Below are 127,754 nucleotides of genomic sequence, written 5' to 3'. Positions count from 1 at the left end.
ATGTCCTATCAGCAGGCGGATGTGGTTTTGCTTTGCTATTCGGTGGCAAATCCAAATTCGTTGAATAATTTGCGCCAGAAATGGATTGCTGAAGTGAGGGAGTATCTTCCGAAGGTTCCTGTGCTGGTTGTTGCCACACAGACAGACCATCGTGAGATGGGCCCATATCGTGCTAACTGCACCACGGCCTCAGAAGGCAAACAGGTGGCACAGGACATCCGTGCCAAGGGATATCTGGAATGCTCGGCTCTAAGTAATCGTGGCGTGCAACAGGTTTTCGAGTGTGCCGTTCGAACGGCTGTTAATCGGGCACGAAGACGGACAAGGCGGAGACTGACAGATCTTAACCCCTGTAAAATCTCCTAATGCTTTTACAGAAGGGATGTTGTTTAATTCTCATCACTAAGACGAAATTGTTTCTGTTGTCACAGAGCCAACTATCTGAAGCCTCAACAAAGACTTCTTAACACTGATGTCTTCATACGGTTTACTTAAAAGACTGTTTGATTTTGAGTTTTAAGACACATTATAGACACATATTTATTCATTAACAAGCTGTGTCCTTAATTTTATAAATATAAAATTATTGAACACAGGACTTTACAAGTCAAACTTGTGAATCTTATAAAACACATGTGCGTCTTTTATTGCAATGCTACATGTTGGAAAATGTACATTTGTAGGTTATAGTTCTGTAAGTTCTATTTTAAATTTAATTCTTGTGAATCAGAATGAACCCTTAAAACTGACTCTTAGTATGCTGGTTCTTCTCCTGCACCTGTGATCATAAGGATTCACATCATAAAGATCACATTCTGTAATCTTAATTTTAGGTGGAGATTAAAGCACTGTGGTTATGTATTTTTGATTTGCTGACAACGCTTTATTCTGTGATATGCAGTTTGTGGAGCTTAAAGCTAAAATGAGGATTTCAGTCATGAAGTTCTTATTCTTAAAAGTTCTTAGTCTTAATAAAAACACGTTAATAAGTAGTTGTTTTAATAAAAAAAAGTTTCGTTGGTATTTTTCTAATGTATCTGTGTGGTTTGTCATGCACAGCGAACCGTGAAAAATGTGTTTACGTTCTGGCTAAATGAACATAAGCCATGCGTTTAACAAAAATAAGAAAATTACTTATTAATGCCAGGAACTCCTAAATCTGACAATCCCATTGTGAAGGACACCCTTTCTAAAACATCAATTTAGCCATTTATTTTAAAACTCATTTTTATTGTATGCAGAAAAATAGTCATGTAAAAAAAACAAAAAAAAACAAATGGTGATTTCAAAATTCAATAACTGGTGTTACTAAAGTCAAAATATATGATTATATGTATTATATTATATATAATCTGGAAAATAGTATTATTTGAAATGTGCATAATGAGTTAAATGTATTTGTACAGCATTAAAAAAAACTGTTTAAAAGTGATTTTTTTTATGCTTTATTCCACTGAAATTTTCTGCGGTTCACGTAGCCCTTTCTGGAGGCCCCTTGGGGGTCCCCATACCTCGTTTGTATACGCCTTGTTAAAAACTGCTTTACTACAAACTCTTCTATACTACTGGATTGAAAAAACTAAGTCTTTGACAAGCAACAATACATTTTTAAAGATACCGTTTTTGTTTTTGTTTTAATTCTGGTAAATTGGACCTCCACTATAAATTAGTTACTGAAACATAACTTAGTTACTGAAAAATAACAGAGAAAACCAGCCTCATTTGATGTACAGCATTCTGTTTAAACATAAAGCAGTATATGGAATTAAATAAAATATGATAACATTTGTTAACATATCTCTTCTGTCGTCAAGCAATAAACATCCAGTATTTGAGGCAGACCTGACAAAAAGTCAGTTCGCAAGCAACATCTACACAAGCGTTTTTTTTTTTTAACACCACATATATAATTGCATCATACATAATGTCTTCCTCATTGCGACTGTACAAATGAGTAGAACATAAAACGAGGATAGTATTTATAGCTAGCCTGAAACACTCTATTTTGAGGATCTATTCGGGTTTGGTTGTCGGTTCAAGTGTGAGTGTTAAACACGCGCTAGTGTCTGCTGAGAATGATTATGAAGATGACAGAAATAGAGTTCACAATGCATAAGCCAATCTCTATTTAAGATGCAACAGTCCTGTAAAATACTGTACAGACTGTGTTGAATATATATTATACATCAGATATTTTCAGATTTGAAGTGTATCTGACAATTTGCTTGTTCAGCAAACTGATTGTGCATTGCAAGTTTGGACAACATAAAACAGGTCATGTGGATGAAGCTTAATGCATAGAAGAGAACTGTGGAAAGTGGACATTATATTTCCAACATGTAGTCTCTGAGATTTTGACCCTTCGTGCCATACTTTACTAGACAGCAGAATGTTTTTATAAAACTGTCATCAAATTAACACACAGGCAAAGTGTAAAAACAAAGGAGATATTACTTGCACTACTTAAAAGGAAGAGTAGAAGACAGAGCAACAGAAAGAAGGAGTATATGTTATGTGGTTTATGGAGACAAGGTGATATAGGCCTGTGCTTTTGGAGAACTAAAGAGTTCAGACCCCGAAACCACATCCCAGCAGGAGAATGTCTCTCTCTGAACTCAATGAAACCACGTTGTGCTTCATGGCTCCAGAGAAAAACGTTAAAATTGCTTTGCGAAATGTACATATGCTGTAAAACTCTTTTCTAAATGCTTAGTAAGTCAAAGTACTCCTGCGCTATCAGAAATGTTACTTAAAATATGTGTATGGTTTAATGATCTACATTTACACTCTGGGCTTATTTAACATTTTGGTAGCTTATGAGTTATTTTTATTTGTAAATGTAACTATGGACCACAAAAGCAGTCATAAGGGTCAATTTTTTGAAATTGAGATTTATACATCTTCTGAAAGCTACATAAACGATTTTTATTGATGTATGATTTGTTAGGATTTGCATGGGATACAACTATTTAAACCTCTGGAATCTAAGGGTGTAAAAAAATCTAAATATTGAGAAATCACCTTTAAATTTGTCAAATTCCAAATTACTAATCAAAAATTAAGTTTTGATATATTTACAGTAGGAAATTTACAAAATATCTTCATGGAACATGATCTTTAACTACAGTAGAAGAATACACTATGCATATGCATGTATTTCTTCTGTGAAACACAAAAATAAATGTTATTTTGGACTTTTCACCAGTGAAGATAAAAAGAGATGAGACATTTTAAAAAGTAACTTCTTTTATAAAGACATAGAAATTAATAAATGATGACAGAATTTTCATTTTTGGGTAAATTGTCTCTAGGCTTGAAACTGTAATGTGTGTAAAAGAGACTACTGGAGATGTTATATATATTGTCAATATGCATTAGTCCATATTTGGCCAGTTTACAGAGTGCTGTGGTCTGCACAACACACTAAATCAATACACACACACACACACATGTACACATTCGTTCTACACGACCCACCACACATTCTGTTCGCGTTTTTTACAACAGGAAACACCTGCACTGTTCTCTTACCACACGAGCGCTCTGATACACATACACACACAATCCACCCATAATGCATCAAAGCATTGCACAATCACCTATTTATGACAGTTAAGCCAAAACTTAAGAGATTGTGCATCATCCGATAACTTACACTTGTGTTTAAGCTCCAGATGCTCCAGTGATGCTGAAATTGGCGAACAACATTAGCAATAGGCAGAGATATTAAAAATCATCACTTAAACCTTTAGGATTTTCCAAACGTTGTGTTATCTGGCCAATAGTGAGTCACAGAGGAAGGAGTGTGTAGGATTGGGAAGATACCCCTGAAAATGATACTGAAAGAGTCACCCTAATTTCAGAAAGAGAATACACATACTGAGTCACATCTGATACTCATTTGAGTCATTATGTTATTTTATTGTGCCATTCTTTTTTTTTCTACACTTAGCTGATCTGCCACAGTGTGACATTAAAAGATAAGAGAGGACAATGGAAGAAAACAAGAAAACATTGCTTAAAACTGCTTTCTTTTTAAGCAACATCTATTTAGTCATCCCTGAGAACGATTGCGTGTACTGGAGCATTATGGGTAGTGTAGTTCTAGCGCATAATATGTTGAAGTGCACTACAGGATATGAAACTCTCCTACGCCTGAGAAAGAAAGAGAAAGATAGAAAGACGCCTCAAGAAGAACCACTTCCTGTCTTGTTCCTCTCATCTCTGTTCATTTCAGACCCTATAGTCCTTGTGTGTGTATATGTGCTTGTATTCCTGCGTAGGCGCTGGGAAATATGAGGGGGCTGTCTGACACAATCTAAAGAGATTCAGTTACAAACAGCTCCCCAAAGGTGCTTAGAAATCTAGTACTTACAAGATAAGTTACTTGTAAAATTATACTTAAACATATCACACACACACACATTTATATATATATATAAATATATTCTTCAGGAAAATCCTTTAGGTCCCACATATTCTTTGGTTTTTCTGCATTTTTGTGTATTTGAACCCTTTCCAACAATGACTGTATGATTTTGAGATCCATCTTTTCACACTGGGGACTCACACTGAGGGACTCATATACGACTATTGCATAAGGTTCAAATGCTCACTGATGCTTCAGAAGGAAACATTATGCATTAAAAAAATTTGAATGTGAAGATTAGGGTAAATTTAATGTATTTATTCTTCTGGGAAACATGTAAGTAGCTTCTGAAGGGCGGCACTAAATGAAAAAATATGATATTTAGGCAAAACAACAAAAATGTACACATCTTCATTCTGTTCAAAAGTTTTCACCCCCTGCTCTTAATGTATTGCATTTCCCTCTGGAGTATCAGTAAGTGTTTGAACCTTCTGTAATAGTTGCATATGAGTCCCTCAGTTGTCCTCAGTGTGAAAAGATGGGTCTCAAAATCATACAGTCAATGTTGGAAAGGGTTCAAATAAACAAAAATGCTGTAAAACCAAAGAATTTGTGGGACCTAAAGGATTTTTCCTTTCTGGAGGAGCAGCAGACAGTTTAACTGTTCAGGACAAACAACGGACTAATGAACAGCTATCACTAAAGAAAAAAAAACAGCTGTGGATCATTCAGGTAACAACACAGTATTAAGAATAAAGTGTATGTAAACTTTTAAACGGTCATTTTTAAAAATTATTTTTTTCTTGCAGACTATATGTAAACGTCTCTTAAATAAAAAATTACATGCATTTTGTATGATCCCTCTTATTTCGGTAAAATAATTAACATTTTGCAGATTCTGCAAGGTGTATGTTAACTTCTGAGTTCAACCGTATATGACAAATTATTTTTGTTTTTTAATAATGTTGACCCTTATTTAGTGACAATCATGGTAAAATTATTTTTGGAGAAAATACAAATGGATTTAACTAAAATAATTCCTTGATACATATATTTTCATGTTTTATAGCCTGCTCTATATAAATATCAAAAGTTAGTGCATTATTACGAATGTCGTCTGAAAAAATGTGGCCTTGTAGTATTAGCTTAACATATACTTTTTATTTTTTTGCCTTAGCCATTGCCCCACTACAAAATGCCCCACTAGCAAACTAATACAAGGAACTATATTACTTGTTCTCACTCTTTAATCAGATAGAAAGTTGATATGTGACACAGATGCAAGAAAAAGGTGATTAAAAAGAATATTTTTCATTTGTCTTTGTCTAAAATGTATACCTTGTAACACGTTACTTGTTAATTTCCGCTGTCTTGAAATTCTGCGTGTACAAGTGTCAGAGACAGACCTCTTCCTTTAAAATTCATTGTGTGTAACATTCAAACCACATGACCTGTCTGCACTACACCTTCGTCAGATCAGCTCTCACTACTGTGACTGACAGGATGAACACATTTAATCACACACAATCACAATAAACAGACTATTGTTCACAAGTCTGCTTTAACAAATATTTTTTTTTTTTTGTTAAAGCAAAACACATTCTTCTTGTATAGATGATTATCTCCCTGGTGAAAAGAAGTGTGTGTATGTGTGTTAGTGTGCATGCTATGTGATACCTCGGCTCTTGTTCCAGAGAAGCAGTAAGAATGACATTCAGGCCTTCAGTGTTGTACCTGCCACACCACCACTCTCAACGTTCAGATCGCTATGGGACTTCTCGCAATTTCTCTCTCCTCCTCTGCAGCAAATAACATATGACCATGGATAGCAAATGAGAAGCAACAACAAATAATATCCGTCAGATTTTATTAGATTTTTTGCCATTCTACTGAAAAATGAAGATCATATTTCTTGTGGTTCACATTAGCATGTTGCTACATGGTAAGTTCATGCTCTTTTTAATAGTGATACTGAGAAATTTTCCTAATCAGTATTTTGTCTTGTTTTTCAGTAAGATATCAGAACATTCTTAAAACAAGATTAATTTTTTTAATAAGTAAAATTGTGTCTCATAACAGTAGATTTTCAGTAGATTTTAGATTTTTATTAACAAATAGTATTTCTTGTTGTAAATATGTGTATGTACAAAATTTATTCAGACACCTTCAACATTTCTTACATTATCACAGTTTATTCGCTATAGTTTAGAAAATGGTGATAAAATATGACAAGAGCTCAATTAAAGTGTGTCAGAACAAATTCATGTTGATAATGGCAGATAACTTTTATAGAAAGGTATATAATGGATTACAATCAACTAGGGCTGCAAATTGATTAATCGCAATTAATTTATTTAAAAAAAAATGTAATTACTACGTACACATACATTTATATAAAAATATGTTCGATTTATATGTAAAATATTTATATATCATATAAATTCTATACAAGTGTTTACGCACAATACATACAAATATTTATATATGAGACCCTGGACCACAAAACCAGTCTTAAGTCGCTGGGGTATATTTGTAGCAATAGCCAAAAATACATTGTATGGGTCAAAATTATTGATTTTTGTTTTATGGCAAAAATCATTAGGAAATTAAATAAAGATCATGTTCCATAAAGACATTTTGTAAAATTCCTACTGTAAATATATGAAAACTTAATTTTTGATTAGTAATATACACTGTGAAGAACTTTATTTGGACAACTTTAAAGATGATTTTCTCAATATTTTTATTTTTTTGCACCCTCAGATTCCAGATTTTCAAATAGCTGTATCTCGACCAAATATTAACCTATTCTAACAAACCATACATCAATGGAAAGCTTATCTCAGTTTTGAAAGATTTACCCTTATGACTGGTTTTGTGATCCAGGGTCACATATATATGTGTGTGTGTATGTGTTTATATATACATAATAAATATACACAGTACACACACATATGTAAACAAACTTTTATCTTGAATCGATTAATCGCGACTAATCGTTTTGCAGCCCTACAATCAACCAAAAATTCAGACAACTGTTAGTACGACAATAGTTACACAACTACCAATACTTTGTTGACCAATTTCTAAGCAATGCTTAATTTTGTTCAGTCTTGTTCAGTGGTGTAAAAAAGGTCGCATTAGCAATTAAAGAAAAAACTTTGAATAATTTGATCAGTTTTAATGGTAGTCCATTGTATGAAGAATGTTTGGGTATAATATGTCACAGTTTACTTTATTTTGCTATCCTCACTTACATAAATGAACTATAGTGTCCTGCACCCACTAGTAAAAAAAATATCAAAAATTATATCTGGTGTCTGAATAATTTTTGGTTTGACTGTATGTGCTATTATATATAATTACTATTTATCTATATATAAAGTAATTTGATAAATACTGTCATACTTAATGATTACCATGTTGTATTCATAGTATTTATGTCCGTATACTAAAGTATTGTGGCGTTATCATACTATATGTCTAAAACAAAACGGTTTTACCATTTTGGTACTCTAGGTGCCTTGCAAAAATCACTACGATAATCATAGCTTCCACAAAATTACAATATTTATCTGAGAGAATATTGCAAAGATTTGTTCATTTCATTATTTTATGAAAACAACTAAAATAAATATATTCTCTCTAGGTGTTTTCTCTGCTCAGGGCCGTTTTGCTCAAAAACTGCTGAATGACCTAATGGAGAACTACTCGAATGCTTTGCGGCCTGTGGAGGACACAGACAAAGCCCTTAACGTCACTCTACAGATCACACTCTCTCAGATCAAAGATATGGTGAGCACTAAACACACACACACACACACACACATACACACACACAAACATAAGTCTATGGAATACAGATATTAAATCCTGCACCTATTTTACCTCATAACTGTAATCAGTAATAGAACAGAATGAGTTTACATCTACATGCATCAGGCCTACTGCAGAAACGGTGGGTTTGAAATCACTTCCGTTGGTTCGGAGATCAAGGCATACTGTATATCGCACCAGCGAAACACCCACACGCTGTCCGACTGGCCTTGATGTGGCATGGGGTGTCTGTGTTCTCATCATACTTTGGCGACTTAATGCTGAAACCGCAAAGATTGCACAATTGCCCCAAACCTTTAACCTCTGAAAATACATGCCTTGCTCGAATTCATACTTATGCAGACCTACTGCTCAAATAACAACAGGTAATGTATGTATTGATAGCAAATACAGGTTATATTAGCACAACAAGCTTTTGCTTTAGCATACAGATGTTATGTTGAACGTCAGTTGGTGAACCACAACAGCAACTTATATGTTATATAAACAACTAAATCATTTAGTCAGAATATACAGCTGCATTGGAATGATCATCAGTGGAGAAAAATATATTTTTTGTCCAAATAATTATAATTGTCAATAGTAACAAACCAGCCACTTACCACTAGATTAATAGCTGTGGTCTTCACTACAGTTGCAGTTATAATGGATAACTGTAGGTGTCAGTACTTATCAAATGTTTATTGTGTGGATCCTCTTCTCATTATCTCTCTGTATCCTGTGACACTGTAAACATTATATGCGTGTATGTATAGCATGAGCTGCGTGACTAATGTATAATAGTTTCTAAAAAGTGTGCCACTGCGGATCATGTTTTATCCTTACTTTGAAGTGTTTATTTAGTGCATCAGTAAGTGTGATCAAGTTATCAAGTGACCTACAAAAGTACCATAAGATTTGTTTTTTAAAATCTTTTTTCATTGTTGTTGTTGTTTTCTCTATTAGGTTGTATATTTATTTTAGTGCTGTCAAACCGATTAATAGTGATTAATCACATCCAAAATAAAAGTTTTAGTTTACATAATATATATGTGCGTGCTGTGTATATTTATATGTATATATAAATGCACACTTACATGTATAAATTTACATGTATATATGAATTCATATTTCTATACGATTTATATTATATATAAATTGAAATATATATTAAATATATTTTATACATTTATATATACACATGTATATATATATATATATATATATATATATATGAAATATATTTAATATATCTCAATGTATGATTTAATATATATATGTATGTATACATTTATGTGTGTATGTATATACATCACACACACAAAAACTTTTATTTTGGATGCGATTAATCATGATTAATCGATTTGATAGCACTACTTCTTGTTGTCATAAAAGTAATGATTTATTCATTTGGTAAGGAGATATTCATTTGGAACAAACATATACTATAAGTGTAGCAATTTAAGTGAAACATTTAAATAACAAATAAATATAAACTTCAAAATATCTTACTGTATGGTTTGTCCCTCTGTTGCTTTAAATGCAGCACACAAGCTGAAGTCCTGAACACATGTCTGCATTGATATCCAGTATGATTTTGCATTGTATTAGTATTCTTCTTCAATGGAAGCAATAACGTCCAACCATTTCCACAAAATAGCTCACATGATCAATGCCACAAGTTTGTTTATTTGATTAGATAGTGACATGAGTATAAATGATGGATTTTTTGAGTGAACAATCTATTTAACTGCTGTAATTCACTTGTATGGTTTTGCTCAGTGTTTGTTTGCTCTGTCTGTGGATGATGGTTGTATAAGACTCTGGTAGACATTGTTTATGTGTGTTCCAGAAAGAGACGCGCTGATCAAACTCAATCAAATATTAATTTACTGAACCTGAGGAGTACTTTTAACCAATGAGATGTGATATGTGGAAGGCATTAAGTGCAACCTAAGGGTTCAGACTTTCTTTCCTTTCATTCTTCATTGTTGTGAGAAAGTGTTCCATGTACAACAACAGGGTTTTATCTTGCAGTGCAAGACCCTGTGTGACTGAATACTTGGTCTTAACATACAGTGTAACCCATACCGTTACCTCAAAGAAAAATAGATATCTAACCTTATCACATTTGAACATGTTCACAAGGGTTTCAAGCTCTAAAAAGTAACCCATACAACTCTAGGGGCATAGTCCTTAAAGGAGAACTCCACTTCCAGAACAACAATTTACAAATAATGTACTCAGTCCCTTGTTATTCAAGATGTTCATGTCTTTCTTTCTTCAGTCGTAAAGAAACTTTGTTTTTTGAGGAAAACATTTCAGCATTTTTCTCCATATAATGGACTGACATGGTGCCCCGATTTTGAACTTCCAAAATGCGGCTTAAATGCGGCTTCAAACAGTCCATTAAATGGAGAAAAATTCAGAAATGTTTTCCTCAAAAAACATAATTTCTTTAAGAAAGACATGAACATTTTGGATGACAAGGGGGTGAGTACATTATATGTGAATCTTTTGGAAGATGACTTCTCCTTTAATCCATAAGTCATTTGTGATCACTATGTATGATAAATAGAATAAGATTTAGGTGGTTATTCACTCACAAATCAAATAATTAATTAAATTATATATACAGAGCCCAAATCAAAAATGGCGAGACATCAGTAACATAATTTTTTAGATTTGTCCGATTCATGCAGGTCTGTAAATTAAATTTGCTTTGTGCGCTGTGTTTGATTCTTTGTGCTAGGATGAAAGGAACCAGGTGTTGACCACATACCTGTGGGTGCGTCAGATCTGGCATGACGCTTATCTGCGCTGGGATAAAGATGAGTATGATGGACTTGAGGTCATTCGAATACCCAGCAACCTTGTTTGGAGACCAGACATTGTTCTGTACAACAAGTAAATATGTGTCACATACACGCATTATCTTGCATAAAACAAGGAAACATACAAATCTGTTTATTTAAATATTACCTAATTCTTACCTAACATTCAAACTTAACTAATATAGAGCACAGGCTCAAACTGATTAATTAATGCATAAAAGATCGAATTATTGACCTCTGCATTTCTTTTTTGCTCAGTGCGGATGAGGAGGACTCCTCCGGACCCCCGGACACGAATGTGGTGTTGAGGTATAATGGTGAGATCACTTGGGACTCCCCTGCCATCACTAAGAGTTCCTGTAAGGTGGACGTCTCTTATTTCCCCTTTGATAGTCAGGAGTGCAACCTTACCTTTGGCTCCTGGACCTATAATGGCAACCAGGTATATGCACTTGAAAGGTGTACACGCAGAGCAAGTACAATAGTAAACATGCATGCTTGTGTTCAATTATTGCTATAAGTTACTAGGGATAACAGGTTTTTGTATTTGAATATGTAAAATGTACACACTGTTATGTTACATCAGATGTAACACATTGTCCCCTAATTCACTAGCTGTACGTATGAACAGGGTATTTGTAACACATTTGGGTTTTGCTAATTTTCTCAGAAAAACTTTAGTCTCAAAGGGATAGTTCAACCAAAAATGAAAGTTCTGTCATTAATTACTCATCCTCATGTTGTTCCAAACCCATATGACCTTCGTTCATCTTTGGAACACAAATTAAGATATTTTTATTGAAATACAGGTGCTTTCTGACTTTTAGACAGCAACACAAATATGACGTCCAAGGCCCAGAAACATCTCAGATCTCATCAAAAATATCATAATCTTATGGGTTTGGAATGGCATGAGGGAGAGTAATTAATGGTAGAATTTTCATTTTTGGTTTTTGGTATTCTTTCAAGTACATGCAAGTCAACTGTTGAATTAAAAATATCCGTAGGGACAGTTTACCCAAAAATGAAAACTCATTTACTCACCCTTCACTTGTTCCAAACCTGCATGAATTTCTTTCAGCTGTTGAACACAACAGAAGATATTTTGAAGAATGTTGGGAACCAAACAGTTGGTGGTAACCATTGACTTTTAAAGTATTAAAAAAATTCCATGAAAATCAATAGCTACCGACTGGCTCTTCTTCTGTGTTTATAAAAAAAACAAAAAAAAAACAAATCAACTCAATTGGAACAAGTGGAGGGTGAGTAAATGATGACAGAATTCTCATTTTTGGGATTATCCCTTCAACAAAAGGATGAAATAAAACACTAAATAAAATGCTCCACATACAGTGAATATATTGAAGATATATATGCTAATGCTAGTCAGCACATCCTCACCATCCACAGATTATGAAGTGAAATCAGAATATATATAAACAAATAGCAAGGAGGAACATTACCAGTTGTAAGTTAATAAATGTTTGGTGGCTGGACCTCTGTGTCTTCTTAATGCACAACCTCATTTCTGCACATAAAAAACATAAACAATAATAAATGGAACTTTCAAAGAAGAAATAATTATCTACAAACATTAAAATCATATATGGGGAGTTTATTTGCAAAAACCGATAAATGCCACTTTAAAAAGAGTGCCGTGCATTATTCTTCACACACAGCGCGATCTGAACCCTAAATACCTTGTCAAAAAAGCCGGTATTGTCCACTTTCAAGGCATTGCGGATTCACGTTTTACTGCAGAAACAGACACGCACCCTTGTTGTTTGTGAACAGAAGCCGTTAAGTCCATTTTAGCGAATCAGCGGGCTGTATTCAGGTCAGGTGACAAGGCTGCCAGTCAGTTTGAGAAAAGACGCGCTAGCTGAGAGGAGTATCGTTAGAGGTGACTAAAAAGTTATTGAAGATAACTTTGACGAACATGATGACTCTTTGATATCTTATTTAGGGAGTAAAAAGAAAATTAAAGCTGAAACCTTTTTATGGAACCTTGCTAAAGCAGGGGGAAAAACGACTGTTGGAGTTATCTGCTTTAGCTATAAAACAAACTTTTAATACATGAAAAATCATACTTTTAATTAACTTATTTTGTAAGTTACCTGCATTTATTTAAGTTATACTTAATCAAAACAACCCAGCTGCAGTTTGATGGATATTACTTGGAATGCACAAAAAAAAAAAAAAAAACATGATTTTTGAAAATAAATAAAAACGGAGTTATCTGTTTTTGCAAATAATCTCTTCATATATGAAGGGATATATATATATATATTTTAAAATCCATATCTAACGTAAATGAAACCCTGTTATACAGAGGTGATTTTGGAGGTGCATGGTAGAAAGAACTGTGAATTGTCTCTTACTAAATATTCAATCATATCCACTGTAACAACAGGTGGACATAAGGATGGGCATGGAGAGTGGAGACCTTTCAGACTTTGTGGAAAACGTGGAATGGGAGTGTCACGGCATGCCGGCCGTTAGGAACGTCATAATGTATGGCTGCTGCTCCGACCCGTACCCTGACATAACGTACACAGTTCTGCTCAAGCGGCGTTCTTCCTTCTACATCTTCAATCTTCTTCTGCCGTGTTTCCTCATCTCTTTCCTGGCTCCACTGGGTTTCTACCTGCCTGCTGATTCTGGAGAGAAGGTCTCACTGGGGGTGACGGTTCTGCTGGCTCTGACTGTATTTCAGCTGATGGTGGCTGAGAGTATGCCACCTTCAGAAAGTGTTCCACTAATCGGTGAGTTTACAGTAGAGCAGTTTTCTTTTTTTTTTAAATTGTCACTGTCTGTTAAAATGCTATATGTGTTCTTCATACAGTTTGGATCTAAACAAAAGTGACGCTGTAAAGTGGCTCAAAACATCTAGACTTTTGTCATTGTCATTGTGATTACAGACTTTACTCATGGCTCAATTGGCCTCCTAGTGGAAGTTGCAATGAACTGTTTGTTTGTGAAGTGAAAGCAGAGTACATGGTACACATCACAGTCTCAGTAAAACTCTCTGTTGGAAATGAATCATTTGGAGATGTTCAAATATAATATGTCATGCAAACTGAAGAAAAACAGTGTCTAGCATTGAAAATTGGACATGCAAACAGTACATACAGACAATCCATTCCTGTAAACTGTTGTATGAACAGGGCAATTCAGTGCATACTTGTTGTCAGTCCCAAACACTGATTGTGTGATTGTACAGCGCTATGCGCTTGAAACCCTGTTGTAAATGTTATGGCCAGTGATCAGCAATCTCCACGTAAAACTGATTGTGCAGACCAAACCGTGAGTTGTAGAAACTTGACACTTGGAGGGGTGGTAGTATTCACGCCGACAACGTCACCAAGGCTTGTCCCAAACGGCCTGACGGAGGCACTACAGTGATTAAAAGTACAAAATTGCTCGTAACTCCTACACTGTAAAAAAAAATTTGTTGTGTCAACTTAAAATAATTTGTAACCTGGCTGCCTTAAAATTTTAAGTTCAGCCAACTCAAAAAAAAAGTTTAATCAATTTGAAATGTTAAATTATACTAAGTGACAATTTGAGTTGAATCAACTTAAATTTTTAAGGTAGCTGGGTTACTTACCCATCTGTTAAGTTTAGCAAACACAAATATCTAAGTTGTTACTTAGTACAACTTAGTAACATTTCAAGTTAATTAAACTTATTTTAGTTGACTGAACTTAAAATTTTAAGGCAGCAGGGTAACAAATTATTTTAAGCTAATTCAACAAATTGTGTTTTTTATTTTTTACAGTGTAAACCGTCAGTCACAGGCTCAAGTGTCTGGAATCCTTGGCTCACTTCGGACAAATGTCTCAAATTCAGTTGTGAGCCTGTGAAATTTTCGGGAATTTTGGATTATTTGAAAAGCCTACTTTTGCGAACTAGTCCTAAGTTTTTCGTCTGACCAGAACCAAACAAGTACAGAAAGATTTTCTGGAGAATGGATATCAATAATCATCAAAAAAAAGTTGAACTTTGGATTCATTGTCACAAAAGGATCCCAAAACGTTTGAAAGGGGCAGGGAAACTTTTAGTAAAATGCCTATAACTCCTGAACGGAATGAGATATCTTCTCCAAAATAAGAACACTTAAGTAAGAGTTTAGTCTGAGCTCACAGGACAAAAATCTCAGAGCTTGGGCATTTGGTGGCACTATAAAAATCAACATGAAAATCAATGTGGACGGTCTTGGTCCAAAGTGCCACAAAACATGAAAAAAAAAAAGTTTGAGCACCTATTAGACAAGGTTAATGGAGGCCAATCGGGAAAAAACTCAGTGGGCATGTTCAACTCATGGCCCAAAAAGGTCTGTGAGAAATTTGACAGAAATCTGCCATTGGGAGGCGATATCACATTTTTGATTTACAGGTTATAGGCTTGCTAAATAATGTCTTTTTTCATATGTGCTTAAAAGCTCTTGAATGCCGATAATCTCTGCTTGCAGCTATATTTGTTATTTATCCCTTGTTTGTCTTTCCTATAGGAAAATACTACATTGCAACAATGACCATGATAACAGCCTCTACATCTTTGACTATCTTTATCATGAATATACACTTCTGTGGAGCAGAAGCCAAACCTGTGCCCCACTGGGCCAAAGTTCTGATAATAGATTACATGTCGAAGATCTTCTTTGTGTATGAGGTAGGGGAGAACTGCACCACTCCTGAAAGCGACCGAGGCCCATTATACTCTGAAGACCCACTGGCTAGCCTGGAGAGAGATGGGTATTTTGACAAAGGGTTTTATGGAGACTCTCACCATGATGACAGAAACCACAGTCAGTTTAATGGGTACAGTCACAGAGACCACCGCCATGGGAATGGGTACCATCACAACAACAGTCCCTATCAACAACAGAGGCATGGCCAGCAAAGAAGGACCCGCTCATCTTCAAATTCCCCTATCCGACAGAGTGCCCATCATCCAAAATACACACACTACATTGGTCGAGATGGAAGCGAAAAGCTCCCACTGACAAGCCAGGAGAAACTCAAAGACAGCGAACTCTCCATTCCAGAAAAACTTGGATACACCTACGATCACGGCAATGGCTATCTCAATGGAGTTGGCTACCACCACGATAATAGCTATGGCAAAACCTTTGGGGCAGATAGTTACAATAAGACCACCACTGGCACAGGATGTGTACGCATCTGTGACCAACATCAGAAAGTGGTGCAAAACATTGAGTACATAGCTAACTGTTTCAGAGAGCAGAGGGCACACCAGGCCAAAGGGGCTGAGTGGAAGAAGGTTGCCAAGGTAATGGACAGGTTCTTCATGTGGGTGTTTTTCATCATGGTCTTCCTCATGAGTATCCTTGTCCTGGCCAAGGCAACCTAAAGCGTTTACACCTTAAAGAGGCAATCAGTTGATTATATATTGGCTAACACTATGTGTCAAAAGACCAGTTAGTTAATAATTGTTCAGTTTTTCATAAAATAATTCCTATAATCCTGTACTGGCAAATGGGCTCATGTTCTACATTTAACTTCTGGGTTACAATTACTGCACAGATGTTAGTTGTCTGAATGTCTCGTTTTCTTCCATTCAAGAAGATTATCTGGTTGTAACAGTTAAAGAAATGGCATTAATATTTCAGGTGTAGACGTGTTCCCACATGTGTATATAGGGTAACACAATCTTTGTCTGGCATGGACACACATTAATAATGCACAATTAACCCTGCACATGTGCATGGACAGACATCCACACTAGCGCATATTAAAAATGCATAAATAGACCAGTCTTGAATGTTGTTCACACACACAGTGCAAAATTTGCATCCTGGAACAATCTTATCTCAGAGAATTCTGCAATTTCTGTATTTTCTTATTTCTTTGATTTGCTGTGCTTGTTCCTTGCTTTGTTCTCTGCCTAAATTATACTTTGCAAATGGTGCTACACAAATAAAAAACTTTAGCAATCACAGAATCTTAGAAATAACATAAAAATGAGATTATATGGATTTTATGGAGACATCAGTTCATGCACTTGTAAGAATGGTATAAGAATTAAACCAAGCCTTGCCGCAAAATTAGCTCCTGAAATGCAGATTAGTGGAGAGACTTATTTATTAGGTACTGGCCTAAACCTCTATCTACTTGTTAAGCCATAACTTCAGGAATACTGTTACGTGTCTACTAATTTCAACTGAGCATATCTCAACAGTTGTTTATGAACACTATTTACTCAAATCACACATTTAAGCTAAGCCTTGGAAGACAAATGGTATACACTACAATCTCCAGGTTCCCAGACACCCATTTTTTAACAATTCATAAATAATGAATCACTGTCTAGCCATTTGAGATCTCGGTTTGGGGATAAAGGTTAGGATCATGAATTTTATGTAGTATTACAGCACACCTTGAACGTATATTAGCACCATTTGTTGTTTGCTTTTGGCCAGACCCAGAAACAGTGTTGCATGATGTCAGACTTAAATTGATAGCCTATGTGGATTAAACCAAGTCAAAGAAATGAAAGGGGAACACCTGTGTGTGGACAAAAAAAAAAAAAAAACATTATGAAATTACCATTCATCCATTCTCCAAACTGCTTGTCCTATATAGGGTCATTGTGATGTTGGAGTCTATCCCAAGATCTCAGCATCCCAGCAGGAACACACCTTGAACAAATGTCCAATCTATTACAGGGCTACTAAGTACTTACTCTAACATAAGTATACCCTTACATTTAGTAGTGATGCTATGTTCCTATCCAGCAACTGCTGTTACATCCCCACCTATGTCAAAATAAAACCTATTCCCTTCAAACTCTTCTTATTCCATTTCTAGTCCATTTTACTTAGTCCAGTCACAGTGAGAAACAGGTCAGATCCTGTTGTGTTGCAGCACTGGGCTAAACTCCAGTAAAACTCTGGTGAGTTCTGTGCTAACACTCTCATATATATAATCATATAATCAGATTTGGGCAAATAGTATGCATATTTGGCATGCTGTTCGAGTGGAGAGCTCTGTGCTCAGAATTTAGCCCAAACCCATACTCCATCTGCTATAAGCTGCGATAGGAATAGTTAGGAGTGAGAAGTTGAGGTGGAGGTGGGATGCCAGAAGGTAAGTTGGCTGTATATACTTACTATCATGCTAATTGAGTTGACTATCTGGATGTGCTCCACCTGTGCTAAATTGGTTGATTGTCTGTACATGCTCCTCCTAAACTTTGTTAATAAAACATAATATAGTGTCACGTTGAACTTATCATAATGGAATAACTTGGACAGCCAACTTAAATGTAACCCATCAAAAACAACCCAGATGAGACTTAAACCCACAATCCCTAACTGCAGACACTGATGCATTTCCCCATTAGGCTAGTGGTTTTCAAATTAAATGAAACCCAGCAAAATTACCCAAGTGGGAGTTGAACCCACAGTCACCAGCTCCAGAGCCTGATGCCTTATCCATTACATCACTGGACCTCCCCATGGCAAGCTCGGCCTAAGACTACATGCCACAGTCTGGCAACATTTGGTCAGCAACCAATGACCTGCAGTATACCCATTTCTTGCACAGCCAACTTAAATGAAACCCAGCAAAGCTGACCCAGGTGGGACTTGAACCCACAATCCCCAGCTCCGGAGGCTGATGCCTTATCCATTAGGCCACTAGGCCTTCATGTTATAAGTTTGGCCTTTAAGACTACATATCCATGGTCTGGCATGACTCAGTTACAGCACCGAGATACGTATTATACCCATTTCTTGCACAGCCAACCTAAAAGAAAACCAGCAAAGCTGACCCAGGTGGGATTATCTATAGGTCACTGGGCCTGCCCATGGCAAGCTTGGCCTAAGACTACATGCCACAGTCTGGCAACATTTGGTCAGCAACCAATGACCTGCAGTATACCCATTTCTTGCACAGCCAACTTAAATGAAACCCAGCAAAGTTGACCCAGGTGGGACTTGAACCCACAATCCCCAGCTCCGGAGGCTGATACCTTATCCATTAGGCCACTGGGCCTGCATGTTATAAACTTGGCCTTTAAGACTACATATCCATGGTCTGGCATGACTCAGTTACAGCACCAAGATATGTATTATACCCATTTCTTGCACAGCCAACCTAAAAGAAAACCAGCAAAGTTGACCCAGGTGGGATTATCCACAGGTCACTGGGCCGGCCTATGGCAAGCTCGGCCTAAGACTACATGCCACAGTCTGGCAACATTTGGTCAGCAACCAATGACCTGCAGTATACCCATTTCTTGCACAGCCAACTTAAATGAAACCCAGCAAAGTTGACCTAGGTGGGACTTAAACCCACAATCCCCAGCTCCGGAGGCTGATACCTTATCCATTAGGCCACTGGGCCTGCATGTTATAAGCTTGGCCTTTAAGACTACATATCCATGGTCTGGCATGACTCAGTTACAGCACCAAGATACGTATTATACCCATTTCTTGCACAGCCAACCTAAAAGAAAACCAGCAAAGCTGACCCAGGTGGGATTATCTACAGGTCACTGGGCCTGCCCATGGCAAGCTTGGCCTAAGACTACATGCCACAGTCTGGCAACATTTGGTCAGCAACCAATGACCTGCAGTATACCCATTTCTTGCACAGCCAACTTAAATGAAACCCAGCAAAGTTGACCCAGGTGGGACTTGAACCCACAATCCCCAGCTCCGGAGGCTGATACCTTATCCATTAGGCCACTGGGCCTGCATGTTATAAACTTGGCCTTTAAGACTACATATCCATGGTCTGGCATGACTCAGTTACAGCACCAAGATATGTATTATACCCATTTCTTGCACAGCCAACCTAAAAGAAAACCAGCAAAGTTGACCCAGGTGGGATTATCTACAGGTCACTGGGCCGGCCTATGGCAAGCTCGGCCTAAGACTACATGCCACAGTCTGGCAACATTTGGTCAGCAACCAATGACCTGCAGTATACCCATTTCTTGCACAGCCAACTTAAATGAAACCCAGCAAAGTTGACCTAGGTGGGACTTGAGCCCACAGTCCCCATCTCCAAAGGCTGATGCCTTATCCTTTAGGCAACTGGGCCTCCCCCATGGCAAGATTGCATGCCTAAGACTACATGCCACAGTCTGGCAACATTTGGTTAACAATCAATGACCTGCAGTATGGCCATTTCTTGCACAGACAACTTAAATGAAACCCAGCAAAGCTGACCCAGGTGGGCCTTCTCTTGGTGAGCTTGGCCTAAGGCTACATGTCCACAGTCTGGCAGCATTTGGTTAGATCAGGGGTACTCAACCCTGGTCCTGGAGATCGACTTTCCTGCAGAGCTCAGCTCCAACCCTGACCAAATACACCTGAACCAGCTAATTAGGATCTCAAGGAGCGTTTGCTAATTACAGACAGGTGTGTTTGATTAGGGTTGGAACTAAACTCTGCAGGAAAGTCGACCTCCAGGAGCAGGGTTGGGCACCCCTGGGTTAGATAAACACAATCTATGGTATGCCCATTTCTTGCACAGTCAACTTACATGAAACCCAACAAAGCTGACCAAGGTGGGACTTGAACCCACAATCCCAGCTCCAGAGACTGATGCCTCATCCATTAGGCCACTGGGTCTCCCCATGGCAAGCTTGGCCTAAGACTACATGCCACAGTCTGGCAACATTCGGTTAGAGAGCCATGACCTGCAGTATACCCATTTCTTGCACAGTCAACTTAAACAAAAACCAGCAAAGTTGACCCAGGTGGGACTTGAACCCACAATCCCCAGCTCCGGAGGCTGATGCCTTATCCATTAGGCCACTGGGCCTTCTTTTGGTGAGCTTGGCCTAAGACTACATGTCCACAGTCTGGCAGCATTTGGTTAGATAAACACAGTCTATGGCAGGGGTGCTCAATCCTGCTTCTGGAAATCTACCTTCCTGCAGAGTTTAGTTCCAACCCTGACCAAACACACCTGTCTGTAATTATCAAGTGCTCCTTCAGATCCTAATTAGTTGGTTCAGGTGTGTTCGATCAGGGTTGGAGCTGAACTCTGCAGGAAGGTAGATCTCCAGGAGCAGGACTGAGCACCCCCATTTCTTGCACAGCCAACTTACATGAAACCCAGCAAAGCTGACCCAGGTGGGACTTGAACCCACAATCCCAAGCTCTGGAGGCCTTATCCATTAGGCCACTGGGCCTTCACTTCGCAAGCTTGGCCTCAGTTTTTTTCCTCAGTTATGTATCTTGTATATGGATTTAACATCATCCACTGCTCAATATACAGCATCAAACTAAGATAAATAAAGTTTGGTTTCTATAATGCTTACAAGAATACATCTTAAAATATATGTAGAGGTACAATTAGCATCAAGCTACATTTGTAAATTTATGTGATTATTAATGTTTTTTTGCCAAGTGCTTGAATAGCTTCCAACTGAGATCTAAAGTGGATTTTTATTCTATAATAGGCAGACATGCACTCTTTGTATGATTGAGAATGGGTTGAATGTCAGATCGCATATTGTTAAAGGATCGGATGCAAAATCCACTTTTACATGCTGTTTGCATATATATGTGTCTTAGCAGTGCGTGAACACAACCACCCCACAATGATAAAAATCCATTCACTCCTTTTTTGGATCCCCCCAAAAATGGAACATTCTCAATTATCAAGCCGTTTTGATTTTCTGAGCATTATGACATGATGCTCAGGCCCCCCTACAACCACAGACTTACTGTCCTGTTTTACGTATTTTTCTTTAAAACAGCGCTGCAGGAAAGTGGAGTAGATTGCATGTTTTTATATTTTACGTGTATTAATATTTGCTACGTGTTGAATTAAAGTTTTTAAAAAGACATTATCATGACCGTTGCAGCATCTGAGGACATTTTGCATGACCATGGCTTAAAGGGGTGGCCACACTGCACCTTTCATTCCATTAACTTCCATTCTTTTTAATGCAATTGTGTCAGCCCTAACACACAAGCTTGTGCAAAAAGTTTTGCATTTTGCTGCTCTCCAAAGTTCAAGCTTGGTGAACTCTGACCTGTAAATTCGCATCACTTGAAATTGTGTGGTCAACAGCAGAATGATACATCACAACATAACCTTGTAGCTAAATTTAAAATAACATAAATTTAAAACTGCAGCACTGCAGAAAAGTGGAGTAGATTTATGTTGTTAAAAAAAAAGATGTTGCAAAGCATGACATCATATCACAATTGTTGCAGCATACAAAGAAATTTTGCATGCTCAAAAGTCTAGTGGTACTCAGGCTCTCTGGTGGTATGCAGAGGAATCACTAAATTAAATATAAATTAATGTTAAAACACAATACAATTTAATTTAATCTGTACAATACCATTTTTATTTAAGTTTTAGGAACACATTTTAATTGAATCATTATTTAAGTTTTTCATTTACCTGTTTGAAAGCACTGTGCAGTGTTAATGTGCAAACTGTGTATTTTCAGTGTTGAAGTGGCTGACAACAATAAATATTCTTATTAGGAATAAAAAAATGCCTTGCTTTTGAACTGTGCAGAGCTGTAGCTGAATAGTTAGGCCTACTACACTACTGTATTTTAATGCTGGTCATTATGGTCGTACTTGGAGAGCCAAATATTTTCTGAGGTGGTACTTGGTAAAGTTTGAGAACCACTGGTCTAGTGTGACCACAGCTTAAAGCCAAGTATACTTCGTTTTTGTATATGTACGCTAGCGTACAAAAATCAAGATGAAACGAAGTAAGACTGCATGTCCACAGTCTGGCAGTCTGGCCTCTTTATGGAGATGTTGTAAACAAGTGGGACTAACAGAAAATTATTAATCATTTTGGCAATCCATCTGTGCATATAATACACTTGCCAAAATGATTAATAATTTTCTGTTAGTCCCACTTGTTTACAATGTACACACACAATAGTAAAATGTTTGTGTTGGTGGAGTTGAATTTGAAAATAGTGAAACTAATATTAATCAGTCAATGAATTTAAGTTGGCTGTGCAAGAAATGGGTATACTACAGATTAAAGGTCTGGAACTAAGTGTTGCCAGACTGTGGACATGCAGTCTTACTTCGTTTCATCTTACTTGATGAGCGTACATATACAAAAACGAAGTATACTTGGCTTTAAGCTGTGGTCACACTAGACCAGTGGTTCTCAAACTTTACCAAGTACCACCTCAGAAAATATTTGGCTCTCCAAGTACGACCATAATGATCAGCTTTAAAATACAAGAGTGTAGTAGGCGTAACTATTCAGCTACAGCTCTGCTAATCTAAGAAACTTCTTTAGTAATGTTTTACACACATTGTTTACTTAAAAAAACAAACAAACAAACAAAAATGATATCTAAAAGGCGCCCAGTACTAGGAAAGACTATTAATGAAGTTAATCTATTAAAGGTGTAATGAAATATAATTACAGTGTTTTTGTTGTTGTTGTTTTAAACTTGAAATAAAAAATTAAAATTTGACTTTAATTATGATAATTATCAATACTGACTAATATGAAAGTGTTATAGATTGTTTGTTACCTTTTTTTGCTTTTAATATCACATAAAGGTGGAAAAAGGTCTGACATTATCTTGGATTCATTTTTTTTCTCAAAAACAGCACAACCCACCAAGGTACAACAAAGAATTTATCCAAGGAAACACAACATGCTTCCACAATGTTAGTATTTGGTTACATACTACAGTTTAGTTATTTTAATAGATCCAATTAATAAATGTTCTAGGAACATTCCATTTTGGTTTTATTTTTATAAACATTACATAATGTTCCCAGAATGTTTTACATCCTACAAATATATACAGGGAAGACGGAAAATGCATTCAGTGGGATAAAAATGTTATCATTAGTCATCATTATAAATATTATTTATTTTAGATGTTTTTTAAAGACTAAGAAGTCTATTGGTCGTTATAAGACAGAATGGAGAAGCTGAACGCGCAGTTGTAGTTGATGGACCTGGGTAAGAAAGAATCAGGTCACAGTGTACAGTAGGTGGCGGTAATGCTCCAAAGGAACGATCCGCCATTACACATGAAGAAGAAAAAGCCAATCAGCAACTGTTCTCAGTTTTGAACGTAAAGCGGTTCATCGCCATGGTGCTTAGTATTGTGCAATGGTTCTGTAATAGAAGACTTCACATTTTATACTTACAACGCTATTAAGTAATCTTGAGAGGGGATCTACATGTTGATAATAAGTTGTTGAGGTAAATTCAATTGTCAACATACCGCTTTTTTATTTTTAAACAATGGGCATGGTCGGTTGTTTCCTGTTTAAAGGTTTATCCGTGTATTCAGTCGTTGCATGGTTGATTTTGTTTGCTTTTCTCTCAAGAATTATTAAATAATTTCTGGTTATTTTGAAATGTATTATATTCAGAAAGTCTGTTTTTATGAAACTAACATTACAAACCGTTCGACCCGTTCCGGTCTAGGGCGTTTGCCTTGAAAATGTGTATATTTGAAAACTGTCAGTGAAATGTCACTGTTCTCGAGTGTTTAGTTCAAGTTCATTGTCTGCTTGTGTTGGTTGTTAGTTCACAATTGCGATTAGTACACAAACTGTTTCAAGGGATTAATGATTAGTTGATTTAAAAACATTCTCTAAAATCTACATTACAAATAACATGATGATTTTTAGGTCATCTCCTGTAAATATTATTGTCTTGTAGCAACCAGAAATTCAGTGAAATTCAAAAAGCGTTGTGAATTTTGTTTGAATTGTGGAATGGAATGTTTATAAAACTTTGTGGTAATACTGTACAATAAGGTCTGTTTGATAACATAAACTAACAATGATTGATACATATTTACAGCATTTATTAACCTTTGTTAATGTTGGTTAAAAAGCTCATGTTTACGGTGCGTTAACTCATGTTACTAGATACCTTGTGTTAGTAAAATGTATTAGTAAATGTTGAAATTAAAATCAAGTAATAATAAATGCTGTAGAAGTACTGTGAAGTGTTAGTTCATGCTAAATATTCTGGTTAACTAAAATTAATTAATTAAAACTTATTGTAAAGTGTTACAAATAAAACACTTCATTGTCTTTACAGAAATATGTTTGTTAGCAGAGGAAATACAGTTTTTGCACTTTTTCCAAAGTGGCTTACATTGCAAACTTGATGTTTTTTTTTCCTTTCACCTTATTGATTCCCAGGGACTTGAATCTATGACTTTGCCGTGGATATCACATTATCTAATGTTAAAGTTTTTGTATAGTAATAGATTAATTCTATTTTGTCGTAAAGATCCAAGATGAATGCAAGAGGAAAAAATGGGCCGGTGTTTATCAAGACGTACAGTAAACGAATGCGAAAGGTGGAGCCTTGGTTCTCCCCTGACCTGAAGAAAGCAGCTTTCTCTTTTTCAAGCACTCCTTCATCAGACCAGTCCATGCCGGAGACTACACAACCCAAGAAACGGTAAAACACGCTCTGACCTATTTATTTCTAATTCATTAACATTGCCATTTTATATCACTGCGGTCACACTTTTCTACATGCAACCTGTTATTGTGCATTACAGTTTTTTGTTCTTTCTTTGTTCTAAGGAAAGTGAGAGAAACAGCCTCCCGCCCAACTAAGTGCAAAGGCATGACTGCTATAAAGGAGAACGAGAGTGATGAGGAAAACTACGCACCATCTTCATCACTCAGGTCAGGACTGTGGCAAAACAACAGCAGCATTACGCAGAGCAGATGAAATGTCTGCACAGAGAATATATTATGATATTATGATGATAGAACCCTAGGTCTTATTTTACTCATAATTTAAAGATTCTAAAACCTGTTAGAAATTCTCAAAACACTGAACAGCTGTTGTTGCTTTTCCATCACTTTTTCTGTTTGATTTTGTTTTTACAGAAGGAAGACAAATGCCAAACCATCAGTAAGAACTACAGCTGGAAGAAAGGTGGCAAAAAGAAAAAAACAATCAATCATTTTCAGCAGCAGTGAAAATGAGGATGACTCCTTTAAGATGAAGAATGAAGTCCATCCAAAAACATCTGCTGATGAATGTGCTGGGTAAGCTTATGCATTTTTTTTAAAAATCTGAAAATTGTTATACTCAGTCAGCATGAGTAAAATGTTGTTTTGTACCCGTGTAGTGCAAAGAAAGTGTTAGACCCTCCCCATTTGAGCAAGTTTGTCACACATCGCAAAAGACCACTGCCACCTGTCCAAAATAAGAGGATCGTAAGTAGTCTACTTTGTGTTTAAGAGAGAAAATTCTGGACTGTCATTAAAGAGGCGTTCTTGTTTTTCTCCTAGTCTGTTGTTCTTCACCGCACGCTCGATTCCTCAGATGATTTCCTCCCTTCGCTCTCCAAAAACAAGCGTGTTGCGAGCAGAAGGCCATTGTACATGCATAACCGTGACTCAAATAATCATGCTGTTCACAAGAACCGCAAACGCTCACAGAACCGTGTGGCTCTGGCTGAGGTCTCTTTTAATGAAAGCGATGACCAGCAGCTTCCGAGTAAACGCCCCCTTCTATCAAGCACCCCTTCTGTGGTATGCAGACAGCTCCAGATGTTACCAGAGCCCTCCATCAGTGAGATCTCCTCCCTCAGCTTTGATGAACTTCACCAACCTACAGAAAACAACAACAGCCTTCATAGTTTAAAGAATGTCCACACTGCACAGGAGAAGATAAGTCTCTGTTCTGGAGAGAGAGTGGTGGAGCAGATTGAGCGAGAAGAGGAAGCGGTTTTGGAAGAGCAAGCTGTGGAACAGAGAAAAGAAGGATGTGCAGAGGCCAAGTCTGCCCAGGCAAGCACAGGTTTTCAATGTTTGTCACCAGAGGCACGCCTAAAATCTTTAACTGATGAGCTAAAAGAGAGGTGAGTAATGGTTGTTCATTTAAATAGAGTAACAACTTGCACTTGTTTTTTATTGTTTTTGTTTTTACAGCAAATGTTTAGCAATTTGTCAGCTAACATTTACCTCAGGAAATTAGGGCTGATAATAGTCGACAAGAAAAGGCTTGGTCAACCAAAATTTTAATAGTCGCTTTGTCGCAGAAAAAAAAAATACCACAGGAAGTGGCAAAGTCACTTGATGGACAGATTGTTAACGGCTTGTCTGTGTGGTAATATAGTACATCGTGGAGGACATCCAAATGCTCACCTATCATTCATCAACCTCAAAAATGGCTTTTTCATCTGAAAGGTCTATGTAGTAGCAACTTTACATGGGCGCTCAATCTAATGTTAACCTAGAAAAATTTGCACTATTCAAGTGTCTGTGCGGAGTGTGTAAGCTGAATAATGGTGTGCTTATACTGCATGACAGATGGAGGTGCTGGTGTGGCCACTTGCTATTAAAATACTCCGTCATTTTTGGTCACCCAGATAAAAGTAATACATATTTCAAATCTGTACAGACTCAATGTTTATTTGTGTGTATTCAGAATAACAACGAAACGTGCTTTTGTAAAATAATTCAGGCAAACAGGATGCAAAGTAGGATTCAAAGTAGGATGCTATATAGCCAATTAAAGGCTCATTTTTATAATTTGTATGGTTTATAAGCGACTAATAGTCGACTAATGATTAAAATGAATGACTACTGGTCGACCAGAAAAATCTAGCAAATAGCATATAGCAAAAATTGTAAATATATGCATTGCTTTTTTAAAAAAGTTTTTTTTTTTTTTTTTTTTTTGGAGAAATTGAAAAACTGACATGGAAGAGAAGAAATTGTTGAATATAGTCATTATTTTTGTTTTATTTTCACACAAAAGCTATTCTCATAGCTTAAATTTAAGGTTGAACCACTGATGTCACATGAACTATTTTAGCAATGTCCTACCTACCTGTGGTAGTATCGTTGCTGTCTATGCAGGGTCAGAAAGCTTTCGAATTTCATCAAAAAATCTTAATTTGTGTTCTGAAGATGAACAAAGGTTTAAAACATAAGGGTGAATAATTAATGACAGAATTTTCATTTTTTGTGAACTGTCCCTAAAAAAGAATGAGTACATATGTTCAAACCTTTGACTGGTAGTGTTAAATGTTTTTATTTTAATTAAACATTTCAGTTAAGTTTTGTCTGTTTTGTTTGATATATAGGTGCCGCACAGTTGATGTGGCCGTAACACTCAAGAAAACAGATGTCTCAGACCATCTACTGGTGCAGAGCTGTAGCAGGGAACGGGAAGAGAAGATTGCCTCAGTTTATTTGAAGTCCTCTGTGGCAGCAACCAGTCAGAACAGCCAAAGCTATATAACTGTATCATCCAGCCGCTCTTCCCTGTCTCAGCCGTCAATCTATATCTCCTCCTCCAGTTCTTTGTCCACTTCCCCTTTCTCTGGAGCTGTTTGCTCAAACCAGTCACTTATCGAGCGTCTTAAAGCTAAATGTTTGTTATCTTCCCTTGCGGTCAGCATTCAACGTCTTGACTTGGGTGCATATTTGTCTGCCCACCAGGGGGCAACAAAAGCCCCTTGTACTGAGTCCCCATATACCTGCCACAGAGAAAATGCCACCTCTCCACCTTTTAAGGAGACAGGGAATGCTGTCTTAAACAGTCCAGCAAATAACAGGACTTCCAATAATGCTGAAGCAGTTGTCCAACACTTGTCTGCATCGTTCCTGCCACCCCCAGTCTCTCCACCTGCCTCTGCAGCTCATAGCAAAACACGGCCGCCTGCTGTGCCTAAAGAACGCACAGGTGCTGGTACTGGCACTGCTCGTAAAGTTTGCGTGAGTGGACTTAATGTCAGCCGCTGGTCAAAGAGGGGTACTGGAGAATTCAATGAGAAACGGAAGAAAAAGGAAGTGCGGAAAAAGGCTGTGTCAGGAGACTACAGTTCCTGTAGCAGCATGTTGTCTGCTGGAGCCGACACGTATGCTGGGGTCAGTTATCATTGTCAGGAATACATTCATGTGCTTATTTTGCTATAATTGTCACTCACATTCTTTGACAAGTAAATTAACACTTTTTTTTTTTTTTGATGTAACCATTCACTCATAACACATTCCTGTATATTTCTGTAATTCATATTGGAATTGCATATTTAAAATAATTAAATGTATGCATGGGTCAAGGGGCATGATTTATTATGATCAAAAATATTTTTTTTGTTATTATTTTATTATTTAAAAAATTTGGTTAACACACACACTTTAACCTGACAGTCACATTTTTAAAAAATGTAATTTTGCAGTGTTTGTCAACTTAAAAGGGACTACGAATAATTATCTCATTTTATAAACGTTACTGTTAAGGTCCCCCATCCATCCCTCCCTCCCCTCTCTCCTTCCTGCCAACATCCATCCATCCCTCCTTCCCTCCCTCCCTCCCTCCATCCTTCCTTCTGTCCCTCCATCCCTTGTTCCGTCCACCCCTCCATCCATCCATTCCTTCCTCCCTCCCAACATCTATCCATTCGTCCATCCATCCCAACATCCCTCCATCCATCCCAACATCCCTCCATCCATCATGCATCCCTCCCTCCTTCCATGCGTCCCTCTCTCCACCCATCCGACCCTCCCATCATCCATCCCTCCTCCCTCCCTCCCACTGCTCATCCCAGCATCCTTCCAGCGCCTGTTCATCCATCCCTTCATCCCAACGTCCGTCCGTCCATCCATCCATCCATCCATCCATCTCTTCCAACATTCATCCATCCCTCTCTCCCTCCCTCCATCCATCCCAATATCCATCCCTCCCTCTTTCTATCCATCCATCATCCCTCCTCCCACCCTCCCTTCATCCCTCCCTCCATCAATCCATTATCATCCCTCTCTCCCTATGTCCATCCCAACATCCCTCTCTCCCTCCATCTGTCCATCCATCCCTTCATTCCAATGTCCGTCCGTCCATCCATCCATTCATCTCTCCTTCCATCCATCCGTCCGTCCGTCCCTCCATCCATCGATCCATCTGTCCCTCCCAACATCCATCCATCCATCCCTCCCTCCCTCTGTCCGTCCCTCCATCCAGTGATCCATCCCAATGTCTGTCTGTCCGTCTAACCATTTATCCCAACGTCCATCCATCCAACCCTCCGTTCGTCCATCTCAATGTCCATCTGTCCCTCCATCCTAACGTCCACCCCCCTGTCCGTCCATCCATCCATCCATCCATCCCAACAAAATCTAAAGTTTGGTGGATGTTACTTTTCGGAGAGAAGAAAAGTGCCACCAAAAGTAACCAAAAGTTTTATGTTTTTTTTTTTTTTCTGTGCGTTCATGCAGGAATCTACATGTGGCTGGCTGCAGGGCACCAGTGGGATTGGTCTGGCTGTGACACCTCTCAGAATGGAGCAAATGAATCTGTCTTCCATCCTTGCCAACTTCACTCCAGACACACTCACAACACACTCCTGGGGCCGACTAAAGGCTGCACTGTCCCTGCATAAGAAGAAAACTGGTATGTGTTTACAACAGGCTAGATAAAGCCAGTAGTCTTTGATTCATACACCAAACAACCCAAAGTCTGCATATTTAAGAGCTTAAGGGGCATTTTACACGGTACGTGATGGGCGGCAAGCCTTCATTGCCACCTTTGTTGTAATACACTCTCTCCCTTTGAAATCTTAAAAGCGTGTAAAATGGCCTTAAGTGCTTGTCACTTTTCCTAAAAGCACCTGTTATGTATAAATCGCTGAATGTGTGTGTGTGTGTCTACGTGCCACAGCATTTCCCACCCCTCGACGCTTGATTCAGTCTCATCTGAGGTCCCCAGGCTCTGGGTTTCCAGCTGACAACAGTGTAGACCTGTTTGCTTCCCCTTTCTGCACACCATCCAGAATCACACCTTCACGCATGCTTCGGTCCACCATGAACACCCCTATGGTAAGGACACAGAGATTTGTGTTCACACCTCAAAATAATGAACAATCGTTATGTAAAGAAGCTGTATCCCCAAGACATATAAACCATTATGTAACACTCCTGTACTGATGGGACTGTAAGGCTGGGGATCAGTAAGATTGTTCATGGTTTTTTTTTTTTTTTTTTTCTTATGCTCAGTAAGGCTGCATTTACTTGATGAAAAATACAGAAAAAAACAGTAACACTGTGAAATATTGTTACAGATTAAAAAATCATTTTCTATTTTCACATTTTAAAAATATAATTTATTCCTGTGATGCAAAGCTGAAATTTCAGCATCATTACTCCAGTCTTCAGTGTCACATGATCCTCCAGAAATCATTCTAATAAATACTAATTTATTACTTTTATTATCAATGTTGGAAACAGTTGTGCTGCTTAATATTTTTTTAAAACCTGTGATTCTATTTTTTTTTAGGATTCTTTGATGAATAAAAGGTTAAAAATATATAGCAAAAATATATATTAGCATTTATTAAAAATATAAGTCTTTTCTAACAATATAAGTCTTTGCTATCACTTTATCAATTTAACACATCCTTGGTGAATAAAAGTATTAATTTCTTTCAGAAAAAAGCAATAAAAATGTACTGACCACAAACTTTTAAAAGGTAGATTATACTGTTACAAAACATTTCTATTTTAAATAAATGCAGTTTTTTAACATTTTATTTAGGTTATCAACAAAATATCAACACTGATAATAAATCAGAATATTAGAATGATTTCTAAAGGATCACGTGACAGTGAAAACTGGAGTAATGATGCTGAAAATTCAGCTTGGCATCACAGGAATAAATTACATTTTAAAATATATTCACATAGAAAACACTTATTTTACATTGAAATAATATTTACAATATTACTATCTTTTTTTTTTCCTGATTTTTTTGATCAAATAAATGCAGCCTTGATAAGCCTAAGAAACTTCTTTAAAAAACATAAAAAATCTTACTGATCCCAAACTTTTGAACAGCAGTGTATAATATTAATTTCTGTCCTTGTTTGTCTGTGGTCCAGATTTCATATGACGAAGATATCAGTGATGCAGAAAAAGTGTATCAGGAATGCCAGCAGAACGGCCCAATTTCCTTCAGTGACTGTATCCCTCCAGCTCGCATGAAACACTGCAATAAGATTGGTGAAGGGACGTTTGGAGAGGTCTTCTCAACCATAAATGATTCCAACGAGACGGTTGCTCTCAAAGTATGTGCACAATTGAATCAACATATGGTTTTATTGTAGAAACTCTAACACATCATAGGGTGATTTAATGCAAACATTTAGTATTTAAAATAAAATGTGACTGTGTAAAATATGACTTACATGTACATATGTAAGAATAGTAGTTTGGTCATTTTGTTCGGTGACATTGAAAATTTTGGTGATTTGTAAGCAGAATTATTTCTTAAACTTACAAAAATAATATACAAAATGTCATTTCTGTAGATCATCCCAGTAGAAGGCAGTCAGCAGGTCAATGGTGAACACCAGAAAACTTTTGGTGAAATCCTCCATGAAATCATCATTTCAAAGTAGGATGTCTGGCATATCTCAGCAAATCTATTGTACATTTGAATGTAATATTGTGTAAATATTTAAACACATCTTCAATGTTCCTACAGAGAGCTGAGCAGCCTTAACACGAAGGAGATTAACAAGACGGACGGTTTCATTGGGCTCAACAAGTATGCTGCTTTTTTCTTAGCTAACTTGGGTGTAAAATGAGGTGATTGGAAATATATGAGAGTTATAGTTCTAAGAATGAAGAAGGTGATTTTGTTTTGTAAAGTTTTTCTTTCATAATTTTTTTTTTGTGAGTGAACTATTCCTTTATGTTTTAGTCTACATTGTGTTCGAGGACGCTATCCAGATGATCTGCTCAAAGCCTGGGACAAGTTTGACCGTCAGAAGGGATCTGAGAATGACAGACCTGGTAAGCTAAAAGTACAAACAATTTGTATGCCTTTTAACAGTATTTTGTGATTTAATGTTTATTAATGTATTCATCTGTTGGCACAGATTTCTTTGATGACGAGCAGCTGTTTTTAATCCTGGAGTTTGAGTTTGGAGGGAGTGATCTAGAAAACATGAATGGAAAGGTACCTTGCACACACAAGAGTTTCCCTTTGTAGACAGGTTTGCTTTTTTATACAGGTTGGGCTGTTCCAGTCATTTCTGTGAACTCCACTGAACACCTTTGAGGTGAATTCAGGCCCAGCATCACGGATGCTTTTGTCATTGCATGGTTTAAAATAGGGATGCACCGAAACGTATCGGCCGAAATGCTTGCGCGTTTTGTCAGTAAAGCCGGTTCTGTAATCAGCGGTAAATGCCATCAGGCGCGTGATTTCACGTTGAGCCTTATATACTACACACAGCCGTTGTTCACTGGCGAGCTGCGCAAATCCATGTTCATTATCAGTGTGAATTTGCACAGCTCGTCAGTGAACAACGGCTGTGTGTAGTATATACGGCTCAACGTGAAATCACGCACCTGATGGCATTTACCGCTGATTACAGAACCGGCTTTACTGACAAAACGCAAGCATTTCGGCCGATACGTTTCGGTGCATCACTAGTTTAAAATGTTGCATTTAGTTACATTTTCTAAACTCGTCTTTCATCCATCTTTAAAACGCAAGTATTTTTAATGACACCTGAGATATTTAAGTCTCTATTGAAAGTCCAATACACCAAAACTTTAAATAACTCATACAAAGTAGTTGAACTATAGTTTATCATTATGACAACTTAAAGTGTATGATTGTGTGTACCATTGCAGCTGTCTTCCATGGTCCAGGCCAAGAGTGTTCTACATCAAGTCACTGCAGCTTTGGCCGTAGCTGAGCAAGCGCTGTGCTTTGAACACAGGTAACGTTTAAATTTCATTATAAATGTACCATGTGCATAAAAATGTCTGTGTAAGCTGATGTAAGTGTTGTGTGCTGGTGTTTCAGAGATCTTCATTGGGGAAACATCCTGGTGAAGAACATTAAGCACAAGCACAATGAGTTCATTCTGAATGGATCAGTGCATTCTGTAGAGACACGAGGGGTTCACGTCAACATTATTGACTACTCACTCTCACGCCTGGAGATCGGTCAGTCCAAGGCTAAACTGTTTCTCTTACTCTTTTAAAGTAGTTTGTTGTGCCTTGACATGCTTTCAAAGCATTAGGGTCACATGTTTATTAACTATTAGACATGTTGTTGTTATGCGACAAAAAATTGATTTTGCATGTCTTGCTAGCCTCACTCCTAAAATGGTTTTAGCCTGACTTCAGAGTCCTTTCTTGACTTTCTCCACTGCATTGAACACTTAAAATCATACAACATCATAATTTTGACTGTGTAGAATTTATTATAGCAAACTTTAATTTTCTTTCAGCTTTTACAGATGTTCATGATCTGGAAAATTCTCATAAATTAACTACAAAACCATATTTGGTCCCAATCTGGCTAGCTGTTGTTTAAGGACAAGTTTGCAGATTTGTAGTATTGTTTTAATGAAGGTAGTATAAATATGGAGAAAGAGTACATTTACATATATGTTTCCAACCATTACAATACAAAGGTGTTTGAAAGTTGACAAAGTTATCCTTTTAAAGGATAACTTAATTTCCTGATAATTTACTCACTCCTGTGTCATCCAGGATGTTCATGTCTTTCTTTCTTCAGTCGAAAAGAAATTAAGGTTTTTGAGGAAAACATTCCTGGATTTTTCTTCATATATTGGACTTCAGTGGGGATCAGCAGGTTGAAGGTCCAAATTGCAGTTTCAGTGCAGCTTCAATGGGCTCTACACAATCCCAGCCGAAGAATAAGTAAAACAACATAGAACGATAAGGAATGTGGAGGAAAAAATTAGATACCCATCCTTTTTGAACCAAAGTACACAGGTGAAGAACTAACCATGCATGACCTTTCCAATGTGATTACGTAATGCGTGCAGTCATAGATGCGCATGGCAGAGCTAGTGCAAGATGAGCATTTGTGGATATAAAGTGTGTACTTTATTTATTTATTTATTTATTTATTTATTTTTTTAAAGGGGTCATCGGATGCAAAACTCACTTTTACATGTTGTTTGAACATAAATGTGTGTTGGCAGTATATGTACACAACCACCCTATAATGATAAAAATCCACCTAGTGGTATTTTTTAATCTTTATAAGTAATATCCCCTTTTTCAAATCAAGCCATCCTAAGCATCTTGTCTGAGTGACGTCACACCAACCAAGGCCACTCCAATGATAGTTGATTTACACGGCCGTCTTACCTTTGACCCGCCCTGAGCTGAGTGAGCTGTAAACAGCCCGACCGCCACTATTTCTACGGCAGAGCAGGGAAAAACATTTTCCTCAAAAAATGTTTTTGAGGAAAACATTTCAGCATTTTTCCATATAATGGACTGCTATTGTGCCCCGATTTTGAACTTCCGAAATGTAGTTTAAATGCGGCTTCAAACTATCCCAAATGCGGTTGTAAACGATCCCAGCCGAGAAAGAACGGTCTTATCTAGCGTGATAATCGGTGATTTTCATAAAAATAATACAATTTATATACTTTTTAATGTCAAACGCTCGTCTTGTCTTACTCTGCGCTGACTGTTTTTTTTTTTCGGGTCATGACAGTTAAGGTATGTCAAAACTCCCATCTCATGTTCTCCCTCAACTTCAAAATCGTGCTATATCGCTGTTTTACCTTTTTTGTTAAGGGTGTTTGATTTTCTTTGCATGTTCACTTTGCAAACACTGGGTCTGAACTTCTGCAGTGATGTAGGATGATTTTGAAATTATTTTTGAAGTTGAGGGAGAAAATACAGTTAGAGTTTTTCAACATACCCTAACTGACTTGAACTGGAAAAAAAACAGTCCGGGCAGAATAAGACAAGACGAGCATTTGACATTAAAAAGTATATAAATTGTATTATTTTTATGAAAATAACCAATTGTTACGCTAGATAAGACCCTTCTTTCTCGGCAGAGATCATTTACAACCGCATTTGGGATCTTTGAAGCCGCATTTAAACTGCTTTTTGGAAGTTCAAACTCGGGGCACCATATCAGTCCATTTTATGGAGAAAAATCCTGAAATGTTTTCCTCAAAAAACAATTTCTTTACGACAGTTTCTTTATGAACATCTTGGATGACAAGGGGGTGAGTACATTATATGTGAATCTTTGTTTTGGAAGTGGACTTCTTTAAGTGAATGAGGTGTTCTGTTGAATGTAATAAAGAACATAGAAGACGCAGAGAATTAACGTTAGTTAATGTTATTCTGTACTTTACTGTACCCTTATTCTTCGGCTGGGATCGTGTAGATCCCTTTGAAGCTAAATTGAAACAATTTTAGACCTTCAACCCATTGATCCACTATATAGAGAAAAATCCTGGAATGTTTTCCTCAAAAACCTTAATTTCTTTTCGACTGAAGAAAGACATGAACATCTTGGATGACATGATGGGGATGAGTGAATTATCAGGAAATTTTAATTCAGGAGTGAACTAATGTTTTAAAAATTTAATTTACGCTAAAGTTGCAACCCTGTTACCAATCACATTTTGTTTAAATAATTAATGTTACTTTTTTTTTTTTTTTTTTTTTTTTTTTTAAACACAAATGTCTGTAAATCAGTCACTTTATTTTACTTTTTTGATGTTTTTAGTAAAAGTTGAATGACTTTGTTTGGTAAGAGTTGATAATTTTTACTTCCTGATGCAAATGAATAGAAAAAGTTCTAAATGTTTTACATTTCTATCTCTCTCTTTCAGATGGACTGACGGTGTCATGTGATATATCTAATGATGAGGAGTTGTTTATGGGTCAGGGAGATTATCAGTTTGAAATCTACCGTCTAATGAAGAAGGAAAACAAGTATGTGCTTTAGCCTCAGAGAAAATATTATTTAAGTTGATAGTTTACCCAAAAAATTAAAACTCAACCTCATGTTGTTCCAAACTCATAAGACCTCCATTCATCTTCATAACACAAATTAAGACATTTTTGATGAAGTCCAAGAGCTTTCTGACCCTGCTTAGACAGCAACATGACTGACATGTTCAAGTTCCAGAAAGGTAGTCATGACATTTTTAAAATAACAGTGGTTCAATGGAAATGTTATGAAGCTATGAGAACACTTTTTGTGTGCAAGGAAAACAACAGCTTCATAACATTCAGGCTGAACCACTGATGTCACATGGACTATTTTAACAGTGTCCTTATTACATTTCTGGGCCTTGAATGTGGGAGTTTCGTTGCTTTCTAAGCAGGTTAGAAAGCTCTCGGAATTCATGGAAAACATTTACACTTGTGTTACCGAAGATGAAAGAAGGTCTTTCGAATTACAAATTAGGTCTTATTATTTTCATCTTTGGGTGAATTATCCCTTTAAAACTCTTTTATTCTAAATTTTTGAATAATCATTGTTTTTCTCATTCTCTCTGTCTCAGTAACTGCTGGTCCAGCTATAATCCACATTCCAACGTGTTGTGGCTGCACTATCTGGCTGATAAACTGTTGAGCATGAACTACAAGACCAAAGCCCAGACCAACCAGCAGAGGACAATGAAGAGTGCCCTTAAATCTTTCCAGTCGGATATTCTCAATTATCCGTCAGCTACAGAAGCTCTTATGAACTGCAAATTATTTCAGTGAAACATTTGTTTTAATTAACACAATAGATAGACCTGTATATTTAGTTACTAGTTCAGGGCAAGTACAGTATTCTAACGTTTTGTAAAAAGATATTAAAAAACAAATAAAGAACATGTGCAATCATGCAATTTAAAAAACAAAAATATGTAATTTATTGATATACATTAATTATTTTGAGATAGTTACAGTTTTGGCATAGTATGGCAAAACCAGCTTTTCTTGCATTCTCTTTTTGTTAATTAAGAAAAGTCTCAGCATTCCACATCACATTTTCAGCAATCCAGACTTGGCAGTTTATTTTTATAAATTAATAGATGTCCATGTTGGATTTGCTGCAGACCTGTTTAGGGTTTTTTTTTTTTTTGAAAAACCTTGTTTGATCTTCCTTGTGCTGGAGGCATAATGTGCAAGGAGAGACCACAACATCGATGGAGGAAGCCTCAGCACAGCAACATTCTTGTCTTTCTGCGCTTTGATATGCCCACCCACACTGTGACCTTAGTGTCCTGTTGTCCTTTACCGTTCTGATGAGTTCTTCATGGTTGAATGCATAATCTCTTCATTTTTGTAACATCTTAAGACATCGGGCCTGTGTGCTGCTGTTCGTTCGACAGGATAAAAGTGAGATGCATCCTGTAGAAAAGCTTATTTGGTGTTAGCTTGCAGTTGAGTGTAATTATGCAGGAAAAGGAGACTTTGGTGAGCTTGTTCTCAAAATGTTGGGACAGATATGGCCAAAGATTTGTGGGACATTAGAAAGAGAAGTATTTGGTGAACCACTCCTGTTTTTGAGGGTCTTGTCCATCAGGTCCTGTTTCAATGACCCTGTGCTCAGCAGGAGTCCTGGAACAAAGGTACAAAGTTATTGCAAATAAGAATAGGAAATGTAGATATGACATGTTGGGAGAAAAAAATGTTAAGAAAAGGGACTTGTTAACACTAAATCAGGGAAAGGTTGTTTAATGTGTTTAAGACTTTGAGCACAAGCAGCTGAATTGGTAGTTAGCATCTATGGATTTTTTTTATTTTTTTATAATTAATATCAGGGCTACAATGTATGCACCAATTTTTTTTTTATTTTTTTTTATGTAAAAGTGGGCGCAACTATTTTTAAAGGAGAACTTCACTTCCAGAACAACAGTTTACAAATAATTTACTCACCCCCTTGTCATCCAAGATGTTCATGCATTTCTGTCTTCAGTCGTAAAGAAATTATGGTTTTTGAGGAAAGCATTTCGGGACTTTTCTGCATATAATGGACTTCATTGGTTCCCCTGATTTTGAACTCCAAAATGCAGTTTAAATGCAGCTTCAAGAGGCTCTAAACGATCCCAGCCGAAGAAGAAGGGACTTATCTAGCGAAACGATCGGTCTTTGTTTTCGAAAAATAAAAATTTGTAGACTTTTTAAGCACAAAAGCTCGTGTAGCACAGGCTCTGGGATGCGCGTTCTTGAATGATGAATCTTTAATGTGACTCCGGAAGAACGAGTCGTCTCGGGGAGTGATTCGTTCAGTCGCACATGCGCAACATCCTATTAGGTTCTGTACTGGAATTAGTTCACCTGTTTTGAGTCTTTGGGTTTTTGAGTCGTTCGTTCATCTTATGGGGCTGTCACGTGATGCTGATTTTGCTACGAATGAAATGGCTCGAAAAAAGATTCGTTCATTTTGCTGAATGAGACTCAAAGGTCTAAGTCAGAAAAATGACCCAAACTTCTCATCACTACGAATCACGTCTTCGAATCACCACAAGTTCATCGTCTGTGTACTCCGGCTCAAAAAGGTAGAGTATGTCGAAAAACTCCATGTTATTTTCTCCTACAACTTCAGAATCGTCCGACATCGTTGTACCCTTTGTTTGTAAACAGCGTTTGACTTACGTGCACTTTCTTCGTCTTTGCGCATTTGCTTTGTAAACACTGGGTCTGTAGTTCCGCCTACATCCACGTGAACGAGCATTCCAGAGCCTGTGGTCCTCGAGCTTTTGTGCTTAAAAAGTAAACAAATTTTTATTTTCTGAAAAAAATGGCCGATCGTTTTGTTAGATAAGACCCTTCTTCCACGGCTGGGATCGTTTAGAGCCCTTTGAAGCTGCATTTAAACTGCATTTTGAAAGCACCAAAATCGGGGCACCAACGAAGTCCATTATATGGAGAAAAATCCTGAAATGCTTTCCTCAAAAAACATAATTTCTTTACGACTGAAGACAGAAAGACATGAACATCTTGGATGACAAGGGGGTGAGTAAATTATTTGTGAATTGTTGTTCTGGAAGTGGACTTCTCCTTTAGCATGCAAGCCTTCAGGTGTCAGCTTCTTCAGGTTATAGTATATGCTGGTGGATACTGCACATTTTGGTAAATATAGTTGGCTAACCATTTTAGACCTTTTTTTTTTTTTTTTTACCTTTGGGAACATGTTTTGTTTTTATATTTTTTACTTTGCAAATGTTCAGTGCTGCAACTTGGATTATTCATAAAGGCATACAAATAAAAAAGGTACTCAGACGGTAAAAAGGAGCTTTTATTGGTCTTTGGGCCAAGAGTCCTATTTTAGTATTATTTAATGTTAGTATAGTATTACATAATATCCCTAGTGAAAAATAAACATACTAAAATGTATTTCAAAAACATTAATTTCAGGCTAAGTAGACTACAAATACATTTACATATTTATGTACTTAATAAAAATACCCTGTAATTGTACTTCCAGTATATTAAGCTGGTATACTTAAAGTCTGCTAAATTGGAACAATACATTTTGTACTTAATGCACTTTAAGTGTGCGGAAGTAGTTAAGTCCAATTAAAGATATACTTAAGTATATTTGATTGTGGAATTTAAATAAGTATAATTTAATAAGTACACTTTAAATATTGTGCATTTAAAGACTCATATTATTCAAAGATCATAAAATCTTCATCAATAGTGACATTAAAACACATTTTAGGCTTAAGAAATGTGAATTGTGCACAAGTACTACTCTAAATAAAGTTTAATATCAGTAAGTTTTAGTAAAATCTCAGTAAATATGTTAATAGATTTGAACTATACATATGAAATGTATTTTAAATATATTTAACTAGGGATTTCAAATTAAATATATATTTGCATAATTTTTATTTTTTGTTACATTTATATATAGTAAAAAAGTAATGGATTTAAAACATCTAGTTTATTTTATACTAAGTATAGTTCAAGTCTATTAACATATTTACTGACATATTACTAATATAAAAATTGTAACTACACTTTATTTGAAAGTACTACTTGTGCACAATGCACATTTCTTAATATTAAGCCTAAAATGTTTTAATGTCACTATTGATGAGGACTGTATGACCATTACATAAAATGCCAACTATTTAAAGTGTACCTAAAGTATACTTGTAGTAGTTCCACTTAAGCACATCAAATATACTTAAGTATATCTTTAGTTGGACTTCAGCACTACTTCCACACAAAGTGCATTAAGTGCAAAAATAGTTGTTACAATTTAGCAGACTATAAATATATATATATGTTTAGTATACTAAAAGTACAACTGCAGGGTATTTTTATTAAATACATAATATGTAAATGTATTTGTAGTATACTTGGCATGAAATAAATGTTTTTTAAATATATTTTAGTATATTTATTTTTTACTAGGGTTATGTGATTTTGTCAGATTTTAGTTAACATTTATAACAACACTGGATTTAAATCCTAACTGAGATTTTGGGCTAGAAACCCTGAACTACATTTATTTACATATTATATGTATATACAAATTCTTTTGTGAGCAATTTCAAACCATGTTTTACAATATGAAATGATTTTTTTCTAAGAACAGAAAAGGCACCACATACAGAAAATCTTGAAGTTGCTTTGGATAAAAGCATCTGTTCAATGAAAAATATGTAATTATTACGTTTGATATGAAACAAAAACTCAGATTTCAAATTCGCATGTGAACTGATCATCTATTTCACTTTAATACCAGTTCCAAAATAAACATGAACGAACATCCAACGGTATGCTAAAATAATATAATTTTTACTGTTTTTTTCAGTGTTTAGGTTTTGTTTTAATAAATCTGTCAAGTTTTTACAACAGCCACAGTTTAAATGTACTTCAAAAAAACGAATTGGAGTAGAAATATAATTATGTAATTTTAACAAAATATTGAGTGTAATTTAAGCATTTGTCTACAAATTAGTTCATTTTAACCTTCAATATTATAGTAATGTAGTACCAACTGACTCTCATGTATATTTTACAGCATTACTTGAGAATTTTTCTCCTTTGAGAAAATTTGACATGTTCTGCACCTGATATATATCCAAAATAATCGATATTGGAAATGGAAGCGAATTGAATTGAATTTAGAAATGTGTTCCAAATCCCAGCCCTTATGTATTATTAATTCTTCCATATGTTGAATTTGTATTTAAAAAAAACAGAAAAGAAAAAAGTTTTCAGGAGATGAATTTCAGGATTTGTCGTTATGTAAGAGATTACCTGATGTGCTGGTTGTAGTTGATTTTAAGCTGCGGCTGATGTCGCACCTCTTGAGAAGGTGGGCGGCTCTGTCTGATAGAGGCTCTGTGTTCAGTATGAGGGGAGTTGGGTGTGTGTGTCCTTGTTAGGGTGGTTCCTCGCCCGCTCTGTTCCAGATTGGGTAATCCACGCTCCATAACTGGTGAGCATTTTGCCTTGGGTGACCCCCCATCATATGAGCAGAGGTTTGGGATGCTAGTTTCCTCAACCCCTTTTTTCTATAAACAGAAGGCAGATTACAACAGATTAATCCTAAGATTCAGTAAACATCTTCTTTTTCAGTTATTGTCTGATACTAGATGAATGGAATTTGTGCTGTGGGAATTGGAAAAGTGTGTATGTGTGCTACCTTCATAGTAGGTGTGAGGGTCCCTGCTTGTGTCCTAGAGTCATAAGGCTTCAATATTTCATCGCTGCACAGAGGTGGATGCTGGGATAGCTGGTGGAGATCCTCCTGAAATAAAAAAAGAAATGCTGTGATGAGACAGAAGGGTACAAGCATGCTGTGTCTCACACATCTGTGAATGTGCGTGTCTAACCACAAGACTTTTGATGAGTTGGTCTCTCTCGCTTAGCTTGTCCTGTAGTTTAGCAATTGTGTGCAGGTCTTCTACTCTCCTCTTTCCCCTTTCTTCCCTTTCTCGCAACCTACAAACATAAAACACAAGAACACAAAGCAGACATACAAATATTAATTGTGCAACATTAATGCAACATTAAGGCATTAAATGTATCAAAAATGTTGAAATGTTTACAGAATAACCTCATAATTGAACTCACAAGAATAAAGGTATAACATTATTCTTTCATTATTATTTTTTCTATTCTCTTATCATTTTATTTTATTTTATCAAAATATTACAATTTTATTTACAAAAAAATATATTATTTTCAATACATTTTTAATATGGCACTAAAACAGTCAAACTTTGATTATTACTTGTGTAACATGATATTCTAATATCGATAATATTAATCATTTTATCAGAACCTTATATGTGTATTAGTACTATATTTTGTGTATTTTGTGTAAGTTATGCTACCCATTTTTTTTAATTTGTAGTAAGAATCTGTTAAATGCAGTAAAATGTTAAGCAGTGATAAAATTAAGTAAAATGTTAAACTGACCTGTATTTTTATAGCTACAATTATTATTAAATTAGCCAGTATATTTTATAAATTAGCACACAAGCAGCTGGGATGTGTGGAATTTAAACTCGCTTCAGTTGTATTGAAATTTGAAGAAAATCCTAAGAGCCAAGAGCCCTTGCCATATATTGTCTTGCTTGGGTTAATTCTGTATGTATGTGTGGTTTGCGTTTTGCATTATTGATGTGGGAGGAGTAGGTACTCTGTTTCCAAGGCAACTATGCGGGCCTGTAGTCGTGTTTGGGCGGTGCTGAAGTCTGATATTATGGTCTGGATCTCCATTCTGTGCTCTCTCTTCACACTCTCCATGTTATTCCTGTGATCCGACCCAACAGCTTCACCTGCCTCATCTCGTTCCTCAGAGAAACTGCACATCAGATACAATACATCAATATCACACACGAAAATTCTGCTTTGTTCTCAAGCCTATCCATCTTATTTTTCAATGCGGAAGTAAGCTGTTTTCTGTGAATGTATGAGATTTCTGGTTCATTATATCAACGAGAAGAATAACAAAGTGCAGTAAACGGTACTCATAATCATCTGAGTGAACAAAGATGTAAGTAGCAATGTTACTATAGTACAAGGCCTACAACTTTATTTAGAAGTCCTATGACAGATTTAAAAGCTCATGTAATTTAATTCAGCTTCTTCATGGCATCACAAGATGCCAGTAGTTATTTAATACATAACAAATAAAACTGATTGCAGTCAATTCAAACATGATATTTGTGACCCTGGACCACATAAGGGTAATTTTTGAAATTGAGATTTATACATCATCTGAAATCTGAATAAATAAGCTTTCCATTGATGTATGGGTTTGTTTGGATAAGGCAATTTGGCTGAGATACAACTATTTGAAAATCTAATCTGAGGGTGCAAGAAAATCTAAATTTTGAGAAAATCGCCCTTAAAGTTGTCCATATATAGTTCTTAGCAATGCATATTATTAATCAAAAATTAAGTTTTGATATATTTACAGTGGGAAATTTAGAAAATATCTTAATGGAACATGATCTTTACTTAATATCGTAATGATTTTTGGCATAAAAGAAAAATTGATCATTTTGACCCTTACAATGTATTGTTTGCTATTGCTACAAATATACCTGTGCTACTTATGACTGGTTTTGTGGTCACATTTAATTAAACAAAAATTATATTGTTTTACATACTAACAGGGGAAGGGGAAAAACAAATTTCCTGAAGTCTCTGTGCAAAGCAGTATACATATCAACAAGATCAACTGAATATGCCCGAAGTTATTATTGTCCAGAGACCTTTATAGCTTTATATGATGATCAGATTTAAAGGAATAGTTCACCCAAAAATTAAAATTATGTCATTAATTTCTCACCCTTATGCCGTTCCAAACCCGTAAGACTTTCGTTCATCTTCAGAACACAAATTAAGATATTTTTGATAAAAGGTAGTTTTTTTTAATGAAAAACTACCACATTTAAGGCCCAGAGAAAGGTAGTAAGGACAGTTAAAATAGTCTAAGTTAAATCAGTGGATGAACTATCCCTTTAATTTTTACTTTTATTCACATAAACTTCGGTCAGTGCATTCATAGAGCACACCAAACATATTCAACGGAAGCTCAAACAGAGCCAGAAATCTCAGGTTTAATTATAAATAGTTCATTTGTATTACAAAGATGAACAAACATAGTATGGATTTGGAACCACATGAGGGTAAATAATTGGGTGAACTATCCCTTTAAGGGGCCAATGCAGAGCTAATCTTCTGTAGTACAAACATGGAATTGTTTCAAATGGGCCCCTTGTCACTGAAAAATGGGAATAGAAAAGCAGTTCTTCACCAGAATAAGCAGCAATGGGGACTTTATGCTGACAGTCAACAATCAGTCTTGTCACTGACGCCTGTGTGAGTGCTTGTGGTCATCTTGTTACTGACCTCCTGTCTGTGTGCGTGTTTGAGGTCATCTTGTTACTGATCTTCTGTGTGTGATTACGCTTGTAGTTATTTTGGTACTGACCTCTTGCGTTTATGTTTATGGTCATCTTGTTCTTCTTTCTGTGCGATTATTGCACTCATGCGTTCTTTCAGATCTTCGTTCTCTCTCTTTAGCTCCTGAACCTCACTGCTTTTCTCATCCAGCTGTCTCTCTAGTGACTGTAAGCGGTTTTGCTGCTTCAGATCCTGAGGAGGAGACAGAGAAAGAGAGACATAGGGTGATGAACCCCTTGAGGCGGTATAAGTGTATGTGTGGGTCTGTGTGGTTTGTATGTGTACCTGCTGCAGGGCCATCATTTGTGTGTGTGTGTGTATTTCGTTCTGAAGGTCCTCAATCTGCTGCATGTGTCTCTGGGTGACCTGTCTCACCCACTCAGTGTGCTGCTGGGTCAGCTCTGCCTTCTGCTTGTCTACACACACACACACACACAGTCGAAAGACACATTAGATCAGACATGCCTACAAAGGTGGCCTTATGTGCTGTGTTCAGTCTTGCTCTACTTTAGTCAGTGGCACTAGATGGTGCTGTTGTGCAAAATGCAATGCATGATCCTCAACTCATTTTAAAGGGATAGTTCACCAAAAAATGAAAATTCTGTCATTAATAACCTCCATGTTGTTCCAAACCCGTAAGACCTTTGTTCATCTTTGGGACACAAATTAAGATATTTTTAATGAAATCCTACAGCTTTCTGACCCTGCATAGACAGCAATGCAACTACCATTTTCAAGGCCCAGAAAGGTAGTAAGGACATCGTTAAAATAGTCCATGTGACATCAGTGGTTCAACCTTAATTTTATGAAGCTGTGAGAATACTTTTTGTGCAAAGAGAACAAAAAAAAAACGACTTTATTTAACTATTTCTTTTCTTCCGTGTCAGTCTTTGACGCTCGTTCACGAGAGTACCACGACGCATGGCGCATCAAAGACTGACACAGAAGAGGAGAAATTGTTCAGTAAAATCTAATTTTTTGTCTTCTTCGCGTACATAAAGTATTCTCGCTGCTTCATGAAATTAAGGTTGAACCACTGTTGTTCCATGAACTATTTTAACAATGTCCTTACTACCTTTCTGGGCAGACTTTTCATTTTTGGGTGAACTATCCCTTTAAGAATTTAAAACTTGTTTTATATACCCTACTCATTATGACAGATAATGACAGTACTTACAGTTAGCATCTATATTCTAGTAAAGCCTTTTACTAAAAGAAGTGTACAGCTATTGGAATATTTCTGCAAATATGGTAATCAGCATATTATGAATTAAACCTTTTAATAAACAAAGATATCCTGCTATTCTCTTCTGCCAGCATTTGCCATTCATTACGCTCCATTTTAGTCCTTTAATTAACATTCATTCTCATTCATATCCCTAATGACTGAAGATGAGGGTGAACGATGAATTGGAAAATGTAGGCTAGTAACCTTTTTAAATAACGAGAGCTATATTGATTCATGTTCATTCATTTTAATGTCTGTATAAAAAAACGTAAAAAAAAAAAAAATAAAAAAAGCATGCGTCTAAATGCTAATTTAATTCTAATGTGTTGCTGATTAGCTGTATTTATTTATAATATGCACTGCCTTAGGTCTTAGACCAGTGGTCCTTAACCTTTCTGACTGCATGGCCTCCAATTGTCAAAGACAATGTTTAAAGACCCACCAGGATATTTCTGGTACTTCTGTACTGACAAAGCTGATTTTTTTCATACATTTGATGTCTAGAAACTTTAAAATAATTAAAACAATGATTAAAATAAATAAATTCCATAAGTGAATGTATTTGTGGTTTACAGTTTAACTTTTGCACGTCTAGAAATCACATATTTAAAATTCTCTCACACAGTATATTCAGGTTGTCCAATATCATGAGAACACTGATTATTAAAGAAGTTCACTTCCAGAACAATATTTACAGATAATTAAAAAAAATTAAATAAAAAAATTGTTTTTTGAAGACGAACATTCCAGGATTTCTCTCATATAGTGGACTTCTATGGTGCCCCCGAGTCTGAACTTCCAAAATGCATTAAAATGCAGCTTCAATAAGCTCTAAATGATCCCAGGCGAGGAAGAAGGGTTTTATCTAGTGAAACGATTGGTTATTTTCTAAAAAATTTTACAATTTACATACTTTTTAACCTCAAGCACTCGCATATTCCAGTTAATGACAGTTAGGGTAGGTCGAAAAACTCCCATCTTATTTTCTTCTCCAACTTCAAAACCGTCCTAAAAAGTATATAAATTGTCATTTTCTTTTTAGACAATAAATGATTGTTTTACTAGATAAGACCATTCTTCTTTGGCTGGGACCATTTAGAGCCTTTTGAAGCTGCGTTTAAACTGCATTTTGGAAGTTCAAACTCAGGGGCACCATAGAAGTTCACTATATGGAGAGAAATTCTGAAATGTTTTCCTCAAAAACAATTTCTTTATGACTGAAAAAAGAAAGACATGAACATCTTGGATGACAAGGGGATGAGTAAATTATCTGTAAATTTTTGTTCTGGAAGTGAACTGCATCACTGGATGCAGAATTAATTTTTTCATGTTATTTGAACTTAAATGTGTGTTGGCAGTGTGTGTACACAACCACCCTACAATGATAAAAATCCACCCAGTGTTTTTTTTTTAAATCATAACCCCTTTCTCACATCAAGCCATTCTCAGACTCTTGGTTGTGACACGTCACACAGACCAAGGCCCCTCCCACAATTGACACTGGTGTTTTAGCATAGACCCGCCCTGAGTGTAACAGTCCACCGTTGTTTCGATGCCGGAGCAGGGGTACACAAGAATGTCTTCTAAGCAATTGAGGTGTTCTGTTGTTGGATGTAATAATGATCATAGCAGTTGTCATTTACTCCTGACATCTGAGAAAATGCAGAGGATTAATGTTACTTTTATTTTTGAAGGGAATGCACCCCCCGATCTACCTAAACGCATCTACATTCACGCAAATCATTTGTGTTCCAGCTTCACCTACAGAAAAAGCCAGTATAAGGTTTTTTATGAATTTTTGCAAATCGCCTGTCCTCATCATGTGCTAGTTAGCAGTTCCGCTGCAAAATGCGGCTGAAGTTTACAGTCTCTCAGAGAACTGCTCGTCACCCCACAGAAGAGAGGGGCGGGGTGCGCACAGCTCATTAGCATTTAAAGGAACACGCATCAAAACCGCTCGCTGTGAACAGAGCTGTTTTGACAAGGTAAAAAGCGTGTTGTTTTATGTTACAGACTCTTCATTAAGACCCTAAAGAATCATATCAACTTGTGGCATCCGATGACCCCTTTAAATAAAAATGTCAGTTGTTCAGGGAACAAATTAAAATAAGACTTACTCTTGTGTCTTATTGTAAACCTTTTTGTCTAGTTTGAAATAATTTTGCTGCCCCACTGGTAGTGTGACAAGGCCTCCAGCCCCCAGATGACTATGGAAGATTGTTTGTTCCTTTTTGGTGGAATATACTTTCTCTAACTAGTATTATACCAAGAATGTGACTTTGATGTTTGCAAAAACATTCTGTATGGGGTGTGATGGTTACCCAGCTGTAGTTTGTGCTGTGTGAGCAAGCGTTGTCTTTCTGACTGAAGTTCTTCATTGGCTTGTGCTTCCAAGGCCTGAAGAGCACGCTGGTGATTTAACCTTTCCACACGCAACAACTCCTCCTCTCGCTCACGCCACCCCCGCTTTTCCCTCTCCTCTTCCCTTTCTCCCGTAGCCCTTCCGTCCTCCTCGTCCTCATCTTCCTCTTTCACCACCTACAGGAAAACACAAAATTACTAACACAGAGTTCTTTCCCCAGTTGGTGTGAGGACCATATTGGAATTGCTCAGTTTCTTCTCCTTATTCTTCTCCAAAATGAATTGCATTTTTGAGGGTCTAAACATGCTGAAAAACTCATGAAACTTTGAACACGTGCCATAAGTGGCGAAAATTTACATCTGATATGGGTTTCAGAAATGGGTGTGGCAAAATCTCTCGATAGCACCACCTATAAAATTTCAACAAAGTGCCCCTTGAGCTATGTTTCACATACATGTACGAAATTCGGTACACACATGTAACACACCAATACCTACAAAAACGTCTCTCGGTACGAAGTCCAAAACCCAACAGGAAGTCTGTTAGTTTTAATTTTCTCTGCAAGTTTTTCTGCCGTTTTTGCCATTTTCAGGTGTAGTATTTAAACAAACTCCTCCTAGAGATTTAAACAGATCAACACCAAATTTGGTCAGTGTAATCTAAAGCCCTTTGTGATGTTAAATTGTGAAGATCTTGAGTTTTCGTTAAAGGGCGTGTCCATGGCGGCCTGACAAATTACAATGTTTTGTCATGTAAAAAGAAGTTATTGTAACTCTAAGCCTTACAATGTCCAATCTACATATAAAGGCCAATATTAAGTAATTATCATAGTGCCACCTGCTGGCAACAGGAAGTAACTTGTTTTACACTAACTTAAAAATGCAATGTCCAATCTGCCCCAAACTTCACATGTTTGGTAAGATTCCTGGCCTGAAGACATCTAAAGGCCAATATTCAGTTATAATCATAGCGCCACCTGTTGGCAACAGAACATGTCATGTTTTACACTAACTTAAACATACCATGTTGAATCTGCACCAAACTTGTTTGATCAAAGTCCTGGCTTGAAGACATATACATGTCAATATTATAGTCATAGCGCCACCAGCTGGGAGCAGGAAGTGTGGCACATATAAACAGTGTTGGGGAAAGTTACTTTTTAAAGTAATGCATTACAATAATGAGTTACTCCCTAAAAAGTAACTAATTAGGTTACTTATTTACTTTTCATGGAAAGTAATGCGTTGCATTACTTTTGCATTACTTTTTAAATCTGGGCAGGGCTTGCTTGTTTGTTTTTAATATAAAAAGTTAAATTTTTAGCAAATGTAAAAGCTCTTTCACACCAAAAAGTGAAATAAATAAGCCTGACTGAAGGAAAAGTAAATTCACATCTGTACAGTAGAACTGTAGGAGAAGGAAGTTCAACACTCTTCAGCAATGAGAAAAATGAAGCCCAAATGTTAGTTAATCAAAACTAAGTTTTGCTTATTAGTATAGTTGAATTGGATCAACAAAGGTCAGCAGCAAAGACATTGGTTAATAAAATGGGGTTGAATACATGAAGTAAACAAAAAGTAACTGGTGTTACTTTACTAGTTACTTGAAAAAAGTAATCTGATTACGTTACCCCCAACACTACATATAAATGACTTTGACAGATTCCTCCTATATTTACCACTTCAAATGCATATTGCTCACCGTTCACTGTTTTCCTAAAGCCACTGGGTGGTGGTGAGCCTAGTGCGAGGGCTCTTTCAACACTGCTTGCAGCTTTAATTTTAAAGTTTCTGGCCACACATTTAAAATCAGCATGATCTAAAACATCACTGGATCCCAATTTCTTGAATGTGGACAAAGCATGTTTCAAAATATCTTCTTTTGTGTTCCAAATGACTGAAGAAATACTCACAGGTTTGGAATGACATGAGAGTATATGATGACAGAATGTTTTTTGGTTGAATTATCCCTTTAACAGCACTCTCAGTTTAATTGTTATTTATTATTAATGATAATTACATTATTCATAAGAAATCTTTTGATCTCCTGGCAGCCCTAGTAGTGTATACGCACCTGTAACTGCTGTCTCATCAGTCTCTCTTTTTCTTGAATGGTGGAGTGAAGCTGAGCTCTGAGTGTGCTGTTCATATCTCTTGTCTTTTGTATCTCCTGCTTCATTCGTTCCATCTCTCCATTACCGTAACGTCTCTCTCTTTCTACTTCCATCTTCTCTGAGAGTGCTCGCTTTTCCTCCAACTGTACATGGAGATAAAAAAAATTACAGCTGACAGAGTGAACTGTGTGTATGATGGGTCTGAGGAAACTGAGAGTGTGTGTTACCTGTGTCTGCAGTTCTTCTATTCTGTGTTGCCACTGTTGATTTATCTTTCTGATCTCTTCTTCTCGTTCTCTCTTCATTTCCACGATCTGATCAGAGAACTGCTTCTCAAACTGTAGCCTACACACATACATAAACATTTAAATGAATAAAAAGGCACTTTATACCCATTTTACACACTATTAGAAACTAGGAATGTCAAAGTTAACACATCTGATCGCGTCTGACTAATATGTTAATGCATTAAAAAATTAAATTAATCACATAATTAAAATGAGTCACAATTAAATATTTTAATTAACAGACAACCATAGAATTTCTCTTTCTGTCTCACTTTTGTTTTGACACACCTGATCCTCTCCTCTATACCATGATTAGACTGTTGTAGAATGTCTCTCTCTTGCTGTAGAGCAGAAATCTCTGCCTGTAACACTTCCCTCTGTGCGGCAAACTCCTCCTGTGGGAGACATTAAAAGAAAGGAGGACAAGGATGGATGGATACATGGATGGAAGGAAGGAAAGATCCCTGGATTAAGGAAGAGAAAGAAGTAGATCGGTTGCTAGGTGAATATTAATGTCTTTCTTTCCTCTGGGCGGCATAGATGTGCTGAGTTCAGCAGAACCTTGTGCTGCCATAAGGGAATTGCAGATCTGCGTGTGCTTGTGAGTATGTGTGATAGAGCTGAGCAGTAATGGAAAGGGACATCACTGACACTTTGTCCACATGTCAACTGGAAGTGTGTGTTGAGCAGAAAGGAGCGAGAACCTGTATTTGCTGCATACTGCTGTGTGTGTTTTCCAGTTCTTCCCTCACTCGTACACACTCTGGGCCACATGCTGACTGCCGCTCCACCTTTGCGTACTCCTGCTCTCTCTCTTTTGCCCTTTCCTTCTCTTCTTCTCTTTCCCTCTCCAGCGACTGAATCACCCCCTCCAATTTCGCCATCTGCAAGCCAAGAAAACTCAGGTCAGCAAAGATCTGTAAGAACCATAAGAGCATGTGGAAAGCACTCAGGTTTAATATAACAAAGAAAATGATCTGTTATAGAATACAATCTTTATTAAAAGAAAGCTGAGGTTAAGGTTCTTTCTCAAGGGGATACAATGGGGATTGTTATAGGGTGTGTCTGAATCTTCAGTAGTTCATTAGTAAAAGTAAATTGTTTACGTATTATACTCAATTACCAGTAATGTGATAATCTCATAAGTACAAATTTCTAAAGAATTTTTTTTTTCTTTTTTATGTTAATCATAGAGGCGTAATTTGTAATCATCTTGTATTATTGTATATACGTTTTTAAAAGAAAAATAATACTTTCATTTTATTGATCAATGTTAAAAAAAAACTTTTTGAAACATTTTGAATTTGAACATCAGGGTAAATTTAACTTATTTTGTCTTCTGGGAAACATATAACTATCTTATGTAGGCTCTGAAGGGCAGTACTAAATGAAAAAAAGTTAAAAAATAAGAAAAATGTACACATCTCCATTCTGTTCAAAAGTTTTCACCCCCCAGCTCTTAATGCATGGTTTATCCTTCTGGAGCATCAGTGAGCATTTGAACCTTCTGTAATAGTTGCATATGAGTCCCTCAGTTGGCCTCAGTGCGAAAAGATGGACCTCAAAATCATACAGTCACTGTTGGAAAGGGTTCAAACACAAAAAAATGCTGGAAAACCACAGAATTTTGAACTGAAGGATTTTTCTGAAGAACAGCAAGCAGTTTAACTGTTCAGGACAAACAAAAAAAACACAGTTGTGGATCATTCAGGTAATAACACAGTATTAAGAATCAAGGGGATGTAAACTTTTGAACCGGGTAATGTTTATAAATTCAACTATTATTTTCTATTGTGGATTATATGTTAACATCTTTTAGGTGAAATATCTTATTCAGGTCAGTATTAAATAAACAATGCCATGCATTTTGTATGATCCCTCTTATTTTGGTAAAATAATTAACATTTTGCAGACTTTGAAAGGGGGATGTACATTTTTGACCTCAACTGTACAGAAATCAAAGCTGTTGAAGACCAAAAAGACCTTTTTTCCTTTTTCTTTAACATTCTGCAATTTTATTTTTATTATATTTGTACATATATGCCATTATGTTTAAAGCAGGACAAGCACATGATGGCATAATGGCACTATTCTTTCTAACAGCTAAAACGAAGAAGCCTGACGGCATGTTCAGGGTTCCTGTTGATAAATACCAACTAACAAATTTTAATGAACTTATAAGGTGTCTCAGGAATTTAAGTCATCTGTGTCCCAATATTTAAAGCAGTGGTTCTCAATAGATGGGTTACGAACAACCATTTTTGTCCCTGTAATGTTGTGGACAGTAGGTCCAATGAAAAAGAGCAGCCAGTTAGACAGCAATGCTGAAGTGGTTATAACAGGAGAACATAAATTGTCACTTTTTATGATATAAGCAATATCTCAGCAATGTAAGGTGTAAGTTAATTCATGACTTCTACTCTAAATATAGTTTTGAACAAAACGATTGCTCATGAGGATATTTTATTATCACATTAATGTCAGCAATTCAGCAGTCCTGTCACACTATGTGTTCTCTGTTCTCAAAGTCCTGCCAAAGTGACAGCGTGGTGCACAGCGGGAATTAGATTACCTGCCTTTCAGTCCTGTTAATTTCTTCACAGTTACTTTCAGGATTCATAAATCATTTTGCAGGTGTTATTTAATCCATCTGCATTGATACCGCCCATTATTTTGCAGTTGTTTGGAAACACACATCAATTTTAAATGGAAGGAAAGGAAATATGAAAAATGCACGACAATCGTGTTAGTTAATCATTGTTGGGTGTAGTAGCAAAACCGCATACAAACCTAAGGACCATGTTCGAAACTCCTTGAAACAAATGAGCCAGAAAACCTAGCATTAGAGATTTTTCAAGAATTGTCCCTTGTGGGATTTTAACCTACAAACTTTTTTGCACCAACCTAGACCATTAAACATATTGCAGAATTGTAATTATGCTTGCTTCACTGCGACACAGCACTAAAGCAACAATCCTTTTCCTTGCTATCACTTTTATTAAGTACTGCTTCGTTATCATAACCCAGTTCTAAGGCTGTTGGCATATTAGATGAAGCATTAGACGAAGCCCTGTGCCTTGGGCACTACAAATGTTCTTTTTGTTTTCTCATTTATCATGGTCATGTGGAGAGCTCTGGGCCTCTCGATCTGTCTCTGTGTATTTAAGCAGAAGGACTGAGCATGTTACCCTTGCCTGAGCCTCAAACCAATTTGAAAGAGCTTGATATGAATATAGTTCAAGTTATTTGTGGTGACCTGATTCATTAGTAGGTCAACAATGTTGTCAACAATATCCAAGATTGTTTTGGTTTTTAAGAGGAAAAGCAAATGAGAAATTTATTTTTTTTTCTGTGTGATATTCTTTGCAATAATTTACCTCTCTGTTGGACAGCTGTAGTTGGTTGCGTAGCTCTTCCCTCTCTGTCTCTAAAGTCTTTCTCTCTTCTTCTCCGGTATTCATCTGCTCCTCCATCTGTGGTCAAACCAACATTATAATATTAGCATCTCTTAATTTAATATTTCAACAGTAATATCAGATTATACATTAGATCTTTTTAATACTGCTTTCCTAGTTACTTTTTAACTTGTTTTAAGAAGGGCAAACAGTCTACATCTTTGCAGTGTTTTTTTTTTTGTCCTTGACTCATATTTGTTTATGTTTTTTCCCTTGACTTACAGTACTGCTTATAAGTTTATGAACCCTTTAGAATTTTCTATATTCTTCATTAAAATAACCCAAAGCATCATCAGATTTTCACGTAAGTGGACAAAGAAAATCCAATTAAACATAGGTGATAAAAATACATAATTTGACAATTATTTATTGAGAAAAATTATCCAGTGTTAGATATCTGTGAGTGGCAAAAGTACAGTTGAAGTCAAAAGTTTACATACACCTTTGCAGAATCTGCAAAATGTTAATTATTTTACCAAAATAAGAGAGATCATACAAAATGCATGTTATTTTTCATTTAGTATTGACCTGAATAAGATATTTCACATAAAAGAAGTTTACATATAGTCCACAAGATAAAATAATAGTTGAATTTATAAAAATGACCCCATTTAAAAGTTTACATACACTTAATTCTTAATACTGTGCTGTTACCTAAATGATTCACAGCTGTGTTTTTTGTTTGTTTGTTTAGTGATAGTTGTTCATGAGTTTTCCCCTGCTGTTCTTCAGAAAAATCCTTCAGTTCCCACAAATTCTGTGTTTTTTCAGCATTTTTGTGTATTTGAACCCTTTCCAACAATGACTGCATGATTTTGAGATCCATCTTTTCACACTGAGGACAACTGAGGGACTCATATGCAACTATTACAGAAGGTTCTAATGCTCACTGATGCTTCTAAGGAAACGCAATACATTAAGATCAAGGGGTGTAAACTTTTGAACAGAATAAAGATGAGTACATTTTTTTTATTTTGCCTAAATATCATATTTTTTTCATTTAGTACTGCCCGTCAGAAACTACAGAAGATGCTTACATGTTTCCCAGAAAACAAAAAAAAAGTTAAATTTACCCTGATCTTCAAATTCCAAAAGTTTTCACCCCTTGTCTCTTACTGCATTGTGTTTCCTTCTGAAGCATCAGTGAGTGTTTGAACCTTCTGAAATAGTTTATTTCTGTAATATCTGTATGATCTCTTTTATTTTGGTAAAATAATTAACATTTTGCAGATTCTGGAAACTTTTGACTTCAACTGTATGTGAATCTTTACTTTCAGTATATGGTGTGACCCCCTTTCGCAGCAACAACTGCAGCTAAACATTTCTTGCTGATCAGTACACAATGCCTTGTTGGAATTTTAGCCCAGTCCTCAGGACAATACTGCTTCAGCTCTATGATGTTGATGGGTTTCCTCCTATGACCTGCTTGCTTCAGGTTCTTTCAAAACATTTCAACTGGATTAAGGTCCGAACTTTGACTTGGCTATTCCAAAACATTTACTTTGTTCTTCTTTAACCATTCTTTGGTAGAATGACTTTTGTGCTTGGGGTCGCTGTCTTGCTGTATGACCTATTTTCTCTTGAGATTCAGTTCTTGGACAGGTCCTGACATTTTCCTTTAGAATTTGCTAGTATAACTCAGAATTCATTGTTCCAACAATGATGGCAAGCCTTCTTGGCTCAGATGCAGCAAAACAGGCCCAAACCATGATACCACAATGTTTCACAGATGGGACAAGGTTCTTTTGCTGGAATGCAGTGTTTTCCTTTCTCTAAAGGAAATCCGTCCACAAAACATTTCTCCAATAGTCCTCTGGCTTGTCCACATGATCTTTAGCAAACAACAGATGGGCAGCGACGTTCTTTTTGGAGAACAATGGTTTTCTTTTTGCAACTCTGCCATGCACACCAGTTGTTCAGTGTTCTACTGATGGAGGACTTATAAACATTAACATTAGCCAATGTGAGAAAGGCCTTTATTTGCTTAGAAGTTACCCTGGTGTCCTTTGCTCATGGACTATTACATGTCTTGCTCTTGAAGTGATCTTTGTTGGTCAGCTACTCCTGGGGAGGGTAACAGTGGTTTTGAATTTCCTCCATTTGTGCACAATCTGACTGTGTCTGACTGTGGATCTGGAGTCCAAACTCTTTTGAGATGGTTTTGTAAACTTTTCCAGCCTGATGAGCAACGACAACTCTTTTTCTGAGGTTCTCAGAGATCTCCTTTGTTCATTCCATGATTGACTTCCACAAACATGATCAGACTTTGATAGATTCCTGTTCTTTAAATAAAACAGGGCACGCACTGACACCTCTGAACAGATGGACTCTAATTTTGCCTTCAAATGAACTGCTGATCCTAGAGATCCTAGAGAGATTCACATACTTTTGCCACTAACAGTAATACTAGATCATTTCACTAGATCATCCTCAATAAAGAAATTACAAAAGTATTTATTTTCATCTCATTTTTTAATTGGATTCTTAATTATCAACTTTCAGGAATTGTGTGAAAACCTGATGGTGTTTTGGGTGATAATTATGCAGAAATACAGAAAATTCTCAAGGGTACAAAAACTTTCAGGCAGCACTGTACCTTTATATCACTTAGAATTAGAATTTAGATTTTAGAACTTAGAGGATAGAACTTAGAATTAGTTCTACCAAAATGAACATTTATGTAATGTAATTCTAAACCTTCTTTCTTCCTTCTTTGGAACACATAGGAAAACATTCTGAACAGGATGTTGCTCTTTTCCATTCAACAAAATCAAGTTTTTCAGCAATAAACAATTTAACTTTCAGTCTCTTACATAAGAAGACTCTTCTTTTTTGGAGCTTGAAAGCATTAACTTTCATTACATGAAACATTTTCTTTTTGTGTTCCAAGGAAGAAAGAAAGTCATGTGGGAAAGACATATGGGTGAATAAACGACAGAATGTTTGTATTTGGGTCAACTAAACATTCAAATAAGCCATTTTTGGCTTCTGCCATTAAGACTTTTTATCTGTCTGACTTCTTATGATATGATGGCTAATCTCTGCATGTTCATAAGGGTAGGCCAAGTTTCTGAATGCCGAATATGCGTCATATGTTAATGTGATTCTGATTTCAGAATGACCCATTTTTGCAGCTTAGTTTCCATAATTGGTCTGAATGGACTGGGCTTGGAGCTTTGCATTGTGAATAATAGTGTATGTCTGTTTACACAGCACAAAGAACATTATTTTTATACCTCTGTAACAATAAAGCCACAGTTTATACTGATTATATATTCTTGTAAGATATTCTTAAATCCCATGTTCAATCTTCTAATCCCTGCCTTTTGTTATTGGAAATATGAAAACAAAAACTTGTCATTTAAATAACTAAATTCCAATCATAAATTCAATGCTGAAAGCCCACGCTTCACACTAGTAGTAACACTTTAAATATGTTGTCGTACCTGCTGCGTCTTCTTCTTCTCTGCATCCAGCAATGCGTGCGCATGCCGCAGCTCACTGGCATGTTTGCGTATCACTTCTTCTAGTGCTTTCCGAAGCTGCTCTTTCAGCCTTACTTTCTCTTCTTCCATCTTCTGCTGAACTTGTTTCTTCTCTTCTTCCAGCTCCTGTCTGTCATTCTTTCTTTCGTTCTCCACCTCCTGCTGAAGGCGTCTGATCTCCTCAGTGTGAGCACGCTGCAGCTCCAGACGCATAGAGGATAGAGTATCTGCATGCTAAAACACACACACACATGATTTTTAATGATATAAAACTATAATCCTGTAGTTTCAAAAGAATGACACTACGCCTTTTAAGCTCTGATGTGTCAGTTGTGATGTTTTAAGATGCTCTAAGGGCTGGGTTAATCTTTCTCTGCATACAAATGCATTTCAAATAACATTTTCAAGTGTGCTTTACTCATTTGTATATGTGTGTTTGAGATGACAGGCTTCAGCTGTGATGCGATTTAACCAACAGCATTTCACCATGCGGTTTATGTGTTCTTATATATGAGAGGTGCTGTAGAGAATAGTACAGGTGTTTAAAACTGGTAGTATGTTGTACAATTCTTATCACAATTTTTCAGTCTGAGACAAATTTCAGGCACTTTAAAACATTTCTTTCATTGGGTTATCAGACAATATTTAATATCAGACAATATATACATTTTTGGTAACACTTTCCTATAAGGTGCCATTTGTTAACTATATTTAATGCATTAACGAACAATGAACAGTACATTTTTATACAGTATTTATTAATCTTTGTTAACATTCGTTCATAAAAATAGTTAGCCCAGGTCTTAATTAATAGATACAACTTTTCATTTTTCATTTTAATTTCATTTTCACTTATTAGTAAATGCTGAAATCAACATTAACTAAGATTAATAAATAGTTTAACACTTTACACTGAAGTTCCATTAGTTAACATAAACAAACAATGAACAATACATTATTACAGTATTTATTAATCTTTGTTGATGTTAATGAAAATACAGTCGTTTATTGTTAGTTCATGTTAACTCACAGAGCATTAACTAATGTTAACAAGCACAACTTTTGATTTTAATAATGCATTAGTAAATGTTGAAATTAACATTAAGATTAATAAATGCTGTAGAAGTGTTGTTCATTCATAGTGCATGTTAACTAAAGCAGCTAACTAATATTAACTAATGAACCTTATTGTAAAGTATTTTTCATTGTTGGTTATGTTAACTAATGTAGTTAACTAATGTTAATAAATGGAACCTTACCATAAAGTGTTACCACATTTTCTATCAGTATCAGTTAATGCTGGATATTTAATTGTGCATTCATCCTATTTTTACTTTTGATTACCTTTGTTGTCATCTAAGGCTCACATATCGTTTTTTTATTTATTAATTAATCTTTTTTAATTATTAATTTATCACTGTAAAAATGTAATCGTCAGCAAATCACAAAGGAAAATTTTATACTGTATTATTTTATTTGTGATGTCTAAATTCCCTTGAAGTATTTAATTAAAAAATAATTTTTAGTGTTTTAATTTATTTAAACAAAAAAGTATTGTGTTGTAAATGTGCTATTTATCAGTTATTACAGTATTTATTAATATTTTGAATGAGCTTTGATTTTTGTTTTTTTGTTTTTAATTTTAGTTTAGTTTTATCAATTTTGTGATGTGCCTTTGTCTTTTTTATTTGTTTTTTAAGACTTCTATTTAACTTACATTTATTTTTATTTCAGTTTTTTTTACAAGGTAATATTTTTGTTTAAAGGCTTAGTTCATCCAAAAATGAAAATTCTGTCAGTAGTTATTCACCTTCATGTCGTACCAAACCCGTAAGACCTTCATTTATCTTTGGAACACAAATTAATACATTTTTGAAGAAATCTGAGAGCTTTCTGACCCTGCACAGATAGAAATGCAACTGACACGTTAAAGGCCCAGAAAGGTAGTAAGAACATTGTTAAAATAGTCCATGTGACATCAGTGGTTCAACCGTAATTTTATGATGGTACAAGAATATTTTTTTGTGCGCAAAAACTACATCGGCCTTGGCCTGGGCCTTAAAAGTGGCATTTGCGTTGCTGTCTGTGCAGGGTCAGAAAGCTCACAGATTTCATCAAAAATATATTAAGGTCTTAGGGGTTTGGAATGACATGTGGGTAAGTAATTAATGACAGAATTTTCATTTTTGGGAAACCTATCCTTTTAAGTTCAAGTTTTTCATCTAATATTTATATTTTATGTTATTTCAGCTTTTTTTCAATTACCGAAAGCAATTTTTTGTAATTTTAGTTAACACTGTTAACAGTGTTTACACACCCCCAACCAAGAGCTAAAATAAAATCCTGAGTTTTCCACTTGTAAATACAACACTGTAGTGCTGTTCATGTGCATTCAACTCATAAATACAATTCTTCAGACTTGAATGACTTGCCTGTTTGAGCATGCGGGCGTGGTCATTGGATCGGCCACTGTTCTGAAGCTCCAGCTCTTTGTTTCTAATGTTGAGACGACTGAGTTGAGACCTCAGCTCTTCCACTTCAGCAGAGACCCTCACCTGAGATGAACTCTGACTCATTAACTCCTCTGCAGAAATGAGAAAGATGATGATTAGATCAAAGGAAGCAGAACAATCAGTGATCTCAAGTGTCATATGACAAAAGCAATAATTTCAATAGAGATGTAAAAATCAACACTGGAAAAATTAACATTAAATAGACTGTGAATGATAATAGCTGACAGGATACGGTCATCTTATTTACTACTGAAAATTCGTAGATGTTTATACCGTAATTAAGGCTTTTTAACGTGAAATTAGTACAATTAATTATCTAAAAAAACAATGCATAAAAAGTTGTTTAATCATGCCACGTAACCCTGTGTTTAAATTCTGTAAAAAGGCATTTTCCTACCCTCAAAGCAATTCAAGTTTGAAGTACCACAATTATGTTTTAGCTTTGTTTTCTGAGAAACAAGACAGATGCGGCGCAATGGAATGGAACAGAATGTTCAGATCTCAAGACACATTTTTCAAATGTGTCTTGTTTTGAACTTGACAGCGAAAACAGGGCACTTATGCTGGGAGACTGGAAAGAGAGGTGTGACGCAAAAAGCAAAGACGTCCATCTGACACATGTCTACGTGGACCAACAATTATAAAAATAGTTCTGAACAGAACACTGAAAATACCTTTTTTTCGTGAACACCCTCTAAATCTACCTTGGGCAGACTGACTGTAAAATGAACGAGTGTATGCTTCTGTTCAATGATATGGAAATAAAACAAACGTATATTTCTTTTTAAACCAACTTATTTCGTCTAATCAATTATTTACTAAACTCTCTTTGAAATATCTTCTCCTAAATATTGATTTTGAAATATTGAAGCAATTAGTCAGATTAATTATTCAGCATATGTGATTAATTTGCTTCCTAATGATGACAAATATGAGTACACAACAAGCCTTTCACTAATGTGTACTGTGTATGTGCACCTGACTTGCTCTGTAGCTCATTCTCTTGCAGTAATAATCGTTCTTTGGCTACAGCTAACTCCTCCTCTGCCTTCTTTGCCACAGCCTCAGCATCAGCCACCCGGTGACGCCCATCCTCCAACTGCTCCTCCAGGTCCTGTAAAACAAATGAGTTACATGAATATGCATAACCATTACAATTTCTTACTTACACTGGGTATACACTAGACAATTTTCAAAGTCGTCAGGTTAATGCTCCTTTTATTGGTTTGCATATTATGTGACGGATCAGCAACTGGGGGTCATACATTACACAATATTTTACTAGGAAGAATCCCCGACATAAAACGCATGCACGAGAAGTGATACAGGGATGTAAGACTATGACTCCTCCCCCTCAAACTTCCCTTGCTCTGTATCTTGCTCTCTCATTGGCTGTAGGTCGTCGCCAAAGACAATTCCAGTCAAAATACATTGTTAAGCTCCGAGTTGCAGACAGGTCAAGATATTTAGCCTGATACATATTTCTTGGGGATAAGCATTATACTGGAATTCTCTCTGATCTGATCTTTGATAATTCACATTATTCAGTCGTCACCCACGCCAGGGATAGGCAACGTCGGTGCTGGAATGCCGCTGTCCTGCAGAGTGTAGCTCCAGCCCTAATCAAACACACCTGAACAAGCTAATCAAGGTCTTTTTTATAGGGTTGGCTCTAAACTGCAGGACATCGGCACTCCAGGGCCGACGTTGCTTATCCCTGATCTACGGCCTAAAATTGTGTAGTGTACACCCAGCATTAGGATTTAAGAATGGGTTAGGGGAAATCCCTTACCATAGATATTAATAACATGTAATGCATAACTTTTAATGTGTGTTATATGGACATGAACGATACTGCTGAAAAACCCAGCTAAAACCAGCCTAAGCTGGTTGGCTGGTTTTAGCTGGTCATCCAGGCTGGTCTTAGCTGGTCATAGCTGGTCAGCAGGCTGGTTTTAGAGGGGTTTTGGCCACTTCCAGGCAGGTCTTAGCTGGTTAGGCTGGGAAACCAGCTGGAACAACCAGCTAAAACCAGCCTAGCCAGGCTGGGAGACCAACTAAAACCAGCTACTTACAGCTTAAACCAGCTAAGACCAGCCAGCCAGCCTAGGCTGGTTTTAGCTGTTTTTTTTTTTAGCAGGGGCACTGAAGAGAAAATATCATAGACTTACATTGAAGGAAGCACTAAAGGTTAATGGTTATTTTCTTCTTTTTTCTAACTTAAGAATAAAGTTCAGAATATTTTGTATTCCTATTTTGTATTTCTTAAGAATATTAACTTTTCTTTTTTTTTTTTAGATCGCCAGAATCTTTTTTTTAGATTTCTTTAGATCGCCAATGCCATGCAATCAGAAAACACCAAATCCTGTCATTTTCTTCTTAAGAAAACAAATGTTCTTAAGAAGTTATGTGATAACTTCTCAAATATTTTTCAAGAATTTCACTTAGGAACAATCTTATGAACTTCCTAGAATTTATCTTATTATTTACTTAGAAATTTTTTAACTTCTTTCTTAAATGGATAGTTCACCCAAAAACTAAAATTCTGTCATTAAAGGAGAAGTTCACCAGTTTTTTGATTGAAACATTTCAGGATTTCTGTCCATATAGTGGACTTCTATGATGCCCCTGAGTTTGAATTTCATGGAAGGGGAAATCTCCTCAACCACCACCAGTGTGTAGCATCCACCTGGATGATGCGACGGCAGCCATATTGCGCCAGAACGCCCACCACACACCATCTTACTCGTGGAGAGCAGATGTAAGTGATGAAGCCAATCGGAAAAAGGGGATGATTAGGAGGCCATGATGGTCAGAGACCAGTGGGCAAATTTGGCCAGGTTGCCGGGGTTACACCCCTACTCTTTTTCGAAGGACATCCTGGGATTTTTAATGACCACAGAGAGTCAGGACCTCCATTCAATATCTCGTCCAAAGGATGGTGCTCTTTGACAGTATAGTGTCCCCATAACTACACTGGGGCATTAGGACCCACACAGACCACAGCGTGAGCACCCCATGCTGGGATCACTAAGAACTCTTCCAGCAGCAACCTTGTTTTCCCAGGAGGTCTCCCATCCAGGTACTGACCAGGCTCAACCCTGCTTAGCTTCAGTGGGCAACCAGTCTTGGGCTGCAGGGTGATATGGCTGCTGACTAATAAGACCCTTCTTTCTCAGCTGGGATCATTTAGAGCCCTTTAAAGCTGCATTTAAACTGCATTTTGGAAGTTCAAAATTGGGGCACCAAGTCCACTATATGGAGAAAAATCCTGAAATGTTTTCCTCAAAAAACTTAATTTCTTTACAACTGAAGAAAGAAAAACATGAACATCTTGGATGACAATGGGGTGAGTACATTATCTGTAAATTTTTGTTCTGGACATGAACTTCTCCTTTAATTACTCACCCTCATGTCATTCCAAACCCATAAGACCTTTGTTCATCTTCAGAACATAAATGAAAATATTTTTGATGAAATCCGAGAGCTTTCTGACCCTCCATAAACAGCAATGCAACTATGCAACTAAAATGTTCAAACGTCATATGAATGACATGGAAGAGAAGAATTTGTTGAATAAATTCGCTATTTTTGTTTTCTTTATGCACAAAAAGAATTCTCATAGCTTCATATCATTACAGTTGAACCAGTGATGTAACATGGATGATTTTATCAGTGTCCTACTACTTTTCTGTGCCATTTAAAAGTTGTGTTGCTGTCTATGCAGGGTCAGAAAACTCTTGGATTTCATCAAAAATATCTTAACTTGTGTTCTGAAAATGAACGAAGGTTTTATAGGTTTGGAACAACATAAGGGGGAATAATTAATGACAGAATTTTTGTTTGAACTATCCACAAGTTTCCGGGGAGCCTTACTGTAAAAAAGAATGTGCGTACAACTTCCGGTGAGGCGGCGGACGTAGCATACCAATGGTATTTTGTGTGCTAATTAGCAAAGAGGCTAGTGTTTTTTGGACGATTGTTTACTTTGTAAAGTTGCAAGCCTGTATAGGAGATGTCACTACGGTTCTTAGGGACAACATATGCTTTTCGAATTTGTGTTCCCACTTCGTTAACAAGTTTGGATCTCTAAATCTAGAATGAAATTTTTGAACCGAGAAGAGCTTGTTAAAAGGCATGCCAGATGAAGCCTCGATTCGAGGCTTGTTAACGTAGAAATCACTTTCGTAGAAGCCTCACTTTCAGTCCAGTCATGCGTGCGATTCACTTTGCGTGTCATAATGTTCGACCCCCAGATCTTACTTTGCCGGTACATTTTCATTGGAACTTATTCAATAATTACATTTTTAAATACCCAGTCATACAAGTAATAAGAAGAATGCAAATTATTTCAGGAAAATTAAATATTTGCCATACGCAATTAATATATGTGTACACTATTCTTCTACATCACATTGATATTCGTACTGGCATTTAATGGCACTGTTTAATGGGTAAATTAATTTATCAGAGTCAGATATTCAACAAACAAACACACTCACGCTTAGGCTTTCATTTGTGCATATAACGAGTCAATCTATGGAAATTGTGGTGAATGCTTCGTCCGACGGAGCTTCTCAGGCTTTTGGCTGCTTTATTTTTTTGACTAACCACCAGATTGCACTGTTTTCGAAACTCTCGAAGCTTTGAATCTTTTCCCGAAACAGTCAGAGGAAAGTCTCGGTGCTTCACAAGGCTTCATTTGCCTGTCACTCGTGTCAACTGTTGAATGAATGAGTGTCACGTCCCGCTTGTTTACTTTGAACCGGAAGACGCTCCCACTTTTGACGCAAGGCCTTATGGGGCGTAGGATAAAAGATTTTCATAAGAATATCATAGAAGCAGTAAACAACTATCCAGAACACACTAAAAACCACTGCAAACACCTTAGAAACCGCACAGCAACAACCTGACAACCACCCTAGCACCACTCACATCTTATTAAAAAACAAAAAAATGGATCCCCTTATTGAATGATCTTGCAGCAGCAATGAACAACCGAAACGGCATCATCTGTCAGGCCCATGAAGCCAGAGATGGCTTTAATCAGTCAATTCTGGCTGCCCCATGAACACTTTGAGCCTACGAACCTTTGATTACATCACAGCAGCTGCTCTGAGTTTGCAGATCTGAGGTGCCTCTGATTAATTTTCTGTGAAGGATGTCGAGCCAAAGCAGAGAGGGTGTTACTCATCTCACTCTGTGCCTGGCATTTTTAGGCACATCTAATGCGCATTAGCCACAGTGGATGTAAAAAAGCCGCATCGGAGATGGCGGAGTCAATGTTGCATGCCTAGCAACTCTCACTGATTTCATCACTTGGCTTAATCCTGTTCTAAATACTAAGTGTAACAATTCACTTTTGTGTCCCACTTAAAAAAAGCCTATGTTATTTTTATTTTGTGCAGACTTTGCTGTTGAAAAACTGACGACAGATCTGTGGGGTATTGTCACAGACTGTTTAAGTCGGGTGCCATCTGTTTCTACACAGCTGTGTGTGTCTGAGTGATGGTAATTGTGGGTGTTTGTCTGATCCCTCTAATCTCTGTCTCAATTAGATTCGGAAGTGTCAGTCACGGTAGTAATTACTGCCCCCTTACACTGAGACAAACACCCTGCTGAAAGGTCAGTTACATGTGGTCAGTCAAGTGAATTTATGTGAACTGTCTTGTAAAGCAACACTGGTGTGTGTGTACATAATTAGTTTTTTTTTTTTTTTTTTTTTTGCTATGCATAATTAGGAAAATTTATATTTGATACATAAATATCTATAAATTATCAGGCCTTGAAATCATATTTTTTAATGATAGGACGAGCTTGTGTTTTACATTTAGAAAGGCTTAAAATTTTACATTTAGTACTTAGATTATATATATGTTTTTAGATTATAAATTATAGATTGTAATTTATATCTTATTTATATTTTAGATAAATTTCATTAAACCTAATTATTCTCACTTTCGGTTAGTCCTGTTAGAGGTCTCCACAGCAGGTCACTTGCACATTTAATTGGCATATTTTTTTATGCCAGATAACAAAAATAAAATCTAAACATACTGAATATTATCTTTATATTATATACACTACCAGTCAAAAGTTTTAGAACAGTAAGATTTTATTGCTTTTAAAGAAGACTATTCTGCTCACCAAGCCTGCATTTATTTGATCCAAAATACAGCAAAAGCAGTAATATTGTGAAATATGTTTATTATTTAAAATAACTGTTTTCTATTTGAATATATTTTAAAATCTAATTTACTCCTGTGATTAAACCTACATTTTCAGCATCATTACTCCAGTCTTCAGTGTCGCATGATCCTTCAGAAATCATTCTAATATTCTGATTTGCTGTTCAATAAACATTTATTATTATTATCAATATTTAAAACAGTTGAGTAAATTCAGAATTCTTTTCAAAGATCAGCATTTATCTGAAATAAAAGGCTTTTGTAACATCATACACTATACCATTCAAAAGCTTGGAGTCAGTCTAATTGATTAATTAATTAATTAATTAATTAATTAATTAATTACATTTTTTTTTGGTAAAGAAATTATAGAAATGAATACTTTTATTTAGCAATGATGCTTTAAATTGATCAAACGTTATGATAAAGACATTTATAATGTTACAAAAGATTTCTACTTCAGATAAATGCTGTTCTTCTGAGCTTTTTATTCATGAAAGAAACCTGAAAAAATTCTACTTAGCTGTTTTCAACATAATAATAATAATAGCAAATCAAAATATTAGAATGACTTCTGTATGATCATGTGATGAGTAATGATCCTAAAAATTCAGCTTTGAAATCACAGGATTAAATTACATTTTAAAATATATTCAAATAGAAGACAGTTATTTTAAGTAAAAATATTTCAAAATTTTACTGTTTTAGCTGTACTTTGGATCAAATAAAAGCAGGCTTGAGCAGAAGAGACTTCTTTGAAAAGCATTACAAGTCTTACTGTTCAAAACTTTTGACTGGTAGTATATAAAAATAAATAGAATTATGCACTAAAGAGTGAATAAACATTGCTACTACAGTAAACTACATTAAAGAAATAAAATAAAAAAATGTTTTTTTTTTATTATTTAAAATAAGATATATTATTAATGATACAAAATGAAAAATTGGAAACTGTGTTGTGGTACTTGAAGACTGGCACAGAAGAGAAGAAATCTTTCTTTGTGTGACAAAAAAAATATTGTAGCTTTATAAAATTAAGGTTGAACTACTGGTGTCACATTGACTATTTTAACAATGTCCTTACAACTTTTCTAGGTTTTAAAAAGTAGTAGTTGCGTTGCTGTCGATGGGGTCAGAAATTTAGAAAGCTTTCAGATTTCATCAAAAATATCTTAATTTGTGTTCTGAAGATGAACAAAGGTCTTATGGGTTTGGAACGAAATGAGGGTTAGTAATTAATAACAGAATTTTCATTTTTGGGTGAACTATCCCTTTAAGCATAGACTGTTCCAATTGTCTCAGTTAACCTAGAATGGGCAAAAATGGCAAAAGGTTCATTTCAGACCTTGCGTGTGTGTATTTATGTGCACATGCATACCTCCACTCTCTCCTGAAGTTTGCTGCAGTGTCTGTTGCTCTCATTCAACCTCTGTTCTTGAACCTCCAAGTCCGTCTCTGCTTTTCTCAGCCTCTGCTGAAGTGTTGCATTCTGGGACTTGCGGTTTTCTTGTTCTCGCTGGTGCCACTGATTGATGTGTTCATTGAGGCTCTTCTGTAGTGTCTTCTCAGCTGCCTTTTGCTCCTCCCTCCTCTCTTCTTCCATCTCCTTCACTCTCTTCTTCCATTCCTCTACATCTCTCTTCCATTCCTTCTCCACTCTCTCTTTCTCCTCCCTCAGAGCCTGCAGCTCCTTTCTCACTGTTTTCAACCTTTCTTCACACTCCTCCTCTACTCGTTTCCTTTCCTGTGACTCTCTGTTCCTCTCCTCCATCTCTCTCTTCCTGTCCTCCTCCACTCTATGCATCTTCTCCTCCTCCTCTCTCTTTCTCTCTTCATCGCTGGCTCTGCGTAGCTCCTGGCACTCGTTCTCTAAGCGCTTGTTTTCTTCTTGTGTTTGTTGCAGTAATTTGTGTTGGTTGTCTCTATCTGTCTGCAGATTCTGGTAGTCTCTGCGCAGATCTGATGTCTCCTGGGTTAACACAGCTATGCGCTCTGCATACTCGATTTCAGCCCTCTGTCCACGCTCCTCCACCTGAAACAGATACACATCCACACATCCTAAGATAATGAAGTGATTCTATCCATGCTGGATTTACTATGCTTATAATGAGTCCATTTAGAGGATATGCGTGTATGTGTGACCATTTTTGTTTTTACTTCCTCTACGGTGGCCTGCAGCTCTAGAAGGCGTGTCCTCAGAATAGATGCTGACTCCTCCTCTTCTTCATCCTGACCTGTGGTTGGCTGGAGGCTGCCCTGCGTCTCCGTGGCAACACGGCGTAGCGACTGCAGAGTTGCCTCTTGCTCCTCATTCTTAGTGTTTAAAGAATATATCACCTATACATAAAATACACATGCATAAAAACACAGTTAGAATGGCAAGACAAGACAGAAAATTAATTTATCAGCACTGTGGATCTGTGCGTGTATGTTAATTTCATGCTCTTAAACATAAAGATTCTTTTTCGGCATCTATGATTCCATAGAGGACCTTTAAAAACCATGAACATTTTCAAAGCACAAAAGGTTCTTTATAGTAAAAAAAAGGTTCTTTAGAATATAAAATGTTCTTTTCGTTAAGAAAAAAATGGTTCTTTCACTGAAAGATTCTTTGGGGAAACAAAAATGGTTCTGCCATTGCTGTAAAAACCCACTTTTGTGTGAGTGTAGTTCCAAGGCTTTAGCACTAAGCAAACGGTCTTCTTCTCACTGATGAAATCTTTCACCTCTCTGATCGAATCAGTCATACACCCACAGTCTGCAGTTACTGAGTACTGCAGTTTATCTAGTACATGTGTGTCAGTTTACGCTCTGCAGATGTGTGTGTTAACCTTCTGTGCGTCTGTGATTGGTTGTGCACAGCTGTTTGACTATGTTTTGCATTTTCACATTGGTGTCCCCTGGCATCTTTCAAGCATTAGAGGCACTAATCCCAAGTTTTGTTGGGAGAATGTTTAGATACAGTCAGGTCCATATATATTTAGACACTGACACAATTTTCATAATTTCGGCTCTGTATGCCACTAGAACAAACTTAAAATGAAACAATAAAGATGATATTGTAGTGCAGACTTTAAGCTTTACTTCAAAGAACTGAAAAATATAAAATAAAATGCTAAGGAATTACAACCATTTTTATACACAGACCCCCCATTTTTAGGGGCTCAGAAGTAATTGGACAAATAAATATAATCATACATAAATTATTCATCCAAGATGTTTGTGTCTTTCTTTCTTCAGTCGATAAGAAATTATGTGTATTAAGGAAAAAAATTCCATATAATGGACTTCAATGGTGCCCCCAAGTTTGAACTTCCAAAATGCAGTTTAAATGCAGTTTCAAATGTCTCTAAGTGATCCCAGGCGAGGAAGAAGGGTCTTATCTAGCGAAACGATCAGTCAATTCGAAAGAAATTGACAATTTATATACTTTTCAACCTCAAATGCTCTACTTGTCTAAGTCTGCATGAATACAATACAGTTTGGGTATGTCAAAAAACTCCTATCTCGTTTCCTTCCCCAACTTCAAAATTGTCCTACATCGCTGCAGAAGTACCGACCCAGTGGTTACAAAGTGAACATACAAAGAAGATAAAACAGCGATGTTGGACAATTTTGACGTTGAAGAAGAAAACGAGATGGGAGTTTTTTTGACATACCTTGACTGTATTGACCCGGATTACACAGACTACACATGAGCATCGCAGAGACGGGACGAGACAAGACAAGACGAGCATTTGAGGTTAAGAAGTATATAGATTGGCAATTTGTTTCTAAAATGATAGATCGTTTTGCTAGATAAGACAGCTCGTTCCTCGGCTGGGATCGTTTAGAGCCATTTGAAGTTGCATTTAAACTGCATTTTGAAAGTTCAAACTTGGGGGCACCATTGAAGTCCACTATATGGAGAAAACACCTGAAATGTTTTCTTTAATAAGAAACATAATTTCCTATTTACTAAAGAAAGACATGAAAATCTTGGATGACAAGGGGGTGAGTTAATTATCTAATGGTCATCACCATCACTAAAGACTGGGTTTCCTCCTTTGTGATGCTTTGTCAGGCCTTTACTGCAGCTGTCTTCAGTTGTTGTTCGTTTGTGGGTCTTTCTGCCTCTAGTTTTGTCTTCACCAAGTGAAATGCATGCTCAATCAAGTTGAAATCAGAAGATTGACTTTATAGACTGGCCATTGCAGAATATTTCATATACTGACCAAAATTTTAAACGCAACTTTTGTTTTTGCCCCCATTTTTCATGAGCTGAACTCAAAGATCTAAGACTTTTTCTATGTACACAAAAGGCCTATTTCTCTCAAATATTGTTCACATATCTGTCTAAATCTGTGTTAGTGAGCACTTCTCTTTTGCTGAGATAATCCATCCACCTCACAGGTGTGGCATATCAAGATGTTGATTAGACAGCATGATTATTGAACAGGTGTGCCTTAGGCTGGCCACAATAAAAGGCCACTGTAAAATGTGCAGTTATATCACACAGCACAATGCCACAGATGTCGCAAGTTTTGAGGGAGTGTGCAGTTGGCATGCTGATTGCGGGAATGTCCACCAGAGCTGTTGCCTGTTAATTGAATGTTCATTTCTCTACCATGAGCCGTCTCCAAAGGTGTTTCAGAGAATTTGGCAGTACATCCAACTGGCCTTTACAACCGCAGACCACGTGTAACCACACCAGCCCAGGCCCTCCACATCCAGCATCTCCATCTCCAAGATCGTCTGGGACCAGCCACCTGGACAGCTGCTGCAACAATCGGTTTGCATAACCAAAGAATTTCTGCACAAACTGTCAAACACCATCTCAGGAACGCTCATCTGCATGCTCGTTGTCCTCATTGGGGTCTCAACGTAACTGCAGTTCGTTGTTGTAACCGACTTGAGTGGGCAAGTGTTCACATTCGATAGCATCTGGCACTGTGGAGAGGTGTTCTCTTCATGCATGAATCCTGGTTTTCACTGTACAGGGCAGATGGCAGACAGCGTGTATGGCATTGTGTGGGTGAGTGGTTTGCTGATGTCAATGTTGTGGATCGAGTGGCCCATGGTGGCAGTGGGGTTATGGTATGGGCAGGCATATGTTATGAACAACGAACACAGGTGCATTTTATTGATGGCATTTTGAATGCACAGAGATACCGTGATGAGATCCTGAGGCCCAGTGTTGTGCCATTTATCCACGACCATTACTTTATTTTGCAGCATGATAATGCACAGCCCCATGTTGCAAGGATCTGTACACAATTCCTGGAAGCTGAAAACATCCCAGTTCTTGCATGGCCAGCATACTCACCGGACATGTCACCTATTGAGCATGTTTGGGATGCTCTGGATCTGCATATACGACAGCGTGTTCCAGTTCCTGCCAATATCCAGCAACTTCGCACAGTCATTGAAGAGGAGAGGAACAACATTTCACAGGCCACAATCAACAACCTGATCAACTCTATGCGAAGGAGATGTGCTGCACTGCGTGAGGCAAATGGTGGTCACACCGGATACTGACTGGTTTTCGGACCCCCTCCGGACCCCCCGAATACAGTAAAACTGCACATTTTAGAGTGGCCTTTTAATGTGGCCATCCTAAGGCACACCTGTGCAATAATCATGCTGTCTAATCAGCATCTTGATATGCCACACCTGTGAGGTGGATGGATTATCTCGGCAAAGGAGAAGTGTACATGGAAAAAGTTTTGGTCAGTGTATATTCCATATATCCCAGAATATGGGTTGCTTTTGTTGTATGTTTTGGGTCATCGTCCATTTGTACTATGAAGTGCCACCCAATCAACTTGAGTGGTCTGGCTTTTTTTAATGTTTTTTTTGGCAAAGTCTAATCTGGCCTTGTTTGCACCTTGTGGTGAACCCTCTGTATTTGCTCTCGTGAAGACTTTGACAGTGACACGGCTACCTCCTGGAGAGTGTTCTGCAACAGCTTCCAAATACAAATGGGACACTTAGAATCAACTCTAGACCTTTTACCTGCTTAACTGATGTAGAAAAAATGAAGGAATAGCCCACAACTGTCCATGAAACAGCTTTTGAGTCAACTGTCTTATGGTCCCTTGAAAAAGGGGGGTGGTACATATTAAATAGCTGTAATTCCTTAACCTTTCCTCCAATTTTGATGCGACTTCCCTTAAATTAAACCTCAGAGTGCCCTTTAAGCCCATATCCATTATATAACTATAACTTGAATATACTTTGGTCAACAGCTAAAATAATAAAAAATTGTGTCAGTCTCCAAATATATATGGACCTGACTGTATGTTAGATAAATTATTATAACAACATGAAAAAGTAAAAAGTTTTAAACACATTTTATCTCTGTATCACCACCCTTAATTTAGGTTTCTCCCACTTCTGGCATCTCGACTTTAACCAACAATTTTGACATAATGTATTGAATTGATATTTAAAGGGATAGTTCATCGAAAAAATGGAAATTCTGTCATTTATTACTCATCATCATTTCATTCCAAACCCATAAGACCATTGTTCACCTTCACAACACAAATAAGGATATTTCTGATGAAATACGAGAGCTCTCTGACCCTGCATAGACAGCAACACAACTATCATGTTTAGTGCCCTGAAAGGTAGTAAGGACATCATTAAAATAGTCCATGTGACATGAGAGATTCAACCTTAATTTTATAAAGCTATGAGAAAACTTTTTGTGTGCAAAGAAAACAAAAATAACCACTTTATTAAACAATTTCTTCTCTTCTGTGTGTCACCTCGTGGTGTGCGGGGAATGAGGAGTAATATCGAAGAGGTCCAGAACATGCACATTTATTTAACAATCCACAAAAGGAACAGGAACGAACAGGTAAAGCAGGGAATCCACACGCACGCAAAAGACCCGGAGACAATACAAAATGACATCAATGACTTCAAGAACCGACCACCAAACGGTAAACACACAACCAAACTTATATACACAGACTAATAAGATGAAGACAGGTGAAATTGATTAAGCAGTGACGTAATAACTAAAGCCGAAACAGGAAAGACCAAATAAGGGCATACATGGGGAAAAACACAAAAACAGTCCACAGGGGTGTGACACCGTGTCAGTCTTTGACACGCGTTCACAAAAAAAAAAAAACACAACGCAAAATCCAGTGCATCCAGGTTCGATGTCAGAAAACTGGGAAGATAAGAAATTGTTGTAATTATTTTAGTTTTCTTTGTGTGCAAAAGTATTCTCATAGTTTCATAAAATTATGCAGGGTCAGAAAGCTCTCAGATTTCATCAAAAACATCTTAATTTGTGTTCCTAAGATGAACGAAGGTCTTACAAGTTTGGAACAACGTGAAGGTGAGTAATTAATGACAGAATTTTCATTTTTGTGAACTAAAAACTCTCTTGAATTGAATAATGAGAAACCACAATTCACATGTCCCACCTCCCACATTTTGTGCACAACTCTATTATCTTATAATTTAAGATTATCTTATAAAAAAAAAAGATTATGAGCTGCATTATTTTGTAACAGGGCTAAAAAATTGCAAACTTTACAATAAGGTGTGATTTGTTAACATTAGTTAATGTATTAACTAACTTGAATGAAAAATGAACAATATATTTATTACACTATTGATTCACTTTTGTTAATGTTAGTTAACAAAAATAGTCATTCATTGTTTGTTAATGTTAGTTCGCAGCGCATTAACTAATGTTAACAAACACAACACAATGCATTAGTAAATGCTGAAATTAACAATAAGATTAAAAAATGCTGTAGAAGTATTGTTCATTGTTAGTTCATCTTAACTAATGTAGCTAATTAACGTTAACTAATTAACCTTATTGTAAAGTGTTACCCAAACTTCTTATAAAATGAACAATAAATAAAAGAGCTAATCCTTTCACTGACCATTTGTCAAATTTGCATATATATATTTCATGAATAATATGATATATCGTAACAGTGTAGTTTGTGAGAAGTGTTTGTGTATTTGAGTCTGAATGTGTAGGCATATGAGGGAGTCCTAATATTATGTGTCACTTTGGCTCTCCATCAATGTGTCCTACCCACAAGTCCCCATGCCTGGGGTGTCATCGGATTCCCAACGTCTCACTCATCCCTCCAGCGGGTCGTGTGTTACCATGACGCCTGACTGTCTGTCGTTAATCGCCACCACAGCAGAGCTGGACATTCCGTATGATAAACTGCCAGGAAGTCAATGTCTCCTTCTCTTCACTCGCCCGTCTCTCTCTCACTCACCCTTTTCCTGTCCCCCACAGTGTTTCTGTAAGCCGACTACCATCTCTCTTTCTTTCTCTATCTCTCTCTCTGTCTGTCCCCTGACTCCCCTTTATAACTTTCACCTTCTGTCTATTCCCTGCCTCTCTCTCTCTTTCCCTCTCAGTCCTTGAACATGAACTCTCATGTTTTACGGTGCACAGAATAAAAGGGAAAGTAATGTCATATATCTGTACAACTGAAATGTCTGCTAGCTTTATATAGAGCAACAGCACTCGTAACTTAACTTGCAGACTGAAATGGACTGGGACAGAAAGAAAATTAGGATAAACAGCAGGTTATAGGAATTGATTTTTTGTTTACGTAAATTATTGTTTTAAATAGAAAGTACTGAAAGACCTGTTTCTCTCTATCTATTTGTCCTTGTTTTCATTCTTTGCAGATATGGCATCTTGCCTGACTAAGATCCATACTAATGAAATCTGATACAAGCTGTCTTACTTTCCTTCCCCGTCCTTAACAAACACAAATGATAGAAGCATCTGTGTCTGTTTCTCTATCCATTTGTCCGCATTTCAAAAACTGCTTATAACAGCCATTTCTGACATGGCTGGTGAAATAAATTGAGTCTGTGTGTGTGAAAGGCCTGTTCACACCGAGAGCAATACTATAAAGATAGATAACTAAAACGACAACTATGCTAGTCCACTCCAACACACAATAACATTCAGTTTATTATAAGCATGTGCCAGCTTAAATGCACAAGCTCTTTACAGTTGAGTAGTTTCATTCAATGTTTTTAGCTGGGAAAAAACGTTCTAAAAGTGGTTCCAGCAGATTTTGTCCGTCTAAATTTGCATCGATCTTTGTTTGACTACATGAGTTGTCTCGCCTAGCCAGACTTTTGACATATTCTGTCCAAGAACTCCCCAAGTGGCCATCTGATATGTAAAATGACCAACCATTGTTTGTTTTGGTTTATCTGATATAGATGAACGGCTGTGCAGGAAACACTAAATAAATTAATGGAAATGTGTGAAGACTTTTGACATTACAATTACTATTCGCCTGGAAAGTAAGAAGTACTAATTTTTTCACAGATAGAAATCTGCTTGAATATTTACTTTGCTTACTTTGATGTGCGTCCAACAAAACTCTGAACAGCTTTCAAAGATCTGAAGGAATGAACATCACAAACATTTGGCAAATCTAGTGATTAGTTATTCTTCTCAAATGTTCATAATATAAGCCTGGTAGCATTTAAATATCTGGCAGATGGAAAGTTAGGCTGCAGTCACTCAAAGCAAACAATGCTTTCCCAAAAGCCAGCTTGTAAATGGCAAATTCTGTCATTACCATCATAGTTCAACAAGTCGCTGTTTTCAAAATCACAGTTCCAATGAACATTCGAAAACAGTATTGTTGGAACTACAGCCCTGGACATGAGGTTAGAAGCATCATTTCTTGTAAGTAAGAAATATGAACTTTAAATATCATGCTATTAAGCAAAAAAAGCAAGCTAGTATACAGTATATTTCATTCCATTTAAATATATATACATTTCAATCTAAATATTTAAGCCTCAGGTATAATCAGTGCCATTTTAAAGAGTGCATATGTGCATAAATTTGTATGAGAACCTTGGATGAATCAAACATCAAATAAAGCAAAATGATATAACAAATACATTGAAGTAGTCTTTGTTTATTACAGCCGCATCTCAAAGAAATTACTGCATACAGTTGTCGTCAAAAGTTTACATACACCTTGCAGAATCTATAAAATGCTAATTATTTTACCATAATAAGAGGGAACATACAAAATGCATGTTGTTTTTCGTTTAGTACTGACCTGAATAACATATTTCACATAAAAGACATTTACTTCTAGTCCACAAGAGAAATAGTTGAATTTATAAAAATTACCCCATTCAAAAGTTTACATACACTTGATTCTTAATACTGTGTTGTTACCTGTTTAGTGATAGTTGTTCATGAGTCCCTTGTTTGTCCTGAACAGTTAAACTGCCCCATAAATTCTTTGGTTTTTCAGCATTTTTGTGTTTTTGAACCCTTTCCAACAATGACTGCATTCTGTATGATCCCTGTTATTTTGGTAAAATATTTTGCAGATTCTGCAAGGTGTGTGTAAACTTTTTACCTTAACTGTACATGTTGTTTGTGTGAATTAACTACAATAAACTACAGTAAACTCCCATGGTTTAAATAATGGAAGTGTGGCCATGTCACTAAGGTTTAAACAGATGTGACTAGCTAGTTAATTTCTCAAATTTTGTAAAGGTTAAGCTGTGAGTGACGTTGTTGTATGGGAAACACACCTCTGATTGAACCTTAAAGGAATAGCTCACCTAAAAATGTCATTAACTACTCACCTTAATGTCGCTCTAAACCTTTAAGACCTTCATTCATCACACAAATTAAGATATTCCAAGAGCTTTCTGACCCTCCATAGACAGCAACGCAACTGAAATGTTCAAGGCCCAGAAAGGTAGTAAGGACATCATTAAAATAGTCCACGTGACATCAGTTGTTCAACCTTAATTTTATGAAGTTACGAGAACATTTCAGTTGCTCTCAGATACCATCAAAAATATCTTAATTTGTGTTCCGAAGATGAACAAAGGTCTTACGGGTTTGGAATGACATGGGGGTGAGTAATTAACGACAGAATTTGCATTTTTGGGTGAATCTTTAAAGTTGAACCCTTTAAAGTTTTTTTAGCATTTAATGTCATGCCACCCATGACATTCCCATCATGCTCTTATATTAATAATAGACTGAAGTAGATCAAATCTCCTATGCTCCTGATTGGTAAAAATAGTGTGGCTTGCTGTGTAGCATTACTAAGCGTCACAAAGCTGACCCGAATGTAGAGAGGGTATGACTCACACATCTGTTCTTATAGACACACACACACACACACACACACACACACACAGCTAAAGATAACTATTAGGAGTATGTTTACATGATGATAGAGAGAGGGATTCCACACAGCTGTGACATTGAAGCTCATATGCATACTCTCACATCCATGCACACGCATGGCAGGTTTGAATTTCGAGCCCTGACCTATTTTGTTTAGTAACAGTGCTGCCATTTAGATGTTTTTAACCCCAGTGGACCTTAGTCAGGGCAGACCCTTTATTTTATTTGACAAGAATGAAAACGAAGATTTGAAGGACATACATGCAGTCCATTAAAAAGCTTGCACTGTTGCGTACCCGGTAATAAAAAAAATGCTTTCCAAAAATCAATTCCAGAGGAAAAAAGCCAACAGAAAAGGCTTGCATCTCCCACAGCCTTGTTTTTACTCTCAGTAAATATGGCATCTTCCCTGACTAAGGTCCATGCTAATAAAACCTGATACACACTCTCTCACTTCCCTTCTCCCGCCTTAACAGATCCAAATGACCGTGTGTGCATTAGCCATTAATAGTGTGTAGATATTATAGCCTTTAACCTCTGTTTTCATAGTTACACTTTATAAGTGGCCAATAGGATAATCATTTTTCATACGGCGACAGATATAGTTATGGCTATTGATTTTATCATACATCATCAAGGTGCAGTTTAACCAAAAACACATAATTCAAACTGAAACTCCAGAGGCTGACAATTTAGGGAAGTTTGTGAAATGTGTTTGCTTCTATTAGGAAGTTATGTTTTGTTGATAAACAAAATTTTGTGCTCATTTACTTTTATGTGTTCAGCCTGTGAATTGTGCTGTAGGTTGTTTAGTCACTTATCCAAAGTGACAAACAGTATCGTAAATGTAAATTTAAGTGCTATATTCCAAGGGCATATAAAGAATACAAGATTTTTAAGCCTTGTTTTAAGCCATATTTTTCTTTTACAGTTATAATAAAGATGATAAAAAATTACAAGAGTTCAAAAAAGTACAGCCCAAATGACTATGTATTAGCCATTAATAGTGTGTAGATAATGCAGCCTATAAATGTAATGTTTTATTGATATTCTTCACTGCTGGCCAAGAGGATAATAATTTTTCAGGCAGTGTCAGATGGCTATTGATTTTATCATACATCATCAAGGTGCAGTTTAACCAAAAATGCATCATTCAAACTGTAACTCCAGAGAAGTTTCTGCAAATATGTTTGTTTAGTGTGTCAATAAAATTACATTTTGTTCACATACATTTCTGTAAAAAGCATTGTTTGATCGCTTGGTATTTTAGCAGAGACTAAAGACTTTTTTATGCAAAGTGACAATCGGTATTGTAGTTTTATTTTAAGTGGTTTGTTTCAATGCCAAATATGTAAGGGTAGAAGGGATATCCCGACAACCATTTTATTTAATGCATCCATTCAAACTAGCAACATGTGTTCACTTCACAACATGACTGCTATCCCTGGTCTATCATTTTGATTTCAAAATGATTTTCTGGCCTGTCCATTGGAAATAAAACACACCTGAACCAACAGCAGAACCAATTTAGAGTCACGGACAATCTGTCACATTAATAATACTAGAAAAAAGGGTTAATTCAGCCAAAAAATGAACCTTCTGTCATTATTTACACAACCTCATGCCATTCCAAACCTGTCTGACTTCTTTTCTTAAAACCATTTTGTTTATTGACTTCTGTTGTATGGACACAAAATATCTACTTTTACGTTCCCTCTACAACCTCTTATAAAACCTATTTTTAAATAAATGTCTAAAGTACATTAGATTGAATGGATTTATGTCTATTGCAGTCGTAAAGATGACTAAATAATGAATTATAAAGATTCAAAAAACTACTAAGGTGCCATCTAATAACCTAGAAATATCATGGCACTATAATATATACTTCAGTACTGAATTAATTACAATATTTATGAATTATCGATTTTGATTATTTTATTGCCATTATATAAAATGGTAGCCTTTAAAGGAGAAGTCTACTTCCAAAACAAAGATTCACATATAATGTACTCACCCCTTTGTCATCCAAGATGTTCATGTCTTTCTTTCATCAGTCGTAAAGAAATTATATTTTTTTGAGGAAAACATTTTAGCATTTTTCTCCATATGATGGACTGCTATGGTGCCCCAATTTTGAATTTCCAAAAGGCAGTTTAAATTCGGCTTCAAACGATCCCAAATGTGTCTCTAAATGATCCACATTTGGATGATGAAAGGGTCTTATCTAGCGAAATGATCTGTTATTTTCATTCATTAAAAATACAGTTTAAATACTTTTTTTATTCTCAAACGCTCATCTTGCCTTGCTCTCCCTGAACTCTGTGTATTCTGGCTCAAGACAGTTAGGGTATGTTGAAAAACTCTAATCGTATTTTCTCCCTCAACTTCAAAAATCATTTCAAAATTGTCCTACATCGCTGCAAAAGTACCGACCCAGTCTTTGCAAAGTGAACATGCAAACAAGATCAAACATTCTTAAGAAAAATGGTAAAACATTGATATAGGATGATTTTGAAGTTGAGAGAGAGCATGAGATGGGAGTTTTTCGACATACCCTAACTGTCATAAACCAGGAAAAAACAGTCCAGGCAGAGTAAGACAAGATGAGCGTTTGACATTAAAAAGTATAGAAATTGTATTATTTTTAGGAAAATAACCAATCGTTATGCTAGATAAGACCCTGCTTCCTCGGCTGGGATCGTTTACAACTGCATTTGGGATCGTTTGAAGCCGCATTTAAATTGCATTTTGGAAGTTCAAAATCGGGGCACCATAGAAGTCCATTATATAAAGAAAACTGCTGAAATGTTTTCCTCAAAAAACATAATTTCATTACGACTGAAGAAAGAAAGACACGAACATCTTGGATGACAAGGTGGTGAGTACATTATATGTGAATCTTTGTTTTGGAAGTAGACTTCTCCTAACAAATAATGCTATTGCACTACAGTATGTACAGTATGCTTTTTTGCTAGTGGAACAAACATAAAACTGAAACAAATGTGTCTTTACTTAACTACATTGTAGAGAACTGTCTTTTACCACACTTAACTCGTCTGTCACGTTTACCTCATCCACGTTACAAGCTTCTACGGGTCATAACAACTGGATGCTGCTTGCTTGTGAAGGGGAGGCTGTTAGTATACACATATCCAAACGTGATAATAAATATCCGCGCAGTTCAGTTGCCAGCGATCACCCACGGGTCAGATTATTTTAGATGAGCCATTTGTAGCGTGAACTTCAGTAGCCCGCCTTAACTATATAAACTCCACGAAAGCACATCTGCTACCACACAACATCTATTGAAATCGTGACTAGTCTTGAATTACCCTCTGAGTGTTCTGCATCACCTGTAATTGAAAGACAGTGAAGCGACGCCGAGTGCATTAAAACCCTGTTGCACTCCATGAAAAAAACACAAGTGCGTCAGGCAGCATAAAATACTAATATGTGTCAATAATTTATATTATTTATTGTCTTAAATTGTGCCTTTAAATACATGTGAATGATTTAACGTAGAATTTGCGCAGTAGGTAGCAAAAGGGGTCATTAGTGTATGTGAATTATATATATATATATATGTATATATATATATATATACACACACACACACACGCACACACATCTGCAGATGTGCACGGATATCCAGGAAACAAATAAAACAGTATTGTTGGAACTACAGCCCTGGACATGAGGTTAGAAGCATCATTTCTTGTAAGTAAGAAATATGAACTTTAAATATCATGCTATTAAGCAAAAAAAGCAAGCTAGTATACAGTATATTTCATTCCATTTAAATATATATACATTTCAATCTAAATATTTAAGCCTCAGGTATAATCAGTGCCATTTTAAAGAGTGCATATGTGCATAAATTTGTATGAGAACCTTGGATGAATCAAACATCAAATAAAGCAAAATGATATAACAAATACATTGAAGTAGTCTTTGTTTATTACAGCCGCATCTCAAAGAAATTACTGCATACAGTTGTCGTCAAAAGTTTACATACACCTTGCAGAATCTATAAAATGCTAATTATTTTACCATAATAAGAGGGAACATACAAAATGCATGTTGTTTTTCGTTTAGTACTGACCTGAATAACATATTTCACATAAAAGACATTTACTTCTAGTCCACAAGAGAAATAGTTGAATTTATAAAAATTACCCCATTCAAAAGTTTACATACACTTGATTCTTAATACTGTGTTGTTACCTGTTTAGTGATAGTTGTTCATGAGTCCCTTGTTTGTCCTGAACAGTTAAACTGCCCCATAAATTCTTTGGTTTTTCAGCATTTTTGTGTTTTTGAACCCTTTCCAACAATGACTGCATTCTGTATGATCCCTGTTATTTTGGTAAAATATTTTGCAGATTCTGCAAGGTGTGTGTAAACTTTTTACCTTAACTGTACATGTTGTTTGTGTGAATTAACTACAATAAACTACAGTAAACTCCCATGGTTTAAATAATGGAAGTGTGGCCATGTCACTAAGGTTTAAACAGATGTGACTAGCTAGTTAATTTCTCAAATTTTGTAAAGGTTAAGCTGTGAGTGACGTTGTTGTATGGGAAACACACCTCTGATTGAACCTTAAAGGAATAGCTCACCTAAAAATGTCATTAACTACTCACCTTAATGTCGCTCTAAACCTTTAAGACCTTCATTCATCACACAAATTAAGATATTCCAAGAGCTTTCTGACCCTCCATAGACAGCAACGCAACTGAAATGTTCAAGGCCCAGAAAGGTAGTAAGGACATCATTAAAATAGTCCACGTGACATCAGTTGTTCAACCTTAATTTTATGAAGTTACGAGAACATTTCAGTTGCTCTCAGATACCATCAAAAATATCTTAATTTGTGTTCCGAAGATGAACAAAGGTCTTACGGGTTTGGAATGACATGGGGGTGAGTAATTAACGACAGAATTTGCATTTTTGGGTGAATCTTTAAAGTTGAACCCTTTAAAGTTTTTTTAGCATTTAATGTCATGCCACCCATGACATTCCCATCATGCTCTTATATTAATAATAGACTGAAGTAGATCAAATCTCCTATGCTCCTGATTGGTAAAAATAGTGTGGCTTGCTGTGTAGCATTACTAAGCGTCACAAAGCTGACCCGAATGTAGAGAGGGTATGACTCACACATCTGTTCTTATAGACACACACACACACACACACACACACACACACAGCTAAAGATAACTATTAGGAGTATGTTTACATGATGATAGAGAGAGGGATTCCACACAGCTGTGACATTGAAGCTCATATGCATACTCTCACATCCATGCACACGCATGGCAGGTTTGAATTTCGAGCCCTGACCTATTTTGTTTAGTAACAGTGCTGCCATTTAGATGTTTTTAACCCCAGTGGACCTTAGTCAGGGCAGACCCTTTATTTTATTTGACAAGAATGAAAACGAAGATTTGAAGGACATACATGCAGTCCATTAAAAAGCTTGCACTGTTGCGTACCCGGTAATAAAAAAAATGCTTTCCAAAAATCAATTCCAGAGGAAAAAAGCCAACAGAAAAGGCTTGCATCTCCCACAGCCTTGTTTTTACTCTCAGTAAATATGGCATCTTCCCTGACTAAGGTCCATGCTAATAAAACCTGATACACACTCTCTCACTTCCCTTCTCCCGCCTTAACAGATCCAAATGACCGTGTGTGCATTAGCCATTAATAGTGTGTAGATATTATAGCCTTTAACCTCTGTTTTCATAGTTACACTTTATAAGTGGCCAATAGGATAATCATTTTTCATACGGCGACAGATATAGTTATGGCTATTGATTTTATCATACATCATCAAGGTGCAGTTTAACCAAAAACACATAATTCAAACTGAAACTCCAGAGGCTGACAATTTAGGGAAGTTTGTGAAATGTGTTTGCTTCTATTAGGAAGTTATGTTTTGTTGATAAACAAAATTTTGTGCTCATTTACTTTTATGTGTTCAGCCTGTGAATTGTGCTGTAGGTTGTTTAGTCACTTATCCAAAGTGACAAACAGTATCGTAAATGTAAATTTAAGTGCTATATTCCAAGGGCATATAAAGAATACAAGATTTTTAAGCCTTGTTTTAAGCCATATTTTTCTTTTACAGTTATAATAAAGATGATAAAAAATTACAAGAGTTCAAAAAAGTACAGCCCAAATGACTATGTATTAGCCATTAATAGTGTGTAGATAATGCAGCCTATAAATGTAATGTTTTATTGATATTCTTCACTGCTGGCCAAGAGGATAATAATTTTTCAGGCAGTGTCAGATGGCTATTGATTTTATCATACATCATCAAGGTGCAGTTTAACCAAAAATGCATCATTCAAACTGTAACTCCAGAGAAGTTTCTGCAAATATGTTTGTTTAGTGTGTCAATAAAATTACATTTTGTTCACATACATTTCTGTAAAAAGCATTGTTTGATCGCTTGGTATTTTAGCAGAGACTAAAGACTTTTTTATGCAAAGTGACAATCGGTATTGTAGTTTTATTTTAAGTGGTTTGTTTCAATGCCAAATATGTAAGGGTAGAAGGGATATCCCGACAACCATTTTATTTAATGCATCCATTCAAACTAGCAACATGTGTTCACTTCACAACATGACTGCTATCCCTGGTCTATCATTTTGATTTCAAAATGATTTTCTGGCCTGTCCATTGGAAATAAAACACACCTGAACCAACAGCAGAACCAATTTAGAGTCACGGACAATCTGTCACATTAATAATACTAGAAAAAAGGTTAATTCAGCCAAAAAATGAACCTTCTGTCATTATTTACACAACCTCATGCCATTCCAAACCTGTCTGACTTCTTTTCTTAAAACCATTTTGTTTATTGACTTCTGTTGTATGGACACAAAATATCTACTTTTACGTTCCCTCTACAACCTCTTATAAAACCTATTTTTAAATAAATGTCTAAAGTACATTAGATTGAATGGATTTATGTCTATTGCAGTCGTAAAGATGACTAAATAATGAATTATAAAGATTCAAAAAACTACTAAGGTGCCATCTAATAACCTAGAAATATCATGGCACTATAATATATACTTCAGTACTGAATTAATTACAATATTTATGAATTATCGATTTTGATTATTTTATTGCCATTATATAAAATGGTAGCCTTTAAAGGAGAAGTCTACTTCCAAAACAAAGATTCACATATAATGTACTCACCCCTTTGTCATCCAAGATGTTCATGTCTTTCTTTCATCAGTCGTAAAGAAATTATATTTTTTTGAGGAAAACATTTTAGCATTTTTCTCCATATGATGGACTGCTATGGTGCCCCAATTTTGAATTTCCAAAAGGCAGTTTAAATTCGGCTTCAAACGATCCCAAATGTGTCTCTAAATGATCCACATTTGGATGATGAAAGGGTCTTATCTAGCGAAATGATCTGTTATTTTCATTAAAAAAATACAGTTTAAATACTTTTTTTATTCTCAAACGCTCATCTTGCCTTGCTCTCCCTGAACTCTGTGTATTCTGGCTCAAGACAGTTAGGGTATGTTGAAAAACTCTAATCGTATTTTCTCCCTCAACTTCAAAAATCATTTCAAAATTGTCCTACATCGCTGCAAAAGTACCGACCCAGTCTTTGCAAAGTGAACATGCAAACAAGATCAAACATTCTTAAGAAAAATGGTAAAACATTGATATAGGATGATTTTGAAGTTGAGAGAGAGCATGAGATGGGAGTTTTTCGACATACCCTAACTGTCATAAACCAGGAAAAAACAGTCCAGGCAGAGTAAGACAAGATGAGCGTTTGACATTAAAAAGTATAGAAATTGTATTATTTTTAGGAAAATAACCAATCGTTATGCTAGATAAGACCCTGCTTCCTCGGCTGGGATCGTTTACAACTGCATTTGGGATCGTTTGAAGCCGCATTTAAATTGCATTTTGGAAGTTCAAAATCGGGGCACCATAGAAGTCCATTATATAAAGAAAACTGCTGAAATGTTTTCCTCAAAAAACATAATTTCATTACGACTGAAGAAAGAAAGACACGAACATCTTGGATGACAAGGTGGTGAGTACATTATATGTGAATCTTTGTTTTGGAAGTAGACTTCTCCTAACAAATAATGCTATTGCACTACAGTATGTACAGTATGCTTTTTTGCTAGTGGAACAAACATAAAACTGAAACAAATGTGTCTTTACTTAACTACATTGTAGAGAACTGTCTTTTACCACACTTAACTCGTCTGTCACGTTTACCTCATCCACGTTACAAGCTTCTACGGGTCATAACAACTGGATGCTGCTTGCTTGTGAAGGGGAGGCTGTTAGTATACACATATCCAAACGTGATAATAAATATCCGCGCAGTTCAGTTGCCAGCGATCACCCACGGGTCAGATTATTTTAGATGAGCCATTTGTAGCGTGAACTTCAGTAGCCCGCCTTAACTATATAAACTCCACGAAAGCACATCTGCTACCACACAACATCTATTGAAATCGTGACTAGTCTTGAATTACCCTCTGAGTGTTCTGCATCACCTGTAATTGAAAGACAGTGAAGCGACGCCGAGTGCATTAAAACCCTGTTGCACTCCATGAAAAAAAGTGCGTCAGGCAGCATAAAATACTAATATGTGTCAATAATTTATATTATTTATTGTCTTAAATTGTGCCTTTAAATACATGTGAATGATTTAACGTAGAATTTGCGCAGTAGGTAGCAAAAGGGGTCATTAGTGTATGTGAATTATATATATATATATATATATATATATATATATACACACACACACACACGCACACACATCTGCAGATGTGCACGGATATCCAGGAAACAAATAAATAAGTCCCGTTACTTCAGTAGTAAAATTATGCGCTTACCTTTGTCAGCTGCGCTATTTTCTTGCACATTTTCGTGTGCATTTGATAATCATACAGTTCCTGCTCTACATTCACACTGGGGATATCCGCAATAGCGGTCCCGTTACATGCACCGCTGCTGCCGGGGGGTTGGTTCATCTTCCCAGAGCTGGAAGCCATAATAACCCGTTGGAGCGCGCTGATCAATCACAAACTAGGCTGCGCAACACCCTGGTCGCCTCTACGTGATCCTGAAGGTAGAGTCCTTACGACAGCCGAAAGCATTCTGCATGCTGCAGCGACCGGCGAACACCCTCCCGCTCCGCCGTGAAGCTGCCCCCGGTGAGCGCACAGCTCACAAAATAATGCCATCGGCACTTCGCCGCCCCGCGGGACACGACTCACTGACGGCATGTGCCCCCAGCCCGGACACCTGTCTCTCACCCGGGGCGTGACTACAGTCTTACATTACGAGTCACGGGTACCGCAGTGTAATCATGGCCCCTCCCATGAACACCAACACGCCCAAGAGCACAACAAACAGAAGGTCGCGCAATTTCCGCGCCTCGGTTGCTTTATGATGCCACATTAACTTTGATTTGTGAGTGTTTCAAGATTTAAACCGTTTTTTTGTGATGAACAAACCACAATAAATAAATAAATAAATAAAAATGAATGGATTTTCTTTGTTGCCGAACAGTAGAAGACGTAAGAGGGCCAGGTAAAATTTAAAGGTAGAAAATGCGTAAGCTATTTCAAATGATTGTGAAGGGTGAAATCCTCATACGTATCTGAACCATATTTCGTTATAACATAGTTATATACATAGTAATATTGTTTAGCAGAACATGCATATGGCTTTAATGCAGTGTCAGTATTGTTTTTTAAAGAAGTCTCTTCTGCTCACAAAGCCTGCATTTATTTGATCCAAAATACAGCAGTAATATTGTTTTTACTTTTTAAATAAACTGCTTACTATTGGAATATATTGTAAAATGTAGTTTATTTTTGTGATCAAATCTACATTTTTAGCATCATTACTCCAGTCTATATAAAGAAATTCTATATATATAGAGAAATGAATACTTATTTAGCATAATTTAAATACTTTTTAAATTATAGAAATTGATACTTTTATTTAGCAAGGATGCTTTGAATTGATCAAAAGTGATGATAAAGACTTTTTTTTTAACAACAATTTTTATTTTCAAACATTGTCATACAGATTAATACAACATTCAAATTTTCCATTATAACCAGATAACAAAAAAAAACACAAATAAGTAATTAATAAATAAAAATAAATAAATAATAATAATAATACATAAATGAACACAAGTCAAAAAAAAAAAGAAAAAGAAAAAAAAAAAACTATATAAGATACTTGTCTATATACTCTCAATGTCCATCAGTTCCACAAAAGAGTCACCATCTAGGCTCTGCAAAAAGTCAAAGAACACTTTCCAGATGGACCAAAATATATGAAGTTTGTTTTTCAAGATGATAAAGATAATATTACAAACATTTATAATATTACAAAAGATTTATATTTTAGATAACTGCTGTTCTTCTTAACTTTGTATTCATAAAAGATACACAATAATAATAATAAATAATAATAATACATATTTTCTAGCAGCAAATCAGAATAGTAGAATGATTTCTGAAGGAGTAATGATTGGAGTAATGATGCTAAAAAATCAGCTTTGAAATCACAGGAATAAATTACATGTTAAAATATATTAAAATAGAAAACAGTTATTTTAAATAGTAAAAATATTTAAGAATTTTGCTGTTTTATTGTACGATGGATCAAATAAATGCAGGCTTGGTGAGCAGAAGAGACTTCTTAAAAAAAAAACATAAATCTTACTGCTCAAAAACATTTGACTGGGTTTGTGATTACAAGATAAGCCATTTTATTGAATCATTGTAAAGATATTTCTATGTCAGGCTCCAATTAATAAAGTTAAACAGCAAAATTAATTCACAAATACCCCCAGTGAGACAAAACGCGTCCTGAGATTTCAAACGAGAACTTCCAAACAGATTTCGGCGCTGCTCTTACTTACTAAGCCTCTGAACGCCCCCTGGAGGAAAACCTATAGCACTATCCTACGTGGTTTGCAACATTCAAGGAGGAGACCTGAATCCACGCGTTCTTTTCATTGGCTACAGCTGGCTATGATTGACAGCCAGAGACGGAAAGGGGCGGTGCTAGGTTTCTCTCGCGAGAGGACATTTTGAAAAGTGGCGCTTTTACCGTTAGTCAACATAGAGGGTTGAAAAGCGATTTCCTGCAGGTATGACACGGATTAAAGTCTATTTTACAAAACTTCTTGGTTATAAATTAAGTATTTCACAGAGTCACTAATAAGGATGAATGTTCTGGGAAACTTTAGTTTGTTAAGTTGATAATTATGAGTTTGTTCTTCATGTTTTTGTGTTGTGCTAACAGTCGGGGCTAACCGTTTATCGAAACGCTCGTTTTATACATAACGTTACATGCAAACAAACAAACAAACCTGTTTCACAAAGGTAATCTGGTGCCATTTCTCCAGTGCCCTTCTATTTGTTTTATTTCGTATGGGATAATATCGTGTTGTGTATATGCTAGGTCATTTAATGAGTAACTCTTTATTTAGATCTTTAAAAGTGTCCTATGGGTCGAGGCAAGATCAGGTAACGTTAACGATTCTGTCGTGAGTTAACTCTTTCGGCTGCTGTGACTAATTAACTTTAACCTGTGAAATGTGTTATTAACAGCTATGGCTAAAACAACTAAAAAACAAAACAAAATACATGTTCAAGCAGGTGTCTTTCTTGTACTGTGTTCCATTTGGGTATCTGTCTGAAATTAATAGATATTTGGGTTTTGTTAACATATCAAATGTCATTCATTCACACCAGTAGGCTGACTTGTAATTTGTGTTTGTGTTTTAGCAACATCAACATGGCTGGAGACGGTGATCTGGAGATTGAAGAGGCTTTCCGGCGAGCACAGAAAGCTCATAATAACAAGGCCAAACTTGTTGTCAGTTTGAAGAACAGATATAATAAGGTAACAGGAGATTTACTCTATAAAATTCACATAATGATACACGACTATTCAAAAGTTTGGAGTCAGGTTTAAAAAAAAAAACCTAATATTTATTTTCAAGAAAGATAAATTAAATTTTTTATAAAAATATATTTAAAATCAATGTTATTTTAAAACTTCAGTTCATCAAAGGATACTGATATAATGCAGCACATTTTCCACAAAAACACATCTTTTTTTAACATTGATGATAAAAATTAATGTTTTGTTTTTTTTTTGAGGTCCAAAATCATTTCTGACAGATCATATGACACTAAAAACTATTGTCATGATTGTTGATTTTTTTTTTTTTTTTTTTTTTTTTTTTTTTTTTTTAATGCAAGAGCAATAATTACATAACAAAACCGCCAAGAGTATCCACCTTATTTTTCAATTTCGGAAGTAAGCTGTTTTCTGGTAATGTGTTACACGTCTGGTTCATAATCCACCATAAAGAAATAACGACAAGAATATCGAAGTGCAGTAAACGGTAAAACAGTATGCACTACTAACTGTTGTTCATAATTAAGATAATAAATTAAAATAATATGGTAAGACACACCTGTTTGCAATATCAAGCAGCAAAACGAGCTTTTTGTGCAGCTAAAAATAGATGGAAGTGGATGACACCAGAAGCCAGACACAAAAAAATTTACAAATGGCTGCACCCACTCTTATGGGAAAAATAAGGTGGATATATGTATACTAAATTAATTTTATACATATAAAACTGTGAAAAATAATAAATGCATAAAATTATGAAAGACCTTGCTATTTCACAGTCTTAAAGTGTAATAAAAACATTTTAACAGTGTTTTGTTTGTGCTCCTTATAAAAGTATCTATATAATTTTCTAATTCTTTAAGTACAAAGGGAAAAAAAGAGGTTTCTGTCTGATGCATTTAGCTGATTAATATGAAAGTTAACAAGTATAATCACAAGATTAATAATGTATACCTCATTTTCTAATCTTAATTATTAACACTCACTAAATATTACGCATTCATAAAGTAAAAAAAAAGTTTTCATTTATAAATTCATTTATCATTTCTAAGAAACAAATCTGCCATAACCCCTTTGTGCATTGTCAGTACCAGAAAATATGAATGGCTGCTGAAAATTTAGCCATCACAAGAATAAACAATTTTTAAAATGTTTAAAATTGTAATAAAGTTCACAGTATATGTTTTTACTGTAAGCTTTTTCCAACATTTCTGTCTAATGTATGGGTGCTAGATCTGTTTTAATTCTGTTCTTTGTGTAGTTGGAAGATAAGACCGAGTTCCATGAAGAATTCATCCGCTGCCTGAAGTATGCCATGATTATTTACACTCGTGAGCCAGCAGTGGAGAATGTCATTGATTTTGTCACAAAGTTTGCTGCTAGTTTCGAACCTCCTGTTAATGAGAATGCTGAAGAGGAGGAGGAGGAGGAGGACGAGAATGAGTTTTTGAACTTCTTGTTCAACTTCCTGTTAGAGGTATTGTCACTCTCAAGCAGGCATTTGGCCTGACAAAAAGCATACTGAAGAGCATAGCGTTACTTGTTTACATCACATTTCTTATCTGTATCATCTTTTTTCCTCTCTCAGTCTCATGGTGCAAACAGCCACGCGGTGCGGTTTCGTGTTTGTCAGCTGGTGAATAAGTTGCTGGGTAGTTTAAGTGAGAATGCTCAGATTGATGATGATCTGTGCGATAGGATCCATGAGGCCATGCTGATCAGAGTCACAGACAAATACCCTAATGTCAGGATTCAGGCAGCACTGGCCATGGCCAGACTCCAGGACCCCAGCAACTTGGACTGCCCCACTATTAAAGGTACCCAAAATGCTCATACATCAAGCTGCAGTCCACACTTAACACATAAACGTGTTCATTATTGATCCATGAGTTTTCAAGGAATATCAGTTATGATGTGATGTAAAATTGATTACTCTGTGTTTTTTAGCTTATGTTCTGCTTTTGGAAAATGACTCAAACCCTGAAGTTCGACGAGCTGTGCTGTCTTGCATTGCTCCCTCAGCCGCTACACTTTCTAAAATCTACAAGCGCACCCGGGATGTCAAAGAGAAAGTCAGGAAGCTTGCTTATCAGGTGAAATTGGCTGAAAAATATAAAAATGACTAACATGCTATGAAAGTTAAAGGGATAGTTCAGCCCAAACTTCATGTACTCTCCCTCTCCCTTTGAATACAAAACAGTTCCTGTTCCCCATTTTGTTTTTTGTTTTTTAATAGATTTTCACCCATACTATCCAAGTCATTGAAGACCAGCTTAGTTTAAAATTAGTTTATGGTAGAGTGCACTGTAAGTTCAAATATGTATGTGTATGTTTGTGTTCATGTATGTGTCTTAGGTACTGGCAGAGAAAGTGCATATTCGAGCACTGAGCATTGCTCAGAGAGTCAGTCTATTGCATGAAGGACTCAGTGACTCTGCAGGTAAGGAAATGCGTTGTTTGTTGATCAAACTGTCTAAGAATCCAACTTAAAGTTAATGTGTGTCTCATAACAACAAGTCCTCTAGTCTAGTCACAAACAAGTTGACTGAGCGATTAAAGACTTAAACATGGGTTTTTACTAATAAGGGAAACACCCCATTGTTTCTGGAGACAAGACATGTTCAGTAGAGGTATTTGAGAAAGTATCATCTGAATGCATCTTCATATTTTAGTGTTGTGTTGATCTTACATAGTTTTGTAAACTGCGTATCTTATGTTGGTCTGTGCATGCAATAAAATTGCCATGTTGCTGACAGGATGGTTAAGGTCTATAAAACAAACCATGTCTGTTTCCCTTAGACTCAGTAAAGGAGGTCGTCAAGACCCATTTGCTGCCTGCTTGGCTCCGGTTGCTGCAGGGAGATGTTTTGCAGTTGCTGCATAGACTGGATGTAGAAAACTCTGCAGAAACTGCAGTCACTACCTTACATGCCATCTTTTCCATGGCAACAAGCCCCGATGACCTCCTTCAGAATGGTGTCAGGCTGGATGAAAGGTCAGTTACTTGAACCCGAACACTGCAACAAGCATACTTTTGTGACTGCAGCTTTGTGGCATAAATCAACCCGTTTACACTTTGTGTATTAATTTAGAGTGTTAAAAGTTTCAATGGATATAGAATATGAAAATTAGAATAGAATATTTATTTTATCATTCGTTTCTTTCAGCTATCAATAGAAGCTTTGTATTATATACATTCTGCTAGTTTTTCCCCATATTTGCCATAGAAATTTTGATGAGTCTTCAGATCTTGGGCCAGCCAGTATTTGCAGAAGGAGTAGTAAACTATACTGGCTATTGAAAAATCTGTATAAATGCTATAGATGAGAACTCTTAAGAGATAAGTTTATTAATTTTTCATTAAAGAATATGTAATATTTATAAAAGGGTTGGTTCACCTAAGCAAAGTAAATATAGATTTAAATAATACAAAGTAATGTGCAGTTACTACATTTATTCTTTGTACATTTGATTTTCTACACTGCCTGCCAGTATATGAAAGTGTCTTGGACAATTTTTAGTGTTAGTCTTATTGCTTAAACGTATATATGTCTCTATACAGGAAACTAATCCCTGTGGACTCCCTAACATGTGAAAATGTGTTGTACTGGAGAGCGCTGTGTGAGTTTGTCAAGAGTAAAGGAAATGAGGGTGAGGAATTATTGGAGCAGTTACTCCCTGAGGCAGCTATCTTTGCTGAGTATCTGTACAGGTGATTGTGCTCTACAATTGTGTTTCTTGTAACCCTTTTAAACGAGCTAATTCAATTTCTTCCACATTTGATTTCTTCCCCTTTTGAATTCAGTTTGACATTAAACATTTGCAAAAAAAACCCAGCTAAATAAGGAAACCTTTTTTGTTTCAGTTATCTAAGGAGCATTACTGGGCTGACTGAGGAGCAGAAAGCTGATATGACACAGCTTGAGATGGTGATGACCCAAGAGTTCGTTGGACAACAGTTGATTCTGCTTGTCGGATGTCTGGACACTTCTGAAGAAGGCGGCAGGTCGTTATCAATGCGTCTCTTACTGATCAGTGTAGAACAGACATTTTAGAATGAGTGTCTTTAGTTCTTTTCCAATGTCTAAGGTACTAAAGACACTCAAAAGACAGTTTTATTTTTTAATGCATATTTACTTTACATTAAAAATGTTTTGTTAAAGTTTTAATCTTCCCACAAACTGTTCTAGGAAGCGCATGGTAGCAGTGCTGCAGGAAATTCTTGTGATGCCCAACACGCCCACCTCTCTGATTGGTCTGCTAGTGGAGAAACTGATTGGCATTCTGCGAGACGACACACAGAAAACTCAGATGGTCAGTCTTTGTGGGACCATCATAAGAGGCTTTCGCACTGGAGGAAACATTTCATAGTTCCTGCTGGCTAAATCCTCGAACAGCCTCATATTGTATCACTGTAGTGCTCTCAGATAGAGAATGTCAGCATTAGTGTTTCCCAACCGCAGTCCTAGGGACACACTGCTCTGCACATTTTGCATATTTTCTTGAACACACTTGATTCAGTTTATCAGCTCTTTAGGAGGGAGCTTGTGTCTTGAGCCGTGTGTGTCAGATAAGAAAGACATACAAAATGTGCAGAGTAGTGGGTCAGGTCAGGTAAATATTAAATTTCAAACAATGATTCAAATAGACCCAAATTGTGGTTGACTATGTAAATGTGACCTTTGAGATCTGCTCATTAATGCAGGCAAGTTGCTCTGCAGCAATTTGCTGACAGTTTGTTTGTATGTGTATGGCTGTATTTCAATCAGGTTGCTGAAATAATCTCTGATGTGAGAGAGCCCATTTTGCCCATCTCTGAACCTGTGGATGAGAATGAGAAACGCAGAAAACAAGTCAGAGTGAGTGACACTTCATACACCCCGGTACTGAGTGACATCAACAACTTGCATTAGATTTGCTTCAACAAAACATTTTTCTATAGCTGGCAGAGGTGCGAGTGCAGATAATGGAGGCGAAGCAGACTCTTGAAGAATGCATCAGCTGTCAGGACTTCAGTCGTGCAGCTGAGCTGAAAGATTCAATCTCTCAGCTTGAGGAGCTCAAAAACCAGCTCATCCTGGAAGCTTCACAGCCTGCTGACAATATCAAGGAACAGCGTGTGGAGAAGGTACAAATCATTTCCAAACACTCACACATTTAAATGCATTATAAAAAGCTTTCTATTGATTAATAATAAGAAATGTTATTTGAATAGGAGATGAGCAAATTAGAATGATTTCTGGAGGATCATTTGACATTTAAAACTCATACAGTGCTTGCTCAGTGTTACAGAATTGTGTGAAAGGGCCTGAGTTTTGGTTTCAAGTTTTAGGTGAACGTTCCTGCATAGTAGACCTTGCCTTGCTGTCAATATATGTGAACCTGGATCACAAAACCAGTCATAAGGGTCATTTTTTCAAAATTGAGATTCATGCACCATATGAAAGCTGGATAAATAAGCTTTTCATTGATGTATAGTTTGGTAGGATAGGACAATATTTGGCCGAGATACAACTATTTAAAAATCAGGAATCTGAGAGTGCAAAAAAATCAAAATATTGAGAAAATTGCCTTTAAAGTTCTTCAAATAATGTTCTTAACAATGTATATGACTAATCAAAAATTCAGTTTTCATACATTTACAGTAGGAATTTTACAAAATATCTTCATGGAACATGATCTTTACTTAATTTCCTAATGATTTTTGCCATAAATGAAAAATCAATAATTTTGAGCCACACAATGTATTTTTGGCTATTGCTACAAATAAACCCCAGCGACTTAAGACTGGTTTTGTGGTCCAGGGTCACATATGTGCACTTTTACAGACATTAAGTGCAGAATTTAAGTATAACCCCACATAATGTAATCTTATGTCATGTGTGTATTTTCCCCAGAGTGATCCAGAGACCTTGTTGAAGTGTCTGACAATGTGTGGCGAGTTGTTCAAGCAAATGAACATCAAGAGAGGAATCTGCCCAACCATGAATGCTCTGATAGAGTCACTGGTAAAATACCCATTTATAAAAGCACTCCCATCAATAGCCATTTCCTGCTAGTCTGTGGTATAGGACAAGCCTGTGTCTGCACAGCACTTTTATCAGCCACTTTGGTTATGAAACTCTCAACCCGAAATCAGTCCAATACTTAATTAGAGCTGCAGTAATGGGAATGAAACTTCAAAGTGATCTCTCAATTCTAGATACTGCCAAGTGTGTCCAACCCTAACCCTGCTGTGCGCAACATGGCTGTCATCTGTTTGGGAACGGCTGCTCTCCACAGTAAAGACCTAGCCAACACACACCTTGTGCTGCTCTTGCAGGTATTTATAACACACGCTTGTTATAAAGATGAATGAATTTACTTTGTGCAAGTGGCTTAGAGATTAATTTTTATGTTTAGATCACGCAGCTAGATGAGCCTAAAATCAGGATCAGTGCTCTCCGAGCTCTCATTGACCAGCTCCTGCTCAATGGCCTCAACATTCTGCAAGACAAGTCTGCTCCTATCTCACAAGCACCTGATTCACCAGACAACAGTAATGGACAACCTGAACAAGAAGCTGAGGAGGAGAGTACCGTCCAGAGCATTCTGAAGATGCTTTCAGAATTCCTTGATAGTGAGGTACTGCTTATCCATTGTTATTGGTTACGCTGTATTGGAACTTTGCTATCACTAGTAAACCTGATATGTGACCCTGGACCACAAAACTAGTTGTAAGTAGCATGGGTATATTTGTAGCAATAGCCAACAATTCTTCTCTTATGCCAAAAATCATTAGGATATTAAGTAAAGATCCTATTCCATGAAGATATATTGTACTTTTTCTGCAGTAGATATATCAAAATTAAATTTTTGATTAATAATAGACAACTTTTAAAGGCGATTTATCTCAATATTTTTTTTTTTTTTTTTTTGGCAACCGTAGATTCCAGATTTTCAAATGGTTGAATCTTGGCCAAATATTGTCTTATCTTAACAAACCAAACATCAATGGAAAGCTTATTTATTCAGATATAAATCATCATTCTAAGCCTATTGTAATAAGGTGACATGGGGCAAAAAAGTTTTAGTTTGAAACCATTTCTTGAACAAGAAAAAATATAGAGAGGGACTTTATTTTTGTCCATTGGGAATTGAGTGGGTTGTTGTTTTTCTTTACTGCCAAGCCCTCATGTTAGTGCAGGGGTGGCGAACGTCAGTCCTGGAGAGCCGCAGCTCTGCATAGTTTTGTTTCAACCCTAATCAAACACACCTGAACAAGCTAATCAAGGTCTGAAGGGTTACTAGGAAGCTACAGGCCGGTGAGATTTTTATTAGGGTTGGAGATGAACTCTGCAGGGCTGCAGCTCTCCAGGACCACCCCTGTGCTAGTGTATGCTTCATCAGGGAAGAGATGTTGTTGCAGTATTCCATTAAAGGAATAGTTTAACCAAAATTGAAAATTTTTGTTAATTACTCACCCTCATGTCATTCCGGACCTGGACTTACTTCATCCTCGAAGACAAATTAAGAAATTAATTAATCGGAGAGCTTTCTGACCTTGCAACGTAACTGGACACATTCAAGACAGTAAAGACATAGTTAAAATAGTGATTGTGACATCAGTGTTTCAACCCTAATGTTATGAAATTATGTAAATAAGTTTATTCAACAATTATTCAAAGATGTGTTGTGTCTTGTCATCTTGCAGAAGACAGCTTTACGTCATGGTACTGGCATGAATGTACATCGAAGACTGACATGGAAGAGAAGAAATTGAATAAAGTTGTTGTTTTTGTTTTCTTTGCACACAAAAATATTTTCATAGCTTCATAATCACTACATTTCTGGGTCTTGAATGTGTCAGATATTTAGCTGTCTATTGAGGGTCAGAAAGCTCTTAATTTGTGTTCCAAAGGCGACCGAAGGTCTTCGGGATTTAGACATGAGTAATTAATGACAGAATATTTATTTTTGGGTGAACTGTCCCTTCAAAAAGAAAACCGTGAATATGGTCGGTTTTGATGTTGCAAGACAACTGTTAATGTTACAGCTTCATTCACGTCAATGCTTGGTTTTTCTGCCAACTCTGTAAGCTGACAACTTGATCAAGCTGTTTGGCAGTCATTTTGACAATGTGCCTAAATGGTGCTAAATGTACTGCAAATGCTGTACCAAATTTTTTATTTTTTATTTTTTTTTATTTTTTTTAGATCTGTGAGCTCCGCACAGAGACAGCAGAGGGTCTGGCCAAGTTGATGTACTGTGGGAGAATTGCAAGTCCAAAGCTGCTGTCCCGTCTGGTGTTGCTGTGGTACAATCCTGTAACAGAGGATGACCAAAGACTACGACATTGCCTGGGGGTATTCTTACAGCTGTATGCCCGGGCCAGCAGGTATACATCTCTCTTCCTTAAAACGTAAATATTTACAGTGTAATTTAAGGAGTATATCAACTAAAAAAAAAATTTAAGTTCTCATTTGCTCACCCTCATATTCAGTGTTGCCAAGTCTGCGGTTTTCCCGCAGAATTGGGCTACTGTAAACACTGTTGCTGCGGGTTGTTTTTCATGTCTGTGGGTTAAAGCAATCTCAATAACTCTAATAATTTCAGGGAAACGCTGCCTGAAAAAAAAAAATTATTTTACCCCCAGAACACGATTTTTACTGGGGGACCCCATTTGAAATGTGATTGGGCTAGTTTTGAGTAGCATTTGGTTGTTTTGTTGTGAAAACCTGGCAACACTGCTCATTGTTCCAGACATAATACAAACAAATACAAATGTATTTTTTTTAACACATTTTGAGAGATTTGTTTCTCCATTGAAAGTCCATTCCACCAACATTTGATTCTTCGTAAGGTCATAAAGAGATCATTAAAATCATTAATTCAAGTCTTCTAAAGATATCACTTCATTATGCATGTTGAACAAGTTCAATTTAGGCTTTTCACATATGTACGTTAAACAACACCCATGCATCAAATGTAAAAAAATTTTTTGGGGGGCTGTGACACCCCTTAATGCAGGGGTGTCAAACTCAGTTCCTGAAACTCCTGTAGAGTTTAGATTCAATTCTAATTAAACGCACCTGATCCAGTTAATCACATTCTTTAGGGGGCTGTTTCATAAAAGAATCGAAGAAAAGCAGGGATTAAAGTCCAAAACCTGACTTGTAATAACCTAACAATTCAGTCGGGACTAAAGTGGTTTTATAAACGGCAATTTAAGTTCACGCATTCTCACTAATTTGATCCAGGTTCAGTGAGTCAAGATAATGTCAGCCCTTAATGTCGATCTTGGATAAAATCGATCCACCATGGCAAACAGTGACTATATTTGTGTTTTTTAATGCATTTGAGATGTTGTGTTTTCCCCAGTGCATAATGGACACAGTTATATTCTTCATCTGTAAATGTTAGAAAGTCATGCAAATAAATCCGTTTTGCTGTCAAGAGTGGGCAAGTGAATGAGTGCTGCTGCGTACATGCACGCTAAACAGACAGAACGCAATAGAATAATAGCACAATAATTTTGAGTAAAATATAAATTTTGCTGAAATATTTATTGTTGGACAATAAAGTTGACACATGTAGAATTTCAACCTTGCTTATAAGTGTATTTTTATGATAGCAGTGACTGTAAATCAAATGTAAGATGGCTAACACAGCCCTATTTAGGCTACTAGCTCAAATGAGTTCATGTTAAAATGTAGTCTCTTTTATATTATTTATTGTCATTTTTAATTCAAGTGATTTTTACTTGTAATTTGGTGTTTTCAGCGCTTAAATGCTTTAAATTTTAGATTGTAATGTTTTAATGGCCTACTAATGACCATAAAGATACAGTTGTCATAAAACCCGAGAGAAAGGCTGCATTGCTAGAAACTGCTAGTCAACTGAATGCACAAGTAGCAACTATGTTAAAATGTTTTCATATATCGTAAAAAAAGTCATTATATTTTGGGCACAGTACATTAAATACAGTCGGTTGTAGCCTATATTTTATTTATATAATTGCATTTTGTGTTACTTTTATTTTTGCATTGATAATAATTTAATTGTATGATATAAGTAATTGTATGTGAGAGAGTCAGTGGTAATATCAGTGCGTCCCTATTGGTCATAAGTTGCATAAGCAGCATAAGTTGCCAGAGTGGCTGAGCTTTGGCTTGGTTTATTTGGTAAACTTGCTTTATAAAAGACCCCAGGCTTATTTAAAAACTGCATGGTATTTGTGTTGGAGCAGGGTTGTGGGCCTCCAGGACCTGAGTTTGACATCTGTGCTTTAATATAGTGGGTGCCATTAACATTAAAGAGAGTATTGTAACAGCACAAGCCGGTATTTACAGTTGTACCTGTAATTGTTGTACACTAGAACAAATCAAGAGTGTGTGGAGGAGAGCTTTCTACCAACCATGAGAACTCTGTTCAATGCTCCTGTGACGTCTCCATTGTCTGAGGTCGACACATCCAACGTGGCTGAACTGTTTGTTGAACTAACACGACCCAGCTCTCTTGTGCAACCTGCTGCCGTACAGGTACGTTTGAATATACACGCACGCTTGCAAAAACAACAGTTATGGGTTTTATTTAAAGCACTTATCTGTTAATATTATGTAAATGATCACATTTTTTTTGCAGGCTCAGTCTGTTCATGTCTCCTTGGCAGTGCGTGTTTGTAATGAAATCTTGAAGGACGTTTCTGCTCCTGAGGTGCGCCTGTATTGTAAAACCCTCAGCTGGCTGGAGATTAACACTGAACCTGACAACAGTGAATTGCAACTCTTGTTAAAAGATATTTTACAGGTACTTCCCTAGTTATGTCTCTTGTGAATTTATAAATGGTTAGAGAGAAGCAATGGGTAAAAGCATAGAACAGCAGATTAAGCAGAAATTGATGTGAAATTAATTAAATATTTTGTCAAATTAGATTGGCATTAAGGTAAGCAATTATGATTGAGTGACACTGTCTGTTTTGTGTGTCTCTGTGTGTTTCTTACAGGAAGTAAAAGATAAGTACTGTACAAGGGTTATTGAGAAGCTTTGTAACCAGCTAAATGGAGATTGTTCTTCCAAATCAGCCAGTAATCAGGACACAACTTTGCTTACCTTGGATGACAACACTGGAGGTACTAGCTTGCTCGCTAACACACAATTTACCAGTCTTTAACCACCCGTTTCCTTAATGCTGAAGTAAGCCTATGGGTGAGACCTCTGGCTCTTTAACCCCTGTAGTTAAATACTGAGAAGCATAACATCATGCAGTAAATGGTAGAACAGTTTGCACTACAAACCAGTGTGCTCATAATTAAGATAATACATTAAAATAACATGGTAAGATATACCAATTTGCAATATCAAGCAGCTGAGCGAGCTGTTTTGCGCAAAAATAGCTGGACGTAGATGAGACCGGAAGCCAGACCTATAAAATGTACAAATGGCTGCACCCACTCTTGTGGGAAGAAAATGGTTGATAACCAGACTCAGAAATGTATTAGTGCTGTGAGCGATATCTATCTATCCATCCATCTATCTATCCATCTATCTGTCTATCTCTCTCAGAGGTTGTGCTAGACTTTAACATTGTCCATCATTTTGACTGACAGGGTCGCTGCCTGTGATCACGTCAAGGATCAGACAAATTTGCATGGACATCTTAAAAAGCGAATGTTTGGGAAAGTGCTATGCCAAGTTATTGTGCCATCTAGTGGTTTAGGGGAAAATAATATCAAAGGCACCTTGAGCTGTGTTGTACCCTATAACATTTGTACTTGTTCAGATTCATTATTCTCAGTTTATTGAATTAGTATTGAAATATTTGATGTAATTAAGCAGTACACAGTATGTACTTGTATAGTAAGGAGAAAAATACCCTCACAAAGGTAAAAACACACCCTTTAAAGTCTACTCGTGGGGGCAAAATTTGCCTGTTAATACACGTAGTTCTCTCTCAGGTGTAGTATGGAAATCAAAGTGGTTTTCTAAAGTGTCTAATATATTAACAAACCTATCTATGCGTCTTTGCAGAGGTGAACAAAGAGGAGATTAAACCAAAACGTGCAAAAAGAGGTACAGTCATTTTTAATTTGGTGAAATGCAACAATTGAATCTTTTTCTTGGTTTGTTTGGCATTTTATATGATTGTTGTATGAACTTTCTGCTGTGTTTCAGGCCAGAAAAAAGCTTCCACTGCAAAGAATGGGAAGAAAGCCAGTAAAGCAGAGTTGTCCTCTGATGAAAGGTTGGTTTATCCTACAACCTAACCAATGGTTTTGTTGGTAATTTCAAATGAATTTTTTTCCTTTAGTGGCTTGCTTATCTTTTGTTTTCTGTCTGATCTTTTTATAGTGATGAAGAGAATGTTCCTGAAGAGCCTCCATCAGTGCGACCAAGTCGCCGTGCTAAGATGGCTGCTATGGATAAAACAAAGCAAGATCTGACTGCCCTTATGAACCAGGAGGCCAATGGTTCATAGACTGGATTATCTTCGCCCCACTATATCCTACAGTTTCTTCAGATTTACCTGAGAAACTATATACCGCTAAATTTTAATACAAAGAGACTAATGTAACTGTTTAGCCTATTTACAGTGTCAACCCAAGTTAAGGGCTTGATTTGTCAAAATTAATTGAATGTTTTTAAAAACGCACCATCTGCAGTACTTCTCAAGAGGTTACCTTTAGGTCATGTTGACATTCATTTACTTGCTCAAGGCTGTTTTAAAAAAATGGGTGTGAGCTAGTGGGCCAAACTATTCCATTTTTATAACTTGCTATTTTAAGAAAACTAATCCTATAAACACTTGGTGTATGTCAACAATGGCTAATATTTGAAAGTAAAAAGCTTTTATTTGTATGCATTTTTCACTCTGAATAAAAATGTTTAAACCTATAACACAGTTACTCAAAATTGTTTGCAAGAGCTTTTATTGTTCTAACGATTGAGACGGCTTCTTTGAAGGCAAGTATAAAAACAGAGAAAATACAATGTGTACATAATTTGTATGTTTATGTACAACATCTAGCACCAGGTAACAATTTTACAGTGGCCAAAACTTCAAAATGGCACATTTGAACAAAAGACAATACACAGAAGGCCTCCTGACAAGCTCCAACTCCAGCATATGGATGGCATAGGTATAAAGATAGAATGCACCATTTATGTCTTTACTTTTGCCACGCTTTTTTAATAACTCCAGTAGTTTCATTGAGACCTTAAAGCAGTTGATGAAAGCCTCTTTATGTTGGCACTGCATATGTATATAATGTAACTGGAGCGTCTAATAATTTCAGCAGTCTCAGAACATGCCTCCAGCTGATAAGTATCCAGACACAGTGGAAACTAGGTGATGAACAAACCAGTTTCCCAAATAATACATCTAAGGTGGTCTCAGTGTAGCATTAACTAAACTTGTATTGCACTGATGCAAGCCAGGCTTGTTACAGGGAACCTACATGAATTAAGATAACATTAACAAACCTAAAAGCTATAATAGGGTAACTTTAACCTATGATACTCAGGGGTGGGGCCACAGACTGGTAACATAAACAGCAGATGGAGAAACAACATTTAAATAAATAACCAAACATACAGGCTGTATAACCAGTTAGAATGTTTTTGGTAGAGGCCTAAAAGAAGGACATGGTTACAACAATGGGTTTATTAGTTTAGACCAAACTACCATGCCTTACCAGTAGATTTCAGGAGGTAGGTGTCACATACTGCAATAGATTAGCCTCCGGATCATCTTAAAAGCTTTTAATTTAAAAGAAAGGAAAATAGAATCTTACATCTTTCTGAGAGTAAAACATTGCACCAAAATACACTGTACATTATAACAATGGTTCTAGTCAGAAAATAAAACAAAACAGGTAGCAGTTTGGGTTTGGTAGTGCAACAAGAACATGACCCTGGTTGTAAATTAATGCTTAAGTGATTTTCCACAACTTGGCAAACAGTCTAAATTCACAGGAGTTGTAAGAAGGGTTTCCATAAATACAGAAAATAAATTGACACTACCATCGTTTTCAAATTTCAGAATGCATTGAGTACTTTTTAAAGTGGCCAGTTTTTGTCTGACACGTTAACAGCATTAAAAGACCAACGTTGCTTAAAAAAAAAAAAAAAAAAAAAAAGAAATATTCACAAAAATCCCATTTAAAGAGCTCTTACAACACAAAAGACGACTATAAAGTGTAAAGAAATGTGAAATGAACTTGTCTTCGCCAGAATTATACAACAGTTTGTCTTAATGCTGAACTTAATGCTGAGATTTGGGCAAACCAAACAACATACTTCTCTTGTAACCTGTGATACTCCTTCATGTAACTAGATCTTCTTATTGGCGGCATCAAAAATAAAATCCAAGGGAGATTTTAAAAGGTAAATAAAACATTTTACAATCATAAAAACACAAAATAAGTTTAAATAGTGCAACAAGTGTCTTAAAGTTGTTTTTTGCTACATGACGCTTGCCGAGGTTGCGTGTCATAATGCTTGTGATACTCAGCCAGACCACTGTTGAAAGGCACCTTATGATAGAGTTCAAGAAAATGTGTTGCCCAAAACTGGTCCCAAGTTATTTCAATGACCCTGAAAAGCATAAATTGGAGACATTTAGATTTGAGTTCTTAAAGAAATATAGTCTACATAGAACATGCACTGTTTTTAAACCTTTATATGATTAAAAAAACAATAATTATACATTTTAAAAGCAGACCATCCACACTACCAGAATCAATATAAGGTAACAATACAAAAGCATAAAAAAAAGCCAGAAATATACTTCATGCCAGTATGGTCAGGTTGAACATTAACTGATTATCCCTTTTATATTACTTTTCCCATTGTTGTTTAGTCTTACGATTGCGTATTATCAAGGGATTATATTTCTTCTTGAGAAATATAACTTCTTCACTCTAGAGTTGACTCAAAAATGAAAATTGTCATGAATTACTCTCCCTCATGTCGTTCCAAACCCATAAGACCTTTGTTCATCTTCAGAACACAAATTAAAATATTTTTGATGAAATCCGAGAGCTTTCTGACCCTGCATAGACATCAACGGTACTGCCACATTCAACGCCCAGAAAGGTAGCAAGGACATTTATAAAAAACAGTTGATGTCAGAAGTTAATTATTTTACCAAAATAAGAGGGATCACACAAAATGCTTATTTTTTTATTCAGTACTGACCTGAATAAGATAAAGAATAAGAATAACCTCACATAAAAGACGAAAATAATAGCTGAATTTATAAAAATGATCCTGTTCAAAAGTTTTCATACACTTGATTCTTAATACTGTGTGGTTACCTGAATGATCCACAGCTGTGTTTTTTTTTGTTGTTGTTGTTGTTGTTGTTGTTTAGTGATAGTTGTTCACGAGTCTCTTGTTTGTCCTGAACAGTTGAACTCTCCTGTTCATCAGAAAAATCTTTCAGGTCCCACAAATTCTTTGGTTTTTCAGCGTTTTTGTGTATTTGAACCCTTTTCAACAATGGTTATGATTCTGAGATCCATCTTCTGACGCTGAAGACAACTGAGGGACTCATATGCAACTATTACAGAAAGTTCAAATGATTCTTCAGAAGGAAACACAATGCATTAAGAGCTAGGGGTGTAAACTTTTGAACAGAATGAAGATATTTTTGCCTAAATATCATATTTTTTTCCACTTAGTACTGCCCTTCAGCAGCTACAGAAGATACATACATGTTTCCCAAAAGACGCAAGTTAAATTTACCCTGATCTTTAAATTGCAAAAGTTTTCACCCCCGGCTCTTAATGCAAGTTTCCTTCTAAAGCATCAGTGAGTGTTTGAACCTTCTGTAATAGTTGCATATGAGTCCCTCAGTTGTCCTTAGTGTGAAAAGATGGATCTCAAAAATCACACAGTCTTTTGGAAAGGGTTCAAATACACAATGCTGAAGAAAAAAAAAAAAAAAAAAAAAAAAAAAACATTTGTGGGACCTGAAGGATTTTTCTGATAAACAGAAGACATTTTAACTGTTCAGGACAAACAAGAGACTCATGAACAACTATCACTAAACAAAACAAACAAACAAACAAACAAACAAAAACAGCTGTGGCTCATTCACGTAATAACACAGTATTAAAAATCAAGGGTATGTAAAAATTTTTAACAGGGTCATATTTATAAATTGAACTATTATTTTCTCTTGTGGACTATATGTTAACGGCTTTTGTGAGAAATATCTTAAAGGACAGTACTTAAAAAAAAACATGCATTTTGTATGATCCCTCTTATTTTGGTAATATAATTATTACATAATTGTATGTAAACTTTTGACTTCAACTGTAGTGCATATGACATTAGTGTTTCAACCTTAAATTTTATGAAGCTACGAGAACACTTTTTGTGCGCAAAGATAACAAAAATAACACCTTTATTCATGGTGCTCTCATGAATAAAGTTTTCCTTGCGCAAAAGTAGTATCCTCGTAGCTTTATAAATTTAAGGTTGAAACATTGTCACATGGACTACTTTAATAATGTCCTTCCAAACTTTCTGGGCCTTGAACATCTATGCAGGGTCAGAACGCTCTCGGATTTCATCAAAAATATCTTAATTTGTTTTTCCCGAAGATGAACAGTGCTGGATCTGATAACTCTGGTGTAAAGGCAAGATCTAACATCATGATGCTCAAAACCAAGCTCTTGTAGCTAGAAAGCATTTGCACTTGTGTACTTGCATAGAGTATGTTTCAGGCATAACAAAATAATGCTAAAAGATGACTTACCAAGCACAAAGTCACACCACCTTGCTCCCAGAACACCCCTGCTGCTCCTTGATTGTCTGAGTATTTTTGTTGGGGGAGATAGACTTGTGCTGCAACTTTTCCATTTGCCTCTCTTTCTTCCTCCCTTGCTCAGACTTTTTGGGGATGAGGGCGGCTGTACTGGAGAGTTAACTGTACTGGAAAGTGTCCCTCCCACCATGACATCCTCATTCTCCTCTTGCTGTGAGACATCATAGAGCTTTACTGTGCAAATGTTACATTCCTCTGTCGTTGACTTTGTGTTTGGGGAGTTGATCTTTTTCAGAAACACCCTGCACTCCTTTAGGGACTCTGGACTCCATGCTTTGGAGCTGATTCTGTTCGTCTTTGAATTATTGGCAATCCCATTCATTTTCTGAGGAGTTTTGACTAGAGGCTTTAATGCATTGTGAACTTTTGTGCATGGTCTGGGTGTCTTACCTACCAAGTTAGGCATTTCTTTCAACAGTTCTAGAGTCTGAGCACCTGAAGACATTGTCCTCATCTGGTCACGGAAAGCTTTGTGTGCCATATCACCTCCTAATGTTATCCTACGCCTGGTTTTAAACTTTAGCCTCGCTCTAAGCAAAGCCGTTCTGTAGACAACCCATGTGTTTCTAGACCTAGAGATTTGCTGCCTAACAACATGCCTCCGTTTAATTGGTGATGTATTAAAAAGCTTTCTCTTGGCATGTATCCTTGTTGACTTGGACAGCAATTCTTGTGCTCGTTTGTGCATTGAAGGACTCTTTGGGACGACTTTAGCAAATTTCTTGACATGCTTCCTGAGTCTCTCTGCTTGTGGACTTGGGCAAACATTGACTTTGCAGTTGGGTCTGCTGAGGTTGTAGTGAAAGACATCCTTGGGATTTCTTGCAGTGGCCTTCTTTACAATCGAAAGAGACTGAGTTTCTGTGGACTGCATGAACCAAGTACAGAGCTTCTCCATATTATAGTTTTTCTCAAAAAGCATTTTGATGGCAGAAGCAGACTTCTTAGCAGAACCTTTGATCTTCTCACAAGTTTTTGGTTTAAGATCTGACTTAGTCTCTCCTGATTTGTTAGTCTCGAGGACATCTGATACCCAAGTGTTGGACATCAGCCTAATCCTCCTAGCTAACTCTTCATTCAAAGTTTCAGGTGATGCTGTGGTGGGCCACCACCTGAAACCCTCATTTGACGAAAAAAGCGAGTCCACCGAAATGGTAGAATAACGAACAACGTCTTGTACGCAACTGACATTCTTGGTCTTCATGGAAAGTGCATTTTTTGGGAGCTCCTCTTGTCTGTTCTTTGCATTCTGGCTGGACTCACAGCTAACCTTATTCAGCAGTAGTTTTCGTGATCTGCGAACCAATGCGCAGGATCTAGCAGTAGCGACAGAGTGCAGCAAATGAATGGAGGGTTTCCGTTCTCTAACAGAATGCCTCACTGGTATGAGCTGCCCTCTGGTATTCTGATTACGTTCTTCTGGCGCATCCACTATATCCTTGTGAATGTCAGTAGGAATACAGATTGTCTTCTGCTCTTTGGAAGGTTGAAATTTAACAAGAAGAGTCTTTCTGAGCAGATGTGAGTCTTTTGTGTCCCTTTTTATATGTATCTTTCTTTGCCTTGGTGATGCTGTGGTGACAGTGACTGAGATCCCAGAAATTTTGACTTTGGGAGGTCTTCCTGGTTTTCTCGACACTGCCGTGTCACTCTGTCTTTGACATTTGATGTTGCTGCTGGAAGAGACGCATTTCCTGTCTTCAATAGGCATAACAAAATGGAGATCTTTAAGCAGATCATTGCTTGACTTTCCAGAACACGTTTCACTGTACGTTTCATCATTTAGTTCTTCATAAACATGTTCCTGTGCTGGGAAATTATTCAAATCTTCAGAAACGACTCTTTTTGCCCTTCTTGACCTTCCGTACACTATGGTGATTTTTAGATTTTTGTTTCCATCATCCTTACAAGACTTCTCTGTGGTTCTATCATTTTCTGCACTGGAACTAGTTGCACCGGTTGAAGAACTTAAGTCTGTTGTTTTGGGTTTTGGAGGTCTGCCAATGGGACGTTTTACAGACTTCACAATATGTGGTCCTATTTTCTTGGGACGCCCAGGACCCCTTTTAACTGGAGTTGTTTGTGGTAGTGTTTCTTGGATTTCACCTTCATTGTTTGAACAACTGGGCAGTACTGCATCAAGTGTAACCACTTTTGGTGAAGTGCACTTGTTCCCACCACGTTCAACGGTTCTCCCTGGAGCAGATTCGAGGACTGGATCCTGGAAATGGTCATCAAGAGTACTACCTGCCCATGAGGATTCCACACATGGATCAAACATCTCTCCATGGGAACTTGAGCTTGAGGCAGCTGCTTTGAGAGTATATTTTACACCATCTTCACCTGTCACAGAGGAAACAAACATGAGCTTTATTGGACTATCATATTTCAGTCCAGACAGTCTTGGGTTAGCTTGTCGTCCACTTTCTGTGGTAGTAAAGTTAGTCATAGTTTCAGTAGGACTGTGTGAGTCAGTGTTTAGACTGTTGGTTTTATGACGTTTAGGTCTTTCTGTTGGCGAAGGGGAATTCTGGCATGGTTTCCTTTTTCTTGCACTCTCCTTATCAGGACTCCTTCCATTATCCTTGTGCTCACATGGTGGCTCTTTTTTCAATGGAATCTCATCTTTTGATGAAGCTATACTCTGTGGCACATCTTCTCGTTTAACCTCCGTTTGAAAAGGCTGTTTGTCACGTATATCACTTGGGCAGGCAATTTCTTCTGTAGAGCCAAGTTCTGTTGAGGTGCTATCCTTTGGGGAATGCTTGGTGAATATACTTTCTGAAAAACAAGCTGCAAAATACATTTTCCGTGGCTCAGTAACATACGATGAGAAACGCTGAGGTGGTACAATATTTCGTCTGGCCCTTCCAACTTGAACAGCTAGATTTTCCTCTTTATGGGTTTTGGCTTTTAACTTCCGATCACAATCAGTTGTTTGCAATTGTGTCCCTTCGTCAAGAGGCAGTGGTTCTGGTTGGTTTTCTTGGCTCTCTTGATTATTCGGTGTCTCCTTAGTTTGTGCATGTGTGGTTAGATTTTCTAAAGTATCTTTTACAGGCTCTGTGGATATTCTGTCTGACCTTCTGCATTCAGATTGTTCAACAAGAGAGTATGTTATCTGTGCAGCTTTAACAGTTTTTAAGGGCCTCTCTTTCTCAAACCCTAATTTCCTCTTAAAATATGACGGACTAAGTCTGGCCAGATCTCTTTTGATTTGCAAGCTCTGTCTTCTTGATGACGGAAGATCAGGTGACTTGCTCATGGCGACTAATGTTTCCAGTCTCTTACGGGAACGAGTCTGAGGGGATCGCTGTTCGGTGGCTACATGCTGTTGTAAAAGCTCATTAAGGTTGTAATCTTTGTCACTACTGTTGTGTAGCACCGTTGTTATAATCTCTGTTAAATGGGTGTCATCTCTTGTCTTGGAGATTTGACTGGCATTGGTAAGAAGATTTTGGTCCTTCTCTGAGGGTTGGATACTCCTGAGCTTTTCAGTGACTCTGTCCATTAGATCTCCTATAAAAGATCCACACTGGTGGTCATTTTCCTTCTCAGCTTGCGTATGCAACATTACAGCCTTTTCACAACATTCATCAGGAGATTCCACACAAGTGCTAGAGTACAAAGCCGTATCTTCATCCTCAGTTCTGTGAGGTAGGAGAGAGGGAGGTGCCATGTTTAATGACTTGCAGTCCTGAATTTGGAAGATACTGGACTTGACAGCTATTTTACAGTCCAGGTCCACTGGCTTTGGTGATAGTGGTGGCGGAGAGGGGCTACGGCTTCCTTTACATCTATTAAGAGTGTTACAATCACCCTGATGGGTGGTTAGGGTTCCTCTTATATGAGAAATGTAGGTATGATCACCATTGTGCTGATGCTGGCATGAGGGTTGTTTTGAGTGAGTACAACAAACGGCGGGGTTAGAACAGATATCTTGGCTAACACATGCCAGAGATGTATTTTGGCAGGAATGGCCATGAATGTTCCTCAGACAGACGCATAGAGGAGAAAATGCACATGTTGGAAGCCTACAAGCTGTTCTGCAACAAATGGCAGCACTTACTGAGCAGTCACTTAATGAAAGTATTGGGGCCTCATTAAGTGATTTTTTATCAGCATGGCAACAGAGGGATCCGGCCTTAAACTGTCTTCTGTGAGCATCCCGCAGCGTTACTGAGATGTTGTAATCTTCCTGCATGTCCTTTAAAATACGATAGAGTAGCAGTCTATGATGGGAACAGAGCGAAGACAGGACCTTCTCCAACACAGTGACGGCTTTTGAACCATCTTCCTTCTCCAGTCTGGACTGCTCTTCCACGCTTGGCCCTAAGGAACTACATAAATAAATTGGGTTAAGTCATTACTCAATCACTGAAATAATAAGCTTTTCATGAATGTGAGCTGAGCTTCACCTCTCATCTCTTTTTCACGCCGCTATAATGTGCAATACATTTGAATTGGATTAAAGGATTTACAAAATCCTACTATAAGACATATTACAGAATTATAAAGTTTGCATAGCTGTATTTAAACAAGCACTGCTCATCCTGTTAAAGACACCACATTGGATTGCAAAGATGTAATATCCATACATATATTTAAAAAAAATGTGTAAATGCCACATAAAGCATTATTCCACCTCTGTATTTACAAAGTACAAACAACTCTGTACATGGAACAATTTTTTATTGGTAACTTGAAGGCAAAGGATGGCGATTGTAGCAACGCTTACACTCAGGAAAACTATACAGAATATGTAATTATTTTAATCAAACCTGAATAATTTTGTTTCCTGATGAATCAATGTGTCTCCTGACAAAACCAATTACAAACCAACAACATTTGCAGGCAATACGTTGTCTATTTTGAAATTAAAATACAACCACCAAGGGGTAACAGATTTGTTAAGAGAATGTTAAAAATAAAAGTATATAAATTGCACACTTTTAAATGTAGGATAGTTAAAACACACAAGAGGAATATGCCTTCAGTATTCCATCTTATTACAATTAATTTAATTTTTCCTTTGATTAGCCTTACCCTAATCCTGAAATGTAAAAAACAAAAAACAAAAAACAAAAAAAAAAAAAAAAAAAAAAAAAAACAAACAATATATTTCAGACACAAACACATGCTTAAATGACCAATTAGCTTTCCTTAGTTTTTCCCCCATTTCAAGTTGATCAAAACATCAAAGATTAAATAGATATTAACCTGCCTTAGATTAAATAAAAAAAAAAAAAAAAAAAAAAGGAACGTTGAGGAACGTTACAGGACAAAAACTCACTTATGCATGCAAGTGCAGTAAAGCATTTCACATATCGATGTGCAAGAGCAACAAAGTGCTTTAACACAAAACTAACACAACATTTAAACTTCATATTCTGATTACATCGAAAGAAATAACACACAACACAAACACAATTAGATATTAGAATCAGAGGGAATAATACAAAAAAATCAATCTTAGTGCAACAAATATATGCATAAATAACTGATTGCAAAATGATTCATATCCTGCACCCGTTATGAGTATGAAATTACACATTTAGAAAAGGCCTAAATTGGTGATATTGATCCATTTGATGATCCATCTATAATCAAGCCAAACTGTTCCCAGAGGGGAAAAGAGTAAAATCTAATTTAAATAATTTTAGATTATGCCTTTCTGATCTATTACTACTCCTGAACAAACTGTAAAAACAAATTGGCTTTCGATAAACCATATTTGGCTCCAATCCTTAGGGCCCTTATTTTGATATAAAAGAACAGTTCTAACACAATCATGCTCTATGTTTCTATAGGACTGTGGTTACCCTGAGAATACTAATGTTTTTTTTGGACTGAAATTATACAGGACACTAATACGAACAGAAAAGAGAAATAATAGAGATAGACGTTCCCCACAGGGAGCCTAAAAGTATCCATATAATGAAAACGAGTATATGGTTTTAAAAATCTGAATGGCGTTAACGCTTACATGACCACCCTTTACATTAAAAGTGAAAATGTGCCTGTGACATAGCTATCCCCGAGAAAAAAACTAACAATTTTAAGTTACATTGGTAATTATGGTAACGGTATATAAATCCACAATACAGATTTTATATACGATCCACAGTAGTATATAAACTTTTTTTTTTCTTCTTCAAAGATTTATGTAAAACTGCTACTGGCCTGCAATAACCGAGCAGTAGCTGTAAAAGCAGGCACTGTTTTGTTAATTTTAAGAGCTGTGAAGAACATTCAGGGTGGTTTGATAAATGCTTACAAATTAAATTTAAGAATATATCAGTAAATCTCTTTTCTTTCTTTTTTTCTCTTCTTTTTAGGGAGAAGGGGAATTTAACTTTGAGGAACAACAAGAGGTAAACCATTTACAGAACATTCACAACACAAAGATAAACACATTAACATTGCATATTGAAATGTTCATATTTCCAAAGCTTCGATCACAAAAATGTACATTTCAGCTACACTTTGCAAAGCACTGAAAGTATACTTGTGAATCAGGTATCTGAAAAAAAAAAGCCATTTAAAAAGTCAGTGTATGGCAATATTTTTCATATCAAGTACGAAACAATAACCTGTATCACAAGTATGTGTGCAACTTTTGTAGAGTGTAACTGAATCTTATATTCCAACTATACAAGCTTCTAAATTAAGTAAAAGAAAAAAAGTCCATGCTAAAAATACGGACTTGAGGAGTTGAATGAGCAGTATAGTATCATAAAATGAACAGTTGTATAATAGGTCATTAAAAGCTATAGTAATCAGTAGCATGAAAAAAAAAAAAAAAAAAAAAAAAAAAAAAACCACCACAAAGCAAGAGCAGCAAAACTATAGAAACCTGGACATAAAAACAAAAAGCAATTTAGAGTAGCACTTGAATCAGGCTTTGCATTTCTGTCCCATGAAGTATGGACAAGGAAAAATTCTGATCCAAGTTCAGCAGCATTCTACTCTAAACTGCTTCATTCATGGAGTGTGTAAGTGGAGAAGAAAAAAAAGACCCTGAACTGTTTTGGTTTCAGCAAACGGATAATGCAAGGACGTCTTTAGTTTGAGGAACAACACAACATTATAAAGCAGAATTCAAATCTGCAAAGAGAATCTTGAGTGAGGACTTATACTGAAAAATTATTATTTTGCGCAAAACAAACATTCACTGAAAAGTGTTTTTTTTCCCTCCTGCATATCATTCTGACAGGCAGTACGTTGCATTTCTGACTAGAGTTGTCAAACGATTAATCGTGATTAATCACATACAAAAAAGTTTGAGTTTGCCTAACATATGTGTGTACTGTATGTAATTATGTATATATAAATACAAACATTCATGTATATATTTAAGAAATATTTACAAGTGTATGTATTTATTATAAATTTTATAGAATTTATATTATATATAAATAAAAAGATTTCTCTTAAACATATACAATAATTTGTGTTTATTTATATATACACATTATTACATACAGCACACACACACATAAATAAAACTCTAGCTTTTATTTTGTACACTATTAATCGCGATTAATCGTTTGACAGCCCAACTTACCCCATATGATTTGCTGAGCAGATTTGCAGGGAAAAAATGGAAAGGGGCAAGACATAAAATAGAAATCAATGTTGTGTCACTATCAGTGCAGAATGTGGGAAGTCTCATCCACAAAAAGCCTGAGATGGTCCAAGCTTTCACTCCAATGATCTGGCAACAGTCCTGATTAATGTACTTCATTAATACTTAATGAAACTGAGATAATTACCTATGTTATACAATAAAACTTGCCAATAAGCATAGTAGTCCAAAAAAGCGATATTTACATAGTGTTGTTCCTTTGCTGGAGTGGAAACTCGTACCTATATCTACCCATTGCATATAAGGATGGACATCTCCCACTGGTGAGTTAAAAGAGAAGTTACAGTCATGCTGTCACCAGGTTGCCACATAGACACCGTAAAAAATACTGTTTATAGACTTCAAATGAAATGACCAGTCGCTACAAAGACTAATTAGTGTAAAAGCTGCATACAACAATCATTAAGCTGAGATTAGCTTATGTATGAACAAAACCTGAATATTATATTTCTTTTAAAAGAGTAATTAACTTAGAAATCAACAGTGCTTTACAATATTTTAAATATATATATTCATATAGATATCCACAGTGAAACCCCTGAATAGATTTTTTTTTAAAGGCATGTTCTGTAACTTGATAAAATGTACCATTTAACCTGTGGTTGAGGATTCAAGTGTATCTTCCAAGTCTGAATGAGGTCCTGACTGCATGTTAAAAAAAAACAAAGCAAAAAAACAAATCCTTGTTGGCTGTAGTTTAGGCGATGTTTAGTTAAAACCATTTCTAGGAAATAGTTGAGGTTTTGGTTTTGAGTTAAGACTGTTTGTAGGCAGTAGATGAGGCATTGGTTGTTGTCCCTGACTTTCCGGAGCCTGAGGTTGCCGCTTCAGCAAGGCGGAGCTTCTTTTTTGGTGGGGTCTTGAGCGTGCCCGTTCGCTCTTTGACTTTGTACTCGAGGGTGCTGTGTGGAACCCCGTAGACGGACTGAGCTTTCGACACGCTCATCTTCCCACTAATCACCATTGCTATGGCTTCCTCCAGGATATCGTGGTCGTACTGCCGATAACGGCCCCGCTTTTTCCTTGGCTGCTTGTCTCGGCGGTCATCATCTCCGCAGTCAACCACGCTTCCGGTGACGCTCCCGCCGACGCTGCCGTTCTTCATGTTCAGACACAGTGGAGGCAGGTCACCCTGGAGTAGACGTGACTCGAGGCCCGAGTGGCTTTCCATCAAGCCCTGTTTCGGGAGAATGGTCTTCAGCTTGTGGAAAGCAGTGGAGCCGTCAGGGGCTTTGTTGGCTTGATACACAGCATCCACCAGGCCAGCCAGATCCAGCTGGGCTTTGGGCTGAGCACAGAAGCGTACCTGAGGGATTCGGATGTGCACAGCTGGCCCAGCAACAGGGCTCTGAGGAGATGTGGCTGGTTCGGTGCTGGCGAGAGACCTGTCGTTCTGCTCCCGCAGCTGCGAGACCATCCTCTGCAAGGTTAGGTGGTGAAGGTACGACGAAGCAGTCACGGCAGCCGGGAACTTTAGCTCGGTGTGCTCTGGTGACGCAAGTTTACATTTTCTTACTTCGGACTGCTCTGTCTGCGAGCGAGCCCATGCTGCTACCTTCTGCAGGATGAGCCGTGTGTCGTTGGTTGGGCACGGAGTCTCTGTGGCCTTGCCACTGTCGCCAAAAACCGACGGTTCCCCTGCCAATAAGGCCTCTGTCTGGAGCTGTAAGGTTTTCTGAGGTATCCCGTATAGTATGGCTGCTTTGTGAATGTCCAGTGATCCAGACCGAATATCTTTCAAGGCTTTAGAGAGCAAACCTTCTGCAAACTCAGAGCTGCGATCCAAATAGTCCTCTCTGATTGGTCTCCTAAGGGGAGGTGGGTGGGAGGATGAGAAACGAACGGGTGAGCGGACCAATGACAGGACGCACTCAGGGTCCACTCCTTTACTGCCTTGTCTTTTGGTAACATCACTCGCTTCTCAATTGTCTGTATAACACAAAGCCTTTGAGTTGTCTGGGGATAAACACTTTTTGGTTTTGGCCTTAGGTTGCAAACGATACTTCTTGGAAGGACAGTCTCTCGTCAATTGTGTGGAGAAAGACAAGCGTCTATGGGAGTACTTCCAGTATCTTTGCAATGCAGATGCGTTTTGTACGACTCAGGTATTTATTTCTCACGTGAAAATAATATTGCATAAATCAATGAATAGATCAATAAACAAATGAATAAATACAGGCGGTACAAAGGAACAAGTAAAGCCCCTGACTGCTGGCAAATGTGACGTTACCTTCCAACAAGTTAGAAAAGAGTCAACCCTTTGGCAGTGCAACACAACAACCACTAAATTATACAGAACACACATCAAATGTATGAAAAGTAGAATTTGTTCAGACAAAACAATCAGATAGGATACAAATGAAACAAAGATTCTGAAATAAAATATTTTTTTTTTTTTAAATAAAAATCTCATCAATATTACCATTGTGGTAGCCAACTTTTCTTTGGCTTTGGTAGAATAAGAATAAACAGTCAAACACACAACTTGGTAAACAAGACAGGAAAAGCTGAAGTACTTACCCTGAAACCTTTCTTGGAGTAGTTTCATTTTCTGACGATGTGTTTTTCTTAGAGAGGTCAAGTACTCCATCTACTATGAAAGGTAATCCATGAAAAAAAGCAGCAATTAATAAAGGTGGAGAGAAATGCACAAGATCATTGCAAGTAATGAAATATTCACATACTCTGTAAATTCACCCTGTTTATTCAGAGTTGCGTACCTTTCAGAGATAAGCATAATTAATAAAAGTCAACAGACTAGATTCTCTGAAAACAATGAAAAATGTCTGAAATTTAACAGCGCTCTAATATTACAGAGCTACAAACTCCTGAATTTGCCAGTTTGCTGGTCTCTTGAAGTGAAAACTGTTGATTTCCATAAAAAATAAAATAAAAAAGAAATAATAATAATAATAATAATAATAATAATAATAATAATAATAATAATAATGGTTTGTTTTTGGTGATTACCTGGCAGGGCCTGAGAAGCTCGGCTGATGGTGAGGTCCAGAGGCCCATCAGGATCCGGCTGATGAGGGAGAAGCTCAGAGTTGTCATTCAGGCCATTCAGGCCCTCGTGAGCCTGGCTTTTACACGCATACTCTAAGGCAAACCTCCGTATCATCTTGCGCATCAGCTCCTGCGCTACCAGTGGTATACTGGAATCGCAGCTCTGAGGGAATTCTAGGAAATTAAACAATACAGAATTGGTTAAAGAACTCATTTCTTGTACTTGCAAAACATAAGCTCCTTGCGTAAAAACACATTTTCTACTTTTACCACATTAAAACAATGCATTTCAAGAATTTATAGCTGATAAACTGAACTTCCATCATGCACACATTGCTTACAAAACAACAACCGTAACAAATCTGAAAGCTTGCTCTCTCTTTCCTCATGTTCCATCATATTTTTTGGACACGTGTATGTACACAGGCTGTCACAACAATGTTTCCAACAACATGGGCCAAATCATGTAAAAAGTGGCATGCAGTATATTATTTAAGCATCAACAACCTGCTCCAACAAAATAATTGCTGCTCAAAAGAATAAAACTTAAGGTGGTGTTAAAAGTGCATAATATATTGATTATTAAAAATTAATATTTCTTCTGTAGAGCAGAGAGAATTAGTTCTGCTTTACGGTGTTGGTCGTTAAAAAAAAAAAAAAAATTTACTCTTTGAAATATTTGTAAGACTAATCAGAAACATCATTTGTAAGGGTCATATAAGCCTTTTGATAGCGGTACAGAAAACACTGCAGTGAAATGTAAACATTTTATAAATTTAAACACTTTGTCAAATGTGATGCAAAAATGTTGTGACAAGAAGTGATGGTCCTCTTGCTCCAACGCTCTCATGAACCAGTGTTGGAGCCCTGCATTGAGCTCTTTTTTTTACTGCGCTTTACAACTTTATTAAACATCACGCACGTCCCAAATTACCATTCACGTGCTGTCTGAAAGAGGCGCTTTCTGTGCACGCACTTCTGCTATGAGTTAGTCAGTGCGAGCACTGCATTAATTTCTTTTTCGCTACTTATTGCGCTCAACTCTTTTTAACATCTAGCATGTCCCACACTTTTTCTTCTCATTCATGCATGTTTCTTTATCACTTTTCGGTCAGATGTGTATAATTTAAGCAGTACTGTGCTACGCAGATGTATTTGAATGCCACAGAACAAACAATATAACAAAATCTCTAATAATAAAGCCCTTATACTGTCACCCCACCCAGCCCTAGTTTATAGTTTAAAATACTGATATTTTTCCCAACATGTGTATCGTTTAGCTTCAGAAGACACTAACTCCTTCACTGGGATCATAAGGATTAGTAGAGAATTTTCATTTTTGGGTAAAGCATCCCTTAATATTGGACACAAACTGAAAAGATTGACAATTTTGGTTTCTAAATGTCTTTTTAAATTTCAATGGTTTTATGCACTTACTAAAGAATCATTCACACCAAATACACTTTTTTTTTTTTTTTTTTTTCTCAAATTAAATATTTAAGAGGCCCGATTAAAATGTACTATTACCCTGAGAGCATTACCCTGTACTTCAAACTGGATTATCAACCAGGCATTCTGCCTAGTTTCTACCAAGTGACAGAATTTACAACACAATAACATAGCGTAGGGGTGGGCGATTGGACCATTTTGTATCTTGACCAATCGTCCACAATCTATAATTGAATGAGAAAGCAAAGCGTGTGACGCGGTTGATATTATAGGAATTATTGTCATCTGCAAGGAGCTGTGAAAGAGAACCGAATCTGGTAATGACATACTGGCAGGAGTTTTTTGTGCCTGTGCTCTGAATGAGAGCAATGTACATGCAAAGTATTTTTTAGTTTTAGGTTTGCGCTTAAACTGTCAAATACACACAAAACTGTCTAAATGCCCATTTTGGCAGGTATTCACGTAAACACCCTTGGTTATGTTTTAGGTGAATGTGTGTTATATTAGATCCATGCAGTCAGTCTTGAAGTAACTGCAACCAAATATGCCTGCTGCTGTCTGTGTCATTAATGCTAATCAAACAACAAAAGAAAGAGGGAGGGGGAAAAAAACCCCTAAAAATTCCTCAATGTTGACTGAATTGTTTATGTGGCTTAAAAAAAACCTAAGTATATTTCATTCATGATCAGTTTTTTTTTATTCAGCAGTTTTGTATTTACATTTTATTACTTTATTCATTTTCTGTAGTATTTCTTCTGAACACTGTATTTCCGTAGTGTTGTTCTGACCTACATGAAAAATGTAAAGCACGGTTTACTTTGTTTGGATCTTTGTTCTATTGCTTTTCATTTGTTTCTCTGTTCTGACTGTTTAATTGTCTTCAGAAAGCTTGAAAACTTTTTACTTCTATTAGTTGCACAGCCTACTAGTTTTTACCGCTCAGTAACTTGCAAAATATTCTTAAATCAACATAAAAAAGAATTTGAATTTGAATAAATTGAATATTATTATCACCATCAATTACCCAGGGAGCAAAAAGCCATGTGAATAGAAATTACATAGTTCTAAACCAATGGATTGTTTTGAAATTTCATTCAAACTTTGTTTCTGATCACAAACTGCAGCTAATCAGCAAACAAGCAGCATTCTTATTAATTATTCCAACAGAAAAAAATTAATTAACCTCAAACCTCTTAAACTTTTAGCAACATCAGTTTTAACATGTGACCCTGTCTGTGAAAACCCAGTTGAAGTCTTTTCACAGTTTTCTACATAAAATCATCCTATAAAATGTAAAGAATATTCTGTGAAAATATAACCTTGATCTTTCATTTTGACTAAGTTCGGCCCTGTCAAAGGTTTGCTTAACTTCTGGCTCTGAAAATCATGTTTTTGAGAAATTCCAACATAAAAAGCTGTTTTTAAAAAAAAAAAAAAAAAAAAAAACAAACAAAAAAAAAAAAAAAACAAAATATCTTAACCTCGGTTCGGAGGTCACGGTTCTATATGATTTTGGTACAACAGGTAAAATATTATATCAAACACCAAAATATTATATCAAATTATAATATTATATATTAATATAATCTGCAGTACGTGTATACATACAAGGAATAAATACTTGAAATATTTTTGATTTAGTTAAAAAAACAAACCAAAAAAAAAAAAACACAACAACATGTAACGTAGCCTATATATGCGGACTTTTAGTTTATTTTTGTGACAGAAAGGAAACTGAAATGGCAGAAATAGACATTCTATTTGTTTTCTTTATTTACAAAAGAACTTTTACAGTGATGCATTATTCATAAGACAATACATGACTGTTTGATTTTTCTGTCATAAGGAAACAGTTTAAGTAATCATGCCAGCGCTCGCGCACACACACGAAACATATCAGTTCCAGGCCTCCAGCATTGCTAACTTGACAGCGCAGTTGGTACTTTATTAAAATAAAATACAGTGAACCAAACGCGCCCGCCTCATTGTTTCAACATTGGAATGTAGTACAAGTCTTTAATTTACATACTAAATAATAGTTAAGCATTTGGATACATCGCAAATATGGAAATATTATGGAATATTTGGATTTGTGCTGAATGAGATGGGTAGGATACACGAGCACAAAGCTCCACTTCGCAAACAGTTGAGTGCGCAAGCCTTTAAAGTAACGTTACACTCCTTTGTCAATGAGAGATGCGTTCAGAATCAGCACATTATCACTGTCTAGTGTTTTCAAATGCGCAACTCACGGCATTCGCTGCTCTTCTGCTGGCGGTTATCAAAAAGCGTTGCATTACTGCGGGCGCCCCCTTCTGGATCAAGGGTGAATTGCCTGTATTCATTGTAAGGCCTTATGCACCGAACAGAGATGTCTGTACCATGACGGTTTGGTACGAATACATGTATCGTTACAGCCCTAATAAATTCATATATAAAATATCTGTAAATAATCTCATTTATGTCTTTCTGGGCTACTGTGCAACATAGGAAGTAAATCCGGGACGGATTACTTACTTTATTTTTTATTTTTTATTTTTTTTAAGTAAGAAAAACTTATTGAATAATCAAATGTAAAAAAAATAACCATAGTCTTCAAAGTATGTATTTATTAATAAACTAATTGCTGTTCAAGCTAAAAAAAAAAAAAATTGTTCATCAAGTCATTCCCTCTTTTCTTTTAATGTTCGATTAATATTTATTGACACAGACAGCAGCAGGTTCATAATGAATAAATCTAATATTGTTACACATCAGATATTTTTCCCCATCCGTTACATACTGTCTTTCCATGCATGCTTTAGGTATGTGTCAGTCAGTGAGAGTAATGCATTTACATCTTTTTTGTGGCTTATTACGATTAATAAATAAAGTCCCACACTTTCTCATTCAGTAGTTTTCGCCCAGCCCTAGTCACAAGTCTCTCACCTTAAACAAGTAATAATTGGATGCCCAATTCTGTCTAGTTTAAACACAGTCTTAGAATATTACAAACCAATTTTTGCAAGAATCTTTTAGTTTAACTCAACCTTAAATAAACAAACAAAGGTAAGCTGCATTTTATTTTCTGCATTAAGCACTGTTTTACCCCAGCTGTCTGCAAACCTACCAGAACAGAGCTGCAATTCATTTTTGGATCATTACCCACCAGTCGAGAGAAAAAAAAACAAAAAAACAACACTGTTCTGGAACAATGGTAAAGTACATAATAGCCGTCACATTGACTTCACTCCCTATGGATAATAGAAATTAAAATGTATTTCTCACCCTTCTTACGAAATATAGCATTGAGGAATCGGTCTGCTTGGCACTGGAGTTTATCAGAGGTGGACAGGCCCTGAGGTGGGGGGGTTTCAGCAGGGGGTGGCGAGCCAGGCACGGCAACAGCAGGATGGTCCTATGTCACAAAAAGTAATAGCCAGTTAATGACACCTGGGACCGGTTGCATAAAAGGTTTGGACTAGTCTTAAAAAGTAAGTCATCTATATGTGTGTATGTATATATATATATTTTAAGACTGGTCAAAATTTGTAAAATTCAGTTACATAACTTAGATGAGTCTAAGTTGAATCCAAAATATGAGACTGATTATCCCTCAGTTAACTGCTAGCTGCTCAAACTAGTTCTTAAGACACTGTCATAACATAGAAGCTAAGTTTATACAACTGGTTGACTACAGTCTCACAGGCTTGAGTTGCCCTAAATAATAATTAATTTAGGGCAACTTACACTTAATTGCAATTACAACTTGTTTAACCACATATTATAAAGAGACTGCATTAACAAACACACAGAACAACAGCTGGTAAACACACAAAACAAATGCTGCTTGCCAAGTAGCACCCCGGAATCTTATTTGTGGCATTTGAGGTTAACTTACATTCAGTTTCTCTAGCTGCAGGTTGCAAAAAGAACAGTTTGCATTCATGGACCAGTCATCCACAGCCTCTGGTTCACACTCTAAAGGAAAATTATATGAATAACCATCAGCATCAGATAAGGCATGCTGAATTTTCTAAGAGCAAGCATAGATCAATATTTTCACAGACACAACATAAAACTCACCATCAAATATACTGAGATCTTGCAGCAGCCTTGGTCCATATATTCCCTCCAGTATACTTTCAAACCCTACAAACAAACAAAATATAGTTTTATTTGTATAAAATTCCAAGTGTGCAAAAAGAGCCCTAGGGAGAAAAACATTATCATAAACATGCAGACTGGTCACAACCCTTGTCTGCCAGCAAGTGGTGGCTGATGGTTTTGTTAAAAGGCCTATGCTTTATTTCCATCTGCATTGAATTTTTATTATTAAAAATTAAATCATTCTAACAAGTGCCCTAACAAATACTCAAATACTCACACCACACGAAATCATTAGCTAGGCATATGTAACAAAATTTCGGGGGGTCCTAATGTTATGATTAAAGTGTAAATATTATTATAGTTTATTTACATAAAAGTGAGCAAAGCTCATATCTGCAGTGCTGCTGAATCGTCTGCATGAATCATACCCTTCACAGCTACATTCACATTATGCCCTTAGGAGAAAAAAAAAAAAAAAAAAAAAAAAAAAAAAAACACATACAAAAGCTCACCCAAGTCACATTCTGCAAATATTTGTATATGATTCAACATATTTTGGTTGCACAAGTTTTTTTTTATGGAAGCATTAAAGCCACAAATGCCATGTTGTATCATGCAAGACATTAAACATGTTTGATAAACCATGTTTAATTAACCCATCATGAAAAATAGCCAGTTTTAAGCACATTCAAAGTCTGTATTTACCCTTGAAAACCTCAAAGGCCTTGACCTTCTTGACTGTATCCAACCCTTAAAACCATACAACAACTCACAACCTATTAAACTGACATTATTTTGATCAATTCCACTCTATTGTAGTAAAAACAAGTTTAACAACTAATTTTAATTTGCACAAATTCAATATATAACACCGTTTACAGCAACGCATCAAATGCATGTGAAGAGTTTAATATAAACCGGAGGTTAGTGATCCGTTTATACAGTAAATGTTAGTCACGTGAATATGTGGATTTAACATAACGCTGAGCACCGTAAACGCTGCCAAACAAGTGTCAACAGTACTATTTTACCACATTTTAAAATAGTAAACTAACAGTTAGGGGTGCCTATTCAGCTAACGTTAACGTTACCCGTTTTCAAAACATCAGGCATCAACAGCGAACGTTCGCTAATTTACTAAAAAAAAAAACATTCCCTAATGACTTCTTAAAACTGTACCACTTCGGGACATCTCGACAACAATCTATGACAATGGAGCAAATGATAAAATAATTCACACAAGGTATTCAAAAGCCGGACCCTAGTGATGCTCTATTATTATAATACAATCACACGGTCGTTTGTACATCGGCATTCGGTGCAGAAAGGGTCAGCGAGTGCAAAGCTAACTCGGTTATCGAGGAATCAAGAAGTAGGGACAAAGAAAATGGAGCCGGCAGAGCCCGCTTGGCCGTTGTCCGTTTTTTCTGTTAGCTACAAAAGCTACCTAGAGCTCGCCCGGACGACGGCTCTACGTAAATGTTATTTTTGAACTTGACACAAGCTCGCTTAGCAACTCCGAGAGCTAACAGCGGCTGGGGGGAGGGAGTTCCGCGAGAACCGGGAGAGAAAGAAACCGAGCGCAAGACTGAGCGGATGGTGCGATATGTCCGCTTATAAAACTACGCAAAGAAGGCTTTTTCATGCACGGGGTGATTTAATCTTACCGACACAGTGGATGAGTTTGTGTCGCCATGAGTCGAGTTCCCGCCGGAATCCTTTTCTTTCGGCCGTGCATTTGGAGCTCCGGCACTGGGTCGCCATTCTATCGTCCACCTTCCCCCCGGCTCTGAGCGTGACGTCACCGCACGTCATCTATATCGCGGCTCCGTTGATTGACACGTGTCAGAACATGATAGGGGCGGGGCTTATCGATGTAAACAACCTACGGTATATGCGTTTATTTAGTAAGATTGCTGGATAAATACTGTGTGCTGTTCGAATGAGGGAAATTACAGTTGCTATTTGGTGAACTGTATGCAGTGTACTTTAAAACTAGTGTTTAATCTCACTCAATGCTATGTGGTTAAGTTGACATGTCTGCACCTGTCATCTAAATGACTCGCGTACCAGTATTACTATTAAATAATATTCTTCCTGCCAGCCTTACTAGTGATAATCACCAATCACACAACTGTTGAGATCTTTACAATGTGTGCATAAACTATCAGCTCTTATGTAACAGTTTGTACTGTTTAATCATCAACCAGAAGCTGATTGTAATGGTAATTCCGTGCTACAATGCCTGCTAGTTTAATAATATTGTAGATGTGGCACAGAAAAGCAGCTTTAGCAGTCAGGAGAATCAACCAGATATTGCATTATGTCAACTACAAATTTAAAGATACAAATTATGGGCACATTATTTTCATCACTCAGTTGTTCTGTATGCATTTAACTGTGGCGAATCATGAATTATAAATCTACAGATGTGTCCTTTTGTGCTTATATTTCAGTATGTTATTAAACACAATGTGTGCCCCTCCCCCATTTCACTAAAGTGACACACATGCAGACACACACACTTCTAATGAATGTATATGAAGTCCAACTGTCCAGAAAGTGAAAGGCACTCAGAGAGAACAGATGGAGTTAATGCCCAGCTGAGCATCTATGTCACACACACAGAGAGAGAGAGAGAGAGAGGAGGGGGTGAGGGGTGGGGGTAGAGATATGAACAGAGAGAGAGAGAGAACATGTCTGTTCTACAATTCAGTACGCTGCTTCTAATTCAGATGTGCATGCAATTGATTTTATATTCCCCTTCTCCATTTTGGATCAATATACAGGTCATATATCAAAGTATCGATCAACGTGTTTTAATTTTACAAAGTGTCCATGTGTGTAAAATCCATGCTGATATCAGAGTGTAATCTGAGGTCATTTTGAACTAATTTTATCTCCTTGGATATCACGACAATTGCACTGCATGGCTCTCAGTTTGAACCTTGAATCTCAACCAGAATTACTGAATCTATTTTGTTATCTATAGACAAACATAATGCGAAAAAAGAAAAAATAGCTGTCTTAGCCTTACGAATAATGTATCTCTCTTTCCTCCTGTGCCTTGTTTGCTGTTGGTAATATTCCCCAACAACTATGCTCTGTAATGATTAAACTAAAATGTAGCATTTGTTTTCTTTCTCCTTTTGATCATTTTTTTATTGTTTGTGGAAAGACAATAAAAACATGTTCCAGTTTCTTTAATAATTTTGAGCTTTGCCATTTGAGTATAACAAGAATGACTACTTGCATGTATTCAGGCATGTTTTAAATTGCAAAGCTCTTTTAACTAACAGTAAAACAAATAGTGCAGAATTTTAAAAGAAACTGATTTATTGCACACACATATTTTGTTAATGACATCATTTAGACAGACTCCTGCATTGTGTAAAGCCATACCTGCTTTTGAAGTCTCTCTAAGGAGGTCTAACTTTTACTTTGAAGGAGTCAGACATATAAACTCATCTGATTCATCCCAATCTTGTTACTGTACACACAATGCTGACTCCCTGTAACTACATATTTTCTTATAGCTCATATGAGTCCCTGATGAAAAGAGCTCTTTTAGGTTGGTGGCAACCATGCCCCTCCTCCATAGCTACCATGGCTAAAGGTTTATGTATGTGCATGTGAGGGGGAGGTAGGGACAGCATTGTTCCACCGACAGGCATATTCATTATCATAAAGGACTGTGTCTATGTAAATCTTACTTGTTGAATAGTCCAAAAATGGGATTGGAATAACCAAAACATACAGCTAAATCTAATGAGAAATCAAAATTATTTTACACAGTGGTGATTTTGTATGAACTTGTTTGGAAACTCTGTTGAAAAATACAGCATATGCTGGTTATGTATGTTGTGAAGCTGGATCACGAATGATTTGCGTGAACATAGACGTATTTATGTAGATCGGGAGGCGCATTCCCTTCACAAACAAATGTAATCCACTGCATCTTTAGCGGTTCAGATGTCGGGAGTAAATGAAGACCACTATGTTCATTATAACATCTAGCAACACAACACCCCAGTCGCTCAATCAGAGATATTCTTGTCTAAGTTACATCCCTGCTCCGGCATCGAAACAATGGAGGTTGGACTGTGACAGTTGATCTGAGGTAAGACACTCATGTCAATCAACTATTGTGGGAGCGGCCTCTGTCGGTGTGACGCCACACCAACAGGCATCTGAGAATGGCTCTATTTGAAAAAAGGGGATATTGTTTTTATAGATTAATTAAAAACCACTGCATGGGTTTTTATCATTATAGGGTAGATTTGTAGACACATACATTACAACACACATTAATGTTCAAACAACATGAAAAAGTGAACTTTGCATTAAGGCTGGTCATGTGCTGTTCCTAAGCAGGAGCTAGTTGCTTAGGACCAGCACATGACCAGCTAAGAATCAGCTTAAACCAGCTCATGACCAGCTAAGGACCTACTTAAACCAGCTCCAACAAGCAGCCAAGCTTCAAAACATACCTAACCAGCATATGCTGGATTTTTCAACAGGGAATGTACGATTTTTAGAAAAAGTAAAGGCATCAAGGTCCACCCCTAACCCCACCACTGTTTAAACCGCAAGTGGGGTGTAAGAAGATTGCCAAGTCAAATAACTGTTATTTATATAGTGCTTTTACAATACAGAATATGTCAAAACAAAACAAATCAAAATCAGGAGTTTAATTCCAGGCTGCAACAAAGTGAGATTGTGCAGAGGAATCGTCTAGTTCCCTTGGTCTTGTACTGATGGGTGTCTAGGTGACGAGGTCTTTGCTGGGATCTGTC

The 127,754-nt window shown here is 36.6% G+C and overlaps 6 protein-coding genes and 4 non-coding genes across 17 annotated transcripts in view; 4 read left to right on the top strand and 6 right to left on the bottom strand.

Moving 5' to 3' along the window:
• The window catches only part of rhoh (ras homolog family member H), a 3,924-nt gene extending 2,901 nt beyond the window's left edge, over positions 1-1,023 (top strand). Inside the window, exon 2 of the mRNA XM_051111116.1 lies at positions 1-1,023. This exon is cut by the window's left edge and continues 547 nt beyond it. Within this exon, the coding sequence (XP_050967073.1) occupies positions 1-366 (366 nt within the window). The 3' untranslated portion in view covers positions 367-1,023.
• Positions 1,024-6,098: 5,075 nt separating this feature from the next.
• Positions 6,099-16,955, top strand: chrna9a (cholinergic receptor, nicotinic, alpha 9a). Its single transcript, XM_051116052.1, has 6 exons — positions 6,099-6,311; positions 8,019-8,164; positions 10,938-11,092; positions 11,278-11,461; positions 13,433-13,784; positions 15,533-16,955. Exons 1-6 carry the CDS (start codon positions 6,266-6,268, stop codon positions 16,393-16,395), a joined length of 1,746 nt encoding a protein of 581 aa, XP_050972009.1. The 5' UTR covers positions 6,099-6,265; the 3' UTR covers positions 16,396-16,955.
• A 1,661-nt stretch (positions 16,956-18,616) lies between these two features.
• On the bottom strand, positions 18,617-18,689 carry trnar-ccg (transfer RNA arginine (anticodon CCG)). Its single transcript has one exon. It is a non-coding gene; the product is annotated as a tRNA-Arg (tRNA).
• Positions 18,690-18,967: 278 nt separating this feature from the next.
• On the bottom strand, positions 18,968-19,040 carry trnar-ccg (transfer RNA arginine (anticodon CCG)). The gene has a single exon. It is a non-coding gene; the product is annotated as a tRNA-Arg (tRNA).
• Positions 19,041-19,669: 629 nt separating this feature from the next.
• trnar-ccg (transfer RNA arginine (anticodon CCG)) lies at positions 19,670-19,742 on the bottom strand. The gene has a single exon. It is a non-coding gene; the product is annotated as a tRNA-Arg (tRNA).
• A 1,004-nt stretch (positions 19,743-20,746) lies between these two features.
• On the bottom strand, positions 20,747-20,819 carry trnar-ccg (transfer RNA arginine (anticodon CCG)). Its single transcript has one exon. It is a non-coding gene; the product is annotated as a tRNA-Arg (tRNA).
• A 3,238-nt stretch (positions 20,820-24,057) lies between these two features.
• LOC127168133 (uncharacterized) lies at positions 24,058-37,662 on the top strand. Its single transcript, XM_051114718.1, has 18 exons — positions 24,058-24,218; positions 25,266-25,439; positions 25,568-25,672; positions 25,880-26,041; positions 26,125-26,212; positions 26,288-26,859; positions 28,090-28,876; positions 30,221-30,395; positions 30,663-30,820; positions 31,880-32,065; positions 32,309-32,394; positions 32,485-32,547; positions 32,704-32,795; positions 32,882-32,961; positions 33,645-33,733; positions 33,820-33,962; positions 36,638-36,740; positions 37,316-37,662. Exons 2-18 carry the CDS (start codon positions 25,273-25,275, stop codon positions 37,518-37,520), a joined length of 3,261 nt encoding a protein of 1,086 aa, XP_050970675.1. The 5' UTR covers positions 24,058-24,218; positions 25,266-25,272; the 3' UTR covers positions 37,521-37,662.
• A 201-nt stretch (positions 37,663-37,863) lies between these two features.
• Positions 37,864-87,330, bottom strand: fam184b (family with sequence similarity 184 member B). Its single transcript, XM_051114705.1, has 19 exons — positions 86,890-87,330; positions 68,977-69,156; positions 68,198-68,851; positions 61,610-61,745; positions 60,551-60,702; positions 58,080-58,352; positions 54,556-54,651; positions 51,883-52,062; positions 51,467-51,573; positions 51,119-51,236; positions 50,852-51,034; positions 48,738-48,954; positions 45,474-45,604; positions 45,217-45,380; positions 43,414-43,578; positions 42,602-42,710; positions 42,412-42,516; positions 42,024-42,280; positions 37,864-38,363 (listed from the first exon to the last, which is right to left on the bottom strand). The coding sequence occupies exons 1-19, from the start codon at positions 87,046-87,048 to the stop codon at positions 38,273-38,275; spliced, it is 3,477 nt and encodes a 1,158-aa protein (XP_050970662.1). The 5' UTR covers positions 87,049-87,330; the 3' UTR covers positions 37,864-38,272.
• A 1,707-nt stretch (positions 87,331-89,037) lies between these two features.
• On the top strand, positions 89,038-102,842 carry ncapg (non-SMC condensin I complex, subunit G). Of its 3 annotated transcripts, XM_051106748.1 has the most exons (23): positions 89,117-89,171; positions 89,514-89,550; positions 89,812-89,929; positions 91,212-91,427; positions 91,539-91,767; positions 91,898-92,043; positions 92,306-92,390; positions 92,750-92,945; positions 93,513-93,662; positions 93,816-93,956; positions 94,141-94,264; positions 94,720-94,809; positions 94,893-95,078; positions 95,848-95,958; positions 96,153-96,272; positions 96,353-96,574; positions 98,146-98,327; positions 100,308-100,470; positions 100,574-100,738; positions 100,935-101,061; positions 101,960-102,001; positions 102,104-102,173; positions 102,281-102,842. In XM_051106748.1, the coding sequence occupies exons 2-23, from the start codon at positions 89,531-89,533 to the stop codon at positions 102,405-102,407; spliced, it is 3,030 nt and encodes a 1,009-aa protein (XP_050962705.1). In that variant the 5' UTR covers positions 89,117-89,171; positions 89,514-89,530; the 3' UTR covers positions 102,408-102,842. The 3 variants fall into 3 exon arrangements, with proteins under 3 accessions (XP_050962713.1, XP_050962705.1, XP_050962720.1); XM_051106756.1 differs by lacking the exon at positions 89,514-89,550 and having other exon boundaries at positions 89,038-89,171; XM_051106763.1 differs by lacking the exons at positions 89,117-89,171; positions 89,514-89,550 and adding an exon at positions 89,196-89,406.
• A 1,526-nt stretch (positions 102,843-104,368) lies between these two features.
• Positions 104,369-124,752, bottom strand: lcorl (ligand dependent nuclear receptor corepressor-like). 6 transcript variants are annotated; one of them, XM_051106696.1, is made up of 8 exons: positions 124,626-124,752; positions 122,935-123,000; positions 122,750-122,829; positions 122,137-122,266; positions 117,382-117,594; positions 116,932-117,004; positions 106,695-111,103; positions 104,369-104,524 (listed from the first exon to the last, which is right to left on the bottom strand). In XM_051106696.1, exons 1-8 carry the CDS (start codon positions 124,720-124,722, stop codon positions 104,511-104,513), a joined length of 5,082 nt encoding a protein of 1,693 aa, XP_050962653.1. In that variant the 5' UTR covers positions 124,723-124,752; the 3' UTR covers positions 104,369-104,510. The 6 variants fall into 6 exon arrangements, with proteins under 6 accessions (XP_050962653.1, XP_050962661.1, XP_050962670.1 ...); XM_051106704.1 differs by having other exon boundaries at positions 116,932-117,001; XM_051106736.1 differs by lacking the exons at positions 104,369-104,524; positions 106,695-111,103 and adding an exon at positions 111,996-116,219.
• Positions 124,753-127,754: the final 3,002 nt, after the last annotated feature.

The sequence above is a fragment of the Labeo rohita genome, chromosome 1, assembly GCF_022985175.1.
Source record: "Labeo rohita strain BAU-BD-2019 chromosome 1, IGBB_LRoh.1.0, whole genome shotgun sequence".
Lineage (NCBI taxonomy): Eukaryota > Metazoa > Chordata > Actinopteri > Cypriniformes > Cyprinidae > Labeo > Labeo rohita.
This window is presented reverse-complemented; position numbering and strand designations above follow the sequence as displayed.

Coding starts and splice junctions, on each gene's coding strand:
- LOC127168133 (XM_051114718.1), top strand. CDS start 25,273: ATGAATGCAAGAGGAAAAAATGGGCCGGTGTTTATCAAGACGTACAGT. Junction 26,213..26,287: donor CTGTCCAAAATAAGAGGATC/GTAAGTAGTCTA, acceptor TTTTTCTCCTAG/TCTGTTGTTCTTCACCGCAC. Junction 32,796..32,881: donor ATCTGAGAATGACAGACCTG/GTAAGCTAAAAG, acceptor CTGTTGGCACAG/ATTTCTTTGATGACGAGCAG.
- fam184b (XM_051114705.1), bottom strand. CDS start 87,048: ATGGCTTCCAGCTCTGGGAAGATGAACCAACCCCCCGGCAGCAGCGGT. Junction 54,652..58,079: donor AGAAGAAGAAGACGCAGCAG/GTACGACAACAT, acceptor GTTTGACCACAG/ATGGAGGAGCAGATGAATAC. Junction 48,955..50,851: donor TGATGAGACAGCAGTTACAG/GTGCGTATACAC, acceptor GTTTTCCTGTAG/GTGGTGAAAGAGGAAGATGA.
- lcorl (XM_051106696.1), bottom strand. CDS start 124,722: ATGGCGACCCAGTGCCGGAGCTCCAAATGCACGGCCGAAAGAAAAGGA. Junction 123,001..124,625: donor CAAACTCATCCACTGTGTCG/GTAAGATTAAAT, acceptor GTTTGTTTGTAG/GGTTTGAAAGTATACTGGAG. Junction 117,005..117,381: donor AGCTTCTCAGGCCCTGCCAG/GTAATCACCAAA, acceptor TACCTTTCATAG/TAGATGGAGTACTTGACCTC.
- ncapg (XM_051106748.1), top strand. CDS start 89,531: ATGGGTCGAGGCAAGATCAG. Junction 92,946..93,512: donor GGTGTCAGGCTGGATGAAAG/GTCAGTTACTTG, acceptor GTCTCTATACAG/GAAACTAATCCCTGTGGACT. Junction 98,328..100,307: donor CTGTATGCCCGGGCCAGCAG/GTATACATCTCT, acceptor GTTGTACACTAG/AACAAATCAAGAGTGTGTGG.
- chrna9a (XM_051116052.1), top strand. CDS start 6,266: ATGAAGATCATATTTCTTGTGGTTCACATTAGCATGTTGCTACATG. Junction 11,093..11,277: donor GACATTGTTCTGTACAACAA/GTAAATATGTGT, acceptor TTTTTTGCTCAG/TGCGGATGAGGAGGACTCCT. Junction 13,785..15,532: donor AGAAAGTGTTCCACTAATCG/GTGAGTTTACAG, acceptor TCTTTCCTATAG/GAAAATACTACATTGCAACA.